General features: G+C 45.1%; 3 protein-coding genes and 1 long non-coding RNA gene across 6 annotated transcripts; 3 read left to right on the forward strand and 1 right to left on the reverse strand.

The window, feature by feature from the left end:
- Positions 1 to 13,333: 13,333 nt before the first annotated feature.
- On the forward strand, positions 13,334 to 68,873 carry srrm4 (serine/arginine repetitive matrix 4). Of its 2 annotated transcripts, XM_030363940.1 has the most exons (13): positions 13,334 to 14,313; positions 53,716 to 53,868; positions 56,415 to 56,504; positions 59,254 to 59,331; positions 59,485 to 59,511; positions 59,721 to 59,771; positions 60,385 to 60,468; positions 61,924 to 62,071; positions 65,069 to 65,355; positions 65,481 to 65,672; positions 66,279 to 66,380; positions 66,475 to 66,630; positions 66,842 to 68,873. In XM_030363940.1, the coding sequence occupies exons 1-13, from the start codon at positions 14,132 to 14,134 to the stop codon at positions 67,074 to 67,076; spliced, it is 1,785 nt and encodes a 594-aa protein (XP_030219800.1). In that variant the 5' UTR covers positions 13,334 to 14,131; the 3' UTR covers positions 67,077 to 68,873. The 2 variants fall into 2 exon arrangements, with proteins under 2 accessions (XP_030219800.1, XP_030219801.1); XM_030363941.1 differs by lacking the exon at positions 53,716 to 53,868 and having other exon boundaries at positions 13,335 to 14,313.
- A 273-nt stretch (positions 68,874 to 69,146) lies between these two features.
- hspb8 (heat shock protein b8) lies at positions 69,147 to 77,601 on the forward strand. Of its 2 annotated transcripts, XM_030363943.1 has the most exons (4): positions 69,147 to 69,305; positions 69,509 to 69,923; positions 72,032 to 72,095; positions 76,516 to 77,601. In XM_030363943.1, the coding sequence occupies exons 2-4, from the start codon at positions 69,515 to 69,517 to the stop codon at positions 76,691 to 76,693; spliced, it is 651 nt and encodes a 216-aa protein (XP_030219803.1). In that variant the 5' UTR covers positions 69,147 to 69,305; positions 69,509 to 69,514; the 3' UTR covers positions 76,694 to 77,601. The 2 variants fall into 2 exon arrangements, with proteins under 2 accessions (XP_030219803.1, XP_030219804.1); XM_030363944.1 differs by having other exon boundaries at positions 69,247 to 69,923.
- A 603-nt stretch (positions 77,602 to 78,204) lies between these two features.
- On the reverse strand, positions 78,205 to 80,117 carry si:dkey-1k23.3 (heat shock protein 67B1). The gene is made up of 4 exons (XM_030363942.1): positions 79,584 to 80,117; positions 79,250 to 79,313; positions 79,048 to 79,168; positions 78,205 to 78,892 (listed from the first exon to the last, which is right to left on the reverse strand). The coding sequence occupies exons 1-4, from the start codon at positions 79,948 to 79,950 to the stop codon at positions 78,374 to 78,376; spliced, it is 1,071 nt and encodes a 356-aa protein (XP_030219802.1). The 5' UTR covers positions 79,951 to 80,117; the 3' UTR covers positions 78,205 to 78,373.
- A 16,110-nt stretch (positions 80,118 to 96,227) lies between these two features.
- Positions 96,228 to 99,910, forward strand: LOC115549558 (uncharacterized). Its single transcript, XR_003977784.1, has 4 exons — positions 96,228 to 96,375; positions 98,504 to 99,023; positions 99,206 to 99,278; positions 99,600 to 99,910. It is a non-coding gene; the product is annotated as an uncharacterized LOC115549558 (long non-coding RNA).
- Positions 99,911 to 144,179: the final 44,269 nt, after the last annotated feature.

Raw genomic sequence — 144,179 nt, forward strand, 5'->3', positions numbered from 1 at the left:
CACACACACACACACACACACACACACACACACACACACACACACTGCATTTCGCTGCTAAATAAATAAATAAATACTAAGGCAGAATAAAGAATAAATTCATTCATTATCATTCAACTTCAACATGTGTTATTACAGTATAGTGGTGGAGGGATGACGTATGTTGGCCAACCCGGAAGTGAGCGTCGCCCTGGGTTCCCTTGACAAAAAGCCAACGGGTTTCTCCATTTGATTTTGGATTATTGCAGAAAAATTAGCATCTTTGAAGCACCTCCTCAAAAACTGAAAATAAATAAAAATAACTGCTCCAAAGAAAGAAATGTAAACCAATGCATTCCGAATGGGAGTGTTTCTCCGATTTTTCCATGCTACACAGAACGAAATGTAAACCCATGCAAATAAAGACTTTTTTTTTTAAACAAATACAATTGTTTCAAATAACCCTGCCTCGTTAAATCATTGAGCTTGGTGTTTTGCTTTCAAAAATAGGTTACAGAAGAAGTCTAAACTGCAGAAAATAAAAACATCCAAGCTGCCTTTTAAGGATACTTTGGAATAACTGTCTATTTTTTAACCATCGGACCCTAGTTTACGACAAAAACAACACAGTTTACGGCAGCTCCTTTGCCGCGTGGTTTTTAGAGCCATGTAAGGATTAGAGGGGCTGGTCGATAGCAACCACCATAGCATCCATGACGGTCAAGTGACTGGATGCAGCCCTGTTGAAAAAAATAGAATACCACCCTCAGGAAATTAATGATATTTAAATGATTATGACCATGAAGTCTTTATTTGCATGGGTTTATATTTCGTTCTGTGTAGCATGGAAAAATCTGAGAAACACTCCCATTCGGAATGCATTGGTTTACATTTCTTTCTTTGGAGCAGTTATTTTTATTTATTTTCAGTTTTTGAGGAGGTGCTTCAAAGATGCTAATTTTTCTGCAATAATCCAAAATCAAATGGAAAAACCCGTTGGCTTTTTATCAAGGGAACCCAGGGCGCGAATTTTCTTTTTGCAGGGTGGTAGCGGGAAGCTCATGAATATTCATGAGGAAACTCATCCCTGATTGGCTGGGACTTGTTGGCTGGGACTTGGCTCGCTGGGACTTTGTCAGAGGGCTTGTGCAAATCACGAACGCAAATGAATTAAACGTTGTTATAAATCAACACGAATAATGTGAGACATGATACCCACCTACTACACGGCAACTCTATAGCTACCTTTCTGTAAGTACAAACGTAAGCTCACTCGTCTAAAAGCCCCTGTGAAACTGTTATGTGTCACAGGGGCTACTGTAGTAAATCCTTTTTGTATTTTTATTTTATATTTTTATTTATGCTAACTCGTCTAAAAACAACTACTGTATAACATGTGTCACACTATTGATACAATGATTTGTGTTGATTTATAACAACGTTTCATTTATTTGCGTTCGTGATTTTCACAAGCCCTCTGTTTTCACAAGCCCTCTGACAAAGTCCCAGCGAGCCAAGTCCCAACCAATGAGGGATGAGTTCCCTCATGAATATTCATGAGCTTCCCGCTACCACCCTGCAAAAAATAAACTCGCACCCAGGGCGACGCTCACTTCCAGGTTGGCCAACATACGTCATCCCTCCACCACTATACTGTAATAACACATGTTGAAGTTGAATGATAATGAATGAATTTATTCTTTATTCTGCCTTAGTATTTATTTATTTATTTATTTAGCAGCGAAATACAGTGTGTGTGTGTGTGTGTGTGTGTGTGTGTGTGTGTGTGTGTGTGTTTGTGTGTGTGTGTGTGTGTGTGTATAACACGCTATTTTATGTTGAAATGCGACGTAATCCAGTGTTCACGAAAACGTACACTGTCAACGTATGCTTTTGGCGACTGGGTTGGCTCTCTCAGATATACGTGTTTCTAACAAGATGATATCATTAAAAGTTACATAAAGTAACGGTTTAATAACACAAACGCAAGAAACACGTGAGTTGCTAGTTTAGCGAAAGCAGCGTCCCTAACAACTTGACGTCGTTGAAACATGCGAGCAAGCCGATAAAATCTTCCTAATAACTATAAAACTAAAGATCAGACACAATCACTGACTGAAGATTATGCAAGGAAAAAGTATATTTCTCGCTAGAAATGTTATTAGAAACACGTTTAACGGTGAATCGGTCCTAAAATATTGCATTTCCCATTCAGATAATAAAGATTAATAAAGATCATACACATTCACTGACTGAAGATTATTCAAAGGAAAAATACATTTCTCGCTAGAAATGTCATTAGAAACACGTTTAATGGTGAATCTGTCCTAAAATATTGCATTTCCCATTCAGTTAATGCTGGGTTTTGCGTATCATATGCACGCGAAATGGACGTATCCGCCCTCCACAGTAGTTAATGCTGGGTTTTGCGTATCATATGCACGCGAAATGGTCATTTGGCGTATGTACTGCCCGCATTTTGAAAGTGTCAAACCGTGCGATCTGTACGCATATTGGTGAGACTGGGTTGAGAACATCGCCAGGGAAGATCTAGCCCTCTAGTGATGCCTACAGATCACAGACTTCAGACAGTTACTGCATGCAAATGATATGCGACCTAGGACCTAAAATGACTATTGTGCATAACGTTAATCTGTCCAAATACTTTTGGTAACATAAAATGGGGGGACCATGTACAAAATGTGCTGTAATGTCATCCAAAAATGATGTAAGTACCCTAAAACTAAAGCTGACAGTGTGCACTTTAACCTCTTGGTCACTGAATCCTTTCAAACTCAAGGTGTTTGAGTACCAAATAACAAAACGTGTCAATTTGCAAAGATTTCCGTTGCTCAATGTAAATATACTATATTGTTTTGTCATCAACAATGTATAACCCCCAATTAAATCAATACATTTAAAACATAAAATGATCAACCTGTGCCTTAACATAGTCTGACAAGGTATGGAATCTTGAATATTTACAGATGATGTATGTTACAGGATCTGTAGAAAGGCCGACCACAGGGGAAGGTCCATCACAAGGTCCATCAGAGAGGGCTCAATATTCTCCAGATCCCACATTCCACTACCATCATGGATGACAATAATGCACAGGTTAGGTGCTCTCGATCTCTCTCACGCTACGCAAATGTGTTTTGGTTACGCTATAACAATGTCCTGTAATATTGCCTAATATTCCTGATACATTAAATCCACATTTAATTTCATCTTTAATCATTGTTGTATTATTATAATCAGGCTGGATTAATTGCCAATATGGTGATAGTGTGTTGATAGTTGATAGTTGTCATGGTAGTTGTCATGTTTACCATACCATGTATACCATACCATATATTGTTCTTTTGCACGTTTAAATGTAATATTATTGCTGACTTGATACTCTTTATAGTGCTAATTGTCTTAATTATTATTGCCCTTATTCTACTCTCTCTTTTTGCACAATCTCTGCAGGCACTGCTACTTTTTCATTTCACTGCATTTCATGTATCTGTATGTGACTTAAACTATTGGAACTTGAATGTTTAGTATTTTTTTGTCTCAGTTTGTCACAGGGTTTGAGGAAGAGGCAAGTGGACATGATAGAGGATGGAGTATGTGGGAGCAGCAAATCACTGACCAGGGTGACTACACTTCTGAGGGAAATCTGCGGTGAAGCAATCAGACGACTGGAAAGAAGGCGGGAAATGCAAATTGGAGGGAGGAGAGCTTTTGTATCAATCGACGAGAGCAAATTCAGACACAAAAGAAAGGTACGTTTTTGTCAGTAAAATGGTAATTTCTGTTTTGTATAGAACAGTACATCTGAATTACTACAGTATTATAAATACAGTGGCAAAAGGTTTTAATAGAGTTAAAGGGATAGTTCACCCCAAATGATCTATAATAATCTATAAAAGGTTAGACTCAATTCAGGTCTTGTTGATCAACCTCCATGGGGATGGTAATACTTTTTACATTTACATTTAGGGCATTTAGCAGACGCTTTTATCCAAAGCGACTTACAATAAGTACATTTGTCATAAGAAGTGCATCAATATATCGCTGTCGGTACAGAAAGGATGTTCATAGAACCAAGTGCAAGTACCACAATCGCTAGGTCAGTCAATTCCCCGTGTTACAGCCATGATAGCAGCTACTGCAGTTGCTACACAGTTAAGTACTACAATACAATACAATACAATACAGTGTACAATGGTGGCCAGAAGGGGGAGGGTGGCTATGCAGAGTCGAAGTGGACTCTGAACAGGTGAGTCTTGAGTCTTTTTTGGAAGATAGTGAGCGACTCTGCGGTCCTGAGAGCGGCAGGGAGTTCGTTCCACCACTGAGGTCCCAAAACCGAGAAAAGTTGTGACTTTGCTGAACGGCCTTTGCTAGCTCTTAGCGATGGCGGATCCAGATGTCCAGCTGAGGTAGTTGAGCGGAGGGATCGAGCTGGGGTGTGTGGCTTTAGCAATGCTTGGAGGTAGGCAGGGGCAGTTCCATCGACTGCCTTGTATGCCAGTACCATCGTCTTAAATTTGATGCGAGCTACTACAGGGAGCCAGTGGAGGTCCCGGAAGAGGGGGGTCACATGGGAGAACTTAGGTAGGTTGAACACGAGGCACGCTGCCGCATTCTGGATGCGCTGCAAAGGCTTAATCGCAGAGGCAGGAAGTCCAGCCAGGAGTGAGTTGCAGTACTCGAGGCAGGAGATGACCAGTGATTTGACTAGAAGCTGAGCTGCTTCCCTTGTGAGGAAGGGCCGGATTCTGCGGATGTTGTGAAGTGCAAATCTGCAGGATCGGGCGACCGCAGTGATGTTTGCAGTGCAGCATAACTGATTGTCCAATACCACACCGAGGTTTCTGGCAGTTGGAGAGGGAGATACAGTGATGTTCTTGACGGTGACCAGTAAGTCCATGTGTGGGCAGACTTTCCCTGGGATTAGGAGGAGCTCGGTTTTGTTGAGGTTAAGCCTCAGGTGATGGGCAGTTGTCCAGGTGCTGACGTCCGCCAGACATTCCAATATGCGTGTTGCAATCAGGGTTTTCTCAGATGAGGGGAAAGGGAGAAATAGCTGAGTGTCGTCAGCATAGCAGTGATAGGAAAAGCCGTGTGATGCAATTACCTAGCCCAGAGACCTGGTATAGAGGGAGAACAGAAGAGGCCCCAGTACAGAGCCTTGAGGGACACCAGTTTCGAGCGTGCAAGGTTTGGACAAGGAGCCATTCCATGTCACTTGATAGGTGCGGTTCGTCAGGTAGGATGTGAACCAGGAAAGAGCAGATTCAGCGATGCCAAGTTCGGCAAGAGTGGCAAGAAGGATCTGGTGGTTCACCGTGTCAAATGCTGCGGACAGGTCGAGGAGAATGAGAACCGATGAGAGGGACGAGGCTCTGACAGCACGGAGGGACTCAGTCACCACGAGGAGAGCCTCGCATATGACCATTTCATGGCATCCAAAAGCCTCATCTAATGGAGTATAAGTGTAAAAATTTGACACTTAAAAATAGTGCTTTGGAAGCTAGCCCTACGAAATGTTCATATGCCAGGCAGTATAACCATGACCATGGGGGTGGATCAACAAAACCTGAAGTGAGTAACATAATCAAATGATACATTTTGGGTGGACTGCCTTTTAAGCATTACATTTTGCTTATTTTCAGTACGGACGTTGACGACGTGGAAACACCTGGCGAAGACGCTCGTGGGTCTTTGGAATGGTAGAAGTGAAGAGGTCCCGTAGACGTCTTGTCTTAAAACTGGTGAAAAATCGATCCAGAAGGCGATTGCTCCCAATAATCAGAAAATACATTAGACCTGGCAGTGATAAGTGATTGCTGGGGTGCGTACAACAGATTGTCGCATGATGGTTACATTCACTATCAGGTTAATCACCAGAGACATTTTGACCACCCTGGGAGTGGTGCTCACACACAGCACATTGAACGGGCATAGCGTAATTATAAAGAGGACATCTACAGATGCAGGGGAAACTTGTCAGAGAAACTCGCAGAACGTACATGGTACAAGTTTGTGTTGACTGCATGGAAAAGGGAATAATGTATTACAAATAATATGGTAAGAACCTGGTAATACCATGGAAACAAACAAGGCTTCCTTTTACAGTACATTTTCAGCTTACTTACTGGGTAAATTGTCGCGTTTTACTTGGTAACGTCGCAGAACGTACATGGTACAAGTTTGTGTTGACTGCTTGGAAAAGGGAATAATGTATTACAAATCATATGGTAAGAACCTGGTAATACCATGGAAACAAACGAGGCTTCCTTTTACAGTACAGTTTCAGCTTACTTACTGGGTAAATTGTCGCGTTTTACTTGGTAACGTCGCAGAACGTACATGGTATAAGTTTGTGTTGACTGGATGGAAAAGGGAATAATGTATTACAAATAATATGGTAAGAACCTGGTAACACCATGGAAACAAACGAGGCTTCCTTTTACAGTACAGTTTCAGCTTACTTACTGGGTAAATTGTTGCATTTTACCTGGTAACGTCGCAGAACGTACATGGTACAAGTTTGTGTTGACTGCATAGACAATGAAATGTATCTATTATATGGTAATAACGAGAGCCCTGGATTGTACATTTAGTTTTTTTTACGTGACACAAACCAGCACCGCAAACGTTCTCTCCCGCTTGAGATGACGTCTTTCTTTATAGGTTCATGGGTCTGATGCGCCGATTTCCCATGCTGATATTTCCGGAGATTCTCGGGCATCTTCGACAATTTGGCTATAGATTGTCTCATAACACGCTCAATAATATAGTTATAGCCTAATTATATATATAGCCTATATATATATATAGGCAATATATATAATTAGGCAATATGTATATAGCATTTGTGGTTTTGGCATAAACATAACTAGGGTGCACTGTACTATCTGCGCACACCCTTTCTGAAGCCTCTCTCGCGCTCTCTCTCTCTGTCCCTCCCTCTCTCTCTTTCTCTCTCTCTCGTAGCGTTTTGTGGAGCACCTTAATTGTCTGAAAACACTCCCATTCAGAATGCATTGGTTTACATTTCGTTCTGTGTAGCACGAAAAAAGTCTGACTATCGTGCTCTGGAACACGATTCAATAGATAAACGTTCGTGCACATGAGCACGAAATTGCGTGATACCGGGTTGTATATGGAGGAAAACAGTAAACAATAATAAACATGGATTCAACAAATAAAAGGCGTCAAAGAGCCAATACAATGTGTTTTACGCATAGGACTAAGCGTAATCTGCGTAATCACTTAACCTACATGTTATACTTCAACTGTGCTCCCGGTTGTGGATTGAGGTACGGTGTCAAGAGCCACGTCTTGCAGGGATAGCCACTGTCACCCAGCCAGTGACACCCAACTGGTACATCTCAAAAAGCTACCTCAGACCGCTCCCCATTAAAATGCGCGAATCATGGGTAGCTCCAGGCCACTTTGCAACAACATCCAGTAGGCTATGTTAAAATCAAAAAGAACCTGCGTGTTGATGGAATGCACTTTCTTCCTATTGACGAACACGTCCTCATCTTTTCAAGTTTAATACCCTCACGATTTAGCCTATATCTCTAGCCTAAGTCTTCCATTGTCTCCAAAACATTTTGTCTCGCCACCATTTTACGATTCTTTGTGAATAGGTCTTACTGAGTTAGGAGTCCTCTTGAGGACTTTTAAGGTCTCCTAGACTTAGGTGCTACTTTTAGGCCTAAAATACTTTGTGAATTGCTCTTAGTGAAAAAAGTTAGGAGTCCTACATTTAAGAGTGACACGCCCATTAATTTTAGGAGTTACTCCTAAATTCGCCAGTTAGGACCTACTTTTAGCCCTAAGATCCTTTGTGAATACGGCCCCTGAAGAACAGAGACACTTGAATTGACTCCCTAGACGCAAACAACAACAAATGAACTCCTTCATCCCAGTCCTTCTCATTCTCATAGCAGTACATTCGAATCATGGTTTTGAGAGTGGCGTGAAATCTTTCCAACGACCCTTGACTCTCAGGATGATAGGCACTTGAAGTGATCTTAATCAAGGCCTTAACCCTAACAACAACAACAACAACAACAACAACAACAACAAATGAACTAGTTGAACTAACAATAAAACAACAACAAATGAACTAGTTCATAGTTATTTTTTTCAATATGTTGCTGTGAGCTATTATTTCTTTCCGGTATTTTGAACATTGAGCCCCCTTTGTGGTTTGTCTAGGATGAAATAGAGTGGTTGAATCAAGTATCGTAGCGAAATACAGTTTCTATGGTGTTTTATTGTACATTTACAGTGATGTTGCTAGGTACGCGTCCTGCGTCCCTGACGCCTTAAAATCTGAAAGGACGCACTAAACTCACTATCCATGCGTCCCGGGGACGCATCTCATTTTCCCCATGAAAAACGATACATTGTGAACATTAAACAACTCGTGTTTAATCACAGTGACTGGCCAAAGAAACCTTCTTGTGAGCAGATCGGACAAGCGCTGTTTCAACCCTCTGCGCATCTACTCGGCGCAGACGTGATCCCCTGTACAAAGTATCGCGACATGCTAATTTAGCCGCTACCAAAACAACTAGCTCGTCACCGCTGATTTCATTTCAACAATTAAAAATACGAACTTCATAGTAAATAAACCCACGTTTCCACTGCTCGATGCTGTGCTCATTCGTGTCGAATGAGCAAATCAAACAGGATTTTTTGCAATCCTTCTGATTGAATATATGTACATTTATGACAAAATCGTGAGGACTAGGCTTGTGACACACACACACAAATGTGGCGCTCGCGCGGTAATAGCTCATTGGCGCCACCTAGTGATCATTATGTGCAAATGCACAGCCTCTCATTAAAATGACTTAGGGGTCATTTGACCCCTCTTGCGGCGCTAGGAGTAAGTAAAAATGGCCCGGCGTTTCTAGTGTTAAACATGAACGGTTGAGTACTCCAGCTCTAACCATATCATACCACCATCAAGGAGTTTAACACTATTAATTTAATTTAAGAAATAGAATAATAATAAAAAAGAAACACATTTTTTAAACTGGGGAGTCGGGACCCATTGAATTTCTCAGGGACCCACCCAACTCGCCACCTGTGGGTCCCGGGGACTCACTACATTGAAAACCTATCAACTGCATTTAGCACTGCATTTAGCACATTTTGTAAATCCCAATGATTTCTGTTGGAAGACTCATTGCTCGTTGACCGGAAACGGAAAGGAGGGGTGTTCATGTTTGGTTGTAGTCTTTTTGCTCGGTTCTAGCCCTACTGTTGAGACGGAGAACCGAGCGAAAAGACTACAACCAAACGTCAGCAGCCCCCCTTTCCGTTTCCGGCCAACAAGTAATGATTCTAGAAGGTATTCTAGTCCGCTGAGCTATGAGCCAAAGAGCTAACGTTATGGATTGTACATATTTATAATTCGAAATTCGTCTCAGCCTTTATACCACAGATACTGTAGGGTCTATAGCATATAACCGCATTGTCTGATTACAGTTTAATTCATTTTTTACAATTTAACAGCTCTCGTTTTGAAGAATAATCACCGCGCCATTCGTTTCAATGGGAATCGCGACGGTCTATACGTTCAACATAAAGTGTACATATTTATAATGTGAAATTCTTCCCATCCTTTATACGACAGATACTATATACTATGCGCACTTCAAGTGCCTACTATACTATACGTGTTGATAAACAAATAACCCCCCTATTGAACCAAGTTAAACCGAGTGAGCGTGCCGTTCACAGAAACCAGAATGAACGAGTTCACAGTAACGTTCATCAGGCAGTAATACAGTACATTCAGTACTATCATAACCTAAATATGAATGAGTTCATGAACTATCGTTCAATGAATGCGTCCAGGCACAATACTGACAGTAGGGCTAGAACCAAGCCCCCAGGAACAGTGCATACTTCCACAATCCACCAGTGCTCAGCGGCCAAGCCTGGTATTTCAGCTGTTTAAGCGGGCTGTGGACGGGTCCCTCGATTCAACAAAAATATTTCTGCATCCGGCACGTCATGCACTAGGGCGTGGCTAGGCGCCCATGATGCGGAAGCAAATATCTCCTTAATGTTGCCCTATTGAGCAGTTTTCATAGGAATGAATGGGTGCCATCTTTTAATCCGCTGTCCTTTCCTTAATAGGACCATGCTCTCGACGCAATGGGAACACATCAGCGGCGGCCATCTTGGTGGTTTGGGAAAATGCCTCAACAGCGCATCCATCTGGCACTCCTCTGTATAGTTAAACCCGCCCAACAGCGGATCAGCAGCTGTGCTTGGCCCGACCTGGGCCAATCCTGCTGGAGATCTGATTGAATCTGAGAGGGCCAGACATATGACAGAGCAAATAAAACATGAGCTGACAGATCTGTCTGGTTCCCGGGCTTGGGAATGGTGAGTGAAACGTTGAAGAAGGGAGAGCCTGGTTTTGCCAAACGATCCAGACCAGTGAAACAATGATGTGCTTCTGCAAATCTTCTTGTCCCTCCAGCCTGTTAGATTTCATCCATAGAAAATACTCATGAATAAAGAATGTTGCTGTAGGGTTGAGAATTGCCAAATTGTCAGACCCCAGATGGTTTGTTGTTGCCATTCCTACAACGGTAATATTTGTAATGTGTATCTTTTCTGTTCTAACTGTCTTGCTTTTGCTTGAAAAATATTTGGGTTTCATGCTATTGCGTGCCATGTATTATCATGGCATGCAGTGCCATGATAGTGGCGTAAATTAGTGGTCCCCAGGCAAAATGCAAAACATAAAATTTGTTTGTTGCTATAATAGTTGACTGGAATTTGATAACCTATACATTAAAAAAATCAATACCTTGATCCAAAGTGGTCACATGATGATTTAAAGCTATTCATCCTTGATTTCAGCCTGAAGCGTTTCACTGTTGGCTTGCATGCGTTTGCATCCACACATAATGACCAGCCACACATCAGAACATTGGCACCGGACACACAAACATCGCTGCTGAAGAAAAAAAGAAAAGACTGTTGACTGGTGACAGCATAAAAACAAGTCGACGACAAATTAATCCATCCTCTCTAACGACCGCAATTACTGTCATTGTGTCCGTCTTAAAATCCCATGCAGCGCTCGGCAATCTCCCACGCCGGTACCGCCAGTTTGGCTCCAACTTGTTATTATGGTTTTCAATGGCCACACTCGATGCGCTTCGCTGATTGTATTACTACGTACTTGATAAATGACAGAGATCCGTAATGCGCTGTTGAAATGCTTTGTTGCTGTGCAGAATGGATGCAGTGTTATAAGCCATCACAACAAAAGCAGCATGACCAGGCGGCCTTATGTTCAGCATGTCTAATGGCTTGGCTCTTTGTTTTTTAAGACTAAAAAAAGCCTAAAAAAAACAAGGCTCTACTCACATACGGCATACTGAATGTTGTGGTAATGTGGAGGCATTACTATTAATGCTATTTCTTAAGATCATACTCCATAACTATTCACCAGCTACTGTAGCTAGCTGCAATTTGCTATATTTCAAGGTGATTTCGATTTAAAGTAATGAAATAATGGTATCTCACTCACGATGACCCAATGTCGCTTTGCTTAACTTTGCAAATAAAATCCATCAGACAAAAAATATATAAACCATAAACAATAGCTAAAACGGAAGTCCACTTCATTCCTCCTGGTACCACCTCCTGTCTCTAACCCAGTTTTGTGTAAAAAAGCCTGCCTGCTATTCCTCACTATAAATGTATGGTAAGTGTGTTGCTGGGCATGTTTCTTTACCCTCTGCCTCCGTCTTTATGCAAAGCACACCCATGAAGCAGCCACTTATCATTAAGTAGCTCTATCCTTAATCGTTAAGTAGATGTTCTAGAACACGGTTCTGTCTAATCTGCTAATTCATGCATTATTAATCTGGCCCTGGCACACCTCTATTACTTTTGCGCAAACCTATTAACTCCTAGCCCCGTTTGGCTTCTCTTAGGTATTTTATTTGTATTTTAAATGAATGCAGACACTAGTATTATTACAGATTGGTCCTGTTATAACATGACCAATCTGTGTTTTTTGTGTGTCGTGCACATAAAAAAAAAAATTGGACCATTTGCAAAACATCTGTGTTGCTAAGCAATACTACGAGTACAGCAGTACTACCTAAGCCAGCGTTGTTAAATTTAGCAATAAACGGCTGAGAGTTAGCCATTACTGATGGCGGTGTATGGAACACAAAACAATGCTCGCGGCACTTTCAAAAGATTATTCTTGAGATATATTGCCAAATGAAGCAGTAGGGGGTGCAAGGAGTGTGTGTGTGTGTGTGTGTGTGTGTGTGTGTGTGTGTGTGTGTGTGTGTGTGTGTGTGTGTGTGTGTGTGTGTGTGTGTGTGTGTGTATGTTGGAGGGTGATCAAGCAATGTTTTAGGCACAACAAGGCAGGACGCAGGCGAGGAGCGAGAGAGAGAGGAGAAGGAGACGTAGGAGGGGAGAAGAAGGAGAGTAGAGGAGTAAATGAGGCAAGGAGAAGAGATGAGGAGACAAAAGGAGTATATGAGGAGAGAAGAAGAGAGGATGAGACAAGAGGAGTAGATGAGAGGAGAAGATAAGAGGGGTATATGGGGATGAGAAGAGAAGATAGGAGCTGGTGCATGTGGTATAGGAGAGGCAGGAGGAGGCATGTGTGTCAGCAGGGAGATGCTACAGGCCTGAGGGGAAGGAGCAGAGAGGGAGGGGGTGGAGGGAGGGAGAGAGCCAGGGCAGGGAGGAGGGGTCAGGGGGGGTTGTCTTCATGTCGGCCACATGCTTGGCTGGCCCTCACTCAGCCAGGTCTTTTGTCATGCTGATCCAAGCGCCCCTTTGTCCAGGAGAGGGGAGAGGGAGCTCATGTACGTGCAGGCAGGAGGGAGACGGGGAGGAACGGAGACTGGGGGAGGGAGGATGTGGGGGGAGGGTTATAAGACAGCCACAAGTGGGACTGAGGGAGGAAGGGGAAGAAAGAAAGAAAGAAAGAAAGAAAGACCGATATATATTCTCTTGTCAAATGCAAAATGACAAAAAGGCAAATTTGCTGGATTATACAGTAGAATGTGACTCCGAAGATGCAGAGAGAGAGTGATGGAGTGTCGAGTGACCCTGAGCTGAAGGAGACACAGGAAGCAACACAGAAACGATGTGATTCACACAGCAGGAGATGAGTGGGAGAGAGAGAAAGACTGAGAGAGACACAGAGAGACAGAAAGAGAGACAGAAAGAGATATATAGATGGACAGAGATGTAGAAAGAGAGAGAGGGAGAGATGCAGAGAATCAGAGGGAGAGAGACAGAGATTGAGAAAGAGCGAGACGGTATGGTACTCCCATATGTCCAGCCCCCAACTCTGATGTCACGGCTAGAGAGGGAAAGCGACAGAGAGACAGGGAGAGAGTGGACCAGCAGCCTTCATCTGAGCTCACTCTATCACACACACACAGCCACTCCCACACAGACGCTCACATCCTCAGACCAACTCCACACACAGTATCCTCGCCCAAACACTCTCCACCACGGGATCCACAGCACTCCCACGTCAACAGATACACCTGCTCTCTCTCTCTCGCCCTCCCTCTCTCTCCCTCACTTTTCATCTACACACAGCAAGCGTCCCGATGCGCTGCGTGCCGGGGTAGTGATGTGTAACTCAGGCAGCTGGCCGGCTTGAGACACACTAAGAAGAAGGAGTTCCAGGGAGGAGGGATCTATCCAGCGGACATAAGAGCCAGGAGTGGGAGGTGCTCTCGCCCATCTCCCCCCGTCTCCCCGGTAGCAGCAGATGTGACAGGAGAGGCGATATCACACCACCCTGCCTCTCCATCTGGGAGAACAATACCCATCAATACCCTCTAACATCAAGCCTCTAACAGGAAGGGGCTGCCTTTGTCCCTCTCTCCAGGCGCTCGGAGCACCGGAGCCCTGACTCTCTGTCTCTCTCTGGCTCTCTGGCTGTTTCACCTTCGGTGGGGGAGGGAAAGCATCTCTCCGTCTCCCTCTCTCCAATCTCAGCGCGGTCTCCTTCAGTACTTGGAGAGCTCCTGAGCAAGGCTCTCCTGGGCCGTGTCAGCGTGTGTGTTAGCTCTGTGCATTGCTGTGTTCGGGAGATACTTCAGTGAGTGTAAAGATGCAGCCGAGCCCCGTCTCTCTCCAGAGGGGTCCCTGTGGGTCCACCGCCGCGCTGGGCGGGCAGCGCGAGGAGAAGGAGCTCTTTGAGAAGTTCTGGAGGGGGACCTTCCAGGCGGTGACCAAGCCCCGGCCAGGGAGCGTCATCATGGCCAGCATCACCTCCCGCAGGAGGGTGGCAGCGTGAGTACCCCCATCCGGAGCATGTCTTATGACTCTTTATTTACTATAGAAACACACACACACACACACACACACACACACACACACACACACACACACACACACACCCACACTTACACCTACACACACACACACACACATCCTGGAAAGGTTCCTAGTTGGTTGGTTAAAATGATTGGTATAAATGAGTTTGAAATTATCATGACAACGTTTTCATATTGGCACGCAATGCATTTGATGGAATAGAAAACAATGATCACATTAATCATCATTGGAAATACCATTATTCCAGAGTGTTGGAGGAAATTGTCAACATTCAAGGACAGAAAAACATTGGAAAGAATTTAAACCTTCAATTACATTCCATGCAATCTGAAGGGTGGACCCACATGTGTGTTGAGTGACTGAAGGGAAAAGGAAAAGATCACAAGTGAAGCACAGAATCAGTCACCTCTCATATCCTTCAGACGTAACACCTTTCACATGCAAACCGCAGGCAGACCTAGCGATGGTCCCTGACCGGGTGTCCTTATCATTATTCTGTGTTCCTTTGTAGTGTTATGTCCTTTCAGTCTATCAGGATGTCTGAGCTGTAACATGTTAAAATTAGAGCTGTCAAGCGATTAAAATATTTAATCGTGATTAATCGCATTAATGTCATAGTTAACTCACGATTAATCGCGTTTAATCGCAAATTATTTTTCTATGCTAAATATCCCTTGATTTTTTTGTCCCATAATTCTTCTCATTTTAATTATCTTATCAACATGGTGAAGTGCATCGGCTTGCCTTGTGCAAATGATTTTTTATTGATAACAACATTGGCATATACTGATCAAAACAGGACGATACAAAAAAAGAGCCTATAGTGCAATTAAACGACTGCTTTGAACAAATGTAATTTGAACATAGCAGTCAGGCTACTGCTACTATGTTTTGAGCCAAAGAAAAAAATAAATACATTTTTTTAAATAAAACAATTGCGTTAATCGCGTGATAATTTTTTAACGCCGTTAAATTTGGTTTGCGTTAACGTCGTTAATAACGCGTTTAACTGACAGCTCTAGTTAAAATATAATAACATAATATAAATCTGAAGCAAACTGTATTTTAAGCGTTTTTTTAAGATTAGACAAATTTCACACTACACCCACATTGCTAGTACCACACTCACAGTGTGTACCTGTGCAGGTATGCAGTAGAGGTGGCTCATGTGTGTGCAATTAATACAATCAATACACACACAATACACCTAGGCCTGTCGTCCTACAGCAGCACAGGCCAGTGGGAGCAGATCATGTGTCTTTAAGTTCTCTATTACTGCCACACAAGAACGCCACAATTGGCTTGTTTAGGGAGGTTTTTTTTTTCTTGATGGACATGAGAGCAATTATTGTGTCATCGTATTACAGCTATGCAGAGACCTGACCAAATAGTAGATTCATCTTAATTTAAAAGCACCGCCCCAGGAAGATGGACCATTTATTAAGGGATCCATGTATGATCAAATTAATGATTTAATAGATTAGTTGCAGATTGTCAGCCACGAGATTTGTCTGCCCTATACACTCTGTGGGCAGCAAGGGGGGGGTCTGTCTCTGCGCGTTCATCTCCTAGGATGGACGCTCTGGTCCTCAGTGGACGACGATAATGAGGATGTGGAGGAAGAGCATAATGATGAGGAGGAGGAGGAGGATAATGAGGGTGATGATAGTAATGATGTTGGGGAGGATGATAAGAATGAGGATGAAGATGGTGAGAATGAGGATGATGGTGAGTTTGAGGAAGCTAAGGAGGATAAGGATGATGATGATAATGATTAAGTGGGGATGATGATGAAGACAAAGATTTTGAGAATGGTGATGGTGAGGATGAGAAGGATGATGGTGGTGATGATGATGGTAAGATGATGATGACCAAGTGGGGATGATTAGGATGATGATGAAGTGGGGATGAGGTTGATGAGGATGATAATGATGATGATGATGATGATGAGGATGTGCGAGCTTCAGAGCAGGCGTAACTTGACTCAACGTGACAATGACTGCAAAGCCCCACTAACAAACAGAAAACCATCTCCAAACAAATTAAAGGAGCGTGTCTCTGGGTTTGGTTCCTCGTCTCGTCGCTCGGGAACATCGGAAGGGATCGTAAAATAATGAACAAGGAACAATATGACATGACTTTAAACACAGAGAGAGAGAGAGCGGTGGGGGACAGAGCTGCTCTCGCTACACCCCGATGTTGATTCAGCCAAAGCCCGGCTGGGGCTGGAGACTACTTAGACCATCACAATGTAGGGCCCCAGGGCCCGACCACTCTCTGTCTCCCTCCCCTTCTCTCGCTCACTCTCACCCTTTCTCTCTCCCTCCTTCCCTCTCCTCCATCATTATTCTCTGTGGTTAGCTGAGGGATGAACAATTGCGATGTGGCGGCAGGGAGTGAGTTTATAACGAGCACAGAGAGGGTATGATGGGAGATTATTGTGTGTGGGTTTGTAGGTTTGTGGGTGTGAGTTTTTGTTTGAGGCAGTGTGTGTGTGTGTGTGTGTGTGTGTGTGTGTGTGTGTGTGTGTGTGTGTGTGTGTGTGTGTGTGTGTGTGTGTGTGTGTGTGTGTGTGTGGGTATATAGAGAGATGTTTCATGTTCGAGAGTATTAGAGTGATCTCTCTCTACATCCATTGCCCTGGACTTTTTTTCTCCTTTTCGATTTCCATCCTTTTTCTCCCTCAAAAGTTGAGTGGGTCTGGGAGGCTTAAGTAGGTCATTAAAGACCGTTGTCCTCCCCCGGCCCTCCTCCTCCATCTCCTCCTCCTCTCATCCTTCTCCCCCTCCTCCTCCTCCTCCTCCTCCACCTCATCGTTCTCCCCTCCTCCTCCTCCTTCCCCAGCACTCCTCCCTCTCCTCCTCCCCTCCTCTCATCCTCCCCCTCCTTCCCCAAATACTACTGCTCCTCCTCCCTCTCCTCCTCCCCTCCTCTTTTCCTCCCCCTCCTCCCCCCAACACTACTGCTCCTCCTCCTCCTCCTCCCTCTCCTCCTCCCCTCCTCTGATCCTCCCCCTCCTCCCCCCAGCACTACTTCTCCTCCTCCACCTCCATCTCCTCCTTCTCCAATGGAGAAGGCATATGATGGATCATATGGGTGGGGCTTGTCCCAACTCCTATGTAATTGCTCTATGTGTGTGTGTGAGTGTGTGTATGAGTGTCTGTGTGTGTGTGTGTGTGTGTGTGTGTGTGTGTGTGTGTGTGTGTGTGTGTGTGTGTGTGTGTGTGTGTGTGTGTGTGTGTGTGTGTGGTAGGAGAATAAGTGGGGTGTTGTTCAACTTCATGGCAGATGGCTGAAAAGTAAGAGCAGGGAATGGGGGGGGAGGGGTTTAGGAGTGAAGAGGCAGGGGGTGTTTGGGGGATTGTGGAGGGAGGATGTGTTGGGTGGAGTGTGTGTGTAGGGGGGTGGGGTTTGGGGGAGGTATAGAGAGGTTGTGTGTTTTGGGAGAGTGCAGCGGGGGTTTGGGGGTTGTAGATTCTTATTTAATTTCACAAGATGCAACAAGATGCAGGTTTAGTGAGTCAGACAGGAATGCGAAGCGTGTTTAATTAAAACCACATCAGAGACAGTAAAGATAGCTCCCTGATGACGGAGAAGGGGCTGGCTTCACTGTGATCATTCAGAGAAACGGCTTGTTGTTGTTGATGTTGTTGTTGTTTTGTGTTTCCCTTTATTAACAACGGCATTGGATTTTGGTGTGCCTAGCTCTGAAGGGCATGTGTACTAAGGAAGCAATGTCTAACCATAACACACAGACACACATACACACGTGTGCACACATGGAAACTCCCATACGCACAAGGGCATGCAAACACACACACAGACACACATGCACACACCCACCCACGCACACACACACACACAAAACATTTATGCTGGCAAGTAGACAGCATACATACATATGCATGCACACACAAACACACACTCAGACACTCACAGACACACACACACAGTATGAGCATTATAAGGCTGAGGAGGAGGATAACATTGTGGGGGCATTTCTGAGCTCCCCGAGCGACTTTGCATCTGCTTGTCACTAAGAGAGGAGAACATAGGCTACATATAGTTTGTCTGTCATCATGCGGTACATACAGCCTGTATGTAATCACGCGGTACATACAGCCTGTCTGTCATCACGCGGTACATACAGTCTGTCTGTCATCAAGGGGTACAAACAGCCTGTCTGTTATCATGGAGTACATATATCCTGTCTGCCAATGCGCGGTACACCAGACCCCCCCCCCCCCCCCCCCCCCCCCCTCTCTCTCTCTCTCTCTCTCTCTCTCTCTCTCTCTCTCTCTCTCTCTCTCTCTCTCTCTCTCTCTCTCTCTCTCTCTCTCATTTGCATGTGATAATGTGATATACAGAATATTAGGTTATATTTTAACCATGGTTCTTTCTTCATGCCTTGTGTGCGTTTCCCCGTCTGTATGTGTTCTGTGGTATTTAACGGTCACTTCAGGCTCACTGCAGTGTAGACAGACCGTTCGTTGCTTCGCTTCCCAAACCAGACGACCACAGATTCATCTTGTTTTAATTGAAATGCATATATTTTATCACAGCCAAATCACTGAGTTGTTACCCGGTCTCTTGTCATGGTGTTAAAACCCATGATGGTATTTTATCGTCAGTTTGAGGTCTTTTTTTGCTTGTACATTTCCTGTTGGCGAAAACCATAGAGAGAAATGTAAATGTGTTATTGATTTTCATGAAGCTAATCCATCATCCGTCACACAGCAAGTTTTGACAATCAACACACCAATCAGAACCCATTGTTACACGAACAGACCAATCAGAACACATGGTTACATGAAACACACCAATCAGAACACATGGTTACCTGAAACAAACCAATCATAACAAATTTTTACAAGGAACAAAAAAATCAGATCACATGGTTACATGAAATAGAATAGAATGTTTTGCAGGAATTGCAGTTGAATTGAAACGTTTTTAAATCATAAACGTCAAGTCTCACTTTTCATTTGTATCTTTAAGCAGTTTGAGTAATACTAATATCTTGATAACAATTTTTAAATAAGCAAACCGATTTATATATCAAATGCAGTATCATGTCATGTACTAAATCATTATTGACTTCCAATTCTGCAAGGTGAGCATATAAGCAGGAAACCAAATATAATTTCAACCTTGCATGATAATATATCTCCCTATCACGAATGACTTGGATTTTCAGAAAGTAATCATCAATTTGTTAAGTTAGTAGATCAACACTCATCCACACAAGGAGATCCCTGTTGAAATTATATGAATCTCACTCATGAAGTGGATACCACAATCTCTCTCTCACTCTTTCACTTTCTCAATATTTCACTCTCTCACTCTCTGGAGCTAGGGAAGCAGATGATAAAACAACTCTAAAAAGAAATATGAACACACATATGAGTTGGAAAAAAAACATATTAGGACAGTTATTTGATGGCAAGCTGAGAAGTCCACACCACATTTCACATCACCAACGGAAGGAAAATACAAGCGGGAAAAATTACATTTTGCCTGTGATAAACTCTTTGAAAATCCTATTTCTGATTACATTTCAAAGCCAGAAGGGCATAGGGAAAGGTCTTACAGCCTTTAACGGAGAGATAACACAGCCCATCATATTGAATTTCAGATAGGTGCACTCCATCAGTGATGCGTGATAGATCCAATACTAAATGAAGATCAAAATGATGGCTTCCTGTATTCTGTGAGCCACATGGTGAGTTCAAGAGGATCCTTAATGCTTGAAGTCACCAATATCAACAAGTGCCTTCCTAGTTCCTACCCAGCCAGCCACCCCCATATCGGGCTGCTAACAAACACACAGACGCACACCTACACCTACAGACACACAAACACAAACACACTCACACACAGCCATACCTCCACAGGCTCACAAACACTGACACAGAAACAGGCACACACACACACACACACACACACACACACACACACACACACACACACACACACACACACACACACACACACACACACACACACACACACACACACAGACTTCCCAGCAGCTGTGCGGGAAGTTTGAAGGACGGGGGAAGTGGGAGATGTTTCATTCAGATCTTGTTGCTCTTAAAGTTGAATCACAATTTTGACAATTTGAGTGAGTGAATCAAGAACCTATATCTGTCATGTTTATATGTACGTTCCAGAACATATTTAACAATTAATGTCTATTCCGGGGAATAGCTATTCCCCACTATTCATGGAGCCTGAGCCTTAGTATATACTACACGTGAACAATAAAAAATAAACAAGATAACACTTTTTGCCGGGATTTATTTGTTTTCATTAGCGGTTTATTTGTTTTTATTAGCGTGACGAGGCGACCGTCACGCAACATTTTGCGATGAAAACCAGAGAGCTCGTAAGTACGCCCCTTCCGGTAGACCCCCCTGGGACCTCTGAGATCATAAAATATGAATGGGTTTCAATTGAAAGAAAGTAATTATTTGCTGGTCCCAGTCTTTATATATCCTGGATTACACACATACAGTATGTTGTTTGCGGATTTAAATTATAATTTTCATGCAAAGAAAACAACAAAAATTCTAAGTTAGGTTTTGTGTGAGGCCGCTTTGTGAACTACAGCCCCTCGCTGCTCTCGACGCGAATGATATACGTCACCACTACTCTTGTACAGACATGGCGATCTCTCTGCTCCACTACACCGCCCTTTTCCAAGGGGAGGATAACAGCATCGAAAGAGGCGAAAACCATTATAAGTCGGGGCATGGGTCGATTTTCAGTTATGCCGATGGGGAGATTGTCGGTCTTTTCCACGCCAGTCGCAGGGAGCTTGACGTCACATACATGTAGGGCCCTATTTTAACGGTCTGAAACGCAAGTGAGAAGCGCCAAGCGCAAGTAGCTTTGTGGGCGGTTCTACGGCGATGTCGCTAGTTTATCGGCGTGAAAATTGACTCTTGCACCCGGCGCATATCTAAAAAGGGTTGGTCTGAAGAAGCCTAATTACCTGTAGGTGTGGTTTGGGCGTAACGTGCAACAAACCAATGAGAGTGCCAGCTCCCATCCTTTAAGAGCCATGAGCGCATTTGAATCTGACGAGTTGATATTTTGACAGCGCGTCTGCAGTCTCCGATGAGACGGATGCACATGAATTTCAAACTGCAAATGGCTCAGTTTATGGCCAAATAATATGGCCTAATTCACACACGAGCCTTCAAATAAATGTTGGCAAAGAAAACGTATATGATATAACATATGATATGCGGTAGCGGTGGTTCTATTTAATGATATACGCAATACATTATAAACATTGTTTCTTATCAATATTGTATGCATTATCGTGCATTATCGACTTGTGTTCCTAATATGCATGTGTCCCCCCGTCAATATACATTGCCATGGACTGTATTATGCGTTGCGTGTTTATTTTGCATGTGTTTAAACAGATGGACGCACACACGCGCGCCCGCAGGCGCATGTGTGTGTTACACATACAGAGTGTGTGTTACACATACAGACACGCGTGTGTGTGTGTTACACATACACACACACGCGCGCCCGCATTCATTCATACTTTTTAACACTCGCTTGCGGTAAAACAATGTCTTCTCACGATCAAATACTCATCAATCCTAAAAGTTATGGGCATGTATAGAAAATATGTGCTTGCTGCACGGTGTTTGCAGATGAATTGATTTAAAAGTACAACTTATTACTGCTGTATCAGCTGTTCTTTCTTAAATAATTTACCAAGAATGTGTGGCTATATAGATGAGAGAAGCAAAGTGTATGCGCGAGGTGCACACGCAACATTATGAATGCGCCCTTAAAATAGCATCTGAACAACGCGCCACTGACTTTAAACCAGGTATTTTCTGGTTTGTGGCGCGCGTGGTTTATGAACCGTCAAAATAGCAACAGGGAACGTTTGCACCAGAACACGCCTCCTCCTTTCGCCGAGCCGGGGCACTTGGGACGCAAGATCATTCCCTAATTTACCGACGCGTGGCGCATGAGGGAAAAGCACGCTCTGCGCCAGTTGCAAACTAGCAACGACACATGCGCCAGTGATTAAGTAAATTGCGCCGGATGCAAGATAGGGCCCGTAGTCTTTCTCATTGTGTTTTCGCTACAGCCTTTAACTGAACTTCTGCACAATAAACGGTCAAACTCCTGCCATGAAAAATTATCATTTAAATCCACAAACAACATATGTGTAATCCATATAAAGACTGGGATCAGAAAATAATACATTTCTTTCCATTGACTTCCATTCAAATTTTCCTCGCCCAGAGGTTCCATGAGGGGTCTACCGGAAGGGGTGTACTTACCAGCTCTATATCCTGAGTTTGAGATCTCAATCATGGGATATTGTCCATTATCCCGAGATAGCAAACCAATCAAATTGCGCCATATTAAAGCCAAGGATCAGTCCTTGGCCCCACCCTCTTCACGCTATACATGCTCCCCCTTGGTCGTGTAATCAGCCGGCATCGAATATCTTTCCACTGCTACGCTGATGAAACCCAACTTTACATAAAAACAAACCCAAACCCCTCTGCAACCCTATCCACAATTTCCACCTGCCTGGAGGAGATAAAGGTGTGGATGGCGGCTAACTTCCTGCAGCTCAATGGCTGAAAAACAGAAGCCATTCTTGTTGGCACTCCACACCAGACCCGGTCATCCACTATCATCAACATCAGCTTCTCCGGCAACGACATCCACCTCTCATCCTTAGTCAGAACCTCGGTGTCAGAATGGACACTCACCTGACCTTTGAGGCCCACATGCAACATCTTTGCAAAACCTCCTTTTTCCACCTCAGGAACATTGCAAAACTCCGCCCTATACTCACTCTCCCCGATTCAGAAAAACTTGTCCACGCCAATGTCTCCTCCAGGCTGGATTCCTTGTCAGGATTCCCAGCAAGAACATCCAGCGGCTGCAGTACATCCAGAATTGTGCTGCCAGGATCCTGATGGGGGTGTGGAAGTACCACCACATCACACCCATCCTCAAATCCCTCCACTGGCTTCCTGTCCAGTATAGCATCAAATTCAAGATCTCCCTTCTGTCCCACCAGTGCCTCCATGGCACTGCCCCCCTATACCTCAAAGAACTCATCACTCCCCATTCCTCCTCACGCCATCTCCGCTCTGGACAGGCCAACTTCCTCCAGCTTCCGAGGACAAGGCTCCGAATTATGGGCGACCGCGCCTTCGGCTCAGCTGCACCAAGTCTGTGGAATGCTATCCCTGACCATCTAAGGGCCCCACAGACTGTGGATTATTTTAAAGAAGGCCTAAAAAAACATATTTTTAGAAAAGCCTTTGGCTAAACTGATATTTTAAATTATTCTTTTTTTCTCTGTTATTTTTCTTTTTTTAATCTAGTTAGTCTTTTATGTTGTATTTCTTTTAATGTGCATTGTTGCACTTTGAGGCCATTAAGTTGATGTAAAGTGCGTTATAAATAAAATGTATTACTATTATTAGATATTAGGAGGTTCACGTGTAGCACTAATACTATATATGTAGCATCCAGAAACTATAACTATGTGTCATGTTTATATGTAGAATCTAGAACATATTACTATATATGTCATGTTAATATATGGCATCCAGAACATATTATTATGTGTCATGTTTATATGTTTTATACGGTTATAATTACCTTTTATGAACCACAAAGTTTCAGAGTATCGATAACATAGATCCACCTTGGATCCAGCAAAAAAATGTGTGGGCCAGCAGATGTCCTTAATTATACCAATTTCATTAATTTGACAAGCATATATCTTTAACACAACAAAGATATTTGTGAACACACACAAAATACACATTTTATGAGGTTTTGCTCTAGTAGAAAGTGAGTGTGACATTTCTGTTTTATCATCCCCTATACCCTGCGCTTACCCTGCGGCTTCTGTTTACATAAACACTGATATTCCACGACACTTCTGACATTTTAAACTATTAAAATTAATTTTGATTATAAAAGTATATGTATGTGTTTATAATTTAGACAGCATGGATATTTGATCTCATATGTGTGTAAGCCATATAAAGAAGAGTTTAATCATCTATGCAACTGCAAGGAACCTCGCTGTGGTACTGGACAATCAGCTATGCTGCACCGCGAACATCACAGCGGTGGCCCCATCCTGCTGAACGCAAGTAAAGGTTGCACAACAAAGTCCCAACTCTTCTCTGTTTTTGCACCGCTGTGGAATGGGCTGCCGATGTCAGGACCGCAGAGCCGCTCACCAGCTTCCGCAAAAAATAAGACTGACCTGGACACTGCATAGCCTCCCTCCTTACCCCCAACCACCCCTCCTCCTCCCTTACTCTGCTAAAATGTTATTGTACCTAACACGATTCACTACATATCAGTATTTCCTCATAACCCCTCCAAGGGGAAATTAAATATATCTCGGTTTATAATACATATTTGTAATACAGAGATAAAATAAATAATAAAACGCTATTTCGTCCTCCACATGAGATGGTGGCTTGTAGTTTGAGCAGACTGAAGGTACTGTTCAGTACAAGGGGCCCGGAAACAGAAAGCGTGGGTGAGGAAAGACACTCTCATTTCCTTTTATATCTTCACACGCAAGCAATGATCCTGCTCACTGCACAATGAATTATAGAAAAACATAATTCAGCAATCATTCAAGTTCAACTGTTGAACAAGGCTAGCATGCCGTGTAGGAGGGACAAAACAGAACAGGTCGTTCATTGAGTATTGTTCTTGAGTGAGCGTATAACAGTATAACAAAGGTTATATTGGCTACATATATACTCTACACACAGGCTGCTCTGTCACTGTTACACACTCTACACCCAAGCTGCTCTGCTCCTGTTACACACTCTACACACTGGCTGCTCTGCTCCTGTTACACACTCTACACACTGGCTGCTCTGCTCCTGTTACACACTCTACACACTGGCTGCTCTGCTCCTGTTACACACTCTACACACAGGCTAATCTGCTCCTGTTACACACTCTACACACAGGCTAATCTGCTCCTGTTACACACTCTACACACAGGCTGATCTGCTCCTGTTACACACTCTACACACAGGCTGATCTGCTCCTGTTACACACTCTACACACAGGCTAATCTGCTCCTGTTACACACAGGCTGATCTGCTCCTGTTACACACTCTACACACAGGCTGATCTGCTCCTGTTACACACTCTACACACAGGCTGATCTGCTCCTGTTACACACTCTACACACAGGCTAATCTGCTCCTGTTACACACTCTACACACTGGCTGCTCTGCTCCTGTTACACACTCTACACACAGGCTGCTCTGCTCCTGTTACACACTCTACACACAGGCTGATCTGCTCCTGTTACACACTCTACATACTGGCTGCTCTGCTCCTGTTACACACTCTACACACAGGCTAATCTGCTCCTGTTACACACTCTACACACAGGCTAATCTGCTCCTGTTACACACTCTACACACAGGCTAATCTGCTCCTGTTACACACTCTACACACTGGCTGATCTGCTCACACAGGCGGCAGCCCAATTAACGGCCAAGTTGCGCAGGTTGGATCGAGACTGCCCTGGGATGAGGTGATTACGTATCGCTGGTCACAGATTATCATTCATGAGTGGCCGGCTAGCTCCACTCTCACCTTATCCTTAACTTGTTAGATTCTTTCATGTATATGTACGTTTGTAGATATGATCAAACAAGATGTATGATCCTGGTCATGATAGTGGTTCTCAACCACTATCATGACCATTGGCCGCCGTGCTGCGGTGATTTAGAAATGGAAATGGTAAGACTGTAAAACCGATTATTACTATTTGTATTGGTAAAATTGTTCCTACAGTAGCTGTGTTTGCTCGATTTGATGATGCACATAGCGATCCCCGAGAAATGTTTTAAAGGCATCGCAGTGGTGAAATTTATTCAGTCAAATGCAGACTTCTCAAAGTCAACTCCTCATCATGTTAAATTAAATACTAACCCTAACCTCAAGGCTGACTGGCTCCAGCAGCCTCTCCTTCCTGTTTCATTTGGCCCCATCCCCGGCCCCTGCCCATCCTCATTTGAGGAAGGCGATCTGCCGCTCATACGCACGCTGGACACAATTTGCATAACACGTCTGCCCTGACGATTTCACAGTCTCACTCGGAGACGGCCAGGTTGAATTAATTGGACTTCAGTGTTCAGTGCTTTTTTTACACACATATTTGAGCTTTTTTAACTCTGCTTAGGGGTTTTAATGACAAGAAATGTCAAATAACAACAAAGATTAATAATTTTTGGTAGTTTCTTTCGACAGATTGCCAACTATTGCTCTCTCATTTTGATTCAATGTGGATTTGCATTTTTGACATGATTACTCATAGATATTCAGTCTTCTGATCCAATGAAAGTGGAGGTAAATGATGGAGGATGTTTTTCATTTCACAGTTCATAGGACTGATGGCATAAAACCCCAATGAAAACCTCCCAAGCCTATTCAACTTAACACAATTACTTTCCTCTATTGAAATATACATATTGCCAAGCATACGTTTGCTACGTAGCTTCATTTGTAAATACATTATAGATCATTCATTATGGTCTTTTATATAACAAGTTGTCTGGTTATTACCAAAATGATAAACCTCTATACAGATGAAACCCCAGCCCAGCTGTTTAAATGATTATCGCCCCATAGCCCTGACCTCTGTGGTGATGAAGTGTTTTGAGAGACTAATCAAAACCTTCATCACCTCCTCCTTACCTGTCACGCTGGACCCCTTACAATTTGCCTACCGCCCCAATAGATCTACAGATGACGCCATAGCCCACATTCTCCACACTACCCTCTCCCATTTGGACACCAGGAAAGGGGCCTACGTCAGACTGCTGTTTATTGATTATAACTCAGCATTTAATACGATAGCCCCCTCCAAGCTGGTCACCAAAATGAGAGATCTCGGCCTGCATTCCTCCCTTTGCAGGTGGGTCCTTAATTTCCTGACCGATAGATCGCAGGGGGTTAGAGTGGGCAATCACATGTCACCCCCCCTCCCCCTCAACACCGGTGCCCTCCAGGAGTACGTGCTGAGCCCTCTGCTGTATTCCCTTTACACCTACGACTGCGTTGCCACCTTAGACTCCAACATCATGGTCAAGTTCGCTGATGACACATCGGTGGTGGGCCTGATCTCCAACAATGATGAGACTGCCTACCGCTCTGAGATCAAACATCTAGTGGACTGCTGTAAGGAGAATAACCTCAAGCTGAACGTCGACAAGACCAAGGAGCTTATAGTGGACTTCAGCAGGAAACAGCAGAGGAGCATCCAACCAGCCTAGTGGAGAGGATTGGACAGCTTTAAATACCTCAGTGTTTATGACAGGACCTGTCACACCAACACCGTTGTGAAAAAAGCCCGTCAGCGTCTCTACTATCTCTGACGACTAAGAGACTTTAAACTTTCACTCAGTGTGCTCAGGAACTTCTAAACCTGCACCATGAAGAGCATCCTGAGCGGGAGTATCACCACCTGGATTGGGAACGCCACCAAGCAGGATCGTTTGGCTCTAAGGAGGGTGGTCCACTCAGCTGAGAGAACCATCAGGGTCCGCATCCCTAACCTGCAGGACATTCACATCAAACGATGTGGAAAAAGAGCCAAAAAGATCACTAGTGATGTCAGCCACCCCAACAACAGTCTGTTTACCCTGCTTCCTTCAGGGAGACGCTACCTTTTGCTGAGGGCCAACACAGAGAGGATGTTTCTTTCCCCAGGCTATCAGACTGTTGCGGCCATCCTTTGCCTTGGTTTGGATGTGTGTGCATTGATTGTTGATAATGTTTGTTGATGGTGTTCGATGTTGGTTGAGTGATTGGATCGCGGGGGGGGCGTGGTTTGTGCCACCTGTAAATGCACTCGAGAATGGCGGCACATAAGTTCCAAGCTAAATCGAGCAGATGCCGCATCACGTGGCTTGAAGGCTGATGTATTCCTCCAGTCTAAGTTGTGGATCAATGGCCCATGCTTCCTCTCCAAACCTCAATCACAATGGCCAGGAACAATACAAATGGATGGAGTTCTTGACGACGACCCCGAGGTCAACACCAAGATTTCTGCCAATGCCGTAGTGCTGAAAGACATTGAATGTCCCACAAGTAAGCTTCTGAGGACAAAGAATGAACACAACCCAGGATCAAGCTAAACAGGAGCGCAAACTGAAGCAGCAAATAAAACCAAACATTCCCAAACTGTCAGTGAGCGATTTGGAGAAAGCGGAAAAGGCCATTGTCTGTTTTGTGCAGAGGCAGTCTTATCCAGACGAAATCGAAGCCTTAACTAAAGGCACTTTGAAGAAAGCTAGCCATCTGTACAAGCTGGACCCTGTGATGGTGGATGGAGTCCTGAGAGTTGGTGGTAGGTTGAGCAGGTCGGCTCTCCCTGAAGAAACAAAACATCCAATGATTCTTCCAAAAAGCAGCCAAATCGCCACGCTAATTCTGCGTCACATCCATCTTAAAGTTGGTCATGGGGGCAGAAATCACATGCTATCAACTCTCTGGCACCGCTTCTGGATACCACATGCCAACTCTGCCGCCAGAACAGTCATTGGAGATTGTATGACCTGCAAAAGACAACGACAGCAACCTGGTGAGCAAAAGATGGCAGACCTTCCTGCGGACAGAATTATTGCAGATCTGCCTCCATTCACAGACGTTGGAATAGATTACTTCGGCCCAATGGAGGTGAAAAGAGGACGAAACACTGTCAAGCGATATGGCGTCATATTCACCTGCTTAACATCACGCGCAGTCCATCTAGAAGTGGCCCATACACTCGACACAGATTCGTGCATAAACGCCATCAGGAGATTTGTCTGCCGCAGAGGTCAAGTAAGAGAAATAAGGTCTGATAATGGCACCAACTTTGTCAGTTCTAACCGGGAGTTAAAGAGTGCTGTCAGAGACTTAAACCAAAACAAGCTGCACCATTCTCTCTCACAGGATGGAATAAAGTGGATCTTCAACCCGCCGTATGGAGCTCATCATGGAGGAGTCTGGGAGCGGCTGATACAACAAGTTAAAAGGGTGCTTTGCACAGTGGTAGGGCAGCAAGTGCTGGACGACGAGGCCCTACATACTGCATTGTGCGAAGTGGAGGCTGTGTTAAATGACCGTCCAATCACCCCATCTAGTGGTGACCTAAATGACCTGGAGGCCCTAACCCCAAACCACCTCTTGCAGCTCAAAGCAAAGCCACTTCTACCACCTGGCTTGTTTACCAAAAACGATCAATATGCTCGCAGGCGTTGGAGGCAGGTCCAGTACATTGCTGACCTGTTCTGGAAGAGGTCGGTGAAAGAATACCTCCCACTAATGCAAGCACGTCAAAAATGGAACAGAGCAAAAAAAAGCTTTGCAGTTGGAGATCTTGTGCTTGTCATGGACGAATCAGCACCCAGAAATTCGTGGCCATTGGGGCGAATCATAGAAACCATGGCCGATTCCAAGGGATTCGTTCGTCGTGTCCGGCTGAAGACACAAACCGCGGAGCTGGAACGACCCATCACCAAGCTGTGCCTTCTTTTGGAGGGGGCTACAGCTTAAACATCGACACTTAAACTGATACACTGAAGGATGCTGGCACTCTACATTTCTCATAACGCACATATCCCCTTGCATTACACCTTTTCCCCTTTTTTGAAGTTTGACCCCTTGCATACACCAACTTCTCTTTTTCGTCTTTTTGAAGATCAAAGACCTTATTTTTGCCTTTTTTAATGGCTTATGGACTGGTAAAGAGACACTTTAAAAAGAAAATGTAAAAAAAAAAAATGCATGAAGTAAATGATGTCAGTAGATTCTTGTGTTATGGCTATATATTTTTCCCCTTTTGGGTTTTGTAATTAGTTGCTTGGCAATAATTAGGGGCCGGAATGTTGCGGCCATCCTTTGCCTTGGGTTGGATGTGTGTGCATTGATTGTTGATAATGTTTGTTGATGGTGTTCGATGTTGGTTGAGTGATTGGATGGCGGGGGGGGGCGTGGTTTGTGCCACCTGTAAATGCACTCGAGAATGGCAGCCCGTGTCAGTCCGGCAAAGTCACAAACTGGTGCAGACACTGTGGAAATACATAATTTTGACCACTCAAATCTAAGTGTTCGTTTTCAAGTACCTTAAGCTTTTCGTTAAGTTAAGAGTTTATTTGTTATTTTGAAACCCTTTTTACTCATGGTTTGGAAGCCCTTTGTACGAAAATAAATACTTATTGGATGGAAGAAAACCACGTTTTTGGAGTGCGTTTCTCAAACACCACAGTTAATGCCCCGGAGGCATCACTCGACTTCGGATGCCGTGACACAGACTGTTAAACCAGACTGACAATGTCACTTAGCCCACCACCCAGTGACCACCCAATCATTATTATAATCTTGCACTTTATATAGTTGAATTACAGCCGGAATGGTACATAAGAATTTCACTACGCATTGCCCTGTACAATTGTGTATGTGAAAAATAAATACAACTAAACTAAACTAAACTAGATGACCAAATGTGGTGCAGTAATTATATTGTATCAAATGTTAGCCAGTAGCAAGCTGTGCATTCTGTTGATCATTGAGACTCATGGCTAACAGGAGAAGCATGATCTCCAGTGACAACCAAGAAGCAGATCCCACTATGAACTGATTAGTAACGATGGACTGACTAGGGCATGAAGAGGCTGGACAGGTTTGTCAACGCCAGCAGAGTGCAGCAGTACCGTCATGCTTTGTCAGACCACACAGCTAAGACCTGCTGAGGTGACTCATGTAGCGGGCTTTAACCTGTTTCCCATGCTTTGGGGCCAAGAGTCAAAGTAAATCCTTATGGAATGAATCGTCATGAGGAGATCTACTCCAGTTTTGTGGGACTAAAATCTGATATAAGGCACACAGGGAATGTCCCATGACCCTGTCAATGTGACTCATTAAAACCCATTAACACCTGCATCCTGCCCTGTGCATTGTCACCAGGCAGGATGCAAAATAACAGTTAATTTTCCTCTAATCTATCCTTTTAACCCCTATCAAACTATCTCTATCGTTGCTTGTACCCGATTGACTATTATATATCTGTGCAGTATGTCATGGCCACCATGCCTTGTTGTGATACTGGATAATGGATGGATTATTATAACATACTATTAACATCTGATATGAGACTTTTGAACCACAGAGTTTCACATTTTACATAGATCCATAAATAATCAAATTGGCCATCAAACAGTCAGTGTAGACTGTAGCCACAATGCTCAATATTAGGTGTATTCTCAGCTAACATGGAGATTATCTCTAGCTAATAGTGGATATTGCTTGGAAGTAGGGATGGGCATGATTAATCGACAATCTACTAATTAATCGTTAAGAATTTCGTCGATCACGTACATTTTTCATCAATTAAACTAATGCAGTGTGCAATTAAACATTTTACCACATGGGGGCAATATGTACATTTGCGGCTCCTCCCCCGCAATAAACATCCCGCTTTGAACGCTGAACTCTTTACGCCTAGCAGCTATAAAAAGCTATAAAAACTACAAAATGACTATTAATGCAGGCTATGTGGAAAATGCGCCGACTTTGGCTCGGCCTGGCTACGCCCTCTTCCGCTACCTAGCTAATGCTGCTATCCATTTGGATAGTACGCTGGTACGAACGACCAGCTTCAGCAAGAACGTGACGTATTCCTTTGCTCCAGCCTTCCAGTTTGCCATTTGTGTTTCTGTCGAGCCACGAGGGGGAGTAGTAGCAGGCTAGTCATCATTAGCAACATAGCCTCTTTAGCAAACCAGCTTCAAAACAAAACTTTACATTGAATTGCACGCAAAGCAAGACAGTGCAATGCATATATTGGTGACCGGATTAAAGCAGCAATGAAATCAAGTGTGTAAGACGTTTTAAAAACGACATTAAAACCACCAACGTGGTACAAATAGAAAGAAAATACATGTCATCCCCCATTAACTATGGGCGTAGCCATCTTCTTTGCGAGTTGTACAGCTCTGCTCGCTCTACTTTGAAAGCGACGAGATACTACGACCAAAAGGGGGCGTGCCTCAGTGAAATGCCGCAAGAAAGCTGGGAGATTTGCGACTTTACCACTTCGTAAATCCAAATGGATAGCAGCATAAGATGGCTGCCGTTGAGTACGAAACGTGTACATCACCACACACTTCGCGATTTGACCGAACGCCCTACGTACTCAAACTTAGACTAGTAAGTACGGATAGTATGGATATTGGAACAGGGCGATGTAATCATGAAGCGGACGAGGCCACGGCGAAGTCTGGTGTGGGACCATTATGATTTAAAAAATGACTTCTTGGGGAGCACTATAGGCCTACCATTCAAGGCGAGGTTAGCATCGAAGCAGAAATAAAGAACTTTCTGAGCCCCTGGATTGTGGAAAGTTGTTCCCCCGCCTTGCCAAGTTAGCACGGAGGTATTTGTGCATCACGGCAACGTCGGTCCCCTCAGAGTGGGTGTTTTCGGCGGCTGGACTGACGGTCACCAGGCTGCAGTCGCGTCTGACCCCAGAGCATATCAACATGCTCATCTTTCTGAACAAAAATCCGTAGACTGGTTGGTTAAGTTATAACATGATTGTTTTTTTGATATTATTATTATTATTATTTTGGGAAGAAACTAGGGTTGTGTTTATTTTTAGTTATGTTTATGAGCACCGGCTTCGAGCTGCATGCTCCGTTGCTTAGAGCAGAGTAGCGCATAACTATTGAACGGATCTGGTTTAACTGAGTTGTTCATCTAATAATAGATATCCCAATGAGGGAAACACGCTGCATTTGTATTTATTTCATTTTGAATATATATATGTTTTTTAAATTTTTAGGTAAAATATTAACGATTAATCGACTAATTGATCGTTAATTCTCCCGACGATCGACTAAGACAACTTAATAATAGTATTAATAATTAAATATGTCTTGCCAAGATACAGAGGATCCTGGGGGTTCATTCAAGGGCCATAAAAAAACCAACATGAAATGCTTTTAAATATGAGCTAATTCAAGAGACTTTTGGACTTTGAGTTTTGAACCTGCTATCACACTCCTGGTGATTCGTTTACCAAACATGAAAGCCTGACAGATAGTTGCTTAATTAATCTGTTATTTTGAGGGCGTTCATTTCAAACTGGGGCACAGCAGTGTCCTTGGAAGGTTTGAAATTGCTTTTCTCCCAGTGCTCCCTGCATTACTGTAGAAGAATTGTTGAAGAAATATAGCCGCAATGAAAACCACGGATCTAGGAGCTGAGTATTAATGGTTTGTCTTTGATGGTCTGTAAGGCGGGTGCTCAGGCATCTCTGTGGCCTGATCTAAATTAGTTCTCTGTAATGCTGCAAAATTATTGAAGTTGGAGGAAATGTTCCCTTTTTTTGTGGAAACCTTTTGTTTGATCGACTGAAAACATCTTACCACAGAACAGAGTCTGTTGCCGACCGTCTCCCCTGTGTTGGAAAAGGTTTGACTTGAGAGTGCTGGTTTGCGTAAATAAATGAGTTCTGACGGGTGGCATAATTTCTCTTTTGATTACCAAAGGCCATTGCTAATGCACTGAGACAGCAACAAGAGCGTCAGAGAGTCACACAGAGTCAATGTTTTATCTGTTTATCTGAGTCCTTGATTATTACTCTTTGGCTAAGGCAGCAGCTTTTAAGGAGCAGGATTATTTTGAGTTGCTACATGAATGAACACAAACACAGAGAATGTTTCAAACATAATAATGCCTGTAAAAGGAAACCATCCACACTTCTACATTGAGAATAATTTGGACTAATTGCCTTGGCAAAGCTTTTTTCCTCGTTTAATCTTAATATTTCCGTAGCCGCCATCCTAACTAATATCACATATGTGAAATGTAATATATTGTGGGCCATGCTTTATTTATTTATTCTCACGACTAAAAAGCCATCACTAAAATGACTTTTTATTTGGCCTCTCAGCTTCTCTCCCTCTAAACCTCGATCCCTCTCTCCCTCTCACCTTCTCTCCCTCTCGCCCTCTCTCCCCCTCTCAGTCTCAATCTCTCTCTCTCCCTCTCACCTTCTCCCCCTCTCTCACTCTCTCACTCTCCCCCTTTCAGTCTCAATCTCTCTCTCTCCCTCTCTCTCTCACTCACTCTCCCCCTCTCAGTCTCCCTCTCTCTCTCTCTCCCTCTATTTCTTCTCCATACGGTCATGTCCTAAGCTACCAGAGCTCTTGTAGCGACTAGGCTGAAGAGGCGGAGGATTAGTGGCTAATAAAGTGTGGATGGGAAGCTATTCATTTCTCAGGCAGTGCCATTTGGCTAATGCACAGCGTCTGAATGCCAGGCTGATTGTGATGGAGCTTCCCCAGGCATAAAGCTTTGATAGAAGTTGTTTAATGGCCGAAGAGTGTTAACGATGTATCCGTCTTGAGAAGAACTTACTTCACAACGCGGAGGAAAAAAAACAATGCCTGGCTAAGCCATCTTCAATGCTTGCCTCGGCTGTTGAAATTGTTATCCAAGGGCCGTCTAATGCAGAGACTTTGTGCTACTCGTTTTCCGCATATATTAAATATATATATGTAACGCATCCATAACGTATCATTTTATGGATGCGTTATCTATATATACAGTCTATATATTGATATTTATACCGGCTCCTCCTAGCTAGAGTGTCGAGGTGTTCCTGGTCAAGACACCTCACCCTGACTGCTCAGCTGGCTGTTGCTTGCATGGTAGCAAACGTATTCACATGACCGTGGGTCTGTCAATGTGTGTATGAATGGGTGAATTTTAGACTATAAGTGTAAAGCGCTTTTTAGTGACCACTGGTTAGAAAGGTACTATATAATTGCGTGAGTGTGCCTGACTGCATTTATGTGTGTCCATGACTGCATTCATGCGTGTCCTTGAACATACAACAATTAATGAAAAATATGAAATTCTCATGAATTCTTTGAAAGCTGACCTCTGATCAGATCCATAATTCAAGTCAAAAAAAGAATCATGCAATATAGTAAGTAAAAGTAAGTAAGTAAGTAAAATTGATTTATAAGGCACATTTAAACTTTTTTCACTGGCCAAAATGCCGTACATGGTGCCAAGAGGCATATAAAAGAACACATACCACATACATAGACATAGATGAAAACATAAAATAAACAACATATCACAAAAGGGGAGGAAAGGCCAGGGAGAAAAGGTGTGTTTTGAGCCTAGATTTAAAAATGGTGATGGAAGGAGCGTTTCTGACTGCAGGCGGCAGCTCGTTCCAAAGAAGGGGGGGCAGCCACAGCAAAAACCCTGTCCCCCCTTTGTTTCAACTTAGTGCGTGGAACGTGCAGGAGACCCAAGCTACCTGATCTAAGGGACCTGGGTGCTGAGTGGTGGTGGATGAGCTCTGTGATGTAAGGCGGGGCCAGGCCATTTAGGGCTTTAAAAACCATAAGTACGGTTTTAAACTGAATTCTGTGCTGGATGGGGAACCCGCTTTCTGGATCCAGTCAGCATTCTTGCTGCAGAGTTCTGGACCAACTGAAGGCGAGAGAGGAGTGATTGAGGGAGTCATAGATAAAGGGAGTTGCAGGCGTGTATTACTATTTCCAGATTGTGAAATGATAAATGGGGTTTTATCTTGGCAATGACTCTGAGCTGGTAAAAACGGCTCTTGACTACAGCAGCAATTTGCTTGTCAAAGCAGAAATGTGAATCAAAGATGACACCCAGGTTTCTGGAGTGGGGTTTGACGTAGGGGGAGAGAATACCTAAGTCGGCCGCGCAAGGGGCTTTAGATTTGGAAGGGCCAAAAATAATGACTTCCGTTTTGTCATTATTAATTTGGAGGAAGTTACTACCCATCCAAACTTTTACCTCCTCAAGGCAGTCAAGGAGGGTCTGGAGCGAGTCTGCAGATCTGAGAGGAAGATATAATTGCGAGTCATCAGCATAAAAGTGAGATGCAATGTTATGCTTCCTGTTTATATTACCTAGAGGGAGCGTGTATAGGCAGAAGAGGACAGTGCCTAAAATGGACCCCTGGGGGACCCCGCAGGGGCAGAGGGTGAGGAAAACTGTCCGATAGACACTGTGAAAGAACTATTGGTGAGGTAAGAGGAAAAACATTGAAGAGCTGTGCTACTTATACCAACCCACTGCTCTAGGCGCAACAAGAGGGTGTTGTGGTCGACAGTGTCACTGAGGTCTAGTAAGTGATCTCTGGCATTTTCTCCAGAATCTAGAGTGAGGAGCAGGTCATTTGTTACTTTCAGCAAGGCCGTTTCAGTGCTTTGAAGTGATCTAAAACCTGATTGGAAGGGTTCCAAAATCTCAGCATGGTTTAAAAAGGGCAATAGAGCCGCAGAGTCGCTCACTATCTTCCGAAAAAGACTCAAGACTCACCTGTTCAGAGTCCACCTCAACACTTCATAGCCACCCTCCCCCTTCTGGCCACCATTGTACACTGTATTGTGTTGTGTTGTATTGTATTGTATCATAGTACTTAACTGTGTAGCAACTGCAGTAGCTGCTATCATTGCTGTAACACGGGAATTGGTTAGCCTAGCGATTGTTGTACTTGCACTTGGTTCTATGAAAATCCTTTCTGTACCGACAGCGATATATTGTTGCAATTCTTATGACAAATGTACTTATTGTAAGTCGCTTTGGATAAAAGCGTCTGCTAAATGCCCTAAATGTTAACGTAAATGGAAATTCAATAGTTGTGATAAAACCACCTTTTCCAGGATTTTTGAAATAAATGGTAATTTTGAGATTTTGAGCAGGGGAGTGACTGGTGATGAGGGGGTGAAAGGCTGCCTAATGTGATTGATTTTGTCAGTAAAACATTTCATAAATGTCGTGCAGATGTCAGTGGATGGCTCGACTTGTGGATTGATGATTGAGTGCTAAAAAGGATTTTGGGACGATGGACATGTTTACTGATAATATTGGAAAAGTGTATAACTCTAGCTGCTTTAGCTGCTGTTTGGAATGTTGCTAGAGAATTCTTGAAAGTCTGGAAAGAGACATTGAGGTGATCTTTCTTCCACTTTCGCTCAGCTGTCCGACAGGCTCGCCTGAGAGAGCGGGTAGTGTTATCCGGGCATGGTTGTGATATGAGTTTGGGGCGTTTGAGCTTAAAGGGGGCAATATAATCTAACATTGCTGAGCATGAGGAGTTGAAAATACTCAGTAGTTCATCTGCACAAGGAGTGGGATCACTCATAGTTAAAATGGAGGTAGCAACATCACTAGTTAGAAAGCTATCTGCAAACTGTTCGGCAGTGAAAGGGCCTATGTAGCGTGCATAGCGATCAGGGGATTTGGCTGTGCATTGAGGATCAGAAATGTTAACATTGAATACAATAGGTTTGTGATCAGATAAGTAAGCATCCTCGACATTCACATTATCAATGGACAGGCCATGGGATAAAATTAAGTCTAGGGTGTGCCCGAGTACATGAGTGGACTGATTAATATGTTGCATAAAGCCAAGAGAATCCAACACATGACAGAATTCCTTTACCATAGGTTTATCTGGGCACCAGACGTGGATATTAAAATCACCCAAAACCAACAGTCGATCATGCAATGTTATATAATGCGACAGAAAGTAGTAGTAGTTTCGGGGGCCTGTAGACCAGAGCGCACACTAACGGAGTTGAAGTAGATTCCACCATTACGCATTGAATTTCAAAGGTGGAATAGGACCCCACAAAAAGTAGCCGTAATTGAATGTATCCCTGAAAACCAAAGCAAAACCACCACCCCTCCCGGAAGACCTAGACATGCTAAGGAAGGAGCAGTTAGTTGGACAAAGTTCTCCAAAGACGGATGATTCACCGCGCCCGCACCTAACCAAGTCTCCGTTAGGAACAGTAAATCCAGGCATCGTTGAGTGAAAAAGTAATTTAAAAGGAACACCGACCTGGTGTTGAGTAACGCCACTTTTGCCGCCAGTGAGATAGAAGATTGTGTACATCGTACAAACTCCAGATGGCAAAGGTTATCCTCATTAGCTCCACCGCCAGGGCCAGTCGGTTTTCGGGGATCAATGCCCCCACTTCTACGTTGTCTGATCGACGATCGGGTGAGCGGTGCCGACAGCACAGTTGGAATGGTGCTATCAGATGCGGCATGGAAGTGGATTTTACGCCGACCGCCTCGGTGTAGGAACCGGGGCCGACGTGCGATGCAGAGGCTGGTGCAAAGTTTGTAAACTTCAGTTGGCAGCCGACGGGACGAGGAGTTTAACTGAAGCAAGTCAGTTGCAGAGTAGGTTAAATCCACTGTGGCCTGCGGTGCCATGATAGATCCGCAGGTATGTATCCACAAGGACAGCAAGGCGTTGATGAGGAAGACGAGAGGAGTATGTGGCGGGCGCATTTTACCTCCCCATGGATCACCGGGATAGCCAGCAGAACTCACCGCCAAGTTGGATCAAAACCTTGATAGGACAAATGCCTAACAGATAATAGAATAGAATAGGATAATGTAAAAACATGTGTCATGCATATTTCATGTATACTAACTTTTACTCAATATAATAGACTTCCTATTCATGAATTCATGAAATAGACAGAGATGTTTGACATTTGAAGGGTTTTTTTGTACTACCAATGAAAGAAGAGAAAGAGGTCTGTGGCTTGAGTTCCCATTGTCATTTGCAGCTTCGCTATACTGGATGTGAATATATTCAATGTCACTTTGTCTGGGAGAGGAATTAGTGTGTAATGGGGTTTAAACCACCTGTAAGAAGACAGTTGAATAATGGGCCGTTGCTAGTCCCGTTAGCAACAGTATTTAATTTAAATTAAATGTGATTAAATTCTTCCCATTAAATTACCCATCCCCATCAGCTTTCAAAACCCAACTACTTGAAACATAAACTAAGGCTTTTGACTTCCATCGAGTCATTGCTGTGTGGGTCATATTTGATGAACCATCTGACACTTTGCCGCATCAAACTCCATTTGGATCATATAAAGTTGGAATGTGTTCATGAAAAAAGGATTAAGGGCCTGGGAATGGAATCTATGGAGCCTGTTTGTCGCTGTCTTTTGTTTACTGTCTTCCTCTGAAAGGACGGGGGGGGGACATAGCTAAGTAAATCCCCCGGGGCCATGACTGCTGCGGAGCTCCAACCATTAAAGATAATGGGATAATCCAGCTGCCCTTGAGCCAGCCTCTGTTCAGCCAGACACAACTCTTAACCGGGTCACCAGCTTCTGGAACGAGCTGCCTTTCCATAAAGGTGTAATGGACTGGCCATTACAACCCACTAAATAACCAGGAGGGTGGGGGCAGCAGGCTGTGATGAGGCAATGGATTATGTGTCTTCAGGTGTGTGTGTGTGTGTGTGTGTGTGTGTGTGTGTGTGTGTGTGTGTGTGTGTGTGTGTGTGTGTGTGTGTGTGTGTGTGTGTGTGTGTGTGGTGTGTGAGGGGGGCGGGTTTCCTCAAGACAACATGGACCAGGTCCCCTCCAGACCACATGGACCGAGTCCCCTCCAGATCACATGGACCAGGTCACCTCCAGCTCCAGACCACATGGACCAGGTCCCCTCCAGACCACATGGCCCAGGTCACCTCCAGACCACATGGACCAGGTCCCCTACAGACCTGGTCCCCTCCAGACCACATGGACCAGGTCCCGTCTGGACCACATGGACCAGGTCCCCCCCAGACCACATGGACAAGGTCCCCTCCAGACCACATGGACCAGGTCCACTCCAGACCACATGGACCAGGTCCCCTCCAGACCACATGGACCAGGTCTACCCCTCCAGACCACATGGACCAGGTCCCCTCTAGACCACATGGACCAGGTCCCCTCTAGACCACATGGACCAGGTCCCCTCTAGACCACATGAACAAGGTCCCCTGGATACAGAGCAATACTGCAAAGGCAGCTCTGGGAAGTCCTGAGGTGGCAGATGCCTCTGAGTGTCTTCCCTTGTCTGAGGAAACCCTTCTGTTCTGCTGGGTTTGCTTGGTACAGAATCAGATAAACCTTTACCTTTGAAAAAACCCTAATTTCGCTTATTAGTCTAATTTCGGTGGTAACATTTTAAAGGAGACATATTATGGTGTTTTCCCAACAAGTAAACATAGTATTTGAGTTCCAGAAAACATGTTTTTGAAGCTGTTTGCTGGAAATAGCTTTAAGGAAAAAGAATCTCGCCTACCGCTATTCCCCTCTGTTTCAGTCCCTTCAGAATGCGCTGTTTCTGGTGTCTGTAGCTTTAATGCAATGAAGCTGCGGCCGAATGACCAATGAGCTGTCAGACTGAACCACAGCATGGAGGAGAAGTGATTGTTGCTGTTTGCGGACTCCTGGAGCTCTATAGCTATATAATAATGTTATATAATATATGTGTATTTATATAATATTATATCTAATATCACAGCCAAAAGCTATGTGCGCCTCGGATGATATTATTAATCAAAAGACTGCGTCTGACGTCTCTGGTAAAAGGAAAGACTCGTAGTGGGGGTTATCTCCGCCATGGTTGAGAATAATTGGGGGAAAGGAACTTTGGCCTCGACTCTCTGAAGTCCAAGAACCGGGACATGGAGGAGAAAGGGATTGTACTCCGGGAGCTGAGCTGCCGGACTGCCGCCGAGCTCCCCGCACCGGTGCTGCCGGCCTGCCGCCGAGCTCCCCCTGCCGGACCTGCCAGCTTCGGTGTCAGTTCAGCTCCCGGGGTACACCCGCCGGAGCTGCCGGAAAGCTTCGGCGGCAGATCAGCTCCCGGAGTACACTGCCGGAGCTTCAGCGGCGCCCGGACGGCTTTGACGTTGGCCGGACTGCCGCCAGCAGCAGTCCGAAGCTACGGCTGGGGGAGCTCGGCGGCAGTCCGGCAGCTCAGCTCCGGGAATACAATCCCTTTCTCCTACATGTCTCCTCCTGCGGACTGCCGCCGAAGCTTTGACGGCAGTCCGGCAGAAAAAGGGATTGTACTCCCGGAGCTGAGCTGCAACCAAGGTCCCCCCGCCGGAGCTGCTCGTCCGCTGGTCCACAAAATCGTAGCTATGCTCTGATGGAGGGGAGTGGGGAAGTGGGAGGTAATATTCAAATGTACCCCCTTCCTACGTAGGAGGGGGCGTCGAAACTGACTCGCTCATTGGTGACAGTAGGCGGGGTACTTTCAGAAATGCACTCAATGGAGGGCTACGCAAATAGTCTGGAGTGAACTGAGGCCAGGTCCTCGATTGGTAGTTGGCTATGTAAGGCTGGAGAAGGATATTTAAAAATATTAAAGATTTGCGCGACAATCTATATCTCTCCAGCAAAAAGTCGTCCGGATATGCCAAGATGTCGAGCCGTGGTCTTATTAATCGCTCCCGGTGGATGCACGAATAATTTGCACTCCGATACCGCCTCTCATCAAAAGGGAATGCCATTGTGAACACATGAAATCTGTGGTGAACGCGGGTTTAAATACCCAAAACCGCGTTATGTTCCAAACTTAACCTGCACTCAAATCATGAACCAACTTTTTTCAAAGTTTGTATGCGTGTGGGAGCACCAGAGACCCAAAAAAACACCCGAAATCCCAGGAAAAGTGTTGTTTTCATAATATGTCCCCTTTAGGCTACCGAATGTAGACCACTATGTCACTGTACATTTGCAGAGAGATGTTAGGGATTTCAAACTATTGCATTTCTGGTCTCAGATAGGTTGGCAACAACACATACACCACTACTCACATTTTACTTTGTCATTTTTGTTTGGTTATTTTTAGTAGTATCAGCTCACATGGTCCCCTGTAAAACAAAATAAGAGAATTGTGAAGGGTATAAGAACACTAGAAAGTTTCCACTGCTACCGTCCCGCTCCTTTATCGAGACCGGTCCCTAGTGCAGTGAAGGAATTAGAAAGGTAAAAAGCTATTATTTGATGTGTAGCCACACCTCCTATCATTAGGAAGGAGGGACACTGTAGGAATTAGAGAAAGAAATGGAGGAGTCAAAAAATGAGAGCAAAAGATAAACAAACTGGGTGGAGGGCGTGACTTTGGCACGGGCAGCTGCAGGCGGTTAGGATATCGATTAGAGCATGGGAAGAGCAGCATTCTGGGCTGCAGCCGTGACACACTGGGCACGGTTAGGAGGATGGAGAGAGAGAGGAGAGGGAAGAGATAGGGGAGGGAGAGAGAGGATCGAGAGAGAGTGGAGGGAGGACAGGGAAGAGATAGGGGAGGGGGCAGAGAGAGAGAGGAGATGGAGTGGAGGGAGAGAGAGAGGAGGAAAAGATAGTGGAGATAGAGAGAGAGGGAAAAGAGATAGGGGAGGGAGAGAGAGGGAGGAGAGAGAGAGGAGGAAAAGGGAGTGGAGGTAGAGAGAGAGGGAAAAGAGATAGGGGAGGGAGAGAGAGGGAGGAGAGAGTGGATGGATAGAGAGAGGAGGAAAAGGGAGTGGAGGTAGAGAGAGAGGGGGGAGGAGAGGGAAGAGATAGGGGACAGAGAGAGAGTGGCGGGAGAGAGAGGAGGAAAAGAGAGTGGAGGTAGAGAGAGTGAGGATGAGAGGGAAGAAAGAGGGGAGGCGGCAGAGAGGAAGAGGTCTGTATGTGGTTGATGAGCGGATCACCCCTGGTCTCTGCCTCCTGGCTCCGTACTCTGCCACTGATCTTTGGTCACAGGATCAGAATCCCCCTCTTTCCCTCCCGGAGTCATCACACAGAGCAGGGAAAACAAACAATATGGCGAGGTTTTGTCGAGAGCTCACCTGTTCACATCGGGCATGAGCCACTCACCTGAGTCCTGCCGAGGGACCACAGATGCAAACAAGCTATCTGGCTAACTCTGAGCGCATAGTCACTGCTGGATAGAGTAATAAATTAAACTCAGTCAAACTAGATTAATAGGAATCACACAGGATATTGAGCTCACCTTGTTAAAAAACACATTCTATAATATGATGGTTGTTGGTTGGTTGAATTATGAATTCATTTAGAAACTGTATTTTTATTATTCGCAGCACACAGCTGAGTGAAGGGCGATTGCATATCCCAAGGACATATCAGTGATTTGGTCTTAAGACAGTTGAGAATGATCAGTTGGGGAAACTGTCCATAATACCATAATACACAGTCTTTAATATTATATTATATTTCAGTCCTGCTTCTGTTTGCCTTTCCAGGTTCCCAAACAGCCTTTATAGAAGGGTGAATCCATCCCAAGTAAAGCAAAAGTATTTTGGTTTTTGGGCGCATCATCCATGTCATTAATTCACGGGGTAAGACATCTGCTAAATTGTGTCAGTAAAAGTAAAAGGGAATATTTTAAGAGATTTTTGCAGCTCAAATGCTGTCACCAGGGGAAATTAAATAAACAGAGACACGGTAATAAAACAAATTGGGTAGCCTTCCCAGCCCTCTTAAATTGCCAGATAATTACCATTTTCAGCATTTAACAACATTTTTCCTTTCTTCTTTTGGTATATCGTCTATGGGTCCGATGAGTTGTCGTTTTATTGCCATGGCCGGGCAAAACTCAGATTATCTGGCAACAATTAGCGTGATGCCTCTGACGGCTCATTACGGCCACGTCTCCCCAGGAGGGGTCAGGGGGACACTCCCCTCCCTCCATGTCCGTGTGTCTGGACAGGTGGGTGTGCTATGTGCACTATACACTGTTGATTTGGAGAATAATTCCATTGAACATATTGAACATAAAAAAATAAACTACTGGGATAATTGGTGGCAGCAACAGGAAGAGAGGCAGTGCTGAAACTCACCGAAAGTGAGATAGTTGCTTGACGCACTGTCAAAGCACATTTTAAATGAGCTCCATCACTGCGGAAAAACATTACTAAAGGATTTCTTTACAGATGCTGGTAAATACTATTTGCCTAATTGGCTGAATAAGTCCGGGCTGATTGGCCATTGTATTCTCCATCTGCACGCAGTGTTTAATTGGTGACAGTATTTTTATGACTTTGAACATGGCAAACACAAATCAGTGTTTTAATTAAAGAATGTCTTATAGTGATTTTCAAACATAATTTCAAAATGGACACAAACTGTAGGCCATTATTCATTGTGCATCAATTACTGGGAGTACTTATAACCCCTCTGCTCCGTAAAAAGTTCATTATTTAGTACATTGGAATAAGAACTGAAAACTTTATTTCAAGTCAATTGATTTGCAATAGATGTACACCTACACCGTCAACACACTTTTCCACTGCTGGTTGTCTCACTCTTCTAATGCTTATTCACCGTTAAATCTCTTAATGTTAAATATATCCTCATATGTCTGTCTGTAGCCCTTAGAGTTCGCATCCTCTGGAGGTGTGGTAACACCTCCACGTCTACATACTGTTCGCTGGTGCTCAAGTGGCACTCGTTTCGGTTGACGTAGCCTCGTGTTTGCTAATTGGTCACCGGCTGCGTGGTGATTACTGCTCACACTGGAGGCTACTCCACACACACATTAGCAGCATCTGCAGCAGACTCTTCGCTTGTCTGCTCCTCCAACGTGCAGCAAGAAGAGCAGGAAACGCACTAATTAAACCCAACTGTGTTTCCTGCAGTTCCAACTCCATGCACCTTTTCCCTCACCCCCGACAAAGAACCTAATAATCATGGCTAACTTGATCTGGAAGAGGGTCACGTTAATTGACACACTTTAGGAGGAGCAGGAGGTCGTTGTGAGGAGGAAGGAAAGAAATCACTGCCGCGCATCTATGTGAACGTCGTGTTCAGTTGAGACGTCTATTTTTCTTGTTTTGTTTGGATTCTATGGTTGTCTCTATGGTTGTCGAATTTTGTGTGACATTGAAGACGATAATGTCAACGATGATGCGTTTCTATTCAAACAAACTTCTCAACAGCCAGAGGGGCTGTTGAGGAGTTTGTTTGAAAAACCACAAAGTCGGTTTTATCACATAACCGGGTAAGTTAACCCAGGGTTTGCGGTAACCCTAGGTTTCCCGTTCCAAAATGAACACGGTATGTTAGTTACTATAGAAACATATGCTCTGAATCAAACCTGGTCGGAGCAGGTTTTGCGCAGGTTAAGTTTGGAACATAACCCGGTTTTGGGTATTTAAACCCGCGTTCACCGCAGATTTCATGTGTTCACAATGGCATGCCCTATTGATGAGAGGTGGTATCGGAGTGCAAATTATTTGTGCAAACCAACGGGAGCGATTAATAAGACCACGGCTCGACATCTTGGCATATCCGGATGACTTTTTGCTGGAGAGATATAGATTGTTGCGCAAATCTTTAATATATTTAAATATCCTTCTCCAGCCTTACATAGCCAACACTACCAATCGAGGACCTGGCCTCAGTTCACTACAAACTATTTGCGTAGCCCTCTGTTTTTTGCAGATGGGAGTTTTCTCTATAATGTTGGAGATGATGAGCACATCTCAGTCCTTTCAGATGACCCATCCACGTCCGGACCAAGATTGTCATCGGACTCCTATCATACAAAGAGCAATATTGGTGGAGTATGCCGAGAGGCACTAACAAAAGAAAGTATAAAATAGTCCTGACGGACTTATCCACTGGAGAATGTTCGATCGTAGCCGGCGGCTCCATTGCAAGCACTGATCCATCTTGATCTGTGAAGTTGATGAATTGTCACTTTTAGGTTTCTACCCAGTTACCAAAAAAAAACATTTGGAACATTTGCGCTGTGGCAAGCACACGGTCTGCATGTTTTACTTCGAAGACAAACAAAATCTAAAATACAAGAAAAACAGAAAAACCTACATTCAACCGCAGGGGTACCCTCACACGGCCCCTGACTCTCTGAGGAGGTACCTCCAGGTACCCCCTCCATACCAAGGCGCCCTGAATTTATGTCTATGGCCAGCTCCTCCACCGGGGTCATGACAGTTTGAGGGCCAGATCAAGTCTGCCGACTGTCGGCCTTTTTACGATTGGCTAAAAAAAAAAGTGACAAATATGGTATGACAATTTAAATGCTGGACTGACAAGATATACCAATACGATGGTGGGAAAAGCTTACCAGTTTGTATGATGTTTTTATACTTCATTTTTACTTGATCCGCTGACCGCTTGGGACCCATCGGAGTACATATTTTTTTAGAAGAAAAGGGTTATGTGGTAGGAATTAAGAATGCTTTTCTGAGATATTAATCGATTCATGGCTCAAATATTAAGGATCATGCTTTTGACATGTAACTTACGCATTTACGTGGTCAGCGATCCGCTGGCAGGCTTTGGTTTTCTGGGTTGCAGAGGCTTTAGCGTTTCCTTTTCTTGTGATAATGTCCTCCTCGTCATAGCTCTCCAGGAGAACCTGGAGACCCATTTCATTGAAATAAGCGGCCTGTTTCGCCATTTTGATCAGGGTTTCCATGATCCATACATCACGTCTTTATAGGTTCGGCGTGAACGCGCACAACCCTGTGTTAACCAACCCCGTGTTGATTGAACTAATGCATAACCCGTGCGGTGGAACCGACAGCTCTGGTTTAGTTGGCACAGGGTCAATCAACCTAGAGTTCAGCGTTAATGCTGTGTTTGTTAAACCTCCGTTCGTGGAATACCCCTCTGGGTTCCTCATGGTGGCTATTGTTGTGTGCCAAGAAAGGCTGCTGTGCTGACAGCCCAGAAGGAAATCCGTTCTGTGCTTTCCCACCAGGAGCGGGGAGCTGAATTGAGGTTGATTATTCCACTTGCTGTGGCTGTACCCCCGTTGTGATAAGTCCAGTGGGCTGGCTGCTGAAACAACAGCAGCCTGAGAGAAGAATTAACAATGGAGTCAATGTTGCTATGGTGAAGAAGTACCTTCTATTAGCATGTGGTGGCTTTTTGCTCTGGGTCTAACGATGAGGAGTGCTGTCTGTAGGACTACGATAAACACATCTGATTGGTGTTCAACCAAACTTCAGTTCAATCTGTAAAAACTATTTGCTGGGTGTACGCCCATTTAACTAAAGTAAACCTAGTCCCATGGAAATAGTTTGGTAGTTGGTAGTAGGCATAACCTTCTAACCTGCAAAGGCTAACGGCCTTCTTCTGACTTATTCATTTTGAGATAAATAGTTTGTGAACATTGTGTTGCCATTGCGCAAACTCTCCATGAGTGATGTGATCATGTGATGAGGTCTTAAGTCCTCACAAACACCTTGTTATGATGGTTAGCCTGGTCAGTGTGTTGTTCCCTGGCTGTATCAATCTTTTTCTCCTCTAGCGTGTCTTTAACACACATAGCCGTGTTACCAATAGTTAAATCTCTAAAAGCCTTGGTGACCCTTTTAAACCTTTTAAAGTCCTAATAGTCCCTTATTCGGTCACAGTAAATGTAAAGCAAATAATTGGATCCATGTTTTTTATTCTGAAAGTGAGTCATAGAATTCTGAATCATCTGATTATATGTATATATATCAACTTAATATAATTTGACAATGTGAGAGTCCCTGCAGTGGAGCCACCAGAGGGTTATAATTCACCAGCAAATCTTTATTGCTATATGAATGCACCAATTACTTTGGGCCAAGTCGTTGACCGCGACCCCTGGATGACCCTGGATGACCTTCAGGCTGTCAGGTAATTGGCGTCTTCACTCGATCAGAAATACATCAGCCTTCCAAGGTATCCAATCAAGTATGGTGTGACCTTTTGGCTGAGTGTACCCTGCAGGCACGACTCTCAGGTAAACACTTTCATGGCCAGGGGTGAATCGCAGACAATCTGCTAATTTACTGTGTTTGCCTGGGATTGCGGTTGGAGTGGGAGACGGCATGTAATTTGATTGATGTGTGGCTACGAGCGATGGATTTGGTTGTAATTACTCTTTGTGCTCAGTTTGATAAGGGAATTAATCAAGCCATTATGTTGCTCCCATTCTATCACTGGGACAAAATAATTGAATAAACCAAACCGACTTGTCTTCAAAGTGACTGTGGCTCACTGGGAGTGGGCTGACTCACCTTTGTGAGGCTAACAGACGGCCGCGGTCGATGGGAGTGAACTCACCGTGCCGTGTTCTCCTCAAAATGTGTCACATATTTAATACACATGTTCAAAACAACCTCTCATCATGGCCAGTCATCTTGTAATGTGACGAAAATATCAATATAGTTTATTTTTTACATGAATATGCGATTTAAATATGTGCAGAAAAAATAGAAATAACCCCTATGAAATGCTTATGTTATACTTGCAAATAATACTAGCTTTAGCCATGAGTATAAAATATACTTTACAGCATACAACTTAAAGAAACAGGACATTGTGTTATATTATACAGTCAAATGGATTGTCAAAGTTGCAGGGGGTAATGTTGGATATTTGTTCCATTTCTGATGGGACATTACATACAGATCGGACCAACAAAACCCTGTGATTGGCTGTGACTAGCCATACAATTTCTCTCCACTTCTACCCTCCTGCCTTTCCATAATGCAACGCATGGACGGTCCAGGTCCATCATAGCTACCCAAATGAATTTGAATTCTGCAGTAGAAATGTCACAGTAGTTTAATATACACATATACATATATCTATTGATGCACTTAGACACATCTAAAATGGCTTTGGAGTCTGGGAGTGAAATAGGGTACGGCATAGACAGTGAAGCAAAGTATGTTGCTCATTTAAAATCATTTTGGAGCCAGGACCACAACAATATATATATATATATGTTTAAAAAAAACAATATACATTTTTCATTCAATTTTTTCCAAATTCCATTAAAAGATTGTTCAGCAGCTAAAAGGATGAATGCAATTAAACCATGACGGTCTTCTGTAGGTGTTGATGAAGGTGTTCATAGAGTTCAGTGTAGTTTAACCACTGTGCCGTGGAGCAGCTCACAGCTTGGACTGTTAATTATGGCACTAGATCATGTTTCTCTGGCGGGCCCTACTACCATTATTTCTAACATAATGATTATCAATTGTTACTGTTAGCTGTGACATAGATAATGAAACTAGTGTGCCTTTCTGAACAGCTAAGGGTGCTGGGGAACTATACGATTACCTATGGAGTGATGAGGCATAGAGGGTCTCTCTCTCTCATTGTCTGTCTCTCTCTCTGTCACACTCTCTCTGTCTCTCATTTACTCTCTACTTTCACCCTCTCTTGCGCATATTTTAGATCTCTCTCTCTATCACACATACTCACATGCTCAAATGCCGACAGAAACAGACACAGATACACACATGAATCTCCATCGAAGCATTTTTCTTAGTACTTTATGTAGTATGTAATTGGCTGTAATACAAATATATTTGGATTCCTACATATGGTTGAAAGTGGCAGAAAATATTACCAGTCCATTTGTTTGGTGATTGTCTTGTACAGTATTGATACAGAAAAAAACAAATACCATTTACATGTCCTAAACTGAACCTTTGAAATGGCCGGATAGTGTCTTGTTTTTAGGTTTGATCTCAGATTTGGTCTGAGCTATCGATCTCTCTGCAGATCCCTTGCACCCCTGCTGAGCTGTTATTTGCTCCATTAGGTCTGGATGTTCACAGAATTCAATGGGATGTGTTCCAAACTGCTCATGGACCATGGCACCCTAATTCTACCAAATAAATAGTTGGAGAAATCCCCAGTTCAGTCTACATGCTGGGAGTGTTCTCAGTGTAGATTTTCTTTGGCGGGACTGAATCATTAGTAGTATATTTGTATATATGAATTTGTATGTATGTTTACTATCAAGTATAGGTACCTGGTGCATCAGGCTAGTAACTCATGTTAATATTTAATATGGCTATTCTGTACTTTTCTATTTATTTTTGTACATCATGAATGATTGTAAAAGCATATTCATACATAAGCGGACCAGAGCTCTTAGATTATTTTGGAACTGTGTGTTCAGCATAGTGTATACCATCAGTATACAGGCTGTGACTACAGTACAGGATACCTGCTACCAGGCCGATGTTTGTGCATCAGTGATTCCACTTGGGGAATACATCCTGATCCAAACAGCATCTGGTTTCAGAATCACACCCTTCCGCTTGTGGAGGTCTTTGAAGCATACAACCATCCAGAGATAAGATGAGACACAGACTAGTGCTTGCTAGGGAGTTCTCGTTGATACCGAATGTACACAATGATAACACCAAGGCTATTTGTATCATTGCAAAAAGTCCTGTACCCTATGTACAGGAAAGAAGGTATATATTCATTCAGGTTCACACATGAACAAATCTGGGAGTGGAAAAGGTGTAGCGTTGGTGTAGACGAGCTTTGATGATAAATTATTGTTCAATCCTCAGTTTATTTAGCATCCATTCTTCACACAGAAATGACAGGTTTTCCAGCGTCGTTTGTTAAAGGGAAAGCAGTCTGTCCTGTGGGCCTCATGGATCAGCTGCTGCTAAGAGTTGGAACCCTTTTTAAGGAAACAAATATTTGGTAGGTTTTTGCCAAACCATCTGTCAGATTATCCAAGAGTTTTTTGGCAGATATTGCGGCAGTTCATATCAATCCTACCTGCTAAATGAGGTGTGGACAATGAAGTGTTGGCCTAGATTAGGTCTGTGGGCCCTTCTGTGGCTCCAGTGGTCCGTAGTGACGTGATGAAAAGTATTAGAGCACATTAAAACCCTGGAACCATGTTCTGGCACATGTTGATCTGTTGGTGACAGCATAGTGTGGCTTTATCAGGGACCTGGAGTACAACTGTACCACACATGGTCACACGCACGCACACAGGCACGCACTCTGTAGCCCAATATCGAAACATGCTGTGTTGAAAATCCTGCAATCCAAAAGTCCTGCCGTCCTGCTTGTGTGTGTTGTTTACCAACTATTACTGTTATCCTGGTGATGGCTGCTCGCAGCCATCTCCGGCACATGAAGTAGTTGGCCTTATGGAAAAATATACTATTGCAAAAATCTGGGGGAATTATACACAATAACGCTAAATATCCTGATATACGTATGGATTTCGAAATACCATTCTAAGCAGTCTAATAGACCTCAGAAGAATAAGTCCCGCCTCCGAGGCTCACGGCCCCATAGACATTTGAGTGAGGGAACCGGGAGCCTCGGAGGCGGGACTTATTCTTCAGAGGCCTATATTAAGGGTCATTGAATTGATGTAAATGGGCATTTTTTGTATGAGACCTTTCCTTCCTCCCGACATTTCAAACATCACATTTGGGAACATTTTCCCATCATAAATAAATTATATCAGCGACTGGGTATTAGAATGCTTCTATATCTTAATTTCATGATACAATAATATTCAAGGTTGACGATTATATTGAATTACTGCCCAGCCTGTTGCATCATAATTGTCTTCAAAGAGTATTTTGTATTCCACACATAAGGTGCCATTGGTAATATACAGAAATATAAGGTGCTAATCAAGGTTAAGGAGGTAGCAGACAAATAGTTTTAATGTTCTTTCTACAAGTCTACATCATGAAATTAGTATTGTTTTCTTTCTGGTTCATACTCAACTGTGTGCGATAAAACATCCTTCAAGGCCAAAGTAATCAAATACGACTGTTGTTACTTTGAGAACCAGAGATTCTTACATCATTAAACTGATCTCCAGGACTCTTTGTGGAGTCAACCTTCCTGGCCAGGGACTCCATCGTACCTGTCTTATGGTAAACACATTCAGTCGAGGTTTACAGGATTACTGTCCCCATAATTCTTCATCATCAAGTTCTTCTCTTTAATCCGCTCAGTGTTTGCGTGAGGGAGGAGATGTTTATTTTATTTTTTTGCCAATGCAGTTCTTTGAATTGAGTCTTTAAATTCCTTCCAACCTACGACTTGAAGCCAAACAGCTATGGTAAAGCATTGCTCATGCTTTGGAAATTCTACATTGAGTCAAAGATGTTTAGGCCCTGTGTTTCTGTGTGTGTTTGTGTTCGGTAGAATTCTGACTAATGATGAATAATGACAAAGAAATCAAACCTAATTGTCACCAATTGAGTCAACTTCAAACAGGTACACTGCAGCATTTCTCATTTGTTATTTTGTTAGATCTCAGTGAGATGACAGAAGTGTGGATAGAAGACTCTTGTCCTCACACCAAAGAGGGAGACAAAACAAACGGGAAATTGATAAAAAAATATTTGTTGCTCAAGTTCTATGCTGATGTCGGGGGCTGTATGTTACCCTGTGAAAGGTAATGAATTGCAAATCACATTGTCATCTGTAAAGTCTCAGACAGCCAATTAGTGGATCCAACAGGCAGACATAAATTTGCATTTGCAATAACACGGGTCTAACATCAGCAAATCAGGGGAATATTCCAAGGCCTTGTTCCTGTTGATCTGTCTCAATCACCTCCTCCTGTTATCTCTCTTTGATTCACGTTTCCATCATTTGCGGGCGCACTGGAGATAGCGGCGGGGGGGATCAGGAGAAAGGGCTGGGGGAAAATTTTCCTAGTAGTTCTGTTTTATTGTACCTTAGGGTCTTTGGGGTCTTATATGTAAAAATAATATATTTGCCAAATTAAGGTGGAGTGATATCTAACATTTTTCAGGGGCTTGTTGGGTCCCCTGCTCTCCCTTGACTGGCTGTTGGTGGGAGGCTTGGTGGAGCACTGGTCTTAATCCCTGCGTTTATATTCTCCTTGCAATCACAAGAGGAGACACTGCTATTTAATCTCCCATGACTAAATAATCATAACTCTAAGTTCCTTAACTAAGTCGTCCATTTTGCAGCCCACATTTTAACCTGGTGATAGAAAGGGTCGGGAGATATTTGCATCACACCGTTCTCGTGCGCAGTTTTAAATGCATATACTAGTAAAAGTTAAATTGACCTTAGCCACAACTTTCTTACACACTTTTATACGTTGCTATTCAGAGTGATGTGCCATTAAAGAATATAATCATTGCTTTCATCTTCTTTAGATTCCTGATTCATGGCGGACAGGGCAGAATAAAGGGGAGTCAAGTGAATCTCATATTTTTTTCTCAAATGTCAGCGCAGCTGCAGCCTATAAATACCAGCTCATTTGAATATTGAAGGGCTGACCTCAAGTTTTATGGAGGGCTGCTGAGTTACAGAGGGAATAAATACACAAACATTTCCACTCGGTAGGCTGTGTACAGTTACAGTGTGCAGGCCAGGTGAGTAGATAGAAGACTCAATATGAACACTCTCTGCATTGTATAATGCAGGGCAAAGCTGTCCAAGCTATTAACATATTTTGACTTCCGTAACCCAATTATACAAATGGGTTGTAAAAAAACAATTTACAGAAAAATTGTTACGATGTCCAATCTCTGTGTTCAAACAAATCTCTTTTTTGATGTAGTCACACCAGAAATTAGGGAATTCTTCATGGAAACATGAAACTTCAATGGAAAATAAAAATAATTAAGTGAGTGAATCTGGTCTCCCGTTGTCTAAACAGCTCAGAGACGACTGAAGGCCAGCCACCGCTGCAGACCGATGGAGGGCCAGCGTACGCCTCAGACCAAAGGGACCAGAGGGTGGAGGTGGGGGAGAGGGACGGCTGCCTGCGACACAAGGGCCACAAGCACAGGGGCCACCGAAGAGTCAGGAGGTACTGGCCAGCACAAGCCTTCACAAGCCTTTACAAACGTTCACAAGCGTTCACAAGCGCTCACGAGCATTCAAGAGCTTCACCACTCCAGACGCTCCTGACTGGATCTCAACACTACTCTCCAGCAGATGACGGAAAAAAAACACGGGGATATGCAGTATTTAGACATATATTTTATTATATATATATAATATATTATATTGTATATTTTTTTATTTGAAATAAATAAATAAATATATATATATATATATTTATATCAAATAAAAAATATATAAAGACAGTCGACATCAATTCACCCTTGCCACAAGATGCAGAAAATACAGATTAACAAATATATATGAATACAAACACATGAAGATAGTTGATATTACCCGATGCTCTAGATTAGAGCATATATTATGTTAAACAGTAAGCCCTCTCCAAAGGAGGACATACATGTTAACTAATACTATGTAAATTCATAAATATAAAGATTGTCGAGTTTACCCGACACTCTAGAATAAGACTGTTAATATTTAAACATACATAAATATAAAAATTGTCAAGATTAGTTCTCCCTCTATTAAATAAATATATAAGGACATAAAGTGATTACCTCACACTATCTAACAGATAGGGAAGAAAACACGCTAACAAATCAACAAACCCACAAGCTCACGCCAACCGCCTCCCAGTATGTCCCTGATTCAACATACGGGTTGTAGCCGCCCTCAACCGGCCTGGCCCAGTAAGCAAACACCAGGGCTGGGAGAATGCACCAAGCCAGGATTCCCATTAAAGGGTTCAGCCTCCCCACCGGTCCTCATGAGCACCTCCACGCCTCACTATGTTCGTTAACATACACCAAGAATTTAAGATAAAAAGATAGAATCATTTATTTATATTCTTCTATATCTATTCTTTTAGGAGCCCTACTGGAGTGCCTTTAACCAGTATCCACGATCAATAGAATGTCCTCATGCCCCATCAGCCTAATGAGGAATCGACCCTTCCCTCATTCTCCCTCTTATTACCAGGATCCAATGACAATACAAACAAAACAAAAAGTGCTGCTACTGGCAAAAAAAGAGAACACAATTATGCATTGGCTGAAATCCCTTCCCCACAATAACTGGGTTACTAGTGTGACTGTGCTCTATACCGTGCAAGGGACCGGGGTGACTGTGTCTTTTATAAGCTGTAATTTGTGTGGTTGCTAATGCGACCCCAACTGCCAAATGTGGAAGCCAAACTCAACCGTTTTGACGACAGCATCTTCCTAACCCAAGCATAGAGCCAGACTGAGCTGAAAATCAGCTGGTGCTGTCAGTCAAGATCAGTTAGATCCACACTGTGGCTGGAACTGTTGTTTGGGTTACCGTGAACAGTGGAATAATGGATGTAAAAATGTCTGTGTCTAGAAATAGAGGGTATATATTACGGGAGGTGTTAGGCCATAAGGAGGCGGTATTTCAGCACTTTACCAGAAGCCTATGCTTTGTTGAAGATACTATTATGTTGAAATGAATAGCAGAGGCAATGACAATTTTTTTGTTTATTTAATTTTCCTTGAATAGGTTACATTATTTACAACTCACTCAGCAGCACTCTTACATGCTGAATTATAAATGCAATTCTACTTTTCTCTTTCTTTCTACTCAATAGATTCTCGGTTGTATTTCAACAGAAAGTCCCTTAATGAGTCTACAGTTTCACAGACCTTGTCAGTGGCCTGCCAGTGTGAAGTAGACTATGAAGAAACCCTTATTCTAAGAGCCAGCCAGGCCGATGAAATAAGATCATGAAAACATGATGAAATCATGTAAGATAAATGTATAGACAGAGCCAAGCAAATTGCAAGAGTGTGTGTATGTGTGTGTGTGTGTGTGTACGCTCATCAGTGCGTGCGTGAGGAAGAGATGAATCCTCACTGCCATCCTTGAAACTAATGAAAATTGAAACAACACACATTGTGAGTTAGAATCTGAAACGCTTCCTAAACACATTTGGGTGGGGTGGGCGAAGGATGGTGGTTGATCGGCTGTAATCCTTATTCCACAGTACTGCATAGTGGCAGCCTGGCAGGTCATCAATATTAATATACGCCAGGCTTAGTTAACCTAAATTAGCTAAATTAACCTTAGCCTGGTCTCACTCCGTATATCATGTTCAACTGCTATCTCGAGTGAGACCAGGATGAGGTTTAGTTATGTTTTTTGTATTTATTGTGTGATAATTGCGCTATTTTTGATTCTCACTGTTGAGGAATGTTAACAGTGTCAGTAAGTAGGCCTACTACTGAGATAGTTGAGTTGACCCACATTTTTTATCTGATTTGATTTGACTTGGATTTTGATCATGAGAGTGATGCATGGAAGGTTACCATCAAAATCACACTGTGAATTCTATATATTTTGGAGAATGTCATCAAAGTCATAAACCAAATATTGAGTAAAGCCTGGGCACAGTCTTTGACTGTGCTTATGTTTCCTTTGACTGGAAATTCCACACCATTTATGTTTGGCGTTATCTTCAGAGCCCACCTCACTAATTCTCTCTGATTTCAGTCTCTCGTTGGACCAGGTCGTCTCTCCCCGACACTCAGCCAAAGGAAAGAAGAAGAAGAGAAAGTCTGAGAGAAAAAGGAAGAGGAAAAGGTGTGTTTATAACAACAGAACTACAGGTTCTGTTGCGCGCGCATGCGCGCGCAGAACGCCGTGTTGTTTGACCGGTTGCCATGGTTATATCCGTGTGGTTAATTTGCAGTTGCGCTGTTGGCAGCCGCGTTTACATGGACACATCTATGCCGCATAGATTTCAATGCGGCATAGAATATGGTCATGTATACGCCTCATTCGGAATACAATTATCTGTTCGGCATAGATTCTATGCCGAATAGAAGAGGTGGTGTAGTCCGTTTTAAATCGCCATGTATACACTTATTCCGCATAGATTGGGGTTTAACTTAGTGCAGCCGCAGTAGTTCGCAATTGGTCCACTGAGCTCCGTCGGTACTTTTAAGCACACCGAACTTCACCGCTGTCAAGGAAAGTGGATTTATTGCCTGATTCACGTCTTTGTTATCACTCCGTAAAAGTAGTCCGGTAAGCGTGTCCGGTTGCTAAGCGACGGGACACATGGGTGTTTATTAATGACGTGTTCGCGTATCGTAGTGTCCGCGCTCGTCCGAGATAACTGTAAATGAGTAGGCTGCCTACTACTAGTACTTTAGCAGGCTGAACGTTAAAATACTTCTTAACTTAGAGAGATGGCAGCTGCAGTAGCTCGCAATTGGACCTTCGAGGATTCCTGGTCACTAAATTCCCGTAAAGCCGGCCACACACATAAAGATAATCGGGCTGATTTTGCCCCGATTTTCCCCCTTCCGATCACGGACAGACATCGCCCGATTATCTTAAGCTCTTAAGATTATTTTATAAGATTCTCTTGTAGTGTGTGGTGTGTTAAGAGTGAAATTCGGCCGACAATCGGCTCCGAAATCAGTCGGCGCCGATAATCGTAAGTATTAAACATGTTCAATATTTAAGATTATCGGCGGAGAACGTTATGGTGTCAAACGTCTTGTGTGGGGGGGAAGCCGACAATCGGGAGTCTCCAACGTGACGTAATATTGAATTTAACCAATAAAGAGCGAGCTGACTGAACACGGAATTATAACGAGCTATCTCCATGGCTACGATATCCCTGAATACCACCAATATGGCGAAGACAGTTAAAGTTAAGGGATTTTTCAGTTAGGATTAATCCCAAAACCACCATCATGCAGTCGGTATCCAGCTGGTCCTCCATGAGTTTACACCGGTTTACACTCGCTCTTCTTCACTTCTTCTTGTAGTTAGTTCAATGACTATTTTTGGTGTGACTGCCCCCACAGGTCAGTCAGAGTACTACGTCAGATCACGTTTGTTCACGCGAGATTTCTTGCTTGAGGGACAAGATTCTAGTGCGTCTGAAGACAAATCTTTATGTGTGTGGTGTGCTGTGTTTGGAATATCGCAGGACACCCCACACAATACGATCAAAACTGTTAATGTAATCTTAATGTGTGGGGTCTCCACAGATAAAAAATCGGTTGAGATTTATAAAATCTTTATGTGTGTGGCAGGCTTTAGACCACTCTCTCCCACCAGTCTTGGCTGCGGACTCGCATCCAAATTCCTCTTGTTTGCGGCGGAGCTTAGGGTAAATATAAAGATCTGACGAGAAATTGACGTTGCTGCGCTGTCGTCCTCCTTCTTAATTGAAGGAGCAGGCAGAGAAAAGCTCTCTCCTGCTGTGCTTTCATTAAAATCAAATTTAAAATCCCCGATAGTGATAAGACATCCATTATGTCGCCGCCGGTCCAGAGATGTGTCAGGTGTGCGCGAGAGACATAACGGACACTTTTGTTACTGCCATGTATACAGTACATTCGGAACACATTTTAGGAACAGATCTATGCCGCATAGCAATCTATGCGGATCAGATGTGCCATGTAAACGCGGCTAGTTTACTGTTAGATTAAACTGTGATCAGAAAACGCGGTTATATGCTATAGACCCTATAGTATCTGTCGTATAAAGGCTGGGACGAATTTCAAATTATAAATATGTACACTTGATGTTGAAAGCATAGACCGTCGCGATTCCCATTGAAACTAATGGCGCGGTGATTATTCTTTAAAACGAGAGCTGTTAAATTGTGAAAAATGAATTAAACTGTAATCAGACAACGCGGTTATATGCTATAGACCCTAGGATATCTGTGGTATAAAGGCTGAGACGAATTTCGAATAATAAATATGTACAGTCCATAACGTTAGCTCTCTGGCTCATAGCTCACCTCATAGAATCATTGCTTGTTGTTGGCTGGAAACGGAAAGGGGGGCTGTTTACGTTTGGTTGTAGTCTTTTCGCTCGGTTCTCTGTCTCAACAGTAGGTCTAGAACCGAGCGAAAGGACTACAACCAAACGTGAACATCACCCCTTCACTTTTCCGGTCAACGAGCAATGAGTCTTCCAACAGAAATCGATGGGATTTACAAAATGCGCTAAATGTGCAATAAAACATGATAGAAACCGTATTTCGCGACGATACTTGATTCAACCACTCTATTTCATCCAATGTTCTAAATACCGGAAAAAAAATAATAGTTCACAGCAACATATTGAAAAAAAGAACTATGAACTAGTTCATTTTTTTGGAACTGTGAACTTAGTTCAAAATTTTGAATTATGAGCGTTTAACTGAACTAGTTCAATTTAAAATTTGTGAACTGAACAACACTGCATGCCGGCATATCTGAGAGACAAAGAGAAGGGGCTTTGAAACCCCTCTTGCGCTCTAACAACATGTCTGTGATAAGTAAAGAGCAGTAGTGATCAACGGGGATCTTGACGTCCCCAGGTCTCCCTCCTACAGTCTGTCACCGCCCAGGAAGAAGAAGAAGAGCAAGAAGAGCTCAAAGAGGAGCAAGCGGCATCGGTAAGACCACCCATCACTCAGATCTGGTCTGTAGACCATCCAGCACTCAGATCTGGTCTGTAGACCACCCAGCACTCAGATCTGGTCTGATCCAGATGAAATGCAGACCATGTAGACCACTAAACAATGAATTCTCTCCAATTTCTGTTACAGGTATTCATACAAAAAGTCCAAACACGGGTATGTGCAACAGCATTTTTTATAATTTGTGTTACTATCATAAGGAATCCATGATCACTGCTACAAATCCTTAAAAATAATTACGATTGAAAGAAGTCTATCTAGTCTGAATCAAAGATATATGTATATTATTAGATCTCAAACTTTATTGTGGAATTGTGGAGTTACTTATTTAATGTTATATTGAATTCTTCTCTTCATCCAAACAGTTCATCCAGTTTGAGGCATAAGAAGAAGGATGAGCGCAAGCACAAGAAAAGGTTTGTATTTGGTGGTAGAAAAAAAGGTTACCAAAGGAGCTTATTTGGTTACAGTATCAGGTTATAAAGGCTAGCGTATTATCTTTTAAAAGCATCACAAATGATCCAATGCTCTTGTTTGACTTCCTCTTTCTACCCCCTAATGTGGGGGAATAGTGTTTTCCTAAAAGCCTGAGACAAGATAACATGCTCTGAGATTACTTCAGGTGTACACAAAATGGGAGCTTTTATGTTTTGATCAAGGTGTGAACATTGTTGCATGTCAGGAGGAAAACGGATTGAAAGCACGAAGCACAAGAGCAGGGGACAAAGTGCCAGGGAGAATAAGAGCAACCAATTTCATGCTGTGGTGACATTTTTGTTGTTCCTCTTTGGCTAAATGCCTTTGGTGGCTTCAGCCTCATGCATATGGTAGCACAGCTCCAGTATGTCTGTTGCGCAGATCAGGATCAAATCAACTTTGGTAGTGTGTATAGTCTTATTCCAAGATATGATTCAGATTTGGTATAATTTGGTATAATTCCATTGTTGTTGGTATTCCTTGTGAATAACTTGCATTGATCAATTGTCTCTTTTTGCGTCTTTTTTCTGTTCTGTTCTCAACCTCCTCCAGCTCACGGAGTCGACCCCACCGGAGACACCGTCACCGGAGGTCTGAGTCCGACAGTTCGTCCTGGCGGTCATCTGCAGAGAGCAGGTACAGCACAGTGTCTCTCCCCATACCCTCCTCCCCCAAGGCTCTTCCTCTCCCTCCGATTTATCTTATCAGCTCCGAGCATCGGCCGCGTCCCGGCCATACCACACTGATGACTGATAGGGGGAGAGGTGACTCACGCCTCCGGCCATCCCCCGCTAACCCCATCCCCTGCCCCCCCATCCTCTTATCTTACTTTCTTCAGAGGGAAATGACTGAGGAACCCGGGCAATGAGGGATGTATATATGAAGGATTACGTTTCGGATAAATAGTCCTGTGAACAGAGCAGGAAGCGTGCCCCTCCAGCTGATGCAAGGCACATTGCTGTGAACCGTGTTTCCATCGACACAAGATACAAGTTCATAAATCAAACAGGTCATTATCATTTATGTGATGAAAAATTGCAAATGTCAATCTCTGACATTTAGCTGCAGCAAAAGCATTGATTGATATCAATTAGGTGGCATGTTGCTAATGTAATGCTATCAATTTCTATGAGCTTTTCGCTAATGTTATAAATTAGCTTGCAGTTGTTGGCGTCTAGAGTTCCACAAATTTTTACTCTTGCTTGATTTATTTTATTATCTCTAGCTTCATGTTTCATTTGAGTCAAAGAACAAAAGCCTGTCAGTCAAGAAAAAAAAATGCTTTGATTTCTTGAATCAATACTTTTTTTTTCCCTCCACTGCTATGGTTGAACGACAAGCCAATGAGCTTTCCTTTTGTCGCCTGGCTTGATATCGGCTATCGGCTTGATATTTGGCTGAGTGTAACTGCGTGAGGCAGGCTAGATTAGTCTCTCTGGCTCAACTGGGATCCCTCCTTAAGTCCTTATGGCATTCAGGCGGTCATTATTCCTCTAAGTAAAGGTGCTTGCACACCGCCGCGCGGCAACCGCCCTTATAACCACCTCGCTGCCGGAGGGTTCCGGGCGGCGGTGTGAAGGGCCAGGCGTTTTCAAAAGCGGCTGCTGCCGCCGCCGGGCGGCTACCGCTGAAAGTTTCAACACGAGGAAAGCTGAGCGGCAGGGAAAATCTGTGCGCGTTCACGTTGGCGGCAACCTCTTCCTGGGCAACAGCCGCTTTTGTAATCGTCTCCCCTCTGCCACCCTTCCCTCATTGAAATGAATGGAGGCGGCGAGTTGCCGCGCGGCGGTGTGAAACCAGCTTAAGACAGCGTGGGGTGGCGGGAAGGAAATTCCGTTTTGGCCCCCATATAATACGTTTCGGGGAAATTGTTAATAATCATTTAGACAAAATGTTACTTTAATAAAATGTTGGAAAATGCTCTTTTTTTTTTATCACTGATCAGTATCAGCTGTGCTACACTGTCCTGTCTGTCGTCAACACCACGACCCTAAAGGCCAAACAACCCATTAAAACAGAACACATTGGTTTCTTATTCTGCTAATGTCATCTTGAAGGTTGTGTTAAGTGTGTTGTTCCTGCGCCCCAAAGGTATCATCTACATGAGGTGGAGGAGAATGACTCGGGGCGAGAGAAGTGCAGGACAAAGCTGAACCAAAGAGACCTGGACTGGAGACCAGCGGTCAAGTCAGTGTGTAATACTGCTCCACAATATGTCTCCGCCCTCTCCAATGGCACCGTAAGTACTGCTGGGAAACAACCACTCGCAGCTTCATCTGAACTCCTCACGAAGTGGGGCCATGTCAAACACTGAGGACCAATGTGGAGATGTTTCAGTAATTACAGATTCAACGTTAGTTGGGAAAAAGTACACATAGATAAACTTCAAATCATTAACATATTCAGGTTATGCAGTGTCTACTATGTTTTGCAGCCATATAATTTTGAAACCTAAGTTTCAAAATGTTTTACATGGCCTAAATGACTTCCTTCTCTCCTTCCATGAACTCCTTATTTAAACTTTTAACTTAGCATCAAAATGTACTGTGACCATGTGGAGATTCTTTAAGTTTTGAAAGGTTGCCATGTATAGTGGTTCATAACAGAGAAGCTTTTGCAGTAGTAGTTAAGCTTCAGTAGAACATGTCCGCCATTGACAGCCCTTATCTTCAGGAACAGAAATTAGTAAATCGTCTCGTGTTATCTGCAACCATGTGTATTCTTTTTAACTTAAACAAGGTAGAAAGCCACTCAAATCAAATGCCATTTTAATTACTCTTGATGTTCCGATTGATTGATGAATACCATCTGAAGACATACCTTGAAATCTTGTGGATTAAATTAAACTTTTGGAGGCTGAACGATTGCTGCATATACTCTAGGTCAATGTAGAAGAACAAGTTCAAAGTTATTGAGGCTCTAACAATTTTTATATTTCAAGGAAATGTTTCTCATTCAAAGTATTAATTCTTTGACAAAAGGTTATTGGTCGAAAAGAAGAGCTGAGTGCTGTCTTTTTTTGTTGCAAAATTAATTTAAAAAAAACTGAAATTGCTTTGTATTTAATACAATCTGTAGATTTGGATCACTCATAGCAATTCTGACAGCAAGGGTTGATTATAGTACTGGACCCTGCCTAATGCAGTAAGAAGCACACAGTACACTGTCTCTAAGTTCTCATTATATTAACTGAAATGCAAGGAAACAAATGTGCAAACCGGTAATAAATACAGCTCAGTATTTTCCTATACTTGGAATACCCTAAGTATGGGGGGGAGGGTTTCAGTGCGCCCTAACAATGAATCCTCTGCCCCCTCCCTTGTCGGTTCAATTTGGGAACATGTGTGGTTTCATTTTGCTTGTGTCGTATAATTTAATTAACTAATTAAGGGCGCCACCAGAGGGCGCACCCGACACATTTGCTAGTCCTTTTTTTCTTGCTCCATGGGCCCCTGACGGTGTCTGGGCCCCCGTGCAGTGCACCGGTTGCACCGTCGATATTTACGCCACTGCCTGCTTGTATAACTGCATTAGACGATGACAAGCAAAATGACAGAAAAATATATCTGAAAAAATATTTACAGGAAACTACAGTAATCAATGCATTTACACCCTCAAAAGTAATCTTCTGGAAAAATAGGTGCATCATTTAGTTTATTCTCATGTATGCTTGGGAATCAAAACACATTATTCTCCCCAACAGCAATCAGTATACTATGTTAATCAGACAAGCAGTTTGTAATCCCACACCACAGGGCTTTCAATTGAGATTCAATCATGTTGACACAATGTTAGCGTTAAGTGCCTCCAATTTTGTTTACCTTCATAGCCAAATTGAAACACTAAAAAGACCTAATTAGAAGCGTTTGGATTTTTTTCCTCTCTCTGATGAATAATAAAGTAATTTATCAGTAGAAATAAGGAATTCACTTTTCCTAGAACCTACAGCCATGTCATTTTGCATATTTTTACATTAATTATGTTAGACACAAAAGAAAAGTATACAATCAGTCCCTCGTTTTTCTGTGTTGATTTCTGTCAACATTTTCAAGGTGTTTCTAAATACATTTACCAATAACATACTTTTGAAATGGCATTATTTGAAAGAAACATTGACTGGTAACTACAATTTGTATACTTAAATCAAATCGATATTTCACTACTGCAAAATAATTGTTGTTCATTTGAACCTTGTTGTGCTTCGAAATGCGCTCAGATTTATGCGAAAAGTTGGCATGCATATTGTAATAGAAAGTGCTTTTTTTATGTACTGTATGTTTTAATGTCAAAAGACACTTTTCTATACGTGAACCCAAAAATCGTAATAACAGTGATGCACGAAAACTATAAATCATATTCTAAAAACTACAAATCAATCCTCCATTTTTTTTTTCAGAAGAACTTAAATTATGGCACGCGATAAGCAACCCTGTTTCAGTACCACTACATCGCCGGTAACTTTGTTATCCCTATAAAACAAATCAAGCTACCTTTTGAAGGAAAGAAAAAGGAACATGCCGGATGTTCATCTCACTGGCTCTGGGTTTGAAGAGAGGGTTATTGTCTTTTACTTGCAATTCACAACTCTAATGATGCACTTATGTTGCCCGCTCTCCCCTTTTCTTACACCTTACGTACTTAAGGAGGAAATCTTGATTGGTAAGTCGATGCTATCCGCAGTTTAGGGTTTACTGTAGGTCGCAGTAGGGTCTTACATAGCAGGAAAACAAAGAGGCAATGTTCTGAAGGGCTGTTAGTAGTTAGACTCATGGGATCTCTCTTTGTCTGCAATCCTTTTCCTTTCTACATAATGCCCATTTTTTGAAGTGTGTTCAATGTTCTGTAAAATAGCATTAACTTAATTGGCAGGGGGGGGGGTATTGTTTTCTATTTCTCTCTCTTTCAAGATAGAGCCGGTAGATCTTCTCACGCAGTTTCTTCTTCTTTCTGTTTTGTTTATTGTTCCTTTCATATCTTATCTTTTTTTAGCTTAGAGTTAATTCAGCTCAATTCTTTCTTAGTTTCCTGTAGGGTTTACCAGAGTGTACATTGATTTCATGGTTATTCGCATGCCACAAAATTTGCATGTCATCTTTCAAAGTCTTTTTCTGAACTGTAGAACTTCTTCTTTTTTATGCCTTAAAGGGGGAATATCTGCCTTTGTGTAATCTAACAGGTAGCCTGCTCCAGATAGCAAATCAGTGGTTTGAGATTTTACTTTTCTGTCTCTCTGCAGATTTTGCCATTACAATTTGGAGACAAGATATTAGACGCTAAAGGGAATCACGGCCATCATGATTACGATTCTGGGAACGACACGTCTTCCCCGCCTTCCAATAAAAACAGCATCTCTCAACCAAGTGGCATCGTAGACAGCAGCAAACAATGCCAGGGTTTGGCATCTCCCGATAAGCTGAAGATCACAGAGCGCGACAACGCCTCTGATTCAGGAAACTCTGTGACAAGTTACGCCTCGCTGTGCAATCCTCTCACTGAGAGTTCAACCTTCTACGACGGGACAAGGTAGGTCGGCATTCCATTGATTGGATTGAATCTTGAGATGACAGAACTGCTATTAAGGGCTACCTTAGATAGTGTGGATCATTATTAACTGTACATCCTTGAATTTTTTGCTTTCAAACAAATAGTAAGGCGCTGAGCGTGGAAGGTGAGGATGTGCGTCCACGGAAGAGGAAGCGTTCTAAGCTGAAGAGGAGTCGCTCCTCTCGTAGGAGACGGAGGGAGAGGTCCGTCAGGCGCAGTCCAAGTAGGAACTTTTCCTGTGGGAGCTCCACACATACAGGACACTCATCCCGGAGCCGGTCACTGTCATTTTGCAGGTACAGCTCTCTCTTTCTTTATGTATAATGTTATGTATTATATGTGTGATATGGTGGTAGGATAGTGAAGGTGTTCGATTCCCATCCGAAAGGTCCTGGGTTTGATCCCCCCCCCCCCCCCCCCTCCCCCGGGTGTTTCTTAACGACTTGTATCTGGTTTCACGATAAGTTGCTTCAGTTAAAAGCAATTTGCTGAATAAGTTGTTCAAATAAATGTCACTGACTCACCCCTGAAGTCCACCCCTGGACCCTGGAGTCCACCCCTTGAACCCTGAAGTCCACACCTTGACCCTGAAGTCCACACCTTGAACCTGCAGTCCACACCTTGACCCTGAAGTCCACCCCTTTACCCTGAAGTCCACAGCTTGATTCTGAAGTCCACAGCTTGGCCTTGAAGTCCACGACTTGACCCTGAAGTCCACACCTTGGCCCTGAAGTCCACACCTTGTCCCTGAAGTCCACCCCTTTACCCTGAAGTCCACATCTTGACCCTGAACTCCACACCTTGACCCTGAAATCCACAACTTGACCCAGAAGTCCATGACTTGACGTTGTGATGTTCATGGTTTGAGGCTATTGTCGTCTTGTATCTTTATCTCGTTCTAGCTCGTACTCCCGCTCTCCAAGCTCCTCGGATGCTTGTAGGCAGAGGGGCAGCATGGCCAGCACCAGCTCCAGAGACAGCTACTGTCGATACAGTCCTGACAGGTAACATGAGCCAAAAACCATTCATCCCCCTGCTCTCCATCCCTCACCCGTTTGTACACATTGAGACAGTGTTTTGTCATGTCAAACTCTTTAGACCCCGAGACAGGAAGCGGTCGTCCAACTACAAGGAAAAAAACCGGAAGCGGAGGAATAAGGAGAGGAGGAGGAAGAGCAGGAGGAAGTCCTACTCCCCCATGAGGAAAAGGAGGAGAGACTCACCAAGTCACCTGGAAGCACGGAGAATCACAAGGTGAAGGCAGCATGATTCAAAGTCACTGGCTTTTTAGATTAATATTTTGGTATCTGCTTTGTTGTTGCAGCCACATGTGCCCTTCTGGGTTAAATGGAAGTAAATTGATTGATAGAGCTATCTATCTGTCTGTCTGCCTGCCTGCCCTTCTGTCTGTTTGTCTAACATTGTAGCGTGCCCCATGCCTTCTCTGGTTTCCCCTCCCCCACAGTGCCAGGAAGAGACCCATTCCCTACTTCCGGCCTAGTCCCTCATCCAGCTGCCGTTCCACCAGCGTATCGTCGTGGAGCAGTATCTTCACACGAGGCCGCAGTCTGACCTCTGGCCACTGCTACAGGAGCAACAGCCGCAGCTCCTCCTGGAACTCCATCTTCGGGACTCGGAGCAGTCGCAGCAGGAGTCCTAGTTATGTGAGGTTGAAGAAAAGCAGCAAAACCAGGCGGTAGTATTTCAGAGCACGACGAGAGGCTGATGATGACAACGTATTTATTTGTGTTGCATTCGCGTAAAAAGCAGGGATGGTTGAACTGTATCAGCTACGCATGTCTCTGCATCGGTTTTAGGCTTGAAGAAGTGAAACAACCCCCGAGGGTGTCCTTGCCTCTTACATCTCTTCTCATGTTGTCTCATCTGCACTCAGAGACACACCTTGGGAAGTGTATGGCGTGGTATGTCAAGTTTTGTCAGGCGCTGTCAAACCGTCAATCTATGGTTATGTTATATTGTTGATAAGGTAATTTGGGGTAATTTAACGTTGATTGGACACCACAATTTTGCTATCACGTGCAGACCTTTTGCAAAGATTGATTCTGTAACGGGGTTGCTGTTTGATCCATGTGTTTTCATACTGTGGTAGAGGGCCCGTTATCGGGTATAAGGAGAGGTTTATCGCCTATGATCTCCGCACTTCAGAACACAAAGAATGAAAGAAACACTGAAAAATGAAAGGAGGCGGTTGCCCGGACGGCAAGCAAACGGCCTGTCACTTGAAAGGCCAGGTTAATTTATCTTCTGATCAAGTGGAAAAGCAATTGAAATGTCAGCCCTGGGTAATATAATAGGACGCCTTCCAAAAACGTGCAGAGGAGAGTCTGTGAGAGTTCTCTGCTGAAAAAAACCCCCAGAATATCTCAGGACATATTTCCTTTGACAGCCAGGCGGGAGCAGGTGTCTGCTACTCTGACCGGAGTAAGACATATTTTAAAGTTGTGTTTTTATATATTGTTGCTTTGAAAGTTTGGTTTAACGTATATTTCTATTTAAGCTGTTTATTTGGTTGCTTTGTCCTTTTTTCATTTGTGACGCAACTGTTCATATGCTGTATTTCTTCATGTACCCGCTGAGAAAGACAACACATACCTCATCTTTTGATTTTGCACTGATCAGATTGAATGGTGAAACGTCCAAAAGCACATCCAAACATTTGTACCATTTCTATCTTTGTGTATATTTGTAGTCGCCAATCTTTCTATGCAACCCGCGCTTGTTGTGTAGTCTGCTGTGTGTCTGTTGAATGAATTACAGCAGTTTTATAGAAAGTCTGATTGATTTGATCCCAATATCATCATCTGGCTCTCTGACCTTTGGAGTGAAACTCGCTCTCTGGTCATTCCTTTCACTGGATGTCAAGTCCAATGGCCACATGAGGGAAAGCCATTATTCCATTGTAGTAACTCCTGATTCATAATTTCGTCTGACAGTGTGGGCTGCCACACACGTCCAAATAGAAGAGTTTTCAGTGTAATGATGTCCCATTTTTTTCTACATCAGCTCTTCCACAATGTTAAATAAAAATTAATTTAATATGGTATGATGAACGAGGTGTAGATATGAACTGTATAGATAAAGATGGGTGTTGTATAGGTCTACATGGTTATTTAATCATATTGTTAAGTGACATCAACTCTTCGTCTTTGTGATCTTATTTTAAATAATTGTTCTACTTTTTGTCTTTACTTTTTGTGTTCCTCTTCAAAAATGCTCTAAGAATGTCCTAGAAATCTGATAGTAAATTGGTGTTTCTGTGTTAAATAATGCATAGCCTACTCCATTACTACCCATACAAAGAAACATAGGTATTTTACAAGATGATATGATTTTCCTCCTGACCCATTTAACAGTGGCTGAATTTCACTTCATATAACGTGTCCCCGGAAATAACATTCCCTTTATGTGAAGAATAAACTATAAACTATAGGGCCATGTTATAAAAATAAATAAAACAATATTGTCGGCAGTCATTCTTGTGGTCATTCTTAGGGACTCGGCTGACTATCAACCTTAGGGCCTGGGTAACACACATTTGACATAGCTCGCATTAAGCCTACAAATAAACAACTCCAGGTTCAGTAATCTGAGCCGAGTCCAAACAGAAAACAACCATTACCTCTGCAGTTGGATCCGTGTCGTGATGTCAGTGTGTTTGACCAGTCTTGCCCAATGCGTGGTCCTCTATTTGCATCAGGGGGGAGGGGTCTGTTCGACAGATATATCTTGGTGTGTGAGTGACAGGTCACGAAAATCTATATTTGGTGAGGAGGGGCGGTTCTCTGGTCAGCTGCTGAGCCTGGTGGGTTGAAGATCCAACCAGCACTTTCTGGACCCCTGTTAGGAGCCAAGCCGACGTATAAAAATCACTCAGAAGAAGAAGTCGACTACAAGTGAAGTTTAAAACGGTAAGCTGCCGTTGAGCTTGTAGTTAGAGCAGTGAAGTTCTAGTGAAGTTGCGTGACGTTATGCTGAGTACTTCACAGATAGTGGGCCTACTATAAAGACACACAAGGAAACATTTATAGGCCCTAGGCGGCCTATTCTTAAATCGTTGGTGTAAAACAACGAGCCTAACTTTTGGATTTTCCTTTCGTCACACTCCTCACAGCTTGGCATGGCAGAGGGAGACTTCTACACGCTGGGGAACCGACCGCGGATTGCTCGGGATCCGTTCGGGGAGTCCCCGTTTAGGGAGCAGTCCCCGTTCAGAGACCGCTTCATGGAGGACGACTTCGGCATGACTCCGTTCCCCGACGACCTGGCCATGGACTGGCCGGGCTGGGCTCGACCAGGCAGGCTCAGCACCCGTCTCAGCAGCACCTCGCCGTTCAGCACCACTCTCCGCCCCGGGTTCTCCCAGCGCGCCTCCACGGGGGGTCCGACGGTGTACACCACCCGGTACAGTGAGACGTCGCCCCCCACGACCCCCGGTGAAGAGCCTTGGAAGGTCTGCGTCAACGTGCACAGTTTCAGGCCGGAGGAGCTCAGCGTCAAGACTAGAGACGGCTTTGTAGAAGTTTCAGGTGAGATTCCACATCAATAATATATGAATTCGAACGCTTACGCCCTAAGCAGATAAACCTAATTTTAAAGGACAATAAAACAAAATAACAAAGCAGTATGAAGAAAATAGCAAAAGGTAGGTTGATGTTTAGTGTATGTAGGCCTACAGTCTTTCAGTCTGAGATAAGCGCTTTTAAATGTTTATTATTTTTATGAACGACCCATACCCTGAATGTACCAGATGTACTTCAATGAGTTAGTCCGTCCTTTGATGATCAACGCTTCTGTGCTGACGTCCATGACACCAAAGGCATACATAACATTGCTTGTGGAATGTAGTGTTGCAGACATTCTCCAAGAACATTACATGGTCAGTTAGAAGATACTTAGTGCCTTGGGCCCAGACCATATGACCGCTCGGAGGAGGCGACGGGCTGGAGCATTCTCCAGCTCGGACACCTGTTTTGGATTCCTGAAGAATCATTCAGCCACCCAATGAGCTACATTTAGAATGTAGGCCAGGGACATGACAACAGTCTCTCTATACCCAACCACTCTTTAACGGTAGTGACTCTGCTCTTTGGAAACCAATGTTACCCCCAACCTCCACCCTGAGTCATTTGCTTTCCCATTCTTCTGAATGTGAAGGCATGACGAGGTACTTTATTTAAAGAGCCAGTACTGCCATGATACTTCTAACATATAAAAGACAAATACCAGGGAAACCTAGGACACTGTTGTCTACTACACTATGCTTTTGATAAGCACATCCTCGCTGTGTTAGTTGGGTCATTCCATCCCGGACAGACGACGTCCGTGGGTCGACCTCATTCTAAAAGAAGTCGACAGGAAGTGTGTGACAAGCGTGTAACAAGCATGGTTCACCCAGTACCGGAGAAAGACGAGAAACGCCATCGTCTCTCGCAACGCATCAATGGAAGAAATAGAAAAAATAACAACTTGATGATTCACGTTCCAACTGTCAGAACAATCACCGTCCGCGGGAAGAGCGACAGGAGCGAGGGGGGAGTATGAGACGCACCGTGCTTATTGTGCTGTCTGTTAAATAAAGTGGGATCAGATGATGTGGGCCGCTGTTTTCCCTGGGCGTGTTACACAATGCGTCTGGAATGTGACATCTCCGTCAGGCACACAGGGAACAGGGAGAGGCAGCCCGCACGCTGATCCCTCTCGGCCAATTTTCCATCGTAACTTGCTTTGGAGATGGCAAGTTTTTACTCCTTAAGTCATTGAGAAGTGGTGCTAATCATGTGATCCCACTGGTCAGCAAACCGCAACGCTCCCAGAAGCTTGTCAGACATCATGTCACATCCTGGCTGCTTCCACCTCCGCCCAGCAGCTCTCTGGACAGCCAATGACATCACAGGATGTCCCTACCCTACACAGAGTGTAGGGTAGCGCTGGGCCCAGCTCGCAGCACTGATTGGCCGGTGGGTGGGTGGTTGGCAGGGATAGGGGTCAAGGGGGTGAGTGGTGGTGGTGGTGGTGGTGGTGCAGCCTCTGACATTTAGCAGACCCAGAGCAGCTGCTGGTATGGAGCCACACAACAGCCGTAAACAGTACTTGGAAACGGAGGCTGGTTACTTGGTTGTGGGGGGGGGTTTCTAGGCTGAGATGTCACCCTGGTGGAGCCTCTGTGTTGGGTCTGCCCACTATACCTAAGAGGAGCAGATGGGTGTCTGGTTGAGTTCACTCCATATAAACACACATGACTCTCTCGCGTGTCGAAAGAGTGTATGTAACACTCGATGACTCTGGGGTGATTTAAAACAGACTCAAGATGGAGACTCCATCTGGCAGAACAGAGAAATGTAGTGTGACTCTTAAAGGCAAACGAGGAGAAACTTTGTTTTGTTCCGTCCTGCATCCCGCAAGTCTGCCTTGCTGACAGCTGATAAAACTTGTTTTATATTCTCTGCAAGAAATAATGAATATAGATCTACGGATGGCGGTGTGAGATACATGTGCTAGCAATAAGGTGGTTTCTCATCTTTATTGACCTTGTCTGCTCGCTTGAAATACATAGCACCGTTGACAGAACCAATCATTACAAGAGATGATTCAATCCAGGTTTCTCCCTCACTGCTCCACTATCGTCCGTCGACAGGCAAACACGAGGAGAAGCAGGAGGAGGGAGGCATCGTGACCAAGAATTTCACAAAGAAGATACAGTGAGTATTTGTTATGCCATACACAATAACAAATGTACACCTATTCACTTATCACATTGTCCTGTACTTTTCAGGGCATATAGTTTTCTGTTTTTTTTATTCATGGTTAATAATAACATTGATACCAATGTCTTTTAAAGGGCCACTTTTCCTGCAATGCCTTATCGTCCCTTCGACAAGGCTTGCTATTGCAGATGTGAATTTAATTTGAGTCATTGCTTCCACTATATAGACATCAAACTCAAATGTGGCTTTTTGTGAGCGTGTACGTTTTCATGTAATGATAGTAACAAGGGATGGGCGATATGGCCTAAAATCCATATTGCGATATACATTGCAACCTATTGCGATAACGATATATATCACGATATATAAATCATAATAGAACCATTTCAGAACAGGTTACATAGACTCTAAGGAAAGCCAAACTGCTAAATGTATAAAAAAAAAGAAAGACTTAGTAGGCCTATGTCGTTTTGAGAACATTTATTGTGCAAAACTGTAATCATACAACATAATGTTGTAGCTGCAGAGACTTTAACAAAGAAAAAAATCATCTGTGTAATGACGTATACTTCTCTTAATTAACTTAAAACTGGTGGTGTCTTGTTAATATAGAAACGGATACTGTGAATTAGGGAAATACGTATTAGGCATGGCTATTTTAAATAAAGAAAAATCTTCCAAGTGTGTGCACAGATACTTGATATTAAAACATAAAAGTGCAAAGTGAACGCATACAATTTTAAAATGAACATGAAATGAGGTCAATCACCAGCTCCTCCGTTTCGCTTTCAGCCATATTTGCTTAGATGACGATGATGTGTTGAAGCCGGTTGCAGCTCATGGCTCTTTAAATTTCGCGGGTCGTGGATGATGCGTTGCAGCCGGTTGCAGCTCGTGGCTCTTTAAATTTTGCGGGTCGCGGACGATGCGTTGCAGCCGGTTGCAGCTCGTGGCTCTTTAAATTTCGCGGGTCGCGGATGATGCGATGCAGCTGGTTGCAGCTCGTGGCTCTTTTTAAATTTTGCGGGTCGCGGACGATGCGTTGCAGACGGTTGCAGCTCGTAGCTCTACCCATGACCCGCTCTTTATATTTCGCGGGTCATGGATAGATCGCGTCAAACATGCATTATCGCGATAGAGCAATATAACTAAAATCTCTATCGAAGGCCATTTTTTATCGTTTATATCGTATATCGTTTATATCGCGCATTCCTAATAGTAACTGCCCATCACAGGCAGTTGTTTACTGCGGGTTCAGTGACCGAAGTCATCTGACTAGTTTCCAAGGTTAATTTCACAAGTCTACTCGCATGACAGCATCGAAAGGATACGTGACACTTTACTGAGTGCTGCCCAGAAACTTTTAACCAAGTGCTACTGTCTCAACACCTTCTGTTGGGACGTCTTCTGTTGGCAGCAGAACTCTGATCCCATCAAAGCGGGCCATGGGAAATTCCATAACGATCAATGAGTTCACCTTTTAATTGGACAGTGGACGACCTGAAAGTGTCGCTCTAATTGGTAGAGCAGCCTACCGTCTCACCGCTGGGCCACCCCGGCCCCTTTTAATTTCCTGTTGGCTAATTACTCAGCAGCTAGGCTAGGCTAGCCAAGCATCAATCTCACTGCAGTGGCTTAATTGAAACGCTCCCAGTGGCTGTCTGTGTACTTCAGTTAAGCTCAACCTGAAGCAAGCAGCAGATACATGGAGCAACAGAGAGGGGGAGATTAAGATGCATATATAAATGGTTAAATAATACAAAAACCTCCAATGAGAGTTGGCATGAGATTGATAGCATGAAATCTCTGATCAAACACTCAAACTCACTTAACGCTTGTTATTCTCAAAGATTCCACATCTCGAGTGGAGTGTGGAGTTTCAATTAGTTATCAACATGTTTACTTCAAGTTTTCTTTGGCAAATTATTAATAATAGTCTATTAATATGTAACATCTGTAGCTCAACTACTGCCTCATGGAGTATTTCAGGCCCCTCTCTCTATGTGTCTGTCTGTCTCTCCCCCTTGCTCTCTCTCTCCCTCTCTGTCTATCGGTCTGTCTTCTCTCAGTCTTTCTGTCTCTCTCCGTCTGTCTGTCTGTTTGTCAGTCTGTCTCTCTCTCCCTCTGGCTCTCCCTCCCTCTCTGTCTGGCTGTCTGTCTTTTCTCTGTCTCTCTCTCTCCCTCTCTGTCTATCTGTCTGTCTTGAAGCACGGCTGCTACTGTGTGTGTGTGTGTGTGTGTGTGTGTGTGTGTGTGTGTGTGTGTGTGTGTGTGTGTGTGTGTGTGTGTGTGTGTGTGTGTGTGTGGGCACATGTGCACACACACGTTGAACTTATTTTTGTATGTGTCACTCGTATTGTACCCCCTGTAGCATCCTGTGCCCTGCAGTGTTTTTGGCAACAGCGAAGTCAATGTTTGAGATAAAATTCAGAGCGTTGCTTTGGAAAAAACCCACTCCTCTTCACTAGACAGATACCATTTCTTTCTCTAGTTACGGTCTAACCTGAGGGATTTCACTTCCACTACAGAAGAACATCCCTGTGCTGCTATTTGTTCCTTAAAAAAGTGTGTGTGAGAGGGTGAGGGTGTAAAGATCATCTAGTTATGGTATATTGATAAGTCGATTTGTAGGATGTTAATCATTGGACTCATGGTTCACCCTTGACTAAACTTAGTTATTCGTTGCGTCTTAACTATTTACTGGTGGCTCCTCCCCCTCTGTACTGGTGTTTCTGTTCTTAACCCTCTGTACTGGTGGTTCTGTTCCTCAACCTCTGTAGCAGGGGTACTGTTCCTAACCCTCTGTACTGGTGGCTCCTCACCCTCTGTGCTGGTGGTTCTGTTCCCCACCCTCTGTACTGGTGGTTCTGTTCCTCAACTTCTGTACTGGTGGTACTGTTTGTAGCTGTGCATGTACTTGTTTTTATGTGATCTTGAGCTGTTGTAATAATAATGATGATCTTTCCTTTGATGATGTAATTGTCCTCTATTATCTTACATCTCTTAGCGGGAAATATCTCACAAGACGCAGAACCTACTGTGTCACTCTTGAAGCATCTTCATTAAACATTGTTTCCACCATCCCAAATGATTCATAAACCGCTGGAGTGCTGGGTCAGCCACCCCAGTAGCCGGTGGTTTATTAAAAGCTATATTCTACAATATGTTAGAAAAGAGCTTCATTTGAAGTGCTTTGGCTGACCACCGTTCTTATGGGAGAATGTGCACTTCAGAAACCGTATTGCTGAGGATGTTTGGGCAAAGCCATTCCGGGGCCCTTGGACTCTTTAGTGGTTGGTTATCAACTTATTACTGAGGGGATCTGCCCTCACTAAGTCTGAGTCTGAGTCTGATACCTTATCCACTACCAGACTTGGACGAGGATCAATCCATAGCACTAATATGTAACCCACTAGACCACTTTTCATCCATAGGTTATTTCAGGGTTTGCTCTTCCTTTGAAGCGTTCAAAGACCATAATTAGTGAAACATCAGTTTTTTTTAAATTATCAAATATTGAGGGATATTTAAACGATCTTAAAGTGACAATAACAGATGTTTCTATGCATCTGTTACTGCTCACTTTCTTTCTGGGACACAATCCTGTGAATACGCTCCTGAAATAGAGCTATTCTCTTCACCTGAGTGAGAGCGACATAATGAACAGAAGGGGAGAAAGACAGAACACTAGCTTTGACCTGTCTGCCTGCCAGATGCCTGAAGTAGATAACTGGAATGCACTGTGATGGAAAACTCACACTTTGTGCAAGCAGACTTTCCAACATAATTGGACACATACGTTTTTCCTCTTTTACAGATAGTTGATACTTGCAATAAGGTCTTTATTATTTCAAAAGTCGCCAGATAAGATGAATAAGGGGGAATATTATTGAATACAATTCTTGCTGATATTTAGTTGTATGTCCCTCCGCCTGGAGTTAAATGCTGTTTCACACCTTGCAGGCAATTTAGCTTTCCTGATGAGGTGTCAATCGAATGTCCTCACACTTGTATGCATACCAATACATGCAGAGGTTCATATGTTGAAAGGAAAATCCAAAGTGTGAAAAAGTGACTACCTTTTCTATGACCTCTACCAAGTAGGCTAGAGCACATTTCCAGCATTCTCAGGTTTGGCAATTTATTATTTTTAATTATAAATTGGTGTATTTCTGTTGCATCCATTTACGTACATGTCTCAATCTTGCAACTACACATTATGGCAGAACATTGACTCATTTAAAACAAGCCCAAGAGGACCCAAGTAGACCAGACCAGGAGTTTGACGCTTATCATTGTTACCACCTGTCTCCCCCCCGCTCCCCACTCCCCTCTTCCTCCTCAACCTTCTCAACCTTCTCTCTCTCTGTTTCTCTGTCTCTTTCTATCTTTGTCCATCTCTCTCGCCCCTCAGGATTCCCACAGATGTGGATCCGGTGACGGTCTTCGCGTCCTTGTCCCCCGAGGGCGTGCTGATCATCGAGGCGCGGCAGACCCCCCCCTACTACCTTTTCAGCCAGGAGGGCACTGCTGAGGGGGGCATCATGCAGGAAACAGAGGGCCCCGGGCCCCAGGAGCCGGCCATGCTGTAGCCACAGGGAAATCTAGAGAGGGGCGGGGCTCAGGTGGGGTCTCACCGCAGAGCAACGTAGTAGAATACACTTTTACAGATGGGGTTGAGACTCCTTTGTGTCTGATATGTAATGTCTCTCTGGCCGAGTTGCAGACTAGGAAGGGAGGTGTTGTAGATCTGTGTAGAGGCACAGATGTATAGAGGTGCAGACCCACATTCAATGATGAGTCTGCTGTGCCTTACGGAATGCAGAGGATGCATGTGGTGAATGATGGAGTCAATGCATGCATGGAGCTAATTTTGAGTTCACTTTAATATTTGATGATTATTCATGATTTTATATTAAAGGTGTAATTTCCCTTGAAGCCAATAGTACCATTGGGAAACATCTAAAAAAATGTAAGGACAGAGTTGAAGTTAATTCTGGGGCTTGCGTCTTAGCAACTTTGAAAGGCCTTGATATGACTTATTTATTTAGTATGACCTTGATGTCATATATTTGTACTGTTCCAAATTTAAATGAACATGACCATGGGTAAACTAGACAAAGAACAATATCGCACAACAACCATGTTGATAGATGACATATGACATACGTGTATGATGAACAACATAAGCCCTCCAAAAACGAGATGTTGTTTTGACAGAACAGGCTGCCGTGATTCGACTCCTGAATGTGGAGTGGAAGACCGATATTTCTGTGTTCTACCTTATTGTGATTTTTGTATGTATAAAGATATGTAATTATATCTGCTAAACTAATTCAAACCGTACTTGGATAATAAGTGTATTTGGATTTGTGTTTTGATCTCTTAAATTCTTTGGACATGTTGTTTTCTATGAACAGCTTTTTGATTTTGTTCTACCTTTTATTTATATTTTGCTGACATTGTATGGGTTTGTCAATTAAACATCAGTCTACCTGTGTTTTTTGCATCATCTTTTGTTTGAATGCCAGACCCCATAGATTCAGTGTGCCTGGTGTGCTGTTGTCTTTTGTTATATAAGAAACCTTGGGTAGATTAGCAGAAAAATGTAGCCCTGTGTGAATTGACAATGTCCATGAATGACTGATTGGGACAACATCTCATAGGGAGCAAAGCCTGAGAATAAAGAGAAGTTAAATGTTGCCTGGTGTGGAATACCGTTACGCCCTTTGAATTTAATGTTTTCTCCCATCTCAAAATTTGTATTGAAATACTTCATGCCGTTTTTATGAAGTTTGATAAACTACTATTCCTCACACCGACATGGTAGTCATTATTTTTTAATAAGTCGCACACGCGCTTTAAGTAATTAACACGATTTCTTAAGCGTGCGTGGGATTGCTTAAAGTTCGCATGCACAGTGTGTTCTTCCCAAAAACTACTATCTTTATGGAGAATAATATCACAATGCGAAGATAGGATACCTTTGCATCAGGAAAAATTTAGAATATTTTCAGTGTGGAGAAAGATAATTAGTATACGATACAAGACCACAAGCTTTCCACATATTTTGTTCATTCGTACAAGAATGGACGCTACGTAATTATGCTTACTTGTGATTATTTAATCTTAATTCAAACTGTAAAAGTGACTGACAGCATCATGGGTCTGATAACAATGAGAATTATTTCCTATGTTTAATTTCCCCTTCTACGTCGGATGCTCTGGCTCCGTGTTCTCAGCCAAGGACTCGTCACTGGAGATGTCTTGATTCAGGGGCTTTGGCCCTCCGTTGGCACCTCTATTTGGGTGGCCTCCACAGAAGTCTCCCTTGAGCTCACTTCTGGCTGGCCCTCCAGTAGAGCATTCCCAGCCTCCTCCTTCTGGTCAGACGGGGTAGTGCCAGGGCTCTCTGGGCTCTCTTCAGGCGCTTGGTGGTGTTCCATCGGTGTTGGAAGATTCTCTGGGCCTTCCCCAGGTCCAGGTGCTGAAGAGGATTCTTTTGCTACTTCACCCCGGGCCTCCTGCTCCTTTCCCTCCTCCACCTGCTCCTTCTCCTTCTGTTCGTCCTGTTTCCTTCCCATGTCATGCTGCAGAGGTTCATCCATGGGGCTGCCAGTGGGAGCCTCAACACTGGCTAGAGATTCTTCCCCGTGGTCAGTCCCATCTGTGGGGGGCTCAGGGGCTGCACTCCCAGGGTCCCCTGGAGCTGTGGCTGCAACCTCTCTAGGAGCTGCTCTATCCTCTGGATATTCCTCACCCTGCCTGAGCTCTTGGACTTCCCTCTCTACCTGTATGAATGAGAAAGCAAAGGTTTTCACCATGATATTAATATATCGATGTTTCAATGATTAGTTAATGGATTGCCTATATCACAAAGTGAGTGTTGTGTGGTGTATACAATGTTTAAATGCTGTTTTTGAAGCATATACATTTCCTTTCTGACCTGAATTGGAATGACAATGTTGGCAGGAGCAGTGAATTCAGTCAGTGGAGCTTCTACATGCATGATGCCATCCCCAGAATGCATTGCTGTGATTTTAGATAAATCGATACCTATTGGAAGCCTGGAAATAACAGTTAACATCAATAACCTCTAGCTAAAGAGATAAACTACAGTTCACTATCTTATAATTAATATTGCATACCTGTATTTCCTTGTAAAACACCTTGCAATGGATCCATGCTCATCTGACCTGTCCTTGTGTTTACCTTGGGATGAATGTACAGATAAAACCATTCAGCAAGTAAATACAAAACAACACTTTGCTTTGCACACTTTTTTTTACATTACTTCCATGTCCATTTAGGTTAAGCTGCCGTCTATTTGAGAATGTAAGGGTGCAAACAATGTTTATCGGGTCTGCTGTGATTACTATATTGATTAACACAGTGCGGGTGTATCCTCAGTGTGTTAAGTTTATTTGTCATGTGGCATTATTAAGGGAACAACCAGGCTGGGAGTGCAATGTCGCTGTGTACCTCTAATCTCCAGGACCCCGCCTGCGGTCCCGATCCAGATCTCCGATGGGGCGAAGTGAGCAACGTCCAGCACCACCCTCCACTTGTACTGCTCCGCCTGCCCAACCCCAGGGCCCGAGGGACCCCAGTACCCAGACTCGGGATGCATTGGCACGATGAGCGGAGAAGACGTGCATTCTGGCCAGGGACGACCTGAGGACCACCCTCTCTGGAGCAGGTCCATCCCCCACCACCCGGGGTCTTGGAGGGGTGTCTGGCCACAGTCCTGGTTGAATGCCCGGCAGGGCCGCCACCATCTCCTCAAGGGGTACCAGTCATTTTTCTTCTCGGCGTCAACACGACGATCCAACTCTACCTGGTCGGCCATGGTTCAAGTACTTATCCAAAGACAAAAGAAAAATGATGAAACGACCGAGAGGAAGCTACCGTTAAAAGTCGTAAATATGAGTGTAAATGAAAGTGTAAATTAGCTGTAGGATAGCCGTGATAAAGTGAGGCTCTTCACACAAGCAGAGAACAGCGAGCTGAAGACATCTCAGGAGGATCTTTATATACACCTCCTGTCTAATCTAGATTTATTAAGCGCTAATCCTGACCCCATGGGACGGGAATGTGAGCATGGGGTGATGGGTGCGGAGAGGAGGCTGTTGCCTCCTTCTGGCCTGGAGAAGGAAGAAAATGGTAATTAGGTGTATTTTTAACTTTTAAAGGGTTGATGGTAAATAGTTGACAGTTGAGCTCTGTGGTTGATACGTGATTTATCTGTGGTAACGTCTCTCGGAGCCGACTGGGCCTCTCCACATCTCAGTCACCCGTATTCTCCCCATTGGTCTTATGTGATGTCATCATGACTCTGTAGAATCTCACTGCCTTCTCTCGGAGCTCATTGTGGTGTCGTCTGAGGCACGTGGCTACGAACCATGAGTCAGTTCGTATATATACAGGACGTCTATGAGACCTTCAAATAAAATGGCATGCTAAAATGGATCAGCCATTGTCTGCAACCCAATATTCAGATCAGGGGACCCCAGTGGAACCACTGATATCTGCTCCCCCTATCAGGGGACCCCAGTAGAACCACTGCTAAACATCTCAAGGGACCCCAGTGGAACCACTGCTGTCTAGAAAATCTCAGGGGACCCCAGTGGAACCACTTCTGGCTCAAACCACTGCTTTCTAGAACACCTCACCCTAAGTGTGTGGTGACACAGCGCAGCCGTCTCACTCATTTCTCTTCAGCCCTTTCATGAGGACCATTACTGCCTTCTATTTGATCAAGTGAGACAGACCCGTCAGTGTTTTTCAACCATTGCGCCGTGTACACCCAGATCATCCTGGCACATTGTCCACCGGAGCACAACTTCACACTGAACAGATGTTTCTGTCACTTTGTGTGATTGCGTTGCCCAACGATAATGCCTCCAAGAGGTTGAAATGGGATTCTCGTCTCTGCTGGAGCTGTCGAAAAGATTGGTTATGACCACCAATCTGGTCCGTCCCATGTAAACAGAGATGGTCAGAGGGATCCATCTGTCATGCGTCGGCTTAAAAACATTTTACTAAAAGTTTTGACTAAAATACCTTTTCATTATTTTATTTTTTTAGGTATTTATATGATAGGACATAATGTCAATAACTGTCAATATTTTGGGGAATGCAATGGATGCTGCTTGTCCTCCATGGCCTCCTTCAGAGCCTGGAAGTAAAACATCACTCGTTCCCATGAGAACGTAAGACAAACAGTTCAACACATGTGTCTTGACATGTGTTTAACATGTGATGGGACATTTTAGAAAGTTTGAGCTTGATTGAAAAGAATCAAATCACGTATAGTTTGCTTCACTGTGAGATTTGGGATTAAAACAGTTTGACAAACTCAAAACCCACTCAAGAGACCCGAGGCGCCTCAGGCGGGGGCTCTCGGCAGTGATGACCCTACAGGTTCCCTTACTATTCCCACGGGGTTTCATTCAAATAAAACTCCTTCCGAATCCAAAATCAGACGAAGACGGCGAGGAACGAGTGGTCGCTGCATTGAGCAGCGTAGCTCACAACGCAGAGGGGTCCGACCCCAGAGCGACACCTCTGGTACCATGACAACCGCAGGAGGTTACAGCGGGGCCGCCAGGGGTTCTGCTCAGACCCCGGGAGGCCCTACGAGCCCGTTGGAGACCCCCTCCCTCCGATACTCCAAAGACTGGTGTTGGAGCCCATACAACATATTGAAGAGTTAGGCCGACGTGACGGTGTGCATTTTATTTTAATTTTATTTAACCAGGAAAGTCCCATTGAGATTAAAAAAACTTTTTTTCGAGGTAGTCCTGGCCAATAGGCAGCAACAAATAACATATGTACACTCACAATATTACACTCACAACATATAGACAGAAATTAAGTTAAAAAGCTGTTATCAATTAAAATAATAAAAACAGTTGCAAGTAAATTAAAATTTATAAAAAACATCTACAAGTAAAAGAGGTGGTCTGAAATGCTCTCATCTTAGATTTAACAGCATTCAAAGAAATCACTTCGGTTAATTTAAAATCTTTTTGCAGCCATTTCCATGTAGTGGGAGCAGAGTGGACGAATGCCCTTTTTCCTAATTCAGTGCGGGCAAATGGAACTGACAGAAGCCTCTGATTGTTTGAACGCAGACTGTAAGAAACAACCCTTTTCTGTGTGATTAAATTACAAATATAGGATGGCAGTAGCCCAAGCATTCTTGTCTAATGAAAAAGTGTGGACACTGAAGATAAGATAACAATTTCATTAATCCCCTGGAAAAGAAATCTCTTTGTTACAACAAACCAGCAGCAGTGGAAACACAGGATAAAATAAAATACAATAGAAATACAAAGCACAAATAAAAATAATTGACGTTAAAGTGAAAAAAAAAAAGAAGAAACAGGTTTTGGAGTTTACCACACAGCTGTGCACGAGGTTGAACGTGATTGCTGTGTAACAACTCGTACAGGATGAAGGATGAAGCCAATGAGCTGCTGCCCATTGACCAATGAGCTGTCAGACTGAACCACAGCATGGAGGAGGAGGGATTGTTGCCGTTTGCTGACTCCTGGAGCTCTATATCTATATAGTATAATTAACCATAATAATAATATTATATACAGCAATTTATATAATCTATCTAATATCAAGGCCAAAAGCTATGTGCGCCTCGGATGATATTATGAATAATAAAGACTGTCTGACGTCTCTGGTACTTCCACAAGTAAAGACTCGTAGTAGGGGATATCTTGGCCATGGTTGAAAGGAATTAGGGGGAAGGAACTTTGGTATTGACTCTCTGAAGTCCATGAACCTCGACATGGAGAAGTAAAGGATGGTTCTCCTGGAGCTGAGCTGCCGGACTGCCTCCGAGCTCCCCGCGCCGGAGCTGCCGGCCGCCGTCGAAGCCGTCCGGCCGCAGTCCGGCACTGTACTCCGGGAGCTGAACTGGCGCCGAAGCTAGGTGGCAGCTCCAGCGGAGTAGCAGCTCCGGCGGACGAGCGGCTCCGGCTGGGGTAGCTCAGCGGCAGTCCGGCAGCTCAGCTCCGGGAGTACAATCCCTTTCTACTCCATGTCTCCTCCTCCCGACTTCCCTTCGGTGGCAGCTCCGGTGGGGAGAGCTCGGCGCCAGAGATTGTACTCCTGAGCTTAGCTGCAGGGCTAGCGCCGAGTTCCCCCCGCCGGAGCTGCTCGTCCGCTGGTCAACAAAATCTTAGTGATGCTCTGATTGGAGGGGAGTGGGGAAATGGGAGGTAATATTCAAATGTGCCCCCTTCCTACGTAGGAGGGGGCGCTGAAACTGACACGCTCGTTTGGTAACTGTAGGCGGGGTACTTTTAGAAATGCATATCTCACTCAAAAAATCATGTAAGGACTTTTTTCAAAGTTTGTGTGCGTGTGGGAACACCAGAGACTCAAAACAACACCCCAAATCCCCAGGAAAAGTGTTGTTTTCATAATACGTCCCCTTTAACTTAATGGTGTATGCATTTTGTGCTATAATTATTAATAATTGTACTGAAGGCCTATCTGGTGTAATAAGTGTAAATGTATCATACCTATAAATAATTATTCATAAAACTAATTCTGTGTGTGTGTGTCGGTTATGATGGAGCCTTGTTTCATCCTGCAAACTGGTTTAGTCTCCTCTAAAACCACATCAGTTTGGAGATTAGACTAACACGCACAAAATACGCCCTCTAGTGTCTGATCTGAATTTCTCTGTAGACAGCAATTGAGATCAAGGTAAAACGCAGCTGCAGGTTAAACCACAAGTACATATGACACAGCAATGGAGCTTAAGACATCACGTGAGATTAAAACCGTGTTAAACTCTAAAAAATGGCTAAACTAGCGACAGAGCAATTGCCCCTAGATGTCTTATGGCGGCGTCTAGAATGTCCACACCGGCAGCCATCTTGCCACAGTCAGCTGCTCACCCATAACATTGTGTTGGTAGTGGTACATGTACTTTTTTTAAATAACCATAACTTAACATGGTTATAATCTTGTACATATTTTAGAACATTATTCTATTTTTATAGAACCTAACATAATTATTCATAAGGGTTAGGGGGTCACCTACAACATCTCACCGGAGCATCAACCGCTGACAACAACTGGTGGCACTGTGCTGAAGGAAGTCGAGGACTTCAAGTATCTGGGCTCATGGGTCAACTCAACCGAGCAGGACCTAAAGGTGAGGAAGCCACTCGCATGGAGGGCCCTGAACGGCATGACCTGTGTGTGGAACTCCAACCTCCCCCGTCAAATCAAACTCAGCTTCTTCAATGCAACGGTAGAGTCTGTTCTCCTCTACGGCAGCGAATGCTGGTCCCTGAAGCCAACCCTGCAGAAGTCTTCTGGCTACACCAGAATGCTGCGTGCAGTACTTAACATCAGCAAGAGTACACATGTTACCAACAGGATCCTGTATGAAGGAATACCAAGGGTGAGTGAGAAAGTAGCAGCCAGGAGAATGAGACTGGCAGGACACTGCCAAAGACACCAAGAGCTGCCAGCCAGCAAATTGGTACTGTGGGAACCAACCCATGGGCATCGGTCTCGAGGACGTCCTAGACTCACATTCATGGATGTACTCAAGAAGGATGCAGGAGCGCAAAGTACCAATGAACTGGCCAGATGTATGGAGAATCGGGATGACTGGAAGCAACGATGGAGGGCTCGTCTGAGGACGACCTAGAGAGAGAAACCGTTTGAAAATCGGTTGAACATTTAGCAAGTTATGGTTATTTAAAAAGTATATGTACCACTACCAACACAATGTTATGGGTGAGCAGCTGACTGTGGCAAGACGGCCGCCAGTGAGGACGTTCGACTTAATTGGCCAGGAACGCGGACGAGACATCTAAGCGGTGTTTGAAATCGTTCCCTACACTCACTCACTATTCCCTGTATAGTGTTCATGATATAGTGCATGTTAAGCACATAAGCTGCCTCCACATAGCCACTAGGAAGCAGGATAGAAAACACAAGCTGCTTTACCCTAACATAGCCACTAGGAATCAGTATCGAACACATACGCTGCAATAACTACTCCAGCCACAGATGGCAGCACCTTCACACAGGTGAGGAGGGCGGAGCCAATAGGTCACACAGGCCACGCCTACTTCACATAGGCCACGTCCACTTGATACTTACCAGCGCGGGAGTGAGATTGAAGGTAAGAGAAACATAGGCAGACCCGCAGAGAGCCTCGGGCCTAAGCCCCGGGGCTCGAAGTAGCTCTTCAGTATTTCTCTCCACAAGTGTTAGATACAATTCCTTCCCTTTTGCTTCATAGTTACCATACCGAAATACTTTAACAAATAAAGTGAGTAAAAAGCGATACGGATTGGACTACTTTCTTCAAAAACGCGACATGCACTATATAGGGAACGAACGAACGAGAATCCGGACACTACGCTGAACATTTCTAAACGTCATGTGCGTCAGTAAATGCGCTGGGTATTTGTGTGACGCAGACAGATGCACCTAGCCTGGTTCTACCAGACTCTCGTACTTCACTTCATTTCATTTAATTTGTACAGAGAGTCTGGACCTAATCAATTGACAAACGTTAACTCACTTGAAGTTTAAAATTATTGGATCTGCCCAGTGCCACTCTGGATCTGCCATAACCAATCGCTAACGTTTGGTTGTGACGTTTGTCATGCGCCGGGAATCACGCGCAGGTTGTACACAAACCAAACACCTTACGCGTCTGTACGAAAATGTCCGTCAACGACAGCTGCAGGTTTTGTTCGTCAAATTTAATTTATCAGGGAAAAATTGCAACAACTCAAACTGGCGCACGACTATCGTCATTGTTCTCAGACACGCCCTCTGTTCGCTGATTGGGGGCCGCTGTGGCGGCACCAGAAAACCAAATTACATACAGCAGGTCCAGACCTAGTAATGAAGGGAAATTCAAATTGAGCGGAAGTACTTAGGCGGGCGGAGCCAGGCTAAGATGCACCCACATCATGTAAACAATCCGGGCCCACTTTTTTTGCAATTAGTTCTTGAACGTTAAATTTTCTATGTTTAATAAATTGTTGACATTTCTAAACGAAAGCCAGAGACTCCATCATTAAATGTATTATTTTTTGCGCTTATTCAGCTTCTTCTTCTCCTTCGGAAAAACACGACCGCGTTGCATTGTGGTATACGGGAGTAACATGTAGGGTACATCGTATGTACACTCAAATTTTGGGTAGTTTAAGTGCACTATATGAAATTAACCACTGAGATGCTGAGTTCTTCCAAGAAAGTGTTCCAATCCAGGATAGCTTTTAAGAGACTTTATTTGTTAAAGTATTTCGGTATGCTAACTACGGAGCAAAAGGAGGTGGAAGCGTGTTGAGCACGTGCTGAGCCTCTCCTAGCTGATCAAAACATTAACCCTATGTATACTAGCAGCGAGAAGATTCTAACGAGCTTTGGCTCGATGATGACTGTTATGGTAGGATCCACATGGCCTGGAAGGAGTGGGCGGAGCCGGTGTGACGTATTACGCCTCGTGCCCACTGCACCGTCAGTCAACGGACGTGGGAAGGCGTGGCTGACGGATGGGGGAGTAGTCTTTGCAGATGCATCCGTCAGCCAATCAAATCGGTTCGCCGGGTTCTTCCCGCTTCTTCCTGCTTGTTGCGAGGCAAGATGACCCGCTTTCCCGCTTTCCAGTATCGTCAGAGCCCGAGTCGCGTCACAGTGCTTACATTTGCATACGCGATCTGATTGGATGACGGAACCGTCGCTGCCGAAAAAGTTGAACATTTTTCAACTTTCTGACGGTGGCGAACGCTCCAACTGAACGGACGGATCCACAATGCATTGCGCGTCCGTCCCCATTCAAAGTCAATGGGCAACGGTCAACTGACGGAGGTAGTGGGCACGGGGCGTTACCCTCGGCTTCCTCACTCTGTGGTGCTGCCTTCTGTGGATAGAGCAGCTATTGCAGCCTTCTGTAAGGTCCTGCTCCCCTTGTGGCTATGTATATTATTTAAGGCTTATATGTTTGGTCCTGCTTCCTAGGGGCTATGTGTGGGTAGCTTAGGTTCTTAAAATACGTAACAGAGAATTCGAACACCACTACAAAATGGCAAGCATCCTATATAGTGCACCATATCCGTGATAAGGAACGATTTCGAACACAGCTCTAGTGTTGTATATATCTATGGTAAAAACCGCCCAATCTGGCAACACTGCTGAGCGTCCTCACTCCTCACCCCCAGCGTCAACGTAAATCAATGAGACCAACTGAAACGAAGCCGATATGAAACTTAAAGGTTGAGTATGGGATTTGCGAAACGCCAGCAGAATGGTCAGAAGAGCAGCAGAACACCCAACTCAAATGGTCCCCTCTCCTTCAACGCTGACTCTGACTCCACCTATTCCAAGTACGTGGACGCGCAATCATGCACGAGCGCGAACACTGATGCGCAAGAGCGAGTGAGGCTAGCTAGGTTGGAGTTTAGCGTTGTCTTCTAGTGCTAGGTCCAAATGTGGATTAGCTAATAAGCTAGCTCCAGCAGCTACCGCAGGATAACAACAAACAGAAGCTTGCTCTGGGTCACGAGCTTTGAGTATGTGCACGAAGGGGTCACGTGCGGGGAGCGGGGGAGGGGGAGTGCAGTACGACCGTTTGATTGACGTACATACTATCCAATGCCACTCTGTGGTTCTGGAAATCATTGGCTGGGGTTTTTCAAGACCTGCCCGTTCCACAGATGATTGACCTGTTTAATTTTCATGTCAGTACTTCTAACTCAGTGGCTGTAATTGGGTTATGATAAGGATTTCAAGAAATTTTGCAAAAATGGCCAAAAGAATTCCATACCCAACCTTTCAACTGCGATTCTGAAGAAAGCATAAATTATATCGAAATTCCGTTTGGAAATTATTGAATTTTGAATAATATTATTGAATTTTTTTTCACATTTTTTTGAACGAATGTAAAGGGAAAAATGATTAAGTTACAATGTCTTAAGTGTCAGAGGCTGGCCAGACGGCTTCAATGGGACCAACTTAAAACGCAGCCAATATGAAACTAAAACTGTTATTCTGAATAAAGTATAAATTATATTGAAATTTCGTTTTGATATTATGAAGATAGCAGGTAGGACGGTAGTGATGGGTAATGCACCTTGGCCCCTCCCACTGGCACTAATCTAGATCAGGTGGCACATGTGGCACGTCTTAAAAGAGGTGAGAACTCAGAATTAGTGCAAAGACGGTGGAAGTAAAAGCCTCCGTAGCAGCTGTGTAGACAGAACGTCAGTCTTTTTGAAATGTTTGTTTTATCCTTTTATGCAAACTTATTCTTATAAAGCAGCGCCTAACACGGTCTACTGTCTGTTTGTAGCTTCAGCCTGGTGTCTGCACGTAACCCTGGCTTGGTGTCTTTTCTTATGGTGACCAGTAAATGGTGCACACAAGCACGAGTCTACCGAGACGTGATCACATAACAGCGATTTGTGAGTCACACGGGGTAGCAGCAAGTAAGTGTAATTGCTCACGTTCTAATAAACTGCTCAAAAAAATAAAGGGAACGCTTAAACAACACAATGTAACTCCAAGTCAATCACACTTCTGTGAAATCAAAATGTCCACTTAGGAAGCAACACTGATTGACAATCAATTTCACATGCTGTTGTGCAACTGGAATAGACAACAGGTGGAAATGATAGGCAATTAGCAAGACACCCCCAATAAAGGAGTGGTTCTGCAGGTGGTGACCACAGACCACTTCTCAGTTCCTATGCTTTCTGGCTGATGTTTTGGTCACTTTTGAATGCTGGCGGTGCTTTCACTCTAGTGGTAGCATGAGACGGAGTCTACAACCCACACAAGTGGCTCAGATAGTGCAGCTCATCCAGGACGGCACATCGCTACGAGCTGTGGCAAGAAGGTTTGCTGTGTCTGTCAGCGTAGTGTCCAGAGCATGGAGGCGCTACCAGGAGACAGGCCAGTACATCAGGAGACGTGGAGGAGGCCGTAGGAGGGAAACAACCCAGCAGCAGGACCGCTACCTCCACCTTTGTGAAAGGAGGAACAGGAGGAGCACTGCCAGAGCCCTGCAAAAATGACCTCCAGCAGGCCACAAATGTGCATGTGTCTGCTCAAACGGTCAGAAACAGACTCCATGAGGGTGGTATGAGGGCCCGACGTCCACAGGTGGGGGTTGTGCTTACAGCCCAACACCGTGCAGGACGTTTGGCATTTGCCAGAGAACACCAAGATTGGCAAATTTGCCACTGGCGCCCTGTGCTCTTCACAGATGAAAGCAGGTTCACACTGAGCACATTTGACAAACGCGACAGAGTCTGGAGACGCTGTGGAGAACGTTCTGCTGCCTGCAACATCCTCCAGCATGACCGGTTTGGCGGTGGGTCAGTAATGGTGTTGGGTGGCATTTCTTTGGGGGGCCGCACAGCCCTCCATGTGCTCGCCAGAGGTAGCGTGACTGCCATTAGGTACCGAGATGAGATCCTCAGACCCCTTGTGAGACCATATGCTGGTGCGGTTGGCCCTGGGTTCCTCCTAATGCAAGACAATGCTAGACCTCATGTGGCTGGAGTGTGTCTGCAGTTCCTGCAAGATGAAGGCATTGATGCTATGGACTGGCCCGCCCGTTCCCCAGACCTGAATCCAATTGAGCACATCTGGGACACCATGTCTCGCTCCATCCACCAACGCCACGTCGCACCACAGACTGTCCAGGAGTTGGCGGATGCTTTAGTCCAGGTCTGGGAGGAGATCCCTCAGGAGACTATCCACCACCTCATCAGGAGCATGCCCAGGCGTTGTAGGGAGGTCATACGGGCACGTGGAGGCCACACACACTACTGAGCCTCATTTTGACTTGTTTTAAGGACATTACATCAAAGTTGGATCAGCCTGTAGTGTGTTTTTCCACCTTTTTTCCAATTTTGAGTGTGACTCCAAATCCAGACCTCCATGGGTTAATGAATTTGATTTCCATTGATATTTTTTGTGTGATTTTGTTGTCAGCACATTCAACTATGTAAAGAACAAAGTATTTAATAAAAATATTTCATTCTTTCAGATCTAGGACTAGGATGTGTTATTTTAGTGTTCCCTTTATTTTTGAGCAGTGTACAAATGTATGACGTCGTGTTTTTAGCATTTATCATTTCATGTTCAATATTTGTGTAGGAACAGAAAGCTCACGTCGGTGAGAGTGCACTGCTTCGCGTCATCCACACGTAAACGCATTGGTACTGGAGTTTTAGGTCTAGTTCATCTAGACTGGCCCAAACACGTAAGTTATCCACTTTAGTTAGTCTTTTATTCCACCTAATCATGGCTATACTAACACTAGGATTCTTATGAGAGGAGGTAGCGCCAACTCTAGTGTTGATTGTGATTCTTAATTACAGGAGGATTGCCGTCGTCTGTTCGACCAGCCACTGTTTTTCCCAGGACCGAATTTGTCTACTTTTATCTATTTGAATGTAACCTACGAGTGCTATAGGCATCTGGCACCCGTATCGTGGGCTAATTGGGAGAGTAGGGGGAAGGCCGGCTAGTGGTAGCCCGTTAACCCAAATTGTTTTGTCTTTTGTTTATTATATATTTCTTGTGTGGCCCATGGGCATTTTTTCACCATCTCTTGAGGGAACAGTATTTGTTTGCAGTGTTTTAGTGTTTGATTTTCATCTGCTGCTAACTGCATGAGTTTTATTTGCCCTTGTTGCTAATCAGCATGTATTTTGATTATTGCATAAATGCTAATTGATTGCATCAGTCCCATTTCTGTGCCTTCATTGGACACACCTGGATATAGTTGGATAGTCTAGTTTAACCATTCTCTAAACTGTAGACTCAAGTACCCCCTGGGGGTCACACAAGTGTAGATTTGTCTTTGCTCGCTGTGTGTGTGTGTGTGCAACCCGGTATCACACGATTTCGTGCTCTAGCTCACGAACGTTAATCTATTGAATCGTGTTCCAGAGCACGATAGTCCGACTTTTTTCGTGCTACACAGAACGATATGTAAACCAATGCATTCTGAATGGGAGTGCTCTCAGACAATTAACGTGCTCCACAAAACGCTACGAGAGAGAGAGAGAAAGAGAGAGAGGGAGGGACAGAGAGAGAGAGCGAGAGAGAGGCTTCAGAAAGGGTGTGCGCAGATAGTACAGTGCACCCTAGTTATGTTTATGCAAAAACCACAAATGCTATATAGCTATATATATATATATATATATATATATATATTATTGCAGTATTCTTGAAGAAAGTTGTCCAATCCCGGGTTGCTTTTAACTCACTTTATTTGTTATAAAGTAGGCATGTTTCGGTATGGTAACTATGAAGCTTAAGGAAGGGAATTGTATCTAACGCGTGGAGAGGAAAATACCGTGATCTACTTCAAGCCCCCGGGCTTAGGCCCGGTGGCTCTCTGCCGTCTACCTATTGATCTCTGGGCTCCTAGCTTCGAATCACCAGCTAGGGGACGTCAAGTGGGCGTGTCCTATGTAGTGGGCGTGGCCGGGGTGACGTAATGGCTTCGGCTTCTACACCTAACTAAAGGTGATGCCTTCTGTGGAGGGAGCAGCCTTCAATAAGGTCTTGCTCCCATTGTGGCTATGTATAGTATTTACGGCTTATATGTTTGGTCCTGCTTCCTAGTGGTTATGTGAGGGTAATGCAGCTTCTTAAAATACTTAACAATCCCTCCTTGGTCATCTCAGATGACCATACAATAATATTTTAAATCATAAACACCATTTACCACACCGAAACATAGTCAAAGTAGGATAAATCATCAACACCACCAACCGAGTGGGAAAACTCGGTTTTTACAGAGTAAAAACCACCACGGATTACCATAACCGTATAAATCCTAAGCTAATACTTTTTGGTTATGTGCAACAAGGTCATAAAATGTTCAACATGTGCAAAAGTAGTAGTCATAATAACATTTTGAAAAGATTCAAGATTATTGATAGGCTAGCATGGATTTGGGTGGTTCAGGTGATCTTCGTGTATTGGTGCGCTGTTGCATGTGGGTGGTTTTGGACGTTATTATCGCAGCCATTGTTTCTTCTGTCGCCGTGGGGGCCTGTAATTCATGAACCCAAGACTCGTCCCTCCTTGTCAAGGGCTCAGCTCACAGAGAGGTTACTTTCACATCATGGGAGCCTCCTTCAGGCGTTCAATCGTCGTCGTGTCAGCAACAGGAAATCTGTAAACAACCGTCTCAAAGAATATCAACAGTACCATTATCAATGCAGCGATACAGAAATAACGGGTTGCAGTCGCAACCAAACAATACTATATATTAACAAACACAACCCGTCTTGGTGGTTCAATAATTAGTTATTCAAGTAAATCCAGGATATTGATTATTTTAGACACAGGTGCTTCTACTAGAATAGTATAGGTGTTGACTATTCTACATATTACAGCTGGATAGGGTCGGGCCCCTCAGGTGATGTATCGGTCACTTTCATCGGATCATATCTGATCCCCATGTAAGCCTGAATGGCACTTGGCGCTTCTGTAGCGCTCACAACTGTGGTGATCAGCAGATGCAGTAGCCCTCGTGCGCAGGGAATACAACGGCAGCCGGTGACAATTAACACGGTCTCTGCCATTATTCCCGCGACGGGCACTTACTGGATCATGCCTTTCCACCAGGGGCGCAGATGGGATTTTTGAACTGGGGGGGACCAACCCATAGCAAGCGAAAATCCTAAATGAGACCTCCATTATGTATCATTTATATCTCTAGATAAAAATGAGCACCAATCGAGACCAAAGTGCATTTTCTCATACTTCTCGATTTGAACTCCTGAGATATGGACACTGTTTAGTCTCACAGTGATCAATGTTTGAGTTCTCAAAATGATCTTAGTGGCATCTCTATTATAGAGTCTCAGCTCTGTCTTTCAGTGATCACTGTTTGAGTTCTTAAGATGATCTGACTCGCATCTCTTTTATAGAGTCTCAGTTCTGTCTTTCAGTGATCACTGTTTGAGTTCTTAAGGTCATCTCATTGGCATCTCTTCTATATTGTCTCCACTGACAGAAAAAGATCATTAAAAGCTCTCAAAAGTGTTTTAATATGAGAAACAAATTGCAGTTAAGTCTCAGTGAGAGATACCTGATCAGTCTCACTGTGCTCTCAAATGAGTCTTAATGTGATATAATTGGATGATAATATAACATTAAGAATGCTAGATGCAGGCAATTTAAAGAACCAGACTTGGACAATAGTACGATATGGTGTACAACACGAGATGTAAAAACCAATTGAAATGAAGTGACAATTAGAAATATGTTATCTTGTACTGTACATTTCTTTTATTATTTTTTGTTTCATACCTTTCCCATAATGTCTTGATGTGACACTCGGTGTAAACAGAAGCATATCTAAAACGTACAATGCCAGGCATAGAGGTCAATTCAACGAAAATAACATTTCCCATTACATGCTCAAGAGAAACTGCTACTGTATTTACAGAGGTTTCAAACAGAGGCACAACATGAAAGCAGGTACCCTTTGTGACACTGTCTATAAGTAAAGTAATTCATTACACATTCAAATTCATTAATAAGAGCCCATTTGACACCGGACTGTTCAGACGTAAGGAAGAACTCAACCTGTCCATATTTTAGCTCTGCTCCACAAACAACTGTACAATTGTTTCTTCTATTGTGGCCTTTCCCATAATGTCTTTTAACTTGTGCCCTATCATATCTTCTCACTGTTTTAGGATCAATACAGTGACCAGCATGTCTTTCCAAGGTAGTCATGTGAATTTCCTGTAACTGAACTTCACTTGACGCTCCAAAAAGTTATATTCTTTTGTCATTGTTCTCCTGACCAAAACTATGGTCCTTAGTCATCAGAGTGTAAAATGTAGCTATTTCATTAACTGGCTTTATGGTTTGTGAAATAACAGGTATAGACTGAACTAGTTTGACTGCAGAGACCATCTGAATTGGTATATTCTGAGTACCATGTATGAGCCTCAACAAATAGCCGTTTTAGGTATGTAGCAAAAGTTTCAAATCATTTGTTCATTACGTGACATTCACAGTGTAAACAGAAGCATATCTAAAACTTCTCAATTGTGTTTGGAAAATTAGCTGCAAACACAATGCCAGGCATAGAGGTCAAGTCAATGAAAATAACCTTTCCCATTACATGCTCAAGGGAAACTGCTACTGTATTTACAGAGGTTTCAAACAGAGGCACAACATGAAAGCAGGTACCATTTGTGACGCTATCTCTAAGTATTCCAAGCACACCGAACGTCATTGGATGAATCAAAAGACGACGCAATTACGTCATCACGTTTTGTTGGAAGACGAAATGTTATTGGATGCGTCCGCCCTTTGCCCCGTCAAAATTAACTGAAGGAAGAAATTGTTGGTGCTGCAAACTTTTCCTCCGTTGGCTCCGTGTGGCAAACATTCAGGTAAGTGTCATTATTTACATTAGTTGGTCATCTGTAAAACGTGACGAGTCGACTAATGAAATTTATTTTGACTTCGTTTGAAACGTTTAACCGTCGTAATGTTCGCGTCGTTCCCTCGCAGCCATATTAATGAGCTCCTCATTAATATGGCTGCAGTGTTGCGCACACAATCAAACAAAAGTGTTTGGGCCAAATTAAGCTTGACATAACTGATGTGTATATCCCATATGAATTCATTAAAGCGTTTCCAGACCGTAGGTTGTATTTTTGTTTTACATTCGTCTTGGACGAAATATCGCCCTTTTGGCCAAAAGTGTCGCGAGATTTTTAAGGGAGGGAAAAGGAGGGAGAGGATCCTCTGCACGCGCCCAATTAAGCTAGCGCTAACGAGCGAGGAGCAGCTTCCACCGAATTCGGGCGATCGTTATTGGTCTTTCCGTTGCAACGGAGGAGAAAATCCGGGTGAAGGAGCTTGGACCGGACAAGCAAGTTACTTTATTCTCTCTCAGGAACTAGAAAACTATGTTATCCATAATTTCTAAAGCATGAATGGAACTGTATACAACTGAAAATTGTTCTTTAACGTTACTTGATTTATGCTTGTTGCTTGCCAAAAGAACGGCCAGTATCAAGCAAACATGTTCCACAGTAGTCTTTTACAAATGAAATTACAGGTGATAAAAGTGTGTGTGCACGTGTGTGTGTGTGTGTGCTTAAAAGACTGTATTAATTAGTGAAGTGGATTTGGTAAATGGCTGATTATTTGACCTAACTTGGTTAGTTTTAGTAACCCCATATTTATCTATGTTTTTATTATTTCAGAATGGACACGACAGGGAAGAGACGGCGAACTCTAACAAAGAAAATGCAGGAATCTGGTAAGCTTAATTGTTTTTTTTAATATAAGATGTATAGATTACAGTATGTTGGAAACCGGGGAGAGGGAAAAGGAACATATTTGTACGAATCACGAATCAGAACGGTATTGTCAAACAGTCCAGGACAGGGGGATCTTCAACAGGGGACCTCAGTGCTCCTGGGCCCCTGGAGGGATGCATTTTATTATTGTATAAACGAATTGACCTTGATTAGCCTAGTATTTCTTTGCATTTGATGTATTATGATGATGTACTACCTTGCTTATTGTAAGTCGCTTTGGATTCAAAGCATTTGCCAAATGCTTAAATTGTAGCAGATCTACAAGTTTGTTAATTTTCAGCAAAAGGTTTTGGTGTAGGGGGAAAAAATCTCAGAGTTCTCAAAGAAAAAACATTACTCCTACATACAGATGACCTTTTTTAAATGGGCATGATGCTTTTTTTTTTACAAATGAAATGTGAATTTTAATCAACTGCCCAAAAAAAAGAGAGAATAAAATTCAAAAAATTTTCCCTGTGTGTCTGTCTTTTCAGGTTATTTTGCATTTGTTCACTTTGAAGATGATGCTACTGCAAAAAATTTTAAACCCTCAAGCATATTAGTAGGCAGCAACGAAAGTCCAGTCCTTCGACTCCTGGACCTTAAAACGGGACAAAATGTTTTAGCTAAGTGGTCTGACGGCAAATTTTACAAAGCCACTGTTGAATATGTATCTCAGACAGAGACCCCAGTCAGAAAAACACCAAAGCAGACACCAAAGCAGGCTTTTATAAACCAATTTTTAGAGTCTCCTCCTGAAAATGTGTCAGCATCATCATCAGGGTCTTCACCTGACACTATAATAATACAGAGGAGCCCTCTGCCAGAATATGGGGAAGAGATCAGTCCAGGACCATTGACGTCACCTCACTTGGCCAGCAGAGATGGACGTTCGCCTCACGGTGCTGGTGGTAGGGCTCCACATTATATTGTTATCCTATCATTATCGACGTATGACCATGCTCAAATCAAGTGTCAGACCCAGTAGCTCTTGAAATCACTAGTGACATTTATTTATTTATTTGTTTGTTTATTTGACAGGGACAGTGCATATTAATAGACATTTCTGTAAATATGCCAGATTTAGCCAGAAGGTTAGTTTCCATCTGCAGTCCTTGGCCAGATGTAACAATAGGCTCCCTAAAAAGCAAATAAGCAAATAACAGAAAGAGTTTAAAAAAGAACATAGAAAAGCAACAGATAAAACATTAATTATAACCACATACAAGTATTCAGTAGTTCAAGCATTAAAATACATGAAGCATGCAGGACAAACAAGAGTCAGCATCAAACAAACACAAATTGAAAAGGTAGACTAGGACTTATAGAAGACATCTATATGTGTTAGACATCGAGGCAGTAGCCCACCAAAGCAGACAGTACATGCACAACAAACTAACAAAAAGTCGACATGACAATAGTACATGAAGCAGCACAGGAGAGACATAGAACGAGCTACAAAAAGCATACAAACAAGCAAGCATACAAAGTAAGTTGCAGGACAAATTCACAGACACGCTGACACAAGGAGGCAAGAGCAGGCGGGTCAAGTTTAGTGCTGGCAGATCATATTATCAATCAGCCACTGTTTCAGATTAGAACTAAATGACCGATATGTGTTTAGGTCTCTGATACATGTTGGGATGTTATTCCATTCACGTGAGGCTGCAACAGAGAAGGCTGACTGACTAAAGGTACTTTTCCTAAATGGAATAATGCAGTCCCCTCGGATGACTCCTCTTGTGATCCGATGTTGGTTTGTTCTAATAGTTACAAATTCTCTAAGTGGAGGAGGGGCCATGCCATGTATGATTTTATAAAAAAGACATGCATTTTTGTGCTTAATCATGTTTTCCCAGCTCACTAGATTGTGTTTTCTTAAAATTGCACAGTGATGGAATTGCCTTGGTTTTTTGTCCAGAACTTTCAGTGTTTGTTTATACAAAGACTGTAGTGGTTTTAGTGTTGTTTGATTAGCCTGAGACCAGCTCGTCAGACAGTAGCTCATGTGAGAGAATATCATTGAATGCATGTACATCATGGCTGCCTGGGTGGACATAGAGTTTCGTATAAATTTGAAATTGGCAAGATTGAATTTGATCCTTTTGCAGACAGTTTTTACATGTGCCCTGAAATTAAAGTTGGAGTCCAGAATAATGCCAAGGTATTTAAATTCCTTAACAATTTCTAATTTTTCTCCTGACACAAGAACATCTGGGTTTTCACTACAGTCATTTGTTTTGGAGAAGAACATACCAACAGTCTTAGACACATTTAGTTGGAGACAGCACTGATTGAGCCATGCTGTAATTTTCAGCACGGCCTTTGTGAGTTTGGCAGCAACTTCGGTTTTTGTCAATCCATGCACATACAGCACAGTATCATCAGCATACATTTGAATGTGGGCCTCTGGACACACAGACGGCAAGTCGTTGATATACAAACAAAATAAAAGTGGACCCAGTATGGATCCCTGTGGGACACCAGTGGACAAGGAGAGGGTGTCAGATTGCTGGTTATTTATTCGAACAGTTTGAGTTCGGTTAAAAAGGTATGATTCAACCCATTGACGTGCCTCAACAGAAAAATTAAAATTGGATAACTTGGATAATAGAACCTTGTGATTCACAGTGTCAAATGCTTTGCGGAGATCAAGAAAGACAGCACCGACAACGCCACGCTTATCCAACAGTGATTTAATTTTCTCAATGAAAAAACAATTAGCCGTCTCGGTTGAGTGGTTGGATCTGAAGCCAAATTGCATTGGATGAAGGGGGAATGATCTGTTGTTCAGGTGGTGTATGATTTGCTCAGCTACACACTTCTCTGCTACTTTAGACATTATAGGGAGGATGCTGATCGGCCTATAGTTACAGGCGGAATGATGATCACCAGATTTGAAAATTGGCGTGACAATTGCAGATTTCCAATTGACTTGTTATGTTTTTTTTATAATTCTATTGCATCTCTTAAAATATTGAATATGAAGTATCTATATCTAAATATTTGGCATAAATTAATTTTGTCCATGTTGTGCAGCTCTAGCAAGGAGAAGCCCACCATCATCGCACAGGGCCAGTGGAGGCGGACCATCCCTTAACTGGGCCAGTGGAGTCTCACCTCCCTCCCACGGGGCCAGTAGAGTCTCACCTCCCTCCCACGGGGCAGTGGAGTCTCACCTCCCTCCCACGGGGCCAGTAGAGTCTCACCTCCCTCCCACGGGGCCAGTGGAGTCTCACCACCCTCCCACGGGGCCAGTAGAGTCTCGCCACCCTCCCACGGGGCCAGTAGAGTCTCACCTCCCTCCCACTGGGCCAGTGGAGTCTCACCTCCCTCCCACGGGGCCAGTAGAGTCTCCCTCCCTCCCACGGGGCCAGTGGAGTCTCACCTCCCTCCCACGGGGCCAGTAGAGTCTCACCTCCCTCCCACGGGGCCAGTGGAGTCTCGCCACCCTCCCACGGGGCCAGTAGAGTCTCACCTCCCTCCCACGGGGCCAGTGGAGTCTCGCCACCCTCCCACGGGGCCAGCGGATATGGATATTCAACACAAGGGGCCGGTGGTAGGGTGGCACATTATTTAGTTATCCTATCATTATCAAGGTTTGCATACTCAAATCATAAGTGTGGGAACCCAATAGCACTCTAAATCAAGAGTGACATAGACTTGTTCTGTTTTTTTAATTAATGTAATATTAATAGTAATAGTGCTAAATACTGACCCCCCCCTAATGTTCACCCCTAGCCAGTGGACTGGGACCTGACTGGGGCAGCAGACTGGGACCATCTGACTGGAGAAACACACCTCTGTACTATGGGTAAGCTTAATTGTCACAATTCACCCGTTGTCAGCCTGCTGGTTGGTCCCTGACTGACCAACCAGCAGGCTTATTCTGCCTTGTCCCGCCTTGGTTCCACCTTATGGATGTTGAAATTTCTAAAACATTATTTTTGGAGAAAATAAAAGCATGATATACCTAGTCACTATACTGCACCTGGAATGTTCCTCTTTACTGACACCAAGTTTAAACAAGAATTTAATACACAGAGTAGTTATGTTTTATCTGTCTTGTGCAAGAGGCAAAAATATGTAAAACATTTCATGACACCGCCAACACCACTGGTTTGTCCCCCGACAGAGTCCATGCAGCATTGGAAACAGCCTATGGTGAGACTGGCACTTGTCCATCAGCTTACAGTGTTGGAGCAGCCGGCCCGTTGCCATATGGTCCATCACCTGACGGAGGACATGCATCTGACCCACCACCTGGTGATGGCAATACAGCCGGCAGAAAAGCGGCCAGCCCACTGCACTACTGGAGAGAATTAGGCAGCTCATCAGATCAGAGCAACGTCCCAACAGCTACTGAGTGGACACCTTGCGATGGATGTAAGAAGGAGTTTGAGAAGCTCATCTGTCAGAAGAGGGAAGTCGATGAGGTCGCCTCAAAAATAGGCAAGTCATCTATGTTCATTTCATTTGCTTGTTTTCTGTTGCTTTGTTTACCTAGTGATGAGACCTCCTAATAATGAATCTATTTGTGCCATTTCCATTTCTTAGACCCAGGCCAGCTCCAAGAGATCCAGAATCTCATAAATTTAATTGGACAGAGTCATCGCGATCAGGAGTCAGACAGCACCAACCCTTCTGCAACATCAGGCCATCAGGAACTGTTTCCTGACAGCGGCTTGTTTGTCTCTTCCTTCCGACTTGCTGCTATGCACCAGTCAGCGAGACAGGACTCAATGCGTCTGTTTCACTCACTGTTTGACCACTTCTTCACTGTGGAAGAGTGTCAAAAGAACTCATTCAAGTTTTACATGTTTTTGTCTTGCAGCCTATGTCCTGAGATGTGCAACCATGCCAGGTTGGACAAAAATTGATGACAGCAAACTGAAGAAGGCCTTCATAAACAAATGTAGGGCCAGAGCAGGAGAGAACAGCAGTAGACCTGAATGCACTCCTTAGCAATGGTCGCTGTTTGTTGAGTTGTTGGTGATGTCCCCTTTCCCCAGTCTTCAGTTTCACCAGGCTGGACTTTTTGTCCCGTTTTATTGCACTTAGCAGGCAAGTCCCTGCAATAGTTAGCACTTTACATAGAAACCTGTCTCTGCTGGTTGCACAGGTTATTTATTTTTATTTCAAGTGAAATGTTTGGTTTTATATTTTATATAAAGTGTATAAGTGTTTTAATGTGCCCCAGTTTAACATGTCCCCTTTCCCCAGGCTTAAAGGTATAGTTTGGTATTTTTGAACCTGGGCCTTATTTCTGTCATGGGGTGCCTTAATCTACTAATTGGTAGCATTTTGGTGAAGATCGGCGTAGTTTTGACGTTGTTCAGACCATCCTGATCGAGCGTATATCCATATGACGGGAGTAAGCCGGGCACAGACAATACAGCCTCTAAATAAGTCATTAGGTCTTTATTTCACCAATGCTTTAAGATGAATGAAGGAATGAACGCGTGCTACCGCCCCGTTAGCTCAGAGTGAGCTCAGAGCTGCCGTGTTGTTATTATTGATCCGGTTCACTTGGGATCAGCTGTGCTCTAGCGCCCCCGTCGATGACGTCATCCCAGGTGAACCGGTTGTAGAAAAGCCTCAATAACAACAACACGGCAGCTCTGAGCTAACGGGGCGGTAGCACGCGTTCATTCCTTCATTTATCTTAAAGCATTGGTGAAATAAAGACCTAATGACTTATTTAGAGGCTGTATTGTCTGTGCCCGGCTTACTCCCGTCATATGGATATACGCTCGATCGCGATGGTCTGAACAGCGTCAAAACTACGCCGATCTTCACCAACATGCTACCAATTAGTAGATTAAGGCACCCCATGACAGAAATAAGGCCCAGGTTAAAAAAAACAAAACTATTCCTTTTAAGTTTCACCAGGCTGAACATTCTTGTTTCCTGTTTTATTGCACTTAGCAGGCAAGTCCCTGCAATAGTTAGCACTTTATATAGAAACCTGTCTCTGCTGGTTGCACAGGTTATTTATTTTTATTTCAAGTGAAATGTTTGGTTTTATATTTTATAAAGTGCTGTAATGTGCCCCAGTCTTTATAAAAGAGTAAAATTTGCACTGATAAACTGATCAATGGCTTCTTCTTTTTTTCAGAATTCAGAGGATTCATTTTATAATTCTTAATTGTTTCTCATAATTCTCATGTGTGGCTCAAAGCAACCTCTCATATTGCTCCAGTAGTGCTTCTTAATTGTTTCTCATTATTCTCATATATGGCTCAAAGAGACCTCTCATATATTGCTCCATTACTGCATTAAATAGAAATAAATGAGATGAGGAAGAGATATTGAACACACAATGAAGAGATCTCTATAAGGGCTCATAATTCTCAGATGTTTCTTATAGAAGGCTCAGATTCCCCTCATAAATGGCTCTATCCTACTTCTCAAATACTGCTTAGACTTTGTATCTCTTTTTCATCTATCTATTGCTCCTAAGGGTCCCTTAGGAGCAATAGAGCAGCAACAACTGATCACAAAATGATATGAAAATGAGAAGGCAAAAGTTATGTCTCGGAGTTGAGATTGAACAATAGATGAGCAACAAAAAATTTGCTATGGGCAAGCTGTCAGCAAATTATTTCAACTCATTAAGTTATTTTTTTGTAATTTGGGCTTTAAGTAGCGCTCAAGTAGTTACTTTCGTAATAGCCTATGGGCCAATGGTTTGCACTAAAAAGCCATTGGAGAATTCTAAATTGAAATCATGGATAAACAGTGAACATTATTAAACAAAGGCCTACTTGACCTTATGCAAAATATTAATTTAAGCATTTGTGTATATAACACTCAGAAGTGTAAACAACAACATATTTACATAAATGAAAAAAGACAAAAAATTTACTCTCTAAGCAGACTCACTGAAGAACCCAAAAACATCTCTCCTCCTTTGATTACCCTGAACATACTGCTGGGCAATGTCTTGTCTGTCCAGTCTGTCAAGCCTCTCTTGATGAATATGGCACACAGCAATGCTATTTAGTCTTTTTTGCGTCATGGTTGATCGCAACCATGTCTTTAATCTGCGCAACGCACTGAAACTGCGCTCTGCCTCAGCAGATGATATGGGCACCACCATCAACAATCTCACTAGTGTCTCTACCTGATCAAACAGGCCACGGACTTCAGGGGGCATTTCTTGCAAAGCATGCACAGCATCTGCAGTTGTGTTGACCTTGTACCTGTTTTTAAACATTGCCAGTTGGACTCTCAAGTCTTCCTCTTTCAGTTCAGGATATTTGCGAACTGCTGCATCATTTGGAATGGGAGTAAGGAGTGGGTTTTCCAGTTCTTTTAATGTTTGAATGCCTGGTTGCATAAACCCCTCAGTAATTTGTGTATCTACTGTGTCTAGGACATGGTAGAACTCTGCTCTGTAAAAAGCCACAGCTGATCCAGGTGTGTATGCAGGAGCCTGCCCAGAATATATTTTAGGGGGCCTATGTGTGCGGGGTAGAACAATGGGATCTAGAGACAGATTCCCACACCTGCCGTCTGCCTCCTTAAAGACTGCCTCAAAGTGTTCTGTGTTTCTTTTGGATTTTAAGCTGTCTTGGACCAAGGAGACTGCAGAGAGCATGTCTTCCATTGTCTGAGTCTTTTTCTGGAGAGATTTGTTTAGAACCTCTAGTTCACTGATCACATCTAAAGCAAGCAGAGGTCCCAGTACAACATTACCCTGTTGCAGTCGAACATGTAAGCCCTCTGCCCTGCTTGCAGACTCAGAATGATTTGCAGCCATCTCCTCTAGTGCACTTAGTACCATCCCATATTGGCTGAGAACAGCACGGATAGCAGGTGAGCGTACAATCCACCTTGTGGGACATAAAGGCCTGATGGACAGGGCTGGCCCTTCCCCTTCAGCTGCAACAATGGCTTTAAATTTGTCTTTCAACTTACCAGACCGCCCAAAAAATGTGCCAAGGTCATGTATCCAGTCAAGTGAATTTCGCACAACACACGAGGCTGAGCAAGCTTGTTGTGTAACTAAATTGACACAGTGTGCTCCACAGTGTATATATGGTGCTAGTGGCTGTACTCGCTGAATAACAGCCTGTGCACCTGAGTACTTTCCAGCCATATTCGCAGCTCCATCATATGCCTGACCTCTGAGGCCTGATATTGGCAAATTCAGCCTCAACAGAACGTCCGAAATGATCCTGGCAAGGTTTTCACCTGTTGTAGAAGTTGCTTCATACAACCCTATGAAGTCTTCGTGCACCAGCAAATCAGTGTAAACATACCGTAGGCACAGCGCCTCCTGCTCAACACCAGAGACATCCCTTGTCCCATCCATAATAATGGAATACTGCAACACTGGTTAAGACCGGATCTCATCTGCAATTCTCCTGATAATTGATGAACTCATCAAATTTAGCCGCTCATTTTGACAATCCCAAGATGTGTGCACCCCCCTCTTTGCAGATAACCAGTGTGGTATCCGGCTTGGAGAATGTGCCGTGATTCAGGAAAGCACGTGGCAACGGTTGGTTTAAGCCGACTTCGGCGTTTATTGCAATTATCAAAGACAGGATAAGGGTGCGCTTGGGTCTCCGTGAGCCTCAAGCCTCTGCAGTCCATGCGTGTCTCTGCCTCTGCCGTGCTCTTGGTCTGGACCTTCACTTAAAATGGCTCCTCTGTTTTCGGCCAGGTGTCCCCCAATCACCCTGATTGGGGGGAAGGACCCGGTGCTCTCCGTCGCCGGCTGGTGGGTGGGGGTGGTACACCCCGTCCTTCACGGTCCCACGGGACCGTTCAGGCCGAGGCTTCAGGGGCGGGATGCCACACTCCCCCCCCCGTTTGCTCAAGCCCCTGGTCTCTGGGGAACCCACCCAGACAGGCATCCCGACGTGACAGGGCGTCGGCGTTGGCATGCTCGCGGCCCGGTCGGTGGTCCACCCGGAACCGGAAATCCTGGAGAGCCAGGAACCACCGTGTCACCCGGGCGTTTGTATTCTTGGCCCCCGCCATCCACTTCAGGGGGTCGTGGTCGGTGACTAGGGTGAACTCCCTCCCCAGGAGGTAGTAGCGCAACTTCTCCAGGCACCATTTAATGGCCAGGGCCTCCTTCTCCACGGTGGAGTAGTTGCGCTCATTGGGGAGGAGCTTCCGGCTGACGTAGGTTATCGGGTGCTCCTCTCCGGCCCGGACCTGGGACAAGACCCCCCCAAGTCCCACCTCCGAGGCGTCTGTGTGAACAATCACAGGGAGGTTAAAGTCAGGTGTGATTAGTACCGGTTCTGAGCACAGGGCCTCCCGGAGCGTCTTGAACGCCCGGTCCGCCGCCTCTGACCAGGTGACCCGATCCGGCAAGGCCTTACGGGTTAGGTCGTTCATGGGGCTGGCCAGCGTGGCGTACCCGGGAATGAAGCGCTGATAGTAGCCCACCAGCCCCAAGAACGCCTTTACCTGCTTCTTAGTCCTGGGTTGCGGCCAGGCCCGTATGGCGGCTACCTTGCCTTCCTGCGGCCGCACTGTCCCTCTCCCGACCCGGTACCCCAGGTACGTCGTCTCCTCTCTCCCGAGGCGACATTTGGCAGGGTTGGCGGTGAGGCCCGCCTTGCGCAGCTCTCCCAGCACGGCCCTCAGCTGGCGGACGTGGATATCCCAGCTGGGGCTGTAAATGATGATGTCATCAATGTATGCCGCCGCGTAATCCTGGTGGGGCCTCAGGAGCTGGTCCATCATCCGCTGGAATGTGGCTGGGGTGCCGTGTACCCCGAAAGGGAGGACGGTGTACTGGTACAGTCCCCCCGGGGTGGAAAACGCCGTCTTTTCCCGGGCCGCACGGGTCAACGGCACCTGCCAGTACCCCTTGGTCAGGTCCAGGGTCGACAGGTACCGCGCCGGGCCCAGGCGCTCGATAAGTTCGTCGACCCGGGAGATGAGGTAGGCGTCGAACTCCGATGCCTCGTTCAGCCGCCTGAAGTCGTTGCAGAACCTAAAGGTTCCATCCGGCTTGGGCACCAGGACCACCGGGCTGCACCAGGCGCTGCGTGACTCCTCTATCACTCCGAGCTGCAGCATTCGGCGCACCTCGGTCCGGATGGCCTCCCTCCGGGCCTCTGGGATCCTGTAGGGCGGAACCCTTACCCGTATGCCGGGCGCCGTCCGGATGTCGTGGTGGGTGGCGGCAGTCCTCCCCGGCAGGTCGGAGAACACGTCCCGATGCTGGAGGATGATATCGTCCAGGTCGTGCCTCTGGGCCGGGCTGAGGTCCTCCCCCACCGGAACCTCCGGTATCTCCTGCCGGGCCGCCAGGGACAAGGGAGCGGGGTCGGCGGGTGTCTGCTCCCCCCCCCTCCACTGCTTCAGGAGATTGATGTGGTATAGCTGTGTCGGCTTCCGCCTCCCTGGCTGGCGGACCCGGTAGTTCACCTCGCCCACGCGTTCCACCACCTCGTAGGGTCCCTGCCACTTGGCCAGGAACCGGCACTCCGCCGTGGGGACCAGGACCAGGACCAGTTCCCCCGGCTGAAAGGTCCTAGGCTGGGCTCCTCGATTATAGACCCTCGCCTGGGCCTGCTGCGCTTGCTGGAGGTGCCCCCGGACGATGGGCCACACCCGGGCCATGCGGTCACGCACCTGCTCCACGTGGTCCACGGTGGTGCGGTGGGGGGACGGCTGGCTCTCCCAGGCCTCCTTGGTGATGTCCAGGATCCCGTGGGGCCTCCGCCCGTACAGCAGCTCGAAGGGGGAGAACCCGGTGGACGCCTGAGGGACCTCCCGTACCGCGAACAGTACGTGGGGTAGTAGTTGGTCCCAGTTCTTTCCGTCGGCCTGCATGACCTTCTTGAGCATCTGCTTAAGGGTCTTGTTGAATCGCTCGACCAGGCCGTCCGTCTGGGGGTGGTACACCGAGGTCCGGAGCTGCTTCACCTGCAGGAGGCTGAGGACCTCCTTCATCACCCGCGACATGAAGCACGACCCCTGATCGGTGAGCACCTCCTTTGCTATCCCCACCCGGCTGAAGAGGAGCATAAGTTCACGGGCGACGGCCTTGGCGGTGGCGGCGCGCAGGGGAAGGGCCTCGGGGTACCGGGTGGCGTAGTCAACTACCAAAGTCAAGTCAACTACCAAAATATAGCGGTGGCCCCGGCTGGTCTTGGGAAGGGGGCCCACGATGTCTAAGGCCAAACGCTCGAAGGGGGTCTCGATGATGGGCATGGGAATGAGGGGGTGTCTAGCGTTGGCCCGGGGGGCTACCCGCTGGCACTCGGGGCACCCCTGGCAGTGGCGCTCAACATCCCGCTTAACCCCCGGCCAATAGAACCTGGCTAGGACCCGCTCCCGGGTCTTGTCCATGCCCAGGTGGGCCCCCAGGAGGTGGGTGTGGGCCATAAAAAGCACTTTACTGACGTAGGGACGGGGCACCACTAGCTGTTCCCTCACTCCCCCCTCCCCGGAGGCTACTCGATACAACAGACCCCCCCTGGTGCTGAAGTACGGGTGTGGTGTGTGACTCACCGAGTCTCGGGCCTGCCCGTCATGAACCAGGACGTGGCTCCAGGCGTGCTCGAGGGCCTCATCCTGGAGCTGAGCGGTGGCGAACTGGCCGGGTCGGGACGAGCCTTCCCCCCCCCGGGTAAGAAGTCCGAGAACTCCGTGAGGGGGGAGCTCTCCGGGTCTTCCGGCGGGTCTGGCTGCTCGGAGGCTGTGAGGGTCTCCGTGGTGTCGGGGGTAGGTTCCGGTGTCTCGCTCCGGACGGGACCTCTCGCTGTGTGCCCCGGGGTCCCCGGTGGGGAAGGTCCGTTCCCCTCCGATTCCTCGTCCTCCGCCGTCAGCTCCCCCGGGGATGATGGACGCCGGGTGGCCCCGTAGGCCTGCCGAACCCCCCGCGCCCCTCTGCGGGGAGGGCCTCTCCAGCTCCGTAGCTCCCGCGTCGGGTCCCACAGCCGGTGGAAGATCGGGCAGTCCCTCCCGATCAACACGGGGACCGGTAGGTGGGGGACAATCCCCGCCCTGATTGTGAACACCCCGTATGGGGTGCGGACAACCACGTGGCACGTGGGGTAGGTCCGGGTGTCCCCGTGAACGCAGGCCACCTCCATTGGTTCCCCTGCCTTCCCCCCCGCCAGGTCGGGGCGAAGGAGGGTAACCGCACTGCCAGTGTCCAAGAGGGCCTGCGTGTCCCGGTTCATGACCCGCGACGGGATCGTCGGACTACCCGAGGTTCCCTGCGACCAGCAGGTCGCCAACATGCAGGTGTGATCCACCCCCGGATCTGCGTATGCTGACGGCATCGATACATCCCGTCCCCTCGGGCAATAGCGAGCGATGTGGCCGGGCTGGCCGCACCTGAAGCAGCGCCGCACCTCCTGGTTCACCGGTACTGCGCTCGGTGGGGTGGAGCCGGGAGCCGGGGTCCTGACAGGGGGTCCCCTTGGGTCTTGGCGGGGCTCGGCGCGCCGGGGGGCTGGGGCGGGTCTAACGTTCAGGAGCTGGGCCACCTGCCAGTTCTCCAGCTGTAGGACCAGGTCGTCCACGGTGGCAGGATGATGGTGGGCCAGCACGCGGCGGGCGTCCGGCGGGAGTCGCCGCAGGGTGTGGTCGATAATCACCCGGTCGATCGGGTTGGGACCCTCTCCCGTTGTCAGCCACCGCTTCACCAGCCGGCTGTGCTGCGCGATCTGTGTGCGCACAGCTCCCTGCACGTCAAACCGCCAATCCTGCGCGCGCTGAGCGCGCGCCGCGAGGTTGCGCCCGTAATAGGCCAGTATGGCCTGTTTGAGCGCCGGGTACTGGCGGGCGACGTCCGCCGGCAGGTCCTGGCTCGCCTGCTGGGTGGGTCCGGTGAGGAACGGCGCTATTATGTGTGCCCACTGCTCCTCTGGCCAGGCTTCCCTCTGTGCGGTCCGCTCGAATACCTCGAGGTAAGCCTCCACATCGTCCTCCGGTCCCAGCTTAGTGAGGCGGCTGGTCGGGGCGGCGGTCGGCGCAGCGCGGACGGCGTGCTGAGTCAGCCGCAGCACAGCCTCGCGGAGCAGGGCGAGGCTCTCGGTGGTCTCCCGCTGGTGTTGCTGGGCAGCCAACGCCGCGGCTCCGTCCGGGTTCTGCATGGTGGGGTAGTAGTAGTGGGAACGCTCAGAATGTCTGCATGCTCCACCATATGTGGTATCCGGCTTGGAGAATGTGCCGTGATTCAGGAAAGCACGTGGCAACGGTTGGTTTAAGCCGACTTCGGTGTTTATTGCAATTATCAAAGACAGGATAAGGGTGCGCTTGGGTCTCCGTGAGCCTCAAGCCTCTGCAGTCCATGCGTGTCTCTGCCTCTGCCGTGCTCTTGGTCTGGACCTCCACTTAAAATGGCTCCTCTGTTTTCGGCCAGGTGTCCCCCAATCACCCTGATTGGGGGGAAGGACCCGGTGCTCTCCGTCGCCGGCTGGTGGGTGGGGGTGGTACACCCCGTCCTTCACGGTCCCACGGGACCGTTCAGGCCGAGGCTTCAGGGGCGGGATGCCACACCAGCTACTGAATGACTGATCATCTACAGCTTTGTATTTCAGAAGCTGGTCAAGGTTACCTTGATGATGTCCATGCCTTCTAAAGGCCAATCCCTGCCTCGCCAGAAACATCTCAGCTCCTATTATTTTTAACAGGCTAGTTCTGTTTTCTGCCTGTTGTGTACTGACTGCACTGCTCAACTGTGTAGTAACTGGCCTGTTTTCATATGCAGCAGTTGTAACAGCCAGTTTGTGACCATCTGATTTCTCATGCATGGAACATCTTTCAAGTGCTTTTTTCCAGTTTTTAAATCCAGCATTGACAAAGGCTGGGTCTATACTCTTGGCCTGTGCTGGTTTCCCTGTCTTAAAGTATTTAGAGCAGTGAAAACACAGAACACCATCAGTACACATACTAACATGAAGCCAGGGAAACTTCTCATACCATGCTTTTTGGAATGTCAGTGTCCGGTCTTTGAGCACTTGTTTTTGAAAAACTTTAGGGTCAGGTTGATTTGGCTTTGTATATGTCATTATCATGTCAACTTCCTTTCCATCTGTGTCACCTCCTGTCCCTCCTTGTTCTGTCCCTGCTTCTTCTGTCTGTATTCCTTCTTTCTCTCCTTCCTCATGCTGTCTTTTTCTACTGTGGCTGTCCCTTCATCTGTCTGTATTCCTTCTTTCCCTCCATGTTCTGTCCCTGCTTCTTCTGTCTGTATTCCTTCTTTCTCTCCTTCCTCATGCTGTCTTTTTCTACTGTGGCTGTCCCTTTCTTCTGTCTGTATTCCTTCTTTCCCTCCTTGTTCTGTCCCTGCTTCTTCTGTCTGGATTCCTTCTTTCTCTCCTTCCTCATGCTGTCTTTTTCTACTGTGGCTGTCCCCTTCTTCTGTCTGTATTCCTTCTTTCCCTCCTTGTTCTGTCCCTGCTTCTTCTGTCTGTATTCCTTCTTTCTCTCCTTCCTCATGCTGTCTTTTTCTACTGTGGCTGTCCCCTTCTTCTGTCTGCATTCCTTCTTTCTCTCCTTCCTCATGCTGTCTTTTTCTACTGTGGATGTCCCCTTCTTCTGTCTGTATTCCTCCTTTCCCTCCTTGTTCTGTCCCTGCTTCTTTTGTCTGTATTCCTTCTTTCTCTCCTTCCTCATGCAGTCTCTTTCTTGACTGACTAGGGCCTGCCTCACTGTCATCAGGAATTGCCTGCAGGCCAGGAGGATAATGTTAACATTTTAAATCTTATAATTTCACTTAACAGTTGCTTATTAGTGTGCCTGGAAAAGCACACTACTACTATCCACCATAGTTATTATAATATTGTATTCTTCTGTATGTTATTCGGTCGACTACTCCTCCGAGTTTTGGTCGCACACACACAAAAAGGTACCAAAACGGCGGCTCGGTCGGGAGATTAGTGCTATGACTTTTCTAAGCGTTTCGCCAAACAGTTTGCAGATAAATCTCCAAAAATCAGGCCATAAAAATGAATGGGTGTGTATTGGTAGAATGTTCACAGCTAGATTGTGTGACATTATCACTAGAGTGTAGGGAGAGAGAAATATTTGTTGAAAAGTCAAGAACAAATGTCACTGTACAGAAATAATTTAGATGAAAGGATGCTTGCCATTGCCACCTCTGGTTGCCACGAAAACCAAAGCCTGCCTTTCACATACACATACACGCACACACATAGCTAGCTACAGAGGAGTATTTAATGAATTAATAAGCTACCACTAGCTAGCTAGCTAAAGACAATGACAAGGTATTATTATGTTAGCGCTGAAAAAACATTAAAGCTATTCACCCACGGCATAAAAATACTTTTATTTTACATTTAGCCCACGTCAGGTAAGAGTAAATGCCGTTTAGTAATGTTACTAGTTACTCAACATTACAAAACGATTAGCTGCCACATCTGGGAAAGTCAACAGGCAACAGGCGTAGGATAGGATAGCCTACTTACTTTGTTTTTTAAAAAACGCTCTGATTGTTTTTTGCTTCTTCATTTTGTTTCTTTATTGCACCCGCTCTGTCATAATGATCACCGCAACAGGTACAGGCGCGGCTGAGCTACCAGTTCCTCTTTAGGACCCTGGGGAGTGAGAGTCGTGCCTTATGTTCTCCCATAAAGACTCGATCACCGATAAGTATGAACAGGATTTATTTAAATAACGACATGGGAATATTTTGCATGGTAAATCTTTGGCATGAGCCCCGTCACTGATCCAGGGTGACGTGCGGACTCGGCGTATCCTGCCAGGACTATCAAGGGCGGAGCCTTCCCCAAAAGAGAGGACGTAGGCCTACGCCGGAAATAGGTGATAACTCGGCATGTCCTGCCGGGACTGGCAGGGGCGGAGCCGACCCCAAAAATAGAATAGCGAAAGGGGGTAATGAGAGCATACATACCCGCCGTAGAAGAAGTGGACAAGGATCTATACTGCTTCTGGAAGATAATAAAAGGCATACCCAATATACAACATATTAAGAGTCAATCATAAATCCCGTAAAACGATAAGCTTAAAAACCGTCAGCGGGATCGATGAATCACGTAAAAGCAATTGAGCTTAAAAATACCATCAGCGAGATCAATTGAAATCTAGAGCACTCTGCAGCTGTTACGCAGCGAGCCACGAGTGCTTTCGTGCTGTACCAACTGCCGTGGTCGATTCACTCTCCGGGGTCGCTGCATGACCTGAATGCTTTCGCGTTGAACCACCGATGTGGTCAACGAACTCACGAGTGCCCTTGATGTGCCACCGACCTGGTCACGCACTCACCGGTTATGCTGCAGCAAATATTGTGTACTTCCGTGTTGAACACCGACATGGTCAACGAAATCACGAGTGCCCTTGCTGTGCCACCGACGTGGTCACGCACTCACCGGTGTTGCTGCAGCAACTATTGTGAACTTCCGTGTTAAACACCGACGTGGTCAATGAACTCCGAGTGCCCTGCACTTTAGCTTTTGATATTATACCACCGACGTGGTAATTAAATGCATGTGCCCGAGTTGTGACCACCGACGTGGGCAACGCACTCACCGGATTTGCTGCAACGAACATAGAGTTCTGTGTTGTACCGCACCGACGTGCGCAACAAACTCACGAGTGCTTGAGTTGTTCCCACCGACGTGGGCAACGCACTTACCGGGGTTACTGCAGTCAAACCATGAGTACTAGATAACGTGCCACCGACGTGGTCATACTCACGAGTGCCCTTGATGTGCCACCGACGTGGTCACGCACTCACCGGGGTTGCCACTGCAACCTTGAGTTTTATTTTCCTATGTTACGCCACTGACGTGACAGCGAACTCGAGAGTGTTTTCTAGATGATCCACCGACGTGGTCACACTCGCCGGGGTTGCTGCAGGTTAACCTGAGTTATGAAACCGAATTTTGCTTTATGAATTTAGTACCTGATAACCACCACCGCCGGTAGTTGCAAATAGTGTTGCTTTTGGCAATGAAAATTATGACTAAGAGTCGTCATCAACAAACCTTTATCGCGTGAGAAAAACGAGACTGGACGCAACGTGGATGCTGGGCGTGTGACAATAGCTGTGATTAAATGCATAGTACAATATAGTTGGCGAATAAAACAAGACTAAAAAGTGTTTTACAAAAATAAGACTGCTAAAATGTCTCTTCATTTTCGTTGACCTAAACTAGGCGATAAAGACTTATAACGTTATTTTGTTCAACTGGAACTTCAACTGTTCCAGACATAACATCAATTTTCAACTGTTTACCTTATTTAACAAAACTACACACTTGTAACTTCGATAATATCTAAATGGAATTACGATAACACTGGAAAGAGTATGAATGTAACTAAAACTAATAAAAACTAAAAGTACAGCTTGACACAAGACTAGACTAACACTAGAAAGGAAACAGGCCAAAAACAGCTATGGTTGCAAACGTGTAAAACCTGTCTTAACCGACGTTAGAGAGCATCGTGTGCGCTTGAAGAAAGAACCTTGAACTCGACCGGATGTAGGACGTTGAGTTCTGTGTTGTACCGCACCGACGTGAGCAACGAACTCACGAGTGCTTGAGTTGTGCGTTGACGTGGTCAACGCACTCACCGGGGTTACTGCAGTCAACCATAAGTAATAGATAACGTGCCAACGACGTGGTCATAGTTACGAGTGCCCGAGTTGTTACCGCTGCGCTTTGGTCAACGCACTCAGCGGGGTCGCCGCTGCGAACCTTGAGTTTTATTTTTTCCATGATATGCCACCAACGTGACACCGAACTCAAGAGTGTTTTCTAGATGATCCACCGACGTGGTCAAACTTGCCGGGGTTGCTGCAGGTTAACCTTGAGTTATATAGCCAAATTTTGCTTTATGAGTTTAGTACCTGATAACCACCACCACCAGTAGTTGCAAATAGTGTTGCTTTTGACACCGAATATTATGACTAAATGTCGTCATCAACAAACCTTTATCGCGTGAGGAAAACAATGCTGGTCATATGGCAATAACTATAATTAAATACGTAGTGCAATGTTGTTAGCGAATACAAACGAGACTGAAAGTGTTTTACAAAATAAGACTGCTAAAATGTCTTCATTTCCGTTGACCTAAACTAGGCGATAAACTGTAATAACGTTATTTTGTCCAACTGGAACTTCAACTGTTTGAGACATAACTACTTCAATTTGACCGTTTACCTTATTTAACAAATCTACGCACTTGTATCTTTGATAATACCTAAACGGAATTTCGATATCACTGGAAAGAGTATGAACGTGACTAAACTAATAAAAACAAAAATGACACCTTGACACTAAGACTAAAACTAGAATGGAAACAGGCCGCCAAAAACAGCTGTAGTAGCAAACGTGATAAACCTGCCTTAACCGACGTTAGAGCATCGTGTGCGCTTGAAGGAAGAACCATGAATTCGACCGGATATAGGATTCGTAAGCTGTGGAAGACCGCCTTCCCAGCCGTTTGATAGACGCGACCGGCAACCCTTGTTCAGCGGCTGTGGTTGCCGCTCCAATCCGGAAGGAGTGGCCAGTGTAGAGGGGAGATGGTAGGCCGCACCCTTCTACCACCGTCGCGAGATGGACTCTGAACTAGAGGTCTGCATTGGGATTGGGTCCCGCCGGGTCCCGCGGGACCCAACCCAAATCTCGCGGGAGCGGGCAGTTTGAACTTTGCTGCGGGCGGGTAAAACAAAACACTGCGGGTTCAGGTCTAACTTAGAAAAGAGACAATATCCTCAATCACTGCGTGATTATATAAAGGTAGAAAAATAAATAAAATAGGCCTACAGAAGAGGAGAATAGAATATGAAACAGCCCTTATTGAATTGAAAAATGAAAACAACGAAATAGGAGCGCTAGACCAGTGCGTCAAAAGACACGCAGCCCATGAGTCTCTTTTTAATAGCCTATATAATTACGTGTTTTCTCCTGCGGGACAGGAGAAGACACAAAATCAATGCATCTCTATTATTGTGCGGGCATAAATTCTCAGAGTTTTGCAGGTGCGGGCGGGAGTGGACATGCACATTGCGGGAGCGGGCGGGAGTGTAACACACACGTTGCGGGCGCGGGCGGTAATGGTCAGAAAATCAGCGGGAGCGGGCAGGAGCGGGATGAAGAAAACAGTCCCGCGCAGGTCTCTACTCTGAACCACCCTTTAGTCATTGGCAGGCCGCAAATAAACAGGTGATTCTGGGACGTGCGTTGCCGAAGCTTGAGATAAAGGAACATGGAAGCGTAAGGACAGAGAGTTGTTGATTCTTGAAATGATAATAGTAACAGCTGCTCCTAGGCTATCGCTTTTAGATGGAAAAATGCCTTGCAAGAAAGAAAGGTGACATCAGCGAAAGTAGGCCCCGTGTAGGGGAAAAAGTCTGAGTAGGAGACGTGTACGCATTTGCGCATGAACGCAAGAACGCATAAACCCAAGAACGCATAAACCCGTAGAACGCATAAACCCGTAGAACGCATGAACCCGTAGAACGCATGAACCCGTAGAACGCATGAACCCGTAGAACGCATAGAACGCTGTGAGAAACACCGTCTCGAGTAATATGTTAAAATAAGGATGAAATCTCCCAGCTCTGAGAGAGCACACTAATCTATTTGAAATATCGAGAGAGTTGGAGTGGCCTACACGCGTAAATAATTGTAATACACCAACATTGTTAACTGTCATACATAGCTAAACAAGCAAATTAAAATTAAATACCAACGCGACTGAAGCTATTAACAATAAGACTATAAACAATAATATAAAATGATACCATAATGTACCTGTTCTTTGTCTTTGGATCTTTTGAATAAATTGATCGATATGTGAATCGCATCGCGAGCAGAGGAACGTGAGTGTTAGTGAGCAGCAGCTGAACCAATCTGAAAGTCCCTTCGTCAATAAAAACCTTTTAGTGATAATCAGTTACCACAGTGCCTAAAACCCATCAACTTCATTCATGTTAAAGTAAAGGGAAAAACCTCAGACACAAGAAGTTAACCGAACAGTGCACTAGGCCCTCTCGAATGCCAGGCCGAAACAACATGTCTCGCTACGACTCCTTTCAGCTGCCGGCTAATAAAACGGCTAATAAAACGCTTGAGGTGGCGTTATGAAGAGAAAACGTACACATTTTTTAATACACGGTATAAAGATAATTATGAACCTTTGATTGCGAACGTAGAGTTCTGTGTTGTACCACACCGACGTGTGCAACGAACTCACCAAATTCAACCGGATGTAAAATCTGTATGCTGTGGAAGACCACCTTCCCAGCCGTTTTGACGCTGCTTTGTTATCGCAAAACATGGTTATACGTTAACGCCGCCATGCTTTGCCCCACAGAACGCTAGCTGCTACGATAGGGTAAAGCTCGAACAGCGCAGACGACTCTGACCCGAGGGCGAACGTGCCAGCTTTGACTGGCCATCTCTCAGCAAACCATTGCCCTTGGAAGAAACCCCCTAACCCGACCGAGGGAGCCGCATCCTGAAGCTGGACTGGTAGAGCTGTGAGAGAGAATACGCTGCGGGGGCTAACGCGGGGACTGCAGTAGCCATGGTAGCAGGGCACGTGCCAGGTGCGTAGCCTGTGAAGGTGGAGGAAGCCGAGCCTGATGGTTGCTGGAAGTAGAAAGGCGCCGTGGCGACTGACGACAGCGGGTTGGGGGCCTGGACCCATCCGGGAGCGCCAATGCTTTGCACCAACTCGGCGAGGGTTTGTAGAACCAGGCGGATGTCCGTGTTGGGAACTTGTTGGTGGTGTTGTTGAGGATTCCGGGGACCGAAATGAAGGGCTTTCTGCGCTCACTTGCCCGGACCAGAAGTAGTAGGCTGACCAGCACGTATCCAAAGTTATGACCTCTTGGTGTGTATTAACCGACGTAGCAACTAAGCGACGAGATATGCGAGATAATCAGAAGCACAGTAAAGCAGCAGCATGCGTCGAACGAAGACCTGAGCAGCAAAAACATGTTAGACTACTCTTTATAGAGCAGGTGTAGGCAGGTGGTGATTGGCGGCCAGCCACGCGTGATTTTGAGTCCTCATGGTAGAACTACCAGCAAGCTTAACATGTGTGTTCAATTTACACTGAAAGTCGGAACTTGGAGCTCGGAACAACGTAACCCCTAAGTTGAGTGCTCCCAGCGCGTCCCAGCCTCAAAAACGTAAATACAAAACATGTAACTACTTTTTACGTGAGAAGCAGATAGCATGAATTCTATGTCTGGCTGGTGAGATTAATCCGACTTTCCGAGTTGGAGATCCAACTTCACGGGGGGTTCTGATTAAAATTCTGACTTGGAGCACGGAAATTCTGACATTCGTGCACAACTGGAACGCACCATTAGTCGTAGCACACAAACGCCAGGCTCTCAATGCGCGCTGCATGTAAATTAGTCTAACTAACGGAACATTAATCCTCCGTTTTACCGGCGATGTTTGTCACCTTATGTAGGGACAGAGTGGGGGGGGGTCACTATGAATCTGAGGGGGACATGTCCCCCCATCTGCGCGCATGCTTTCCACCTCCCAAACATATTCTCCATCCATCCTGTGAAAGGGTCATTAATGCCGGAGTTCTCTGCCAATTCGAACCTGAGGGATTGTAATCATGCCAGCGCCCTGGTCACCAACCCATCCGGAGCTGTGTTATTGGGGATAAAAGTACAACATGTTCATGTTGTGCCTATCAGCGCATACACCCCTCCTTGCTCTGTCAATAACATATCCATACCTTATATATTCTTTTAACCTTATTCGTGGAAAACTTTACGAACTGTTGCTGATTATGATATATGTTATTTATACAAACAATATTTTTCTAATGGTGGACAACCAAAACAGAAACGATTCAAATCCTGCTGTTATTTGATCCCTCATGTGACTGTTAGTCCTTGCTCGGCGGTGGTAGTTTGTAGGCTCCGGGTGTGTCTGCATCTGGTTCTAGAACTTTTGTTTCTATTGTAGAAATACAAACTCATGTAAAGCAGTTAGTTGTTCAAAAACATATTTCCTTTAATTCTAATTTTAATTGTTTTACAGTATCTACGCGCCGCCTTCTGCGTCTTTTTTACATGCAACTCTATGGGAAAAAGCAAAACGGCGGACGCCTTTTCAGAAAGGCGCCGCCTTTTATAAACTTCTAAAAAAGCGCAACCTCCGACGCCTTTTTGAGTTCAATTTTCTCAACTTTTCAGAAAGGCGCCGGGTGACGTCAAGCGCCTTTTTGACAGCTGACCAATCAGGACGAGGAGAGTAGGTACACGCGTACCTTCCCTAGTAACATTCTATCTTAGTTACCGGTGCCCTCTAAAAAAGACCAAGATGGAGAAGGTACCAGTAGAGACACTCGTAATTGCTGTGGCTCATTATACTGAATTGTATGATTTGAGTCATAAGAGGTACTCAAACATCCACCACAAGGAGTCAATCTGGGAACAGATCGGCAGGACTTTGGATTTTTCTGGTAAGTACACGTGAACTCTCATTCAACTGACTCTGATTCAACTGGCGTGACTTTGTATTCATCGATATCATAACCCAACCTATTAATTGATATCGTAATCCGCCGTTATTAAAAGTGACAACCCATTATAAACCTTTATAGATCGAAAAATATTTATCAATCAATCTTACATATTTTAGTAACGGTGGGTGTCTAGATTACGACTGGTTACGACTGGTAACTTGTTTGGAATTTCAACTGAACTTTTTTGAAAACCGTGTGTTCCGTTATTTCCCGTTGTGTTAGAATAACGATAGATAGCCACAATAGGTATAACGAGTGTAGACTTATGCCAGGTTCATTTTTATCATAGCAAATGCATGCAGCAGAAAGTGGAAATACTTGAGGGACAAGTACAAGAAGGAGAAGAGAGAGGAGCAGGAGAAGTCCAGGAGTGGAGCCGAGGGGGGAGTCACGAGGAAATGGAAGTACCTCCATATACTGGAGTTCCTAGAGCCTTATAATCAGGACAGGGAGACCACCTCTAACTACCATCCGCAGACGGTAACAGTTATCCTAAATAATATTTGTTCAGAGGCAGGACAGGTAATTAAGTAGGCGATTATTAGGAATGTGTATACAGAAAAGCAGTGTGTATGGGGTTAATTCATGTATAAACCTGGAACATGCTAATACTTCTAATAATGTTCTAATAAGTGCTGTGTTGGGTTTTATTTAAATTTTTACTACAGGATCAAGCTGAGGAAAGCCTTGACCTAGAGGATAGCCTGATGCTTTACGAAGAGACCCCTGAAGCAACCCCTGAAGCAAACCCTGAAGCTGAAGTGACCCCCGATAACCCGCCTCCCTCACCAACTTGCGCACCTTACCGGGACCCTTCACCGAGGACCACGTCTATTGGCAGGGGGAAGAGGAAGGCACCACAAGATATGACCGCATACCAGGCCCAAATTCTTCAAAGAATTGACCAAACTAAATACACAGAGACACAACATTACCTCCTCAGTCTGGCACCCGCAATTGACCGGTTAGACCCGCGAAAACAAGCCCTGGCAAAGCTTCGGATTCAACAAGCCTTGTATGACATTGAATTTGGAGAATAGTGTATACTATTCTCCAAATTCAATGTCATATAAGGCTTGTATAGTATAAAAATAGTGTTATATAAAATAGTATAAATATAGTTTATATAGTAGTAGTAGTAGTAGTAGTATATATATATTGTATAGTATACAATAGAGTAATATAAAATAGTATAAATATAGTTTATATAGTAGTAGTAGTAGTATATATATATTGTATAGTATAAAATAGAGTAATATAAAACTAGAGTAATATATGTAGCATATAACTAGAGTAAAATATTTGTATATATTTACATCATTATTGTATTTGTTATTGTTATGATTATTGATGAAAATAAACCCATAATTATATTTACTTTACCTGCAGTCATTAATCACATTGTTGACATTGCCTTGACCCATTGCTTAATTTGTTCTTTAAATGACAACTCACAAGACCACACCTCAACTGATTTAGTTTTTAAAAGTTTACTGAAGGGCATGTGGGATGTGCAGGGGGCGGTTCTGCCAGGGGACTTGACCAGCTTCAGATGAAAAATAAGTTGTGAAGTTGGTCCTCACAGTAATGGCCTCGTTGCTGGCGTTGTTGCTGCCAACCCTGCCAATACTTCTCATTCCAGCAGATGGTTCTGCTGGACCAGTCAGTGCCTCTGTAGCACCCCCCCATCGCAGAAAGTTGCATAGTATACACGTTGCCTTGACAACTGACTCTGCTACCTGTGGTGACACACCAAGCACCCTCCGGTATATCCTCCATTGGGCCGCAAGGATGCCGAAGGTACACTCCACCATTCTCCTGTCGTGAGAGAGGCGGTAATTAAAAACACGCTTTTCCCCGTGAGTGTGCCCAGGGTAGGGGCGAAGGAGATTTCTCCGCAAGGGGAATGCCTTGTCCGCCAGGAAAACATGAGGAATGGGCCCCAAGTTCTCTGCTCCAGGTAGGGGGGCATCCCCAGGGAGGTTGAGGGTCACCTGCCGCAGGGCAGACCCAAAGGCAGAGGCAGCTAATGTTCCTCCATCACTATTTTTGCCATAGGCTCCAATGTCGACCACCCTAAAACGATAGTGGGCATCGACTACCGCCAACAGTACAAGAAGAATGTACTGTTAAAAGGAGAATAAAAGGAGAGTAAAAGGAGAATGACTTCTTGTAATTAAAATAAAGGGAGCCGCTTAATGGAGGTGCCTCAATGACAACATGCTTCCCATCCATTGCCCCTACGCAATTGGGAAATGCCCACATTCTTGCAAAATCCTCTGCAATCTTCCTCCACTCAGCCTCTGCAGGAAAGGCCAGGAACTCCCCAGACAGGCCGTCCCAAATGGCCAAAACCTGACTATTCCAGCCACAGCGCTTATTCCTACCCTAAAGTGGAAAGCAATGGACCGGTAAGAGTTCTTGGTTAAGGCTAGGTTAAGTTTTCATCCTAACAGACAGCACACACTCTCTCTCTCTCTCTCTCTCTCTCTCTCTCTCTCTCTCACGTTAGTTAATGTTACCCACCTTAAACAAATGCAAAGCCGCTCGTCTGGGCTGATGGTCTCCCTGAGATGTGTCTGCTTTTTTGAGATCTCTGGTCCAATCCTCCTTAGGAGATCCTCAAATTGGCTCTTGTCCAAGCGAAAAAAATTCTTGAACCTAGCATCGTCTAGGCGGAGCTCCTGAATTAGGTGGCCGAATGCCCCCTGCGACTCCCTATTGCGGAGGATGTCGTGCACCCATAAACGGCGCCTTGGCTGTTCCTCCCCCTCCTCCTCCTCAAACGCCAAAGCTAAAGCAATTAATTGTAACTGATTCGCCATTGTGTCTTTTAGCCTATCTACTTCAAAAAGTAACCGACGGAAAATGATAATAACGGATAATGATGCAACGCTAGAATGTATGATTACCGTTGTTAAGGTTACAGAATGCTCGCACTGAAGCCCTCAAAAGGCGCTCAAAAGGCGCTGAAGGCGGCGCTTTTTTCTTAAAAAAGAAGTCTAGTGTGAACGCGGCCTTAGCTGTTCCATGAAAGTCGATCTCTTTAAGCGTCGCTGTATCACCATGGTGACTTACGCTCGCCACCAAACCTGGTCGGGAGCAGCTTTTCAGCGAGTCTACCCGGAGATCGGCTACTTATATCGGCGTGCGCAGCTTCCTAGCCCCTCCTCCGATAATGGCGTCACCATTTGTTGGTGTTCCCATGGACCTCGGCGCACTTATCGTCAGGCCCGGTTCCAGAACAGAATGCCTTGGGGTGCATCTGAGATTACAGGGGGTGCACCAGTACTATACTAAAACCAGCTACCCAGCTTCAGTTCAGACTTCGCTTTTTTACACACAGGCCTTTCTACCATAGACAAGCACTTCTGCGTAGTTCTACTGACATGTTGGGACAACAATCATTTACTGTGCTTAAAAGATGGTATCATATCATGTCTTGTGATGTGGAGAACATTTCAGTTGCAACATTAGCTTATTGATATCTTAGATAGTTTTAAATATGAGATAGGTTTTTGATATGTGTGATGTGTGAGGTGTAAAAAAGAACCGAATTCTCAAAAAAAAACATGTGACTGCAATTCAAATATAACGTTTATTTTTTATAAATTGTGGCAGGATATTTCGAGTGTGTTATTGCTTTATACAACAGTTATACTAGTAAAATGTACTGTTAATAATAATGATTGACAATAGATTGTGATTTGTTTGTTTATTTAATCATATAAACGAATGAAATTGCTTCCAGCAACAAAAATAGATCCCCATTCCCCACTGAGCGGACTGTTGCTAAGCAACATATAAACAAAACACCATACATAAATGCGGAGATATTTTGTCAGTTTGGTGAACAGTCAGAGTGATGTTGGACGCTCGCTCATATCTCAACGGTATTCAATGGATATTGTCACAAGTTTAATTACAATTTGTTTTGTGAGCAAGTATTTTATTATTTTTATCATATTTATAAAAAAAAAAATATTTTTTATTTTATTTATTTTTTTCAATTGAGGGTGCAAACAATTTTTTTGGGGGTGCAACGCATGCTTATGCACCCCCGTAGAACCGGGCCTGCTTATCGTACAGGCGTCTCTCCGGAGACAGAGGGTTTTTCGGGACAGAACCGATCCCTTGGCATTGTCTGACGATATTCTTTATGAGAGATACAGATTCTGCATTTATTTAAGGCATTTATTTAATGGTCGAAATATTATTAATCAATGCCGTAAATATCGACGGTGCAACCGGTGCAGCTACCCGGTTGCCCCCCCCCCCCCCCCCCCCGTCAACAACTCAGCGCAAGGCAGGCACGGTCCAACGCCCCCCCCCCCCCCCCCCCCATCAACAACTCAAAACTTGGGTGCACCATAAATACATGCTGGTGCACCCAAATTAAAAACTTAGGCGCACCAGTGCACCCAAGGAAAAAGTTAGTCTGGAGCCCTGTGAATAGAAATGAAAACCAGTATACAAAACGATAGTTATGTTATTATAACTCTAGTTCTATGATTGTAGGCGTAGCCGTCTAGGCTTCGCCTTATGGGCTTGTCCCGTGCGCGCGCCCGTGCGCGCTGAAAATTCAAACTATGCACCTATCAGCGTGGGCACCGCCCACATTTCCCACGGTATCGTGTCTAGATAACGCGGTGTATACCGTCGCTCATCCTCCACGCTTTTCTTTCAGCATTTGGAGGGTACAGCAGGTGGGAAACTAGACGGCTACGCCTACAATCATAGAACTAGAGTTATAATAACATAACTATCGTTCTATTTCATGTAGGCTACGCCGTCTAGGCTTCGCCTTATGGGCTAAGGTGAAGCTGCGAGCGGAGCCCGATCAATGTACTCCTGCTGGACCCCAGTCAAAACGACCTAAGTCACCAGAGCACATTAAGACTCAAAAAGCCAAGGAAGTGTAAAACACAACAGCTTTATAAAAACTAATTCCTCCTAGATCAAGCAAGGCAATGATCAAGGGAGAAAAAAGTGAGTCTGTAAAGACTCCGGCTCTATTCCGTGCTTCATGGAACCCATGAAAAGGAAAAGAAAACCAGAGCAACACGGTTTCCATTAGGTCCGCTACCACCGGGGGCGGAGCTACGGAATTCGGCTCTTCAATAATGGGACTCTCTCGGCCGTTTCTTATTTGAAGAAAACGGCGGGAGTGCCTCACTGGTAAACAAAACCACCAGACAATTGGCGAGCCAATAGAAAACCCCCTAGCCTTTTTTTTCATTTGAAAAAAGGTGGGAGAGTAAGAGACTGGTAATCAAGACCAACTCGCCAGCCGGCGAGAGGAAATCCAACCACGCCGCTTTAAAGAACATGTCTATATTCTTAAGCCGTAAAAGGGGTCCCGGACTCCAGCACAGAGTTGCCGAGTGAGCCCCTGGACATGTCTAACATGTAAAAACGGACAAAGGGGCCGGGGGAAGACCAAGACGCAGCCGCGCAGATGTCTTCCACCGAAACGCCCTTGAGTAGAGCCGTTGAAGCGGCCACGCTCCGTGTGGAGTGAGCTTTAACGCCCAACGGTGGCGCCAAGCCCTGCCGAGAGTAGGCTAGGCAAACACCCTCACATACCCAGCGAGAAAACCGCTGCTTAGAGAGAGCGCGGCCCCTGCTAGCGTCGCTATAACACACAAACAACTGTTGTGTGGAGCGGAACGCTGCCGAGCGATTCACGTACATAGCCAACGCCCGAACCGGGCACAGGAGATGCAACTCCGCCTCCGCCTCACTAGAATGAGGCGGGGGGTGAAAAGCCTTAAGCACAATATCCCTTGACCGAAAAGAACTATTAATGTTCTTCGGGAGGAACGCAGGATTAGGTCTGAGCAACGCGAAGGAGCTGTCCTCGTTTAGCAACAAGCAACTCGGGCTGACAGACAGAGCGGTTAGCTCACCGGCCCGCTTGGCAGAAACCAAGGCCAACAAGAGCGCCGTCTTGAATGACAGGGCATCCAAAGGGGCCTGGGAGAGAGGCTCGAAAGGATCCCTGGACAATCCGCGCAACACGGTGGGGAGATCCCAGCGTGGTGTAAGCACGCGTGAAACAGGCCTAACCCGTCTAGCCCCACGCAAGAATCTCTTGACCAGTGGATGGCTGAAGATCGGTCCACCATCACAGCCTGCATGGCCAGCCGAAACGGCTGCCGCATAGACCTTGATAGTGGAGAAGGCCAAACCTTTTTCCAATAAGTTTTGCAGAAACGAAAGCACGCTTCCCACCTCGCATTGAGATGGGACAGCGTGGTTCGTCTCACACCAATTAGAGAAGGCGCACCACTTCGCCGCATAGAGGGAAGAAGTAGAAGGCGCACGAGCACTCTGAATAGTGTTGATAACCGTCTCAGGCAAACCTTTGCCCTGCAGGATCAACCTCTCAGGAGCCAAACCAACAGCCGTCCCGAGACATCGGGCGGGTGGTGCACCGTCCCGTGGGCCTGTGAAAGCGCATCCGGCCTGAATGGTACTGGCCAAGGCGCCGACCGCGAGAGCGCGGCAAGCTCTGGAAACCACAGAGCTGCACGGTTCTCCGGGGCCACTAATATCAGGGACAGTCTCTCCTGTCTGACCCGTTCCAGAAGAGGAAGGATCAGCTGGAGCGGGGGAAACGCATACAAGAGAGTCCGCGGCCAAGGTGTGTGTGCCAACGCATCTACCCCCAACGGGGGAAGATCCCGAGGGCTGAGGGAGAACCACCACCTGCAGTGCGTGTTCTCCCGGGACGCGAAGAGGTCCACCTGCGCTGTCCCGAACCTCTGCCAGATCAGTCTGACAATGTCGGGATGTAACCGCCACTCGTCTCGGCGGGGACCGCCTCGAGACATGAGGTCCGCCCCAAAGTTCTGGGCGCCCGCGATATGCAGGGCTCTCAGACTGCGGAGATACTGATGAGCCCAAAGCCAGAGCTCGACCGCCTTTCGGTGGAGAGCAGGGGAGCGGACTCCCCCCTGTCTGTTGATGTACGCCGCCGCCGACACGCTGTCTGTCCTGATCAGAACGTGGCGGCCGCGCACCAGGTGAAAGAAATGCAACAGCACTTTCCTCACAGCGTCGAGCTCCAACACATTTATGTGTGCTGTAGGGGGCGTGCGCCACTCGTCTCCGACCGAGTGAGAGAGGCACGTTCCTCCCCAACCCGTCAACGAGGCGTCCGTGAAGACCACTACGTAGGACGCCACCCTGCCCAGTGGAACACCCTTGAGAAGGGCGGAGGGTCCTTCTCAATATTCCAGGTCTGGCGACACCGAACGGGGGACGAGGAGCACCCTGAGCTTGTGTCGCCTGGGGTCCAACCGTTGGCGAGCAAACCACCACTGGAGTCTGCGCATAAAAAGCAGACCCAGGGGGACCACGGGGTGGGCAGCTGCCATCAGCCCCAACAGGCGCATGGTGGACAGTGCGGTCACGTTTCTGCGAACGTGAAAACGGGAGAGCGCCGACAGGATGGCGTCTCGCCGAGGAGGCGAAAGCATCGCAGTCATGGTGGCTGAGTCTAGGCAAAGCCCCAAGTAGACTGTCTGCCGGCTGGGGAGCGGGGAGCTCTTCTCCCAGTTGATGGCAAAACCCAGGAAGGAGAGATGGTTTATCACCAACATGGTGTCCCTTCTCGCGGTCTCTTCTGAGTTGCTCAGAATAAGCAGATCGTCTAGGTAGAAGAGAATCCTCTTTCCCTGACGTCTGAGCGGTTCCAACGCCGTCTCCACACACTTCGAGAAGGTGCGCGGCGCCAGGGAATAGCCGAACGGCAGACACTGGTACTCGTACGCCATCCCCATAAAGGCAAAGCGGAGAAACTTCCTGTGCGCCTGCCGAACAGGGACGTGGAAGTAAGCATCTTTGAGATCCAGGGATGTGAACCAATCGTCCTCTCTCACACACCGGAACAATGCTCCGACCGTGAGCATTCTGAACTTCCTCGTGGCAACGAATCTGTTGAACACGCGAAGATCCAGAATAGGTCTCATTTCCCCTGACTTCTTGGCAACCAGGAAGTAGCGGGAATAAAAACCTAGGTGAGACTCGTGGGGGGGAACGACAGTGATGGCCCCCTTTACCAAGAGACGTGCCACCTCTGCTGCCAGAGCCGTGCTCGCAGCCGGGTCCCGTAGCGTGGTCTCCACCAACCCCATAAAGGGTGGGGGACGACGCTTGAACTGTATGGGATGGCCCCATCTCAACGTGGTGTCCAACCACGATGGCAGAACGCACCGCTCTTGCCAACACGCATAGCGGTTGGAGAGAGGGCGAGCCGACAGCTGAGGAAGACCGTCCAGGAATAACCCGTATTCCTCTGCCCCTACCGCCTTCACACTGCGTGTGGACCAAGGGGGGCTTCCCACGAAAGGGAGGAGGCTCAGCGAGCGTAGGAGACGTACCACAACTAGCAGTTGTAAAAACAACGAGCTGTCTAGACGTCGCGCTCGTGCCCGCTGAACAGGGAGCGAGCCGTCCGGCCGCAGCACCTGTGCGCATGCGCTGTCCGCAGGCTGTAGCCACAGCGCGCGGACCCATCTCCTCACCTATAATGTGGGGAACCAGGAGACCGTGCAACGAGTCTCTGATCCGTCCACGAGGCTCCAAGGGACGCCGCTTCTTAGAAGCAGGTGAACCAGAGGCCATGTGAACACGCCGTCCGACCGCCACCCTACAGCCACCGGGCTGAGAGGGGGAAAGAGGCAACATGGAGGAGCGCACCACAAGCGTAGGGCGCAGGTGGCCTGGGGAATATCGCTCTTTAGGTACCATGTACTGCCGTTCGGCCGAACGGTCTTTACTCTTTTCTTTAATAGGGAAAGAAAAAGTAGGAGCAAGCGTCCGGAACTTCCCGGTCCGTGGCGCTGCTGCTCTCCCCGTGCGCGGCGGCTGCGGCTGCTGCACCGGGGCTGGAGTCGGAGGCGGCCCCATGGAACGCTGGGACCGGCCTAGACCCCGCTTCCTCTCAGCCTGCTGGCGGGAGGAGCCCGTGAGAATCGTCCCGAACCGGGAACGATCCTCACGGACTGACTGCTGGTGCGCGAGCACCTCGGAGAACCTGGGACCAAATAGGCCATCCAGCGCTAGTGGACCCTGGACGAGGCTGGCCCGCTCTCGTTCCGGCACCGCAGTGTGGGAGAGCCATATGACCCTTTGAATCATGGTAGCCCACGCCATATGCTGGCCGGCCGAAACGGCTATCGGCTGGCATAACTGGAGGATGGCGCCGGAAAAGCGGGAAACCGCCAGCCATCTCGCGGCTTCCTCCGGGCCGTAGGCCTCCCTGTCAGCCGACAAGGAGACCATGGCAGAGGAGAGCAGGGCGATGTTGTTGACCGCCGCCGCGGATTGAGAGGCACAAACGAACACCCTGTCCGTTAGGCCGACAATCTGCTTCTGGAGGCGGTCGGGGGGCAGCGGCTTTTCGTTAAGGAGCCATCCGGCGCCCGGACAGAGAAGCGCTGCCAGGGGAGGCTCCAGACGAGGGATCCCCCTCGCCTGAGCATCGGCCCACCCCTCCACGTTGGTGAAATCCGTGTAGGATCTTACCGGAGCCTTCAGGGTCGAAGGGTCCTCACCGGCAGCAATAAACAAGTGCTGCAAAGGCGGGAACAAGGGGCACTGGGTAACCCGCCGGGAAAAAGATGGGGTGCGAAAGCACTCGCCCTGCATATCGTCAGATACGGGGGCGAGAGGCGGGGCCGGCATGGGAATCCCTTTGATGGCCGCCGCCTCACCCATGATCTCCCGGAAGAGATCGGTCATCCAGCGCGGACCCTCGTGTTGTATGACGGTGGCGGTTGTAACCCGAGAGCGGGAAAAACCGGACGCCGAGTCGCCGAAGACGTCGTCCAGGGAGGCGTCGATGATGCCATCGTCGACGTCAGGTCCGAATAGGTCGATGGCGTCAGCCATTTCCACCGCAGGGGAAAAGAAGAGATGCCTGGAGAGGATCCCCTCTTCAGGCAGCTCCCGGCAGGCGACACAGGAGACGGGGGCCGCCATAGCAGCCGCGGCGTGGTCGGCGCCGAGGCACCAAAAGCACGCCAAGTGCCCGTCACCCGGTGCCAGGGAGGCGGGACAGGAGGCGCATAGGAGTCCTGAAAAGGACCTAGCTCTAGGAGCGCTCTCAGGTGGCCCTGAAAAGGGCCGTTTGTCCGCGGCCTCGCCCGAGCCGCTGCCACCGGCTTGGGAGATCCGTGTTGAAGTTCTCATCTTCTTAATAGTAGTTCTCAATTTCTCGCTGATAAGCACAAGTGCTGAAAGAAAAGGGAGGATGAGCGACGGTATACACCGCGTTATATAGACACGATACCGTGGGAAATGTGGGCGGTGCCCACGCTGATAGGTGCATAGTTTGAATTTTCAGCGCGCACGGGCGCGCGCACGGGACAAGCCCATAAGGCGAAGCCTAGACGGCGTAGCCTACATGAAATAGAACCAAAGGTCGATATTGGTGGTTCTATGCAGCCGTCTTGAGACCACACTGTTCTCAAATGCACTAAACCGTAAACGATACATGAGTCAGTATACCTATGTGTCGCAACTTAAAAATATCATACTATGAAACGCTGACGTTGTATCAAAGCGTTACAGCAGCAGCAGTGGCATTTGAAAGGTGAGCCCACTACTTCTGAATCTAAATTGAGAACCCTAGCATATAGGTTTCCTTCCCAGCAGATGTATCGCTAATCCATTTCTTATCTATAACCAAAAAGATGTAAAAGGGAAATAACAATGTTAAAATTTGCATGTTCAATATCACTTCTGTGTTAACCGTATCTCATAATAACAGTTACCTTCATCATACTACCCGATTGTCCTACACTAACTATGTATATTGGATGACCTAATCTTCATTTATTCTACCTATTGCTCGCATTTGATGTTGTCCACACTTTGATTCACTCCTATGTAGTGAAGCATACCACATCAAACGTGCATACGCCTTATTCTCTGCACAACATCCTATTGCGCCACCTTTTGCATACCACACCAAACGTGCATATGTCTTAGCAAAGTGAAGTAAAGTAAAACCCAGTTTTATCTTTACTTATTTTATAGCTATACATGTCCCGGACACGTCCATTACTATTTCCAAAACAGTTTTTTTAGCTACGCAGGTCCCAGACCTAACTATACCATTACATGAACAGTATTTATTATTATAATTATCTAGTTTTTTGTTGGTCAACATCAAATTGATACATTAATTCAACCTTCTGACTTACTGACTTACTTGATTTCTCCCCATGTGAGCCCGTGATTGCCAACTCTCCCGGAGCCTTCCCATGAGCTCCACCGTCACCACTCCCCGTGTGAGCCCGTGATTGCCAGCTCTCCCGGAGCCTCCCATTGAGCTCCACCGTCACCACTCCAGAACACTGCAGGAACGAGTCGGTTGACGCGTGGCTCGGAGGCTCCCAAGGAGTGCCACAATCCTACGTCTTGACACCTGGTGCAGTTGACGTGTGGCTCTGGGGCTCCGAAGGAGTGCCACAATCCTACGTCTGACACCTGGTGAATTTTGAGCTAGGTCAATCAAAACCGTCTAAACTCGTTACAGCTTACTTAAAGGTTCTCGACTCAGTCACCTGTTGCATCACTTCCTTTAGGCCTTCGGCCTCCTAATTGATCATTGTAGTATAATTGAATGTCCTCTTTCATATATATGATACCTCCACCACTGGGACGTGCCAACAATTCTCCAAATCCATATGGTGAGGGGGGGGGGGGGGTGCTTGTGGACAGTAGGGGTGTACACTAGACATAAATAGGAAGCAAACTCAGGAGAAGGAATGACCTCTCACAAATATTTATTGAATCAATTGTTTCAAATAACCCTGCCTCGTTAAATCAATGAGCTTGGTGTTTTGCTTTCAAAAATAGGTTATAGAAGAAGTCTAAACTGCAGAAAATAAAAACATCCAAGCTGCCTTTTAAGGATACCTTGGAATATCTGTATATTTTTTAACCATCGGACCCTAGTTTACGACAAAAACAAGACAATTGACGGCAGCTCCTTTGCCGCGTGGTTATTAGAGCCATGTTAGGATTAGAGGGGGGCGGTCGATAGCAACCACCATAGCAACCATGACGGTCAAGTGACTGGATGCAGCCCCGTTGAAGAAAATAGAATACCACCCTACACACTCAGGAGATTAATGATATTTAAATTATTATGACCATGAAGTCTTTATTCGCATGGGTTTACATTTCGTTCTGTGTAGCATGGAAAAATCTGAGAAACACTCCCATTCAGAATGCATTGGTTTACATTTCGTTCTTTGGAGCACGGTTATTTTTATTAATTTATTTATTTTCAGTTTTTGAGGAGGTGTGTTACGTATTTTAAGAACCTAAGCAACCCACACATAGACCCTATGAAGCAGGACCAAACATATAAGCCGTAAATACTATACATAGCCACAAGGGGAGCGGGACCTTACTGAAGGCTGCAATAATTAGTTTAGCCACAGAAGGCAGCACCACAGACAAGGGAGGAAGCCGAGGGTAATACGTCACACCGGCTCCTCCCAGTCCTTCCGGGTCTTGCGGACCAGACGATAACACTGCGAACACGGGGAGAGGTCTCCAGAATCTTCTCGGCAGCTATTAGACATACAAGGGTTAATGTTTTTGATCAGCTAGGAGACGCTCGACACGTGTTAAGATACGCTTCAACCTCCTTTTGTTCCATAGTCATTACCGAAATACTTTATAAACAAATAAAGTCTCTTAAAAGTTATCCTTTGGATTTGACCACTTTCCTTGAAGAACTCAGCAGGTGCTTCAAAGATGCAAATGTTTCTGCAATAATCCAAAATCCAATAGAAAAACCCGTTGGCTTTTTGTCAAGGGAATCCAGGGCGACGCTCACTTCCGGGTTGGCCAACATACGTCATCCCTCCACCACTCTACTGTAAAAACACATGTTCAAGTTGAATGATAATAATAATAATAATAATTCTGCCATAGTATTTATTTAAGGGGGGGGGGGGGGGGGCGGGCATACAAGTCTTTTGGCCATTCGTAGTGTTGATCAGCAGAGAAATAATTTGTCCGCAAAGACGGTGACGTCGCTTAGCAACGGAAGACGCTGGGGTAGACAAGTCACCGGACTATTACCCATGCTAGTGAAAGGAGCGTTCCACGGCATTGAGAAGACCCGTGTAATAAAGGCCTATAATATTTGTGTTTATGGCATAGATTCCTCCTCAGATTAGGCCAATAAACCAATGATAAAATACAAATAAAAACGCTCGATCAAAGGCCCGGCCCGAGTATAGTGGTGGGAAATTTCGGCCCGACTCGGCCCGCGTCAGGCTCGGGCTCGGGCAGAGAATCTAAATACTGACTGGAACTACTTAGCAGGTGTCTGTAGGCCTATATCAGGAGTTAATGCACGCCCTGCAGCCAATCAGAATACGAGTATTCCCCCAGACCGTGGTCTAAACAATATTATTCACAAGCTTTATCAACCCCTACACATCAATATTAATGATAACCCATAAAAAGGGAATCATTTCTAGATGTCATGGCAACGTCCGCTCGCGACACTGGACTTGCAAGGCATTGACGCGGACTTTCATTCACATTCACAAAACAAGAGAATAGATTGCTAGATAAAATAAACATCAAGATATACAATTCTAAAAAGAACAGATGAAGCAGCTACCCTTTTTTCCTTCGGGGTTTGCTTACAGAGCAGCGCACCTGCATTTAATATATCCGTGTATTGTCACAATCTCTCAGAATCAAAGGTGAAAGTAGAAACGGGTGGCCAAAAGCTGTCATATTGCTAGTTATCACAGACAATTTTCAACAATGAATGATCTGTACGATGCTCCTTAAGGGACATTAGGGAGAACGTTCCCGGACGGAACCTTAGTTTGGAAGTCTTGCTTAGTGACACGACAAATAATTACAATTGAAATCCAAAATTTAGAAAATACGTGTCCCTGATCACGTTTCAATAGATTAAATAACGTGACAGTGTCACGTATTTTCGTGAGACCAGGTTCGAGCGTGTGCATGGGTTGAATTGCGTGTGTCTCACGCCGAATGCATGAGACTTGAGAGCCCTTTACTTAAGTGACACAAACCAGCACCGCAAACGTTCTCTCCCGCTTGAGATGACGTCTTTCTTTATAGGTTCATGGGTCTGATGCGCCGATTTCCCATGCTGATATTTCCGGAGATTCTCGGGCATCTTTGACAATTTGGCTATAGATTGTCTCATTACACGCTAAATAATATAATTTTAGCCTAATTATATATATATATATATATATATATATATATATATATATATATATATATATATATATATATATATATATATATAGGCAATATATATAATTAGGCAATATATATATATAGCATTTGTGGTTTTTGCATAAACATAACTAGGGTGCACTGTACTATCTGCGCACACCCTTTCTGAAGCCTCTCTCTCGCTCTCTCTCTCTGTCCTTCCCTCTCTCTCTTTCTCTCTCTCTCTCTTAGCGTTTTGTGGAGCATGTTAATTGTCTGAGAACACTCCCATTCAGAATGCATTGGTTTACATTTCGTTCTGTGTAGCACGAAAAAAGTCGGACTATCGTGCTCTCGAACACGATTCAATAGATTATGGTTCATGCGCATGAGCACGAAATCGCGTGATACCGGGTTGGTGCGTGTGTGTGTGCATCAGGTGCACCAGTTCATGTCAGTGTGTAAGGCTTATCATGTCTTTGTCGCTTTAGGCCCAGACGGTCTGCTTGATCTCAATCCTTCATCAGTCCAACCAAGGAAAACTTCTGTCAACCCAAAATATTCTGTCGGGAATGACTGGACCCAGATTATTATTATTATTGTTATAGATTATTATACCGATTTCTAAACCCACAGAAAACATGGTCATCCTTGTTTAACATTTTTGAATTCCAATTCAATAGGAGTGGAGGGGCCAAGGAGGATCTCGTCCCCTTATCTCATTCACGTTCATCTGATGAATGTGAACTCATAAGAATAAAACCTAGGCCATTTGTCAGATGATTGTGGTCCCCTCCTGTGGTTCTGCATTCTCTCTCCATTGTAGTGAATCACAACACTTTGAGCAGCCTGAGAAATTACCAGCCGATGCATTAATGAATGGATGATTTATTCCAGTGTTTCTCAACAGGGGTGCCACGGCACTCTTAGGGGTGCCGCAGAAACGTGGCTGACACTAGGCTAATATAGTGAAATTGAAATAAATTAATGCATCATTTGGGAATCTTTCTTTTATTTTAGCATAGAGTTACGGTAAGTAAATCGAGGCACACCTCAGAGAAGATAGTTTGGATGGGAAGGTTTACGTAAAGACACTTAAGAACTTTTGAGCCTCCGAGCTGCTTTGAAGGCGGCATTATTTACAGCGCGCAATATCGGATGAGTTGTCATAGCGTTGTGCAGCGGCTAATTAGCCAGCAAAATGGACAGGTTTTTTTTAAAAGAAAAGCTCCAGAGTCTGATACATCTGAATCTGAGCCCTCAACATCGTCTGGTCAGTCAGTGGAGGAGGTAGACACCACCAGCAAGATGAAGAAACGACAGTATGATGACAATTACCTCATGTTTTGATTCATCTTCACTGGAGAGCTGTCATGTCTTCTCCCCCTTTGCCTGTTATGTGGTACGAAATTGTCCAACCATGCTATGGTACCCAGCAAGTTTAAAAGTCATCTGTCAACAAATCACCCATCACTTGCCAACCAAATTAGGGAATACTATTTTTGTTTGAAAAGCGAACGCATCCGACAAGAGCAGGTGATGTTCAAGTGTGCAAAAGTCAGCTACCTGAAAAATTATAGGCCCACAAGCAGCTAAAGAGATCGCAAAGGTACCACTTTCGAACTCCACCATTGGAAGGCGCATAGATGACATGTCGGCAGACATAGAACGTAGTTGTTGACGTGGTCTTAGAGAAAATAAGGCTATGTGGGAAATTCTCTCTGCAAGTTGATGAGTCAACAGACGTGAGTGGCCACGCACAACTTTTGGGATTTGTGAGATTTATTGATGGAGGAGAAATTTGTGAGAACTTTTTATTGTGTTTGCCGCACAAAACAACGGGAGAGGTAATATACTGTGTAATAACAGAGTACCTTGAACAGGGAGGTCAAAGTTGGAAAAATTCTATCAGTGTCTGCATCGATGGTTCTGCTGCGATGACCGGCAATGTCAAAGGTTTTATCAGCAGGATCAGAGAGCAAACAAAAATGTCTGCACAACACATTGTTTCCTTCACCGGGAGGCACTGGTTGCCAGGGGTTAAAATGAACTAAACGTCTCTAAAATCATTTTGAACCGTCCCCAATTTTTCCCATAAATCCTTTTTACATTTTGAGTTGTTACTGACTGATAATATAATAAAAACACAACGCATTATGTTGATGAAATAATATATTTATTTCCAGATGACAAGCAACACCCTCAGTCGCAGAACTGTGGTCTACGTGACCACAGTTTTGCGACTGTGGTCGCAGAGCAGCAGACTCTTGCACTGCTTGCTGCTCGAGCAGCCCGAGACTGCTTTATATGCCATCTTATGCACGCCTTTTTCGCGGCATGGTCCGCGCGTTTACACTGCCCGAGGTAAATTGCCTGCTTGAGCTAGAACCCCAATGAACCCTCCCGGACCCTACACACATTGGCGGTTTATTGGGTTTCATTTTGATGTAAATGCGACGGCTCCGCGGTTCCAGGGGGGACTTGGGTAGAGGTGTTGCGCTGTCTCCAAAGAGAACGCAGCATATCATCATTAGCAGTTCTAACTGAAAAGGAAAGAATCCGCGAGCTGCTGATCATGTAAGAGAAGGTGATGCAGTCGCATTAAACAAAGACGTTGAAAGATGGTGCGATCTACGAGAGAGACCAGAGGAACTGTGGTTGCAACCCCGTATCACGTATATTGACCCAGAGCACGATTGTCCGACTTTTTTCGTGCTAAACAGAACGAAATGTTAACCAATGCATTCTGAATGGGAGCGTTTCTCTGATGTTTCCCTGCTACACAGAAAGAAATGTAAACCATACTCCACAAAATGGAGGGAGAGATAGAGAGAGAGAGAGAGAGAGAGAGAGAGAGAGAGAGAGAGAGAGAGAGAGAGAGAGAATTGAACATTCATTCACCTGACCGCGGGCCGGGCACTCCCGCGACTCCCGCCGTGCCCCGTGAACAAATGAATGAATGGCCCGGGAACCGTGGGCACCACGGCCCGGGAACCGCCGGCACCTAGAGCGCGGCCACGGCACTCCCGCGTCTCCCGCCGTGCCCCGTGAATGAATGAATGGCCCGGGAACTGCGGGCACCGTGACAGCGGCCCGGGCAACACGGGCACGGCAGCCCGAGAACCACGGCACCACGGGACCACGGAGAGAGAGAGAGAGAGAGAGAGAGAGAGAGAGAGAGAGAGAGAGAGAGAGAGAGAGAGAGAGAGAGAGGCATTAGAAGGGTTGAGTGCAGGTAGTACAGTGCACCCTCTAGTTATATATATGTCAATATTTAGATGTTTGTATTTTTGAAGCAGACCTCCTCAAAAACTGAAAATAAATAACTAAATAAAAATAACATTGCTCCAAAGAACGAAATGTAAACCATTGCATTCTGAATGGGAGTGTTTCTCCGATTTTTGCATGCTACAAGGAACGAAATTTAAACCCATGCATTTTGGATTGGAGCGTTTCTCAAAATATGCATATATATATATTCATTATATAGGAGAGGACTATATAGTGCATCATTGTCCATCGCTATGGCTTCCTCTCTCTCTTTTCCACTGTGTTTCGAGAATTCACATCGATATAACGAGAAAGAATGTAATGATAACGGCAAGAAAATAAAGGCTCCATGGTCATAATACTTTAAATATAATTAAATTAAAGCGTGTAATGAAGAAATGAGACGATCTAGTTGTGGGCCAGCAGAGGCTGAATTCTAACCAAATTCGGCCCATAACCTTATTTTTTACATCATTTTTATATGATGAATAGTTTAATATTTTCCAACACAGTCTCACTGCCTACTCGTCAAATGTGTGACGCATGGCCAAGGATCCCTGGCGTCAATTTCCGACGAAAAATGGGTACCTTTTTCGTCGTTTTTCAACGCGGGGGTCCGTCAGATAGACATTCATGTCATACCTTTTGCGTCGTTTTTCAACGCGGTGGTCAATCAGATAGACATTCATGTTAATTCCCTCACCGTCGGATATAGACGAAAGGAAATCAATGCCTATCAACGGTGATGCCGTCAAGTTATGCAACTATTGTCGATTGATTTGTTTGACAGATTCACCATTAAACGTGTTTCTAATGACATTTCTAGCGAGAAATGTATTTTTTCCTTGAATAATCTGATGGAAATGGAAAAATCTGAGAAACACTCCCATTCAGAATGCATTGGTTTAAATTTCGTTCTTTTGAGAACTTTTATTTTTATTTTATTTTTTTGAGGAGGTGCTTCAAAGATGCACATTTTTCTGCAATAATCCAAAATCCAATGGAAAAACCCGTTGGCTTTTTGTCAAGGGAACCCGGGGCGACGCTCACTTCCGGGTTGGCCAACATACGTCATCCCTCCACCACTACTGTAAGAACACATGTTCAAGTTGAATGATAATGAATGAATTTATTCTTTATTCTACCATAGTATTTATTTGGGGGGGGGGGGGGGGGGGTAATAATAAGTAATAATATTTGAGGGATTTCTTTTTTTGTTGTTGTTTTAGCAGCGAAATGCATTGTGTGTGTGTGTGTGTGTGTGTGTGTGTGTGTGTGTGTGTGTGTGTGTGTGTGTGTGTGCGTGTCCATCAGCCAATGGAGCCTCACACAGGGTGTGTGTGAAGCGCCTAGTGCAGTAGTGTAGAGGTGCTTGTAGTTAGCGTATGCTGCTTTCTGCTTGCAACTTTCTGCTTTTAGCTACCGCCGCTGGCTAGCCTCCTCAGGGGTGAAAAGAGGAGCTGTTCTCAGCAGACCCCTGTGCGACTGAGCAGCCCCTATTTAGGGACCGCACTGCTCACCTCAAGCGAGGAGGGGCCTAGAAAAGGTGGCCTAAAAATTGCTCACTCAGCCTACACCTGGACAGGCTACCGCACCTGTCGGGTCATTCCACTTCTGCGGTCGAAACAGAAGAAACAAATATAACCTCAAACTGCCATCATGGAATGTAAGAACCCTCCTGGACTCCTTTGGCAAATCTGATCGACCTCATAGAAGGACAGCCCTGGTTGCGGCCGAGCTGAGCCGCTATAATATCGACATCGCTGCCCTGAGTGAAACCAGGCTCCTTGATGAGGGGTCTCTAACAGAAGAGGGCATGGGCTACACTTTCTATTGGAAAGGCTATTCCCAAGGTGGACAACATCTGCACGGTGTGGGACTGGCCATTAAGAACACACTACTGCCAAAACTCACTGAAACACCTGTGGGCATCAGTGAGAGACTGATGACCCTCCGTATCCCCCTGGAGAAGAACCGCTATGCCACGCTACTCAGCGTGTATGCTCCAACCCTAACATCCGACAGTGAGTCTAAAGACTCCTTTTACCAAGCACTGGATGAGGCTCTCCACCGGGTCCCAAAGAACGATAAGATCTTCTTGCTTGGGGACTTCAACGCTCGAGTTGGGCAGGACAGTGGTATATGGAAGGGAGTACTTGGCAGGCATGGGATTGGTCAGGCCAACTCAAATGGTATGAGGCTACTCACCCTCTGCTCTGAGCACAACCTGACCATAACTAACACCATCTTCCAGCAAAAGAACAAATTTAAAGCATCATGGATGCACCCACGTTCCAAACATTGGCACCTGATTGATTATATCATCGTGAGGCGTAGCGACATCAGAGATGTTCTTCTAACCCGGGCCATGAGAGGTGCAGAATGCTGGACAGATCATCGCATGATAATGAGCAAGGTCCTCATGAAAGTGCGTCCCCCGATGCGGAAACGTGGATCCAGTAGGAGGCGCTTAGACTGTGCCCGCCTGGAAGACACCATGACTAGGAACGAGTTCCGTCGCTCCCTGGCTGAGAAACTAGGGGAGCTGGAACTTCTCTTGAGTGGTGAAAATGCCACAGAACAACAGTGGACCGCTGTTACTGCAGCCCTTCATGAAGCAGCAGCTCAAACGATTGGCTTTAAAAGCAAGAACCATCAAGACTGGTTTAATAACAACTCTGAGTCAATCCATAACCTGCTAAGCAACATGCACAAAGCACATCAGGAAACCCTAAATAACCCCTCATCCAGCACTACCAGGCAGCGATGGCAGAAAGCTCGACAGGAAGTGCAGAAAACTCTGCGGACCATGCAGAACGAGTGGTGGACGGAGAAGGCACAGGAAATTCAGTCATTCGCCGATATAAATGACATGCACAATTTCTACAACGCAGTGAAGTCTATCTACGGCCCAAGGAGTCACTGAAAGACCAGGATAGCATCCTAGGGAGGTGGGCTGAGCATTTTAACACCCTGCTGAATCAGAATTCTGATGCAGACTTCACTATCTTGAAGGAACTGCCTGAATTTCCCCCTATGGACCACCTCAGCCAACCTCCAACTTTCCTGGAAGTTCTGTCAGCTGTCCGCACCCTGAAGAATAATAAGTCTCCCGGCTCTGACAATATCCCTGCAGAACTGCTTAAACATGGAGGGTACCTGTGCACAAGAACATTACACCAGTACATCACCAAGGTTTGGGCTGATGAAAACATCCCACAACAATGGAGAGATGCCAGCATTGTTACCATATTTAAGAACAAAGGTGATAAGGCCATCTGTGGTAACCATAGGGGCATATCACTTCTTGCTGTGGCAGGCAAGGTCCTGGCCAAGGTGATGCTTCGAAGGTTCATTAATAACATCACAGAGTCAATGCTACCCGAGTCACAGTGCGGGTTTAGAAAGAACAGGAGCACAGTCGACATGGTCTTCACAACTCGGCAACTCCAAGAAAAGTGCAGGGAACAACATAAAGACCTGTTTATGGTTTTTGTCGAACTCTCCAAAGCCTTCGACACTGCGAAGAGAGATCTCTTGTGGGATGTCCTAATGCGGATTGGTTGCCCCATCAAGTTCGTCAACATCCTCCGTCAATTTCATGATGGAATGACTGCTAGGGTGTCCATAAGAGGTCAAGAGTCTAGCCCTTTCCCAGTGTGCACAGGGGTAAGACAAGGGTGTGTATTGGCACCAATGCTTTTTAACATCTTCCTCTTATGCGTCACCCAGCTTCTCCACAAGGGTATTGAAGAAAACAGTGGGGTGACAGTAGAGTATAGGCTGGATGGTAACCTCTTTAACATCAGGAGGCTGCATGCGAAAACCAAACTGCATAAAGTAAGGATACTTGAGATGCACTATGCAGATGATTGTGCTATTGTATCTCACTCTCCACAAGGCCTCCAGTCTGTTCTAGATGCAGCTGTTAGGGCATACAGCAGGATGGGGTTGACCATCAATACAGCCAAAACAGAGGTAATCTGCCAATGGAGTACCAACATCCCACCCACACCCCCATCTTCACGGTAGCAGGGAAAAAACTGTCAGTTGTTCCATCTTTCAGATACCTGGGGAGCATTATATCTGGAGACAACAGCATTGACAGTGAGGTCCAAAACAGGTTAAATCAAGCATCAGCTGCCTATGGGAGACTCAGGCGCCGGGTTTTTCAGAACAAGAACCTTAATTTAAACACAAAAATCAGTGTCTACCAAGCAATCTGCATCACCACCCTCCTCTACAGCTGTGAAGCCTGGGTTACTTACAGCCGCCACATCAAGTCCCTGGAACAGTTTAACATCCGCTGTCTGCAGCGCATCCTAGGAATCACTTGGCGTGACCGAGTGCCGCACACTGAGATCCTTGGGAGGACAGGCTGCAAAAGTATTGAGGCCACAATCACTCGGCACCAACTGCGTTGGCTGGGGCATGTGACTAGGATGCCCTACAACCGTCTGCCCCGCAGAGTGTTATATGGCCAGCTACACCAAGGTCAGCGCTCTGCTGGAGGTCCAAAGAAACGCTTTAAAGACCAGATGAAAGTGGCGCTTAAAAAGTGCAAAATAAAACCTGGAGACCTGGAGAACATGGCTGCTGACCGCAACACCTGGCGGCAGCTGTGTCTAGATGGGACCAATACATTGGAGGAAGAAAGGACTGCCAGAAGACATCAAAGAAGGCTCAGGAGAAACACACCCACACCCATGACTGCCAGCAACACCAATACCATGTATACATGCCCCACCTGCAACAGAGCCTGTGGATCCAGGATTGGGCTATTTAGCCACCAGAGAACCCACCGGTAAAAGACAAAGATGGACGTCATCATCGGACTCGATGGACAACAGAAGAGAGAGATATAACACGCTATTTTATGTTGAAATGCGACGTAATCCAGTGTTCACGAAAACGTACACTGTCAAAGTATCCTTTTGGCGACTGGGTTGGCTCTCAGATATACGTGTTTCTAACAAGATCAAATCATTAATAAATAATAATAATAATACATTTAATTTAGAGGCGCCTTTCAAGACACCCAAGGTCACCTTACAGAGCATATAGTCATCATACATTTTTAAAAAGCAAGACATTGTGGAAAAAATAAATAAATAAACATAAGCAATAAGAAATAAATTAAAAAAAAACAATCAAAACAGTGATCAGTTAGACGTTGTGTGCGAGTTTGAACAACTGAGTTTTGAGTTGTGACTTGAAGGTTGAAATGGTGTCTGACTGTTTTATGTGTGGGGGGAGGGAGTTCCAGAGCCTGGGTGCTGAACAGCTGAATGACCGGGCACCCATTGAAGTGAGTCGTGATGTGGGGATACATAGTAGTATAATAGTTTCATAAAGTAACGGTTTAATAACACAAACGCAGAAAACACGTGAGCTGCTAGTTTAGCGAAAGCAGCGTCCCTAGCAACCTGACGTCGTTGAAACATGCGAGCTGATAAAATCTTCCTAATAACTATAAAACTAAAGATCAGACACAATCACTGACTGAAGATTATGCAAGTAAAAAGTATATTTCTCATTAGAAGTGTTTTTAGAAACACGTTTAACGGTGAATCGGTCCTAAAATATTGCATTTCCCATTCAGATAATAAAGTTTAATAAGGATCATACACATTCACTGACTGAAGATTATTCAAGGAAAAAATACATTTCTCGCTAGAAATGTCATTAGAAACACGTTTAATGGTGAATCTGTCAAACAAATCAATAGACAATAGTTGCATAACGTGACGGCATCACCGTTGATAGACATTGATTTCCTTTCGTCTATATCCAACGGCAGGGGCGGAGTGGGGCACTAATAGCCACCGGGAGAATCCTCCCCGGCCCGGTCTGTTACGATCTCTTAGTTATAAACAGATTGTATGAACTTAACAGGCCGATCGAATATTCAAAGATCCATTTTGTCTATTGAATGATATCACACTTCTCAGCCACCGCAGCGGAGATGAACAGCTGATAGGTGCAACTCTAGTTGAAGCGGAACGAGCTGCGTCAATTCAATTCGTGCTCATTATGTCAGGATCCTCGCATGGACTGTTGTTTTTGTCTCCCCCTACCTGTTGGAGTGTGATAGTTCGGGACTTTGTTTATGTTTGGAGCCATGTGTTGGTCATGTGTCCGGGGTGACACCCATGTCCTTATTTGGGCGACTTCCTGCCTTTTGTTTGTGCCCTCCATTTTTCTCTGTCCACCTGTCCCTCATTTTGCATTGATTGGTGGAGTATTTAAACGCTGCCCTTTCTGCTCACTTTGTCAGATCGTCACGTTAGGTACTGTTTGCTACCCGACTGCCACGTGAGTGCGACTAGCGTGAAGCTCTTTAAAGAGAGACTATAGTTTCTGTTCTTCCCGGTTTTGAACCCTGCCTGTTTGGACTAAGCCTTCTGCCTATCAGTTTTTGGATCTCTTGCCTGTAGCTGTCCGTCAGTATCTGTCTGCCTGCCTGCCCGTTTACGAACCCTGCCTGTACCTGGAATCTGATTTGCCCGCTGGACTGTATGGAAATAAACCCTTTTGATCTGCTATTGATTCCCGTTCTGTGTCGTGACACATTATTTTATCACAATTTAACTTTGTTTTGGTCTACAGATGACTGTCGAAATTCTACATCCTAAAAACGTTTACACTCGCAACACATCTACAAATCTGTAAAATCGTTTAATAAGACTGACTATAGGCTATAACGTTTACAAAAAATATTTGCCTATCTTGCAAAAATGAAACCTAGCTAGCGTTATCCACGTCAGTGTGGATTAAAACAACAATGCTTCATGTTGGTGTAACGGTCGGTTATTTGTTTGATGAAAAAATCGAAACATGAAACTAACAGATCGATAAAGAAATGCAAGTCTCGTGCATTTATAATTGTATCGCTCTTTCGAATAGTCAACTACATGGGCGTCAGTTTGGCTTGAAATGTGCTGGGGACAGAGACGCATTCGGAAGTACATTTTCAGAAGTGCTGGGTACAATGAGGATGCACTCTTTTTCCTCTCTTTAGTGCCGGCTGAAAATATGCAACAGCACCCCCTGGGGTCACACTTTTCGGTGGGTCACAGAATTCGGTGTAACACCGGTAATGAAAGCTTCTGAAAGACGGCATACCGATGTAGCTAATTACTAAGGAATAAAATGTATACAAAATCTGTCTGGTACATTTTATGAAGAATACGTTTCCAAAAAGCATCGGACATATGACCCACTATGTTCTGCTCCATTGCAATGTTGACAACGTGACATATGGCTAAGCTAACAACATAAACAAGAGGAGCTAGGAAAGGAATTTAACTGCGTGTTTAAGTTCAGAAGGGCCAAACGTGTGGCTACACACAGCACTACAAAAGTCGTCAAGATTGAAAAAGAAAAAAATATTTGTTGCACAGCTGAACGCTGTATCACATCATGAGCTGGCTGTTCTCAATTCACAACACGCATTCCATCAAAACTAGCCTACATCAGGCATTCTGACCAAAACTCATCCCCTCCCCCCCACAATTATTCCAGAATACAAGCAAAGCAAGAATGACCAAAAGTCACTTTGTGTCAACAAGAGACTGACTCCACCGACTATCAATTGCAAGTTAAAACAGCCGACCTGCAAAAAACACAGAAGACCTCGCCACAGCACCAGCAAATCTTAAGCATTAAATATCGCATCTTACCTTTATTTATGTGGCAGTGGTCTGCAGATGCATCCCGTGGTGTAGCCTACCACATCCATTTAGTTCAACAGGTTAGCGTTCTGATACTGTCCATGGTACTAGCAACCTGCTCTGGTGCTTCTTACCTAAAATGACTTGATTGTCTGGTGCCTCATCATCCCAGCCAAAGAGTATTGGTATTATTAGTAATGGTTACTTGCCAAATCGAAAAAATAACTTCACACAGTGTGTCTTTTTCCAATGTAAGTCGTTGACGTCGCTTAGCAACCAAATACGAATGGACTCTACAGCATTGATAAGAGCCGTGTAATAATTAAGGGATAATGTATAGAATACCGGTCATAATCGGGAAAATAAGCCCCGACAGGGGCTTATTTGAAATGTACTTGGTTTGAAATGTTGCTTCCCACTGAAGGGGCTTAAATTCGACCGGCGACGTTCTATACATTACCCCGCTTATTACACTGCTACATGCCAAAACGAAAAAATGACCTCACATGGTGTGGCTTGTTACAATTTATTTGTTACCAGCATTCGTAGTGTTGATCAGCAGAGAAATAGTCCGCCAAAGACGTTGACGTCGCTTAGCAACCGAAGACGCTGGGATTGAAAAGTTACCGGACTACTTGAGGAGTGATACCAAAGACGTCATTATAAGCAAAAAGTCCTTTGTTTTCCTTGACAGCGGTCAATTTATATCTAGCATTCACCGCAAATTTGTGAAGAGCCCATGTAGTCAGGCAGATAGGTGTAACAATTGTGGGTTTATACGTACAAGCATGAAATTTGGCACATTCATATATAATAGTCTAATGAATAATTCCAGATATGGAGCCACCACGAAAACGTCTTATGGTAGCCATGGCGGCCATTTTACAAAATGGCAGTTTTGACCGCAAATATGTTTTACCTAACGACACAAATGCTTCATTATGTTCTAATGAAATTACTCTAGATACACATATATGCCATAATTGTATTCTCCAAATGGCCACAATTTGCATTTGTGTTGCAAGCAATGTCAATTAACCCACCAA

This window comes from Gadus morhua, chromosome 8 (genome assembly GCF_902167405.1).
Source record: "Gadus morhua chromosome 8, gadMor3.0, whole genome shotgun sequence".
In the NCBI taxonomy this organism is placed as follows: Eukaryota; Metazoa; Chordata; class Actinopteri; order Gadiformes; family Gadidae; genus Gadus; species Gadus morhua.

Bases quoted from the DNA above. Each gene is read 5' to 3' on its own strand.
- si:dkey-1k23.3 (XM_030363942.1), bottom strand. From the start codon at position 79,950: ATGGCCGACCAGGTAGAGTTGGATCGTCGTGTTGACGCCGAGAAGAAA. The intron at 79,169-79,249 runs GTATGCAATATT...TGTTATTTCCAG, and splicing joins TGTTTTACAAGGAAATACAG to GCTTCCAATAGGTATCGATT. The intron at 78,893-79,047 runs GTCAGAAAGGAA...TCATTCATACAG, and splicing joins ACATTGTCATTCCAATTCAG to GTAGAGAGGGAAGTCCAAGA.
- srrm4 (XM_030363940.1), top strand. From the start codon at position 14,132: ATGCAGCCGAGCCCCGTCTCTCTCCAGAGGGGTCCCTGTGGGTCCACC. The intron at 59,332-59,484 runs GTAAGACCACCC...TTTCTGTTACAG, and splicing joins AAGAGGAGCAAGCGGCATCG to GTATTCATACAAAAAGTCCA. The intron at 65,673-66,278 runs GTACAGCTCTCT...ATCTCGTTCTAG, and splicing joins CGGTCACTGTCATTTTGCAG to CTCGTACTCCCGCTCTCCAA.
- hspb8 (XM_030363943.1), top strand. From the start codon at position 69,515: ATGGCAGAGGGAGACTTCTACACGCTGGGGAACCGACCGCGGATTGCT. The intron at 69,924-72,031 runs GTGAGATTCCAC...GTCCGTCGACAG, and splicing joins CGGCTTTGTAGAAGTTTCAG to GCAAACACGAGGAGAAGCAG. The intron at 72,096-76,515 runs GTGAGTATTTGT...CTCGCCCCTCAG, and splicing joins AATTTCACAAAGAAGATACA to GATTCCCACAGATGTGGATC.